Here is a 144,179-nt window from a genome sequence, read left to right on the forward strand (position 1 = left end):
TTTTTTTTTTTAAACGTTGAGGGTTGACAGGCAGCCAGATCTGTATTTTATTTATTTATTTATTTATTTATGGCTGTGTTGGGTCTTCGTTTCTGTGCGAGGGCTTTCTCTAGTTGTGGCAAGCGGGGGCCACTCTTCATTGCGGTGCGCGGGCCTCTCACTATCGCGGCCTCTCTTGTTGTGGAGCACAGGCTCCAGATGCGCAGGCTCAGTAGTTGTGGCTCACGGGCCCAGTTGCTCCGCAGCATGTGGGATCTTCCCAGACCAGAGCTCGAACCCGTGTCCCCTGCATTGGCAGGCAGATTCTCAACCACTGCGCCACCAGGGAAGCCCCTGTTACATATTTTTAAATTGGGTTATTTGTCTTTTAATTGTTGAGTTGTAAGAGTTCTTTATCTTTCTGGATAGAAGTCACTTGCAAAATGTATAAAAAAATGTATGATTTGCAAATATTTTCTCCCATTCTGTGGTTTTTTCCACTTTCTTGATGGTGTCCTTGACGCACAAAAATTTTAAATTTTGATGAAGTCCAAGTTATTTAGTTTTTCTTTTGTTGCTTGTGTTTTTGGTATCATATTTAAGAAAACATTGCTTAATCCAAGATCATTAAAATTTATTCTCATGTTTTATTCTAAAAGATTAGAGTTTTAGCTATTATATTAAGTCTCTAATTCATTTTGAGTTACTTTTTATATATGATGTGAGGTTGGGGTGAAACATTTTAAAAATCATCTTTATAAAACAAGAAGTTCTTCATTACATTTAAATGTTATACATCCTCCCTTAGCTTTAGCTTATTTTCCTTCAGTAGAGAGTTCTTCATTCATTCACGTATTCAACTAATATTTATTGAGCAACTGCTTTGTGCCAGGCTCCAGTATAGAAGAATGCAAAGGGGAATAAGGACTAGTCTCTATTTTCAATGAGCTAACAGTGGAGAAGGAACACAGACAAGGCAACCAATAATTATTGGATGCTGTGGCAATAGGAGGGGCACTTAATTCATCTTGAGAAGGTCGGGGGAATGTTTCTCTGGAGAAATTGTGATTGACTTGAGCATTGAAGAATGAGGTCAAGCTTGTCAGGGGGAGAAGTGCGGTGGGAGAGAGAGAGCATTCCAGGTAGAGTGAAAGCACATGTAAAGAAAGTCATGGAGCCCATGAGGAACTGTGGTACCTGTGTAGACAGGAACATGAGGTTGTTATTATGCGAAGTACCATATTAGGGGTCTGTATTACAATTCTGGCAGCTAAAAAACAAAGGTGAGTAGACCTTGTTCCTGGAGGCCTTTGTTACTATACAGATAAGAAGTTATGAGAGGCTCAACTCTCATAATCAGGGGCAATGGAAATGAAGCAAGAGGTAGATTCAAGGAATATTTCAGAATATTGAACTGATGAGAGTTGATGGTGGATGAGATTTGCCAGTGAAAAGGAAGAGAGGCCTAGCATTATAGCTCTGGGAAACTGGGGGGACAGGGGTGCAGTTAATTCACTGAAATGATGAATTTAGTTAGGGACCTAAATATTGTAAACATCTACCACATTTTAAGTAAACCTGGGCCAGGTCCAAAGCTTTCAAAAGGCTTCACAGATGCTTAAGTGTTCTACTCTTCCTTCAAAGCCCAATTCAATTTCTTCCATCTGAGCTCTGGAATAAGGTGTTTCTTATACCCTTGCTAACACGTTACTGGATCAGGCTCATGTTCCTTTCCCTCCCTCCCTCCCTCCCTCTTCCCCTAATTCCCTTTCTCTTCCAATACTCTTTTGCAAGTTTGTATCGAGCTAGCCTATTGCAGGCAGGGGAAAGAAAGAACCCAGGACTTTCCAGCACTGCTTGTTTGCTCCCTGGGCTGTGGTTCCTCTGTATGTTGGGGAGTGCACCAGATCCCAGAGGGTACAAAGGAATTTGCTTTCCTGCTGGTTCCCTTGGTAAGAGCACTGCATGGAACAAGCAGATGCCTCATAAGGAGGAAAAGCTGTTGTTGGAATAGGAAATGCGGATAATTGGCATGCTTCCTTCATCTGCCGATGCTGCCCTGAAAACAAGCCTCCGCGGAGCACAGCTTTTCCGCAGTGCAGCTGTGGCTCCCAGCACGCAGAGTCTGTTCTCTGGGAATTAGAAACACATTGATCGGAGCTGTAAAAGCTGATGGCTAAAAACAGTCCAATTGCATATGTCATCTGACAGTTCAGTTGATGGGGCCGTCAGGGTAGTGAGCGAGCCAGCTTTTTGCTGCTGCTTTTGCTTTGCTGTGACCCCACTTTTCAATGGCAAGATAATGGGCACCTGCGCTTCATCTTCAGGCCCGAGAAACCCAGGGGAGCGGGGAGTCAGTGCAGGTTGGTCTCCTTTGCTAGGGTGCAAGCTGTTGGAAGTCAGGGGAGTGGAATTTAATTTTGCATTTCCCGTAGCACCTAGCAGTATTCTTCCAGGAGAAAAGGTAGGTCACGTCATTCCCCCAAGTGCCTTCTGGGAAGGCTGCAGCTTGGCTACATCCTTGACCCTCTCTTCCCCGGCTCACCCTCAGGTGAGCTTGCGGGACTTGGAGCAGGCCTTTGGGCCACCACTTTTCCGGGATCTCTAGAGACAGCGGACAAAGGACTGCCTTCTCCCTGGTATCTGGGGAGGGCTGAGGGACTGGTTGAAGAGGGGAGAACCTGCTTCGCCTTTGGGGCCTGGGACAAACACTGACATTTTATAGTTGCCCAGGAGGCTGAAGTTGGAGAACTCTTGCCTACAGGAGTTCCCTCACCTGGAGGTCCTGATGACGCCGTTGGGAACACCCCGTCCACGAGCCTCAGGTGAGTGGTACTGATTTGCTGGCTTGTTCAGCGAAGGCCCACCTTCAACCCTTAATTGGTTTGCTCGTGTACCAGAGCCCACAACGGCCTGACTTGTCTGCTTGCAGGGCTGGGGTCGGGGTATGGGACACAAAATCAGGAACAGGCCAAGAAAGAACCACAGCCACTGGATACAAAAGCCAAGGTGGCTCTGTCCAAAGCAAAGCTCTTTCCACAGACAAGGTTAAGAAAGAACTTTAACCAAAAAGCATCATGAAAATTCTTAAGGAGATAAAATTAGACCTTTAAAAAGGCTTTCTGGAACTAAAGAACTCTGGTTTTTGAAGAAATTCAATTCAATAGATGTATTCCGAGCTCTTATTACTGTTTTAAAAACCTTATGCTGAGTGCTACGAGGAATACAGTGATGACCGAGATTATCCCTTTGCTCAGGGAGTTTACAGTCTATTGAAGAAAAAGTCATATGTAACTAGACGTGGTGCAAAGGAGGGTGACATGAGAGCTTATATGAAGTAGGAATAAAGTGTTTTTGCACATAGAAGGAGCCATTAGTTCTAAATGGCAGATGAGAGAAGCTTCACGGAGGGAACACTTTGCCAGCTGGGCGGTGGGAGATGGAAGGGTCTCAGCCTGGGGGAAGGGCGGGCAGGTCAGTGAATGCAGAGGTCTGGGAGCAGAGCACTGAGGCCGAGGGGTGTCGTGGAGATGAGGTTGGAAGGTGGTGAGGAGTCACATCAAGGGTCTTAGATGCCATATTGAGAAAAATTGTTTTTTAATTAATTAATTTATTTATTTTTGGCTGTGTTGGGTCTCCGTTTCTGTGCAAGGACTTTCTCTAGTTGCAGCAAGCGGGGGCCACTCTTCATCGCGGTGCGCGGGCCTCTCACTATCGCGGCCTCTCCCGTTGCGGAGCACAGGCTCCAGACGCGCAGGCTCAGTAATTGTGGCTCACGGGCCCAGTTGCTCCGCGGCATGTGGGATCTTCCCAGACCAGTGCTCGAACCCGTGTCCCCTGCGTTGGCAGGCAGATTCTCAACCACTGCGCCACCAGGGAAGCCCCCATATTGAGAAATTTGAGGGCCATGGTGGTGGATGAACAAAGCAAGACTTTGGCCACCCCTGAGGGGTCTCGCAGGGGTAGAAGCAGCGTGAAGGACCCGGACTTGGGCTCAGGCCGCACTCAGGGTTCAAGGGCTGTTGTCTCCCTCTCAGCTGGTGGCCCTTCTGTTCTGGCATTGCTGATGTAAAAAGAGAAATGTCCTGAGAACTAGGAATCATGTATGTAAAGTGTGTTTGGTACATCGTGGCCTCTCGGTATAGGTCTGCTGCCTGAATAAACAGCCCAGGGAGAGGCTTGGGTATGATAGAGTCAGGTTGTAGTCGGCGTATTTGAGGCTGAAAGTAGCTTGTCTGAGTTGCCTGAGCCAGTGAGAATTCCAGTCCAGATTCGAGCCCAGAGCCCACGTTCTGCCCCTTGAATAGCACTGCTCCGTGGAGACAGAGGCCGACGCAGAGGGGTTTATAACCCGTGTGTGTTGCTGTCTTCGAGGAGTTTACCATCTGGCCTCTTTAACACGGGAAGTTGGCCTTTGAAGCAGAAGCTACCTCCGGGCTGCGGTGCTAGTGAAATCAGAGGAGGACCAGTGCCTGAGAGAGGCTGTGGTGATGGGGGGTGGGCGGGGTGCTTTCCTGGAGGCAGCCGACCTCCCTGTGGACTTGGCTGAAGAGACGGAGTTCCAGGGTGGTGGGTACGCTGAGGTGCTGCCCCGAACCCGTTTTAGGAACGAGGGACTTACTCCTTCAGCTGCTGGACGTGCTGCAGGAAGATGGCCCTCAGCTGTCACCCTCTGGGGATTGCCTCAGCTGAAGAGAACTGCCTCACTCGCTCAAGGTCCCATCTCCTTCCAGAGGAAGTCCCTGCTCAGTGACTGACCAAGGTCGGGTGATAGACCTGTCCTCTTCCCCAACCTGGGACAACTTGGAAGCTTAGCTCAGCCCTCAAGCTCTCTGTAGGGTCCACTGACATCCTCCTTGGGGCTGCATCACAGCTCAGCCTCTCCCTCTCCTGCTCCTCCTTTCCTGGTCCTTCCACAGGTGCTGACCCAAGAGCATCCCTAACAGACATCTGCCTGTTAATCCTTGTCTCCTCTGGCTTCTTGGAGAACCCCATCTGTGACATCTGGGTTCAGAGGATAACTCGTAGCTTTGGGCTGCAGCTGAGTCTACATGATTCAGACGTTCTCTGGGTGCTGTGTGGTGAGAGGGCAGAGATCAACGTAGAAGGTTGATGGGTCCCAAGAGCCCACCCGTGCACGCTCTTCTAGGACCTGGGGCCTGTCCCTGCCCCCCACTTTCTGCCTACCCCCTTAAAATTCTTGTCTGGGATGGACACATTCCTTAATGCCTGGTGGGACGGAGCTGAGTGTGCATGGGTGGTGGACAGTGGCTGGTGGGGATGGGAGGGGGATGGGAGGGGCATCAAGTGGGGGAGGTACCATCTTCTAAATGCCTTTGCAGCTGCTCTGTCGCACGGAGAGAGGAGCAGAGCGTGGAGAGGATAGTTAGGAGGGACTGGCTGAGAATGAGGTTCCGTGTTGAGTCGGAAGGGAAATTCAAGCCTGGGGAGGACCCCTAAGTGGTCTCAGTCTTTCTAACCTGTGCCCACTTTTGATGGATGTAAAAACACCTGCTCGAAAGGATCACTAATATGCAGGAACAGAGAGCCCAACATCTGCAAATCTCCAACCAGGAGAGTTCCATTGGGATTGATTTTCAGTCGTTTGGATGATGAAAGAAGCTTTATGCACACAAAATTCTAATTTGTAAAACTGAGACTCCCCATTGGAAGCGCTGTCTTAGTAGAGCACAGCAGCCTGAGGTTGTGTCGATATGAAGCCGGAACGTCTGATGGGCTGGGGCTGTGGGTGCCCCGTTGGTGCTGAGCAGCTCCTGGAACTCAGGGACCCCAGGAACCCTCTTGCACACTAGTGACAGGAGGGCACATGCTTGACAAAATCTCTCCGGGCTGCCTGTGGCTGTACACACACACGCACACACACACACACACACACACACACACACACACACACTTTCCAGTGAGTTTTCTGAGTGGCTCTCTGCTCCTTCTCTGGCCAAGTTCTCACGGCCAAGTGTTGGCCAGTTGGAAAGTCAAGACCCAGCAGGGGACTGGCTCCCATATACCACCCTCTGACAATTCTTCCTCAGATGCCGAGAACCTTTTATCGAAAGGGTCTGGCCTGGTTCCATGAATGCACGGGGGCTTGTTTCCCCGTCTCTTCTCATTTTCAGGGCAGTGAAGGAGCTGGTGTACATTCTTTAATAAGGAGGTCACAGGCTCAGAGCTAGGTTGGAGAAAGCTTTGGCTTTTGTACCTCTGGCGAGTCCTAGCAGCAGCGACAGAAAGGGCAGACTGGGGGCAGAGAGGCTGGTTGGGACGCTCTTGTCATCCATCCGACCAACCAGTGGTCACGAGGAGCCGAGCTGGAAGGGTGGCAGTGGGACTGGGAGAGAGGATCATTTGAGACACGCTGGAGGCAGAGTGGGGGGGAGGTAACAGTGGCTCCAACAGGGAGAAGTCCGGTTTCAGCCCCTAGGGAATGGTGGCTGATAAAGCTGTGAAAAGAAACTAGGAAGTTAGTTCTCACAAACCCGATGAGACAGTCTTCAGAAATAGATCTGGTTTCGAATTCTAGCTCTGTTTACTACTAGCTGTGTGCGAACCATTGCATAGGCAAGTCTGATTTGTTGTTGGTTTTTAATTTGTAAAATCTAGGATGACAATGATCACTTCATAGAGTTTTTTATTGCAAAGAATAAATGGAGGGAGAAAATATCACGAAGCCTTTACAGTAGGCCAGCACACGTCACACTCCGATGGTAGTGACTGGATAGAGCCTGATTAGCACAACTTACGAGGCTGTAGCAGGGAGATGGTCCTGTAGAGGAGAGAGGACAGTTCTAGCTGAGCTGCTTGGGGCAGGGAAGACCCATGGAGGACTCGAGAATTTACACTGGTGTTTCTTCATGACTTTGATATTAAAGGGGTTCGACTTTCCCAAGCACAGAAATGAATTTATTTAGAAAACAGTCTCTTATTTTTCAGAGTAGATACAAATGACAAGCATGAATACTGTTGATAATCTCTTTCATACTTACATAAGGTTGAAATTATTTTCTTTCATTTCCATTATAAGGACAGCTGAGCTTTTTTTTTTTAACATCTTTATTGGAGTATAATTGCTTTACAATGGTGTGTTAGTTTCTGCTTTATAACAAAGTGAATCAGTTATACATATACATATGTCCACATATTTCTTCCCTCTTGCATCTCCCTCCCTCCCACCCTCCCTATCCCACCCCTCTAGGTGGTCACAAACCACCTAGCTGATCTCCCTGTGCTATACGGCTGCTTCCCACTAGCTATCTATTTTACGTTTGGTAGTGTATCTATGTCCATGCCACTCTCTCACTTTATCCCAGTTTACCCTTCCCCCTCCCTGTATCCTCAAGTCCATTCTCTAGTAGGTCTGCCTCTTTATTCCCGTCTTGCCCCTAGGTTCTTCATGACCATTTTTATTTTAATTTTTTTTAGATTCCATATATATGTGTTAGCATACAGTATTTGTTTTTCTCTTTCTGACTTCATTCTGTATGACAGTCTCTAGGTCCATCCACCTCACTACAAATACCTCAGTTTCGTTTCTTTTTATGGCTGAGTAATATTCCATTGTATATATGTGCCACATCTTCTTCATCCATTCATCTGTTGATGGACATTTAGGTTGCTTCCATGTCCTGGCTGTTGTAAATAGAGCTGCAATGAACATTTTGGTACATGACTCTTTTTGAATTATGGTTTTCTCAGGGTATATGCCCAGTAGTGGGATTGCTGGGTCATATGGTAGTTCTATTTTTAGTTTTTTAAGGAACCTCCATACTGTTCTCCATAGTGGCTGTATCAGTTTACATTCCCACCAACAGTGCAAGAGGGTTGCATTTTCTCCACACCCTTTCCAGCATTTATTGTTTGTAGATTTTTTGATGATGGCCATTCTGCCTGCTGTGAGGTGATACCTCATTGTAGTTTTGATTTGCATTTCTCTAATGATTAATGATGTTGAGCATTCTTTCATGTGTCTGTTGGCAATCTGTATATCTTCTTTGGAGAAATGTCTATTTAGGTCCTCTGCCCATTTTTGGATTGGGTTGGTTGTTTTTTTAATATTGAGCTGCATGAGCTGCTTGTAAATTTTGGAGATTAATCCTTTGTCAGTTGCTTCATTTGCAAATATTTTCTCCCATTCTGAGGGTTGTCTTTTGGTCTTGTTTATGGTTTCCTTTGCTGTGCAAAAGCTTTTAAGTTTCATTAGGTCCCATTTGTTTATTTTTGTTTTTATTTCCATTTCTCTAGGAGGTGGGTCAAAAAGGATCTTGCTGTGGTTTATGTCATAGAGTGTTCTGCCTATGTTTTCCTCTAAGAGTTTGATGGTGTCTGGCCTTACGTTTAGGTCTTTGATCCATTTTGAGTTTATTTTTGTGTATGGTGTTAGGGAGTGTTCTAATTTCCTTCTTTTACATGTAGCTGTCCAGTTTTTCCAGCACCACTTATTGAAGAGGCTGTCTTTTCTCCACTGTATATTCCTGCTTCCTTTATCAAAGATAAGGTGACCATATGTGCGTGGGTTTATCTCTGGACTTCTATCCTGTTCCATTGATCTATATTTCTGTTTCTGTGCCAGTACCATACTGTCTTCATTACTATAGCTTTGTAGTATAGTCTGAAGTCAGGGAGCCTGATTACTCCAGCTCCGTTTTTCTTTCTCAAGATTGCTTTGGGTATTCAGGGTCTTTTGTGTTTCCATACAAATTTTTTTGAAATTTTTTGTTCTAGTTTTGTGAAAAATGCCAGTGGTAGTTTGATAGGGATTGCATTGAATCTGTAGATTGCTTTGGGTAGTAGAGTCATTTTCACAATGTTGATTCTTCCAATCCAAGAACGTGGTGTATCTCTGTATCTATTTGTATCATCTTTAATTTCTTTCATCAGTGTCTTATAATTTTCTGCATACAGGTCTTCTGTCTCCTTAGGTAGGTTTATTCCTAGATATTTTATTCTTTTTGTTGCAGTGGTAAATGGGAGTGTTTTCTTAATTCCACTTTCAGATTTTCCATCATTAGTGTATAGGAATGCAAGAGATTTCTGTGCATTAATTTTGTATCCTGCTACTTTACCAAATTAATTGATTAGCTCTAGTAGTTTTCTGGTAGCATCTTTAGGATTGTCTATGTGTAGTATCATGTCATCTGCAAACAGTGACAGCTTTACTTCTTCTTTTCCAATTTGGATTCCTTTTATTTCTTTTTCTTCTCTGAGTGCCGTGGCTAGGACTTCCAAAACTGTGTTGAATAATAGTGGCGAGAGTGGACATCCTTGTCTTGTTCCTGATCTTGGAGGAAATGGTTTCAGTTTTTCACCATTGAGGACAATGTTGGCTGTGGGTTTGTCATATATGGTCTTTATTATGTTGAGGAAAGTTCCCTCTATGCCTATTTCTGGAGGGTTTTTAGCATAAATGGGTGTTGAATTTTGTTGAAAGCTTTCTCTGCATCTATTGAGATGATCATATGATTTTTCTCCTTCAATTTGTTAATATGGTGTATCATGTTGATTGATTTGTGTATATTGAAGAATCCTTGCATTCCTGGGATAAACCCCACTTGATCATAGTGTATGATCCTTTTAATGTGCTGTTGGATTCTGTTTGCTAGTATTTTGTTGAGGATTTTTGCATTTATGTTCATCAGTGATATTGGCCTGTAGTTTTCTTTCTTTGTGACATCTTTGTCTGGTTTTGGTGTCAGAGTGATGGTGGCCTCGTAGAATGAGTTTGGGAGTGTTCCTCCCTCTGCTATATTTTGGAAGAGTTTGAGAAGGATAGGTGTTAGCTCTTCTCTAAATGTTTGATAGAATTCTCCTGTGAAGCCATCTGGTCCTGGGCTTTTGTTTGTTGGAAGATTTTTAATCACAGTCTCAATTTTGGTGCTTGTGATTGGTCTGTTCATATTTTCTATTTCTTCCTGGCTCAGTCTCGGAAGGTTGTGCATTTCTAAGAATTTGTCCATTTCTTCCAGGTTGTCCATTTTGTTGGCATGTAGTTGCTTGTAGTTATCTCTCATGATCCTTTGTATTTCTGCAGTGTCAGTTGTTACTTCTCCTTTTTCATTTCTCATTCTATTGAGTTTTCTCCCTTTCTTTCTTGATAAGTCTGGCTAATGGTTTATCAATTTTGTTTATCTTCTCAACAAACCAGCTTTTAGTTTTATTGATCTTTGCTATTGTTTCCTTCATTTCTTTTTCATTTATTTCTGGTCCGATCTTTATGATTTCTTTCCTTTTGCTAACTTTGCAGTTTTTTTGCAGCTGAGATTTTTATTTAGCTATTTATTGATGTATCATTGACATATAACTTTAGTTTCAGGTGTACAATATCATGATTTGATATTTATATGTATTGTGAAATGATCACAATATGTCTAGTTAACATTCATCACCATTAATAGGTGCAATTTTTTTTTCTTCTGAGAACTTTTGATTTGTTCTTTGCAACTTTCAAATGTACTATAAGATAGTATTCTTAACTATAGTCACCAGGCTGGACATAATATTCCCCATGACTTATTTACTTTATAACTGGAAATTTTTGCTTTTTGGCCCTGTTCATTCATTTTGTCCACCTCCACCCCCATCTCTGGGAACCACGAATCTGGTCTGTTTCTATGAGGCTTTTGTTTTTGTCTTTAAGATTCCACATATAAGTGAGAGCATATGGTATTTGTCTTTGTCTGGCTTATTTCACCGAGCATAATGCCCTCAAGGTCCACCCATGATGGTTGCAAATAGTGAGATTTCATTCTTTTTTTATGGCTGAATAATATTCCACTGTATGTATACATGTATGTATATAGATACCACATCTCTTTATCCATTCATCTGTTGGCAGACAGTTTATTTCCATGTCTTGGCTATTGTAAACAATGCTGCACTTAACATAGGGATGCATACATCTTTGAATTAGTGTTTTTGTTTTGTTTGAATAAATACCCAGATTTGGAATTGGTAGTTTTATTTTTAATTTTTTGAGGAACCTCCATATTTTTTTCCATAGTGGCTGCACCAACTTACATTCCCCACAATACTTCCCAAGGATTCCCTTTTCTCTACATCCTTGTTGACACTTGTTGTTTCTTATCTTTTTGGTAATAGCCATTCTAACAAGTGTGAGGTGATATATCACTGTGGTTTTGATTTGCTTTTCCCTGGTGATTAGTGATATAGAGCATCTTTTCATATACCTGTTGACCATCTGTATGTCATCTTTGGAAAAATGTTCAGATCCTCTGCCCATGTTTTAATCAGATTTCTTTTTGCTATTGTGTTGAATTGATATATTTATATATTTTTGCATATTAGCCCCTTACCAGATATATGATTTGCAAATATTTTTTCTTATCCAGTAGGTTGCCTTTCACTTTGTTGATGGTCTCTTTTGCTGTGCAGAAACTTTTTAATTTTATGTAGTCCCACTTGTTTATTTTTGCTTTAGGTTTAATTTTTGCCTTTGCTTTTGGTGCCAATTCAAAAGACCATTGCCAAGACTGATGTCAAGGAGATTACCACCTATGTTTTCTCCCAAGAGTTTTATGATTTCAGGTCTTACATTCAAGTCTTTAATCCATTTTGAGTTAATTTTTGTGGATGGTGTAAGATAGTGGTCCAGTTTCATGCATTTGCATGTGGCTGTCCAGTTTTCCAAACATCGTTTATTGAAGAAACTGCTCTTTCCTCATTTATATTCTTGGCTTCTTTGTCTCAGATTAATTGACCGCATATGCATGGGTTTATTTCTGGGCTGTCTATTCTGTTGCATTTATCTACGTTGCTGTTTTTATGCCATAAAATGCTATTTTGATTACTATAGCTTTATAATATACTTTGAAATCAAGGGGCGTGATGCCTTCACCTTTGTTTTTCTTTCTCAACATTGCTTTGGCTATTTGGGGTCTTTTGTGGTTCCATACAAATTTGGGGATTATTTATGTGAAAAATGCCATAAGAATTTTGATAGAGATTGCATTGAACCTTTAAATCGCTTTGGGTACTGTGGACATTTTAACATTAATTCTTCCAATCCGTAAACACAGAATATCTTTCCATTTATTTGCATCTTCTTCAGTTTCTTTCATCAATGTCTTAGAGTTTTCAGTGCTCTTTCACCTCCTTGCTTAAATTTATTCCTAGGAATTTTGTTCTTTTTCATGTAATTGTAAATGAGATTGTTTTCTTAATTTCTCTTTCTGAGAGTGTATAGAAATGCAACAGATTTTTGTATATTGAGTTTTGTATCCTGCAACTTTACTGAACTAATTTATTCTAACAGTTTTTTGGTGAAGTCTTCAGGGTTTTCCATATATAATATATCATCTGCAAACAGTGATAATTTTACTTACTCCTTTCCAATTTGGTTGCCTTTTATTCCTTTTCCTTGCCTAATTGCTATGGCTGGGACTTCCAATTCTATGTTGATTAAAAGTGGCAAGAAGTGGGCATTCTTGTCTTGTTCCTGATCTTAGAGGAAAGGCTTTCAGCTTTTCACCATTGAGTATGATGTTAGCTGTGGGCCTCTCATATATAGCCTTGTATTATATTATGGTGAGGTATGTTCTTGCTCTACCCGCTTTGTTAAGAGTTTTACCAAAATGGATGTTGGATTTTGTCATAAGCTTTTTCTGTATCTTACTGTGATGATCATATGATTTTTATCCTTTATTTTGTTAATGTGGTGTATCACAATGATTGATTTGTGGATGTTGAATCATCCTTGCAGTCCTGGAATAAATCCCACTTGCTCATGGCATATGATCCTTTAAATGTACCATTGAATTCTGTTTGCTAACATTTTGTTGAGGATTTTTGTGCCTATGTTCATCAGAGATATTGGCCTATAATTTTCTTTTCTTCTGGTGTCCTTGTCTGGTTTTGGTATCAGGGTAATCCTGGCCTCTTAAAATGAATTTGGAAGTGTTCCCTCCTCTCCTATTTTTTGGAAGAGTTTGAGAAGGATTGGTATTAATGCTTCTTTGAATGTTTGATAGAATTCCCCTGTGAAGCTACCTGATCCTGGGCTTCTGTTTGTTGAAGTTTTTCATTACTGATTCAATCTTGTTACTAATAATCAGTCTATTCAAGTTTTCTAATTCGACATGATTCAGCCTTGGTAGATTGTATCTTTCTAGGAATTTATCCATTTCTTCCAGGGTGTCAAATTTGTTGGCATGTAATTTTCATGGTTGGCATATAAATTTCATCTCTTATGATCCTTTGTATTTCTGTGGTATCAGTGGTTTCCTCCTTCACTTCTGATTTTGAATCCTCTTTCTTGGTGAGTCTAGCTAAACCTTTGTCAACTTTATCTTTTCATATATGTAAGGTTGAAATTATTTTTTGTTACCATTTTAATAGGAGCTGAGATTTTTAAATGGGGATTAAATGATAATGAAAATATACTGTTTACTTAACAAGAAAAGTTCAACAGTGTTATTAAGGATCCAAGCTCTTTCCAACTTTCTGCTCCCCTGTTCTTATTGAGTTTTTGTTCTTATGCTTGTTCCCTCATGATTGCAATATGGTTGCCATAGCAAATAACATCACATCTACACCCAAGATAGAACAAAAGTGCATGTTGCAGCATCATTGAGGTCTCTGCTCTGTATCTTTTTTTATCAGGAAAGCAAAAAGTTTTCCAGAAGATTCAGCAGAGTTTCACTGGCCAGAATTAGATCACACGGCCACCTCCAAGGATTAAAAAAGGCCAAGAAAGCAAAAATTTGGCAAGGAGGAGCAAGATTGCCTGATAATCATTCCCTACCGTAGTGGGAGATTTTTTAAGCAGCTGAGGTTTTGGAATAAGGTTTTTGGCAACTTAGAATTCTGGTTTATCCAGTGATTTATTATTTAAATGTAGATCAGTAGATATGTTCATGGGTAAGTAGGTAGTCTCTCTGTTTTCTAGGGGATAAGAGAAATGAAAGACCATTTTAGAAGAAGAGATGTTTTTGCCTTTTTGGTATCCTAGGGCCTACAGAAGCCTAATTCCCTTTCTTTTCATTCCTTTTTTTTCTCTTTTTAAATTTCAGTAAATAAAAAGTAGTGCTCTCTATATAATGATTAAAAATGACTGGTGGACTTTAAATTTAAATTGTTGCTTTTTAAATATATCTGTGAGTGCAGCAGTGGGCTCAATTGCACAGGAAGCTGAGACAACAGGAAGGTGGACAGAGAAGCCAATTCCACCTCGTGCAGGAAGGGGCTTGTGCAGTAGTGATTAGCAGCTGCCCCTTTACTGCCCTTGGACTCGGTGGCAAAGCCTAGGCTCCTCCTTGTAAAGAAAAACTTTCTTGACCCTTCATGGAAGATAGCTTAAGCATTCACAGATATTTACAGTAGTTTAGTCATCAAATTCCTTGTTATAGAATCGATTTAAAAATTGTGCATTTGATGTGATATTCAGGGACCTCAGACTCAGGGATAAAACAAGTTATTATAGTAACTTGAAACACCTTTGTATTAAAAAACCCTCAAATTAGTGAAATTAATGACAAAATAGTCATTTTTTTGAAGGGAGGCAAATTTTAAATATCTCAAAAAGTCTTCTGAGGATGGATCGTGGCGATGGATGTACAATGATGTGAATGTACTTAATGCCACTAAATTGTATACTTAAAATGGTAAACTTATGTATATTTTGCCACAATAAAAAAAAAATCTGAACGTAGTCTTGTTGCGGGACCTACTCTAATGAATAGGTAGAATAATTTGTAAAGAGAAGAGCAAATAATTGCATATCAGTGGATGTTTTCTCTTTACGCTCAGTACGTATCTTGATCGCAAAGTGTTCTCTTGCACTTTGGACCTGTATACCCAATGGCGTTCTCTCCATTTGGCCTGTCTCACCAACACCTCTGATCTCAAACTGAGTTCAGTGTCTTCAGTTTACCTGTGCACACCTGTTCCTCCTCCCACCTTCCTTGTCTTAGTTAAGGGGCCTAAGAAGCACCCAACTGCTCCAGCCTGAAACCTGGGTGTCGTTCTTGAATCCAAATTTTCCTTCGACCTCCACACCCAATCAAACACCACTTCGAGTTAATTTTGTCTCCTCAGTGTTGCTCTAATCTGTCCATTTCTTTTCACCTCCACAGTTGCCACTCTAAGGTAAATAAGGAATCAGGAACTCTCCTCTCCAAATGAGCTCCCAGCATCCATTCTGCCATCCACTTATCTTAATGTCTGAAAAACATTCAAGGTGTTAAGAAACACTTTAAAAAATCGTTTTATTGTGGTAAGACCACTTAACATAAGATCTGCTCTCTTAATAGATTTTAAGTGTAAAATAGAGTATCGTTATCTACAGATAGAATATTGTACAGCAGATCTCTGGAATGTCTTGCTTTACTGAAACTTCATACCTGTTGATTAGAAATCATTTTCTTAACCAATAGATGATCTGTTGGCTTTCGTGGAAACATCATCAAATTGCTTAGCAAACTTTACAAAGGCACTCAGCCATAGTTTTTGCCAAATGGAAACGAGTGACATCTAAACTTCTAAAACTATCTAAAACTTCTTACTCTTCCACAAAATATTCACCCCCCCATTTAGCATAGTAATATTAACACTGTAAGACAAAAAAAAAGGGGGGGGAGTGATATCTTCAGGGCAAGTTGTGGAAGATGGCTATCTTACACTAGTCTGTGAGTTGCCCAAGTGGGCAAGGTGATTTCAGTTTTATTAATTCACTTATCAGTCTTATTGGACATATATGTGTACCAGGCACTGTTGGGGCAGAGACATAGGCCAAATTCCCCACCCATGAGGAGCGCACAGCCTAGTAGTAGAGACGGGTTTGAAAACCAGATGATTTATGCAATGAAGTGCTAAGAGTCAAGCAAGGTGGTCTGGAGTCATTGAGGAGGGACATTCCATGGAACCCGGGAAAGCTTCCTAGAGCTGGAAAGTAAAGAAGATCTGGATTTGAGATCCAGTGCTGCCTCCAGATCAAGCCCTTTTTCCATTTCAGCTAAGAATGTAATCGATGTGGCAGGCACGGGATTTTAAAAATCTCATTATTTTCATTTGCATTTCCCTGGCTATCCGTCAGGTTGAGCATCTTTTTATGTTTATTGACAGCGTGCATTTTCCCTTCTGCGTATTGTCTATTTTTGCCATTTGTGGAAAATCCTAATGTTGAAAATAAACTCAGAGGCAGATAGGGGACTTGTCTGATGCTGATTGTAAGACTGATTTCCTAAGTCCTACACACATCTCCTGACAAAAAATAAGGATCAGGATGTTTTCCTAACCAACCCCCCTGCTTCCTGCCAATATCTGTCTTCTCTCTGCTAACTGAGCTTCCTCTTCTAGCCTGGTGGTCGCTGAGGAAGGTCGGCTGGACATGACGGAATCTGTATGTGCAGACACTGTCGTCATCTTTAACTGCGTAGTTTTTTTCTTCTGTCAAAACTAGGGGAGAAAGTCTACACAGATGGACAGAGGGAGTTATGTGTAGGTTTGCAAATGTGAGCACTGTCTGATAAAACGGAAGTTTTTGAGCGTGCAGATCTTGCTTAGAGAATGAGGTCCAATTTCATATCTGGTTTGAGAGATATATCTATAGATAAACTACTACATGGATCTGAGAATGACTGTCATTCGTGTGACAGAAAATGCCTGAGACGTCAGTGTTTCATCCCAACTAATCCTGAGGACTCAACCTCCATGTTGTCTTGCCTGATGGCAGCCAGAAGGGCTCTCCACCTGCGCCCTGTGTTCTAATCTCTTGGTGGCCAGAGGAGAGAGCCGCTGAGATATAGGGGAGGGAACATCCAGGACTTGGAGCCAGAGGCACCTGGCTGGGAGTCTTGGCTCTGCTCTTTATCAGCTGTGTTTTGTTAAACAATTCTCTCCACGCCTCTGGGCCTTGGTTTTCTCCTGTGCAAAATGGGGAGAGTGCTTTGTAGTTCCCAGAGTTATTTTAAGGATCAAATAACATGATTGCTGTACACACATTAGGTATGCATGTATTCTTTTTCACTCTTCTTTCTTCTCTTTGCCACACCACACACACAGCCAAGCCAAGGGCCTTGGCTGTAGTTGGTGCTTGATACATGTGTACTGCTTGATTACATACAGCGGTGGTTCTCCAAGTGTGGTCCCCTGGCCAGCAGCATCTGCATCACTTGGGAACACGTTAGAAATGCGAAAACCCTGACCTACTCAATCAGAAACTGTTGTGGGACTCAGCAGCGTTTGACTTCCAGGTGATTCTAAGGCTCGTTCAAGTTTAAGAACCACTGCAAGTCTCCTTCCTGCTGTGGTCAATACAGAATGAGATTTGGCGAGAGGGGAAAAGAAGTGTGTTTAATGATATAAAAGCTATTTAAAGTCCCAGAAGGTGACTTTCATCTAATGTTAGGTTTTCCTTAAAATAGTGAATACAGTGTTTCAAGAAGGAGAACTGTTTCCTGTTACCCTTTGGAGAAAAGCAACCACCTTTAGCTGAATGCAGGGTTTGAGATAAGCTCTCTGGACGTGGCTATCCACTGACCTAGAGCAGATACCTTCTTACCCTCTTTTCTGTTCTTTTTCTATAAATATTAATGACAGAACTTATAAACTAATGCATGCTACACTAACTCCTGAGCTCTGGGAGATCTGACATGATGCTGTTTTTGCCATGCTGTTATTTCTGATTCAATATATTTTAATTTAAAGGCACAGCCACTTGCCTATGTTCATAACCACAGGGATTAAACATAATAGCGGGGCCCATTAACACACTTCTGTGTATCAGTGAAAATCTTGACGCTCTACATGGATCAGGAAGCTTGCTCCTACAGCCAAGAGTGTCATCACTGTGGCAAGCCTTTGTCAAGCTCGTTTCTAGTACATCTTAACTGTAGCTTTTATTATAACGTTTCTGTGATCAATAGACATTAATGAATAGTTGTACCTAGTGTATATAATGAGTGTTCCGTATTATTAAACATTCCTAAGCTTCTTAGGAGAAACGCATTAATACTCACCAGTAAACCTGATGATCATTACAAGCTTTGATTTTTAACTGTCTGCCTTTTGCTTTTGATAAGGAACTCATTTAAATGATTTAAAGTACAACTGATTCTCTATGCAGATACATTCCTTCGGGCAGGACCTGATACTTATTAGCCAAAGAATTTCATTTCAGTGAATGTAAACAAACATGAATTGAGTAATCATGAAGAATAAAGAAAACAATTTAGGTGATACAAACAAACTTTATTTTACACTTGATGAAGTCGATAGTTTTCTTTTGGAGAATTGCAAAATGGGGCAGAAGGTAGGAAGCTTTTATGGGATAAAGAATAAAGAACAAGGAAAAGAGAAACTGAACATATCTAATTGGCTGGAGCCACAGAGTCAACTTTGGGGTGAGAAGGTCTAGGTGGGCTTGATGTTTGGGGGTTGATTGGCTGACTGTATATATTGTTTCTGGTCAAGTAGAGCAGGGACTAGAAAGTTATCTACGTTTTGGTTTGCTGAACTGGCACCCTTGGCAAGAAAGAGTCCATCTTGGGCCTAGAAGTTTATTGATGAAGGAATAAGTAAACATTGCTAAGAAAGGTGAAAGTGTTAAGTGTAATCATACCTGCTATATGCAGAGAGTCTACCAGGTGCCAAGAACCTGACTGACCTTACCTACTTTGATTCTTACAAAAACACTATGAGGCAGATATTATTGTTCCCATCTTACAGACACCAAAACTATCCTTAGAGGGTCCCCAAATGGACATGAGATGTTTGGTGTTGGCATATCCAGTGAATATGGGGACGACTCAAAAGGAAGTGTGTCGCCGGTTTCATAAAACCGCACCTGAGAAAGTGATGTGCCTGATTTTGAGGCCTTCTTATGCTTCTCTATTGGAATTAATATCCTCAGTTAAGTTGACCTGTTTGTCAAACTGCACTGGTGCGTTGCGTGTGTCTAAGCTTGCCCCTGGTGTGGGGAGCCTGATAAGGAGTGATGCTACGATTAGGTGAGATGGAGAGCTGGGGCCTCCCGGGGCACAGGGCATTGGGCAGTGTACTGAACACACAGGCAGCGTGAAAACTCCTGAGGGTCTGGAGCAGGGCAGCATATAGGTTTCGAGTACTTCCTTTATAATTTACTCAGGTAGTCTTTGGAAGTCAACACAAGTACAGGTAAATTTATAGAGTAAACCAATAAAAACTTAAACATATAGTCTGCTAGGATCTATCCAGGTTAGTAATACTCTTTTGTGAAGGAAAAAATGGACATGATTATTAGAAAAAAATGGAAAGATAATTCCATGCACAAAAATTCTAATAGAAGAAAGCCAAATTGCAAAGTAAGGAAATATTCTTAGTGCCCAATGAGAAATAAAAAAAAAATTAAGAATTCCTCACATTACTTGTTGTATCCTGACAAAACCCGTTGGATGTAGTTAACACCAAAACTTCTATTTGAAGCACAAATATGTTTCATTCTTTAGTGCTTTCTTCTGTTGAGATTATTTCCCAAATTCTTGCTTGGTTTCAGTGGGTTGATAAATAACAACAGACTTAAGTGATACTTGTTTATCCTTTTGAATATTGTATGGATTTGTAGGTTTCTAACCTCTCCTAACTTTTATTTGGTTCAGTTATCTGATATAAAACTGCTTTTCAAATGCCACGCCTAGTTCTTAGGTGATGGGGTCCACCACCTCTTAGCTCCACAATGATGCTACGTTTGAACATCTTCTTGGCCTTTATCACCTTCAGAAACAGCTACCTGATTTCTAGGTATTTGCTCTAGCGGTCAGAGCGATTGTTAAAACATGCCTAGAACATGGGAAAATTAGATGACTTTTGGCTTCTCACCTTTGCCTCCACTTTTACTGAATTAGGGACATGATACTTAACTATCAGATTCTTTTCTTTCAAATATGCGCAATAAGTGGCAGGAATGTGATACACACAGTCTTAAACTAAAGCCCTCTTCCACTGCTTTCCCTGAAGCAAGTATCGTCATGAATTCCACTGAATATTCAGTATTGTTCTTGATTATTTCATGAATGAGTTTGCTTGGGGCAAGGATGGGGACAAGGGAAGACTTGTACATCAACATTGCGGTCATCTTCCACTGATTTTATCTCTGCCTCCACACCTTCTCTCCAAAATTCTTCTCAAAGATCGATAATACTCTTCAGCACAGTAAGCAAACAGCCTTATCAATCACTAGCTGACCAAATCTCTGGCCCTCACCTGTGTTAATTCTACTAATAGTTTACCTAAATCCGACTTGGGATTCAAGAGAATACCAAGGCAATTCTATGGAACACTAAGATAAAGTATCAAAAGAACATCATGATATATATCTACATCTTTTAGGCCTTCTATGTGCAGTTTCTGGGGTAATCCTAGAGATCAGGTTCAAACACAACCCACACCAAGTGCATTTGTAATATGCCTCTTACTCCAAAGTACCAAGCAAGATAGCACTTAAGAACTAAACGTTTATTAGTAATATTTAGTATTTTTTAAGGTTCAAAAATCAACATCTTATATAAATACCTAACTGAAAGTTAGGAAACTTAAATACACTTAACATTTAGCATTTTAAGTACCTTATTCAGAACTTTTGATAGACTCTGTTATAGTTACATCAACTGAGTAGCATTCAGGAACTTACGGAAATGGGCTCATTCAACCCACACTGTTACCTTGAATTTCATCATATTTTCTGCCTTTTCATGGCTGATCAGTATGATAGTCTGGAATGATGCTAGTCAATATATGAAATGAAAAAGCACAGCATTTAGTCATATCTGGGACTCTGATACAAATAATCATAACTTTTTGGCTACATGACCTTGGGCAAGTCATTTACCTGCAGGAAATCTTTCACAGGGACCTTGTAAGACTCTAATGAGACGAGAAAGTTCTTTGTAAAGCAAATGTCTCGTATCCTACTATATTAAAAATCACATTTTAGTGTAGAGACGGAGCTCTGTAAGTGTGGCCTTCGATTTTCACAGTGAGAGAGACTCAATGACTACCACTGAAGAAAGAACATCATATGACCTGTGGCATAATTAACCTTTATAAAGAGGCCTTTAGTGGGATCTTACTATATTTTTTTAATGTGTTTGAGACACAGGAATTAAATTTTCCCCTAGTTCTTCCAATTAGTAAAGGCTAACATGTACAAAGCAGTTCCTATGCGCCAGGTACTGTACTAAGCACTTAAGGTAAATAAGCTCATTTCCTCCTCCTATGAGGTGCTATGGTTATACCCATTTTACAGATGAGGAAACCAGGGACACAGGTTAGAGAAGAATCCCCAATCAATCATGACCACAGCCAAAACTTCATCCATGTTCACTGCATTCATCAGTATTCACTGCGTTCTATATATGCTGATATTTTCTCCTACTCCCATATGTCAGACCCCTGTAGAGGCTATGACAGAATCCTAAGTCCTTTCTGGTACTTTGGGGGTAAGAAGGAAATGTTGGACATAGGTAATTGATACACCTGGGATAATCGAACACGGCCTGATGGATCGTTACACTGTCCTGGCAGAATATGCCACGTCCACAGCTGCCTATGAAGTTGGAGAGAAGAGCCTACACCGCTTTCCAAAGCCTGGGGGAGGGCTGCGAGTGCACAGTTTGAGCCCAGGGAGCTGCTCACCACGACTCTTGAAATAGTTATTGTACGAAAAGGGCACGGAGAATATTTTCCAGATTTCCCAACCACACGGTCTTCACCCTAGCTTTGGCTTCAGCCACCAAAACATGTGGTTTGGACACGAATCCGGAGTCAATAATCTTTCTAGCACCCTGTGCTTCTCCCGCCTGCTCCAAAGTAGTCTGTTCTGTGTTCTGTTCCCTTAGGATTTGCTAGGAGATGAATCATGTGAGTTGATAAATCTGTTAACACCTAGAGGCGGTAACCGGGCATTGTTTACGTGGGGGTCTTCGATACCACAGCCCTCAACAGGAGTGGCTAACTTAAAAAATTTTCAAAGCGCCGTGGCAGCTCCGTGGGAAGCTGTTCTGGAGAAGGTCCGTTTATTGTACCTCACAGGCTGCCTGCTGATGCACGGAGCCAGCCGACACCAGCACCGAGGATGGCTTCAAAGGCTGCACGTTCTAGTGGCAGCAAGTTTATTCAGCTGCACTTTGGACCTAAGCAGCAGGGGCCAGAGCAACATAGTAGTTTCTGTGGGCCACGATGGTCAAAAAACTGTAACTGGAAAGTGCCCATGCAGGAGGGACACTTACTCCATCTTTAAGTTTTCCTTAAAAACAGGAGCAGATTCAAAACCCGGGATAAGGCACTAATACAATTAAAGAAGACAGTAAAGCAGAGTGATGAATCTTACTTTGCAAAATTATTCCAAAGGCCCAAGATGAAAGAGACGAAGAAACAACGTAACGGTGCAGCGTAAGACCTTCTGCCAGGTGGGTTCTTTGAGCACTGCCCCTCCCCCATTTCTATTATTAATTTCTCAGCAGATCTTTCTTTCACCGCCATCACCAGCCAAAAATTCCACATAACTCAAGACAGTAATTTACTCATAAAGGAAACACACCTGCAACTTTATTAATAACCAACTTTTTTTTTATTAGAGCAGATACAGTTGTGAAAACTGTACATTATACATTTTGGTTTCAAGGATTATAAATAACGGAACTCGCAGGTAGGGAGTTCTTTTTCACAGCAAGAAACTTTAAATAAACAAAGTCATGTTTTATTAAGTACATTGGCAGACTTCATGTGCTGTCCAAAATGTAGAGTACAGTATAACAACCCATTAGAAAGAGCCTTTCATGTAAAATACAGCTGTGCACATTTTAGAAAAATACCAACAATTTGAGCTTTGTTTTTAAAAAAGCTTATAAATCATACATACATTTATAAATGGAACCAACATGCTCACTTTATAAACATATCCTTTATTATCTGTTACCCATTATTTCCAAAGCATTACACATTTGAAATAAACACTTAAGATTAAATATTTTATTTAATTTTTTTAAAAAATCAGCTTTCCCAGCATCAAGAGCTATGGGGTTAGGAAGGAGCAGTGAGAATATTGAGACTGACGCAGGAACTGAAACGTTTCTTGGGTAAAAACGTATACTTCCTAAATTTAAAAGTCAAAGCAAAATGTAAAAAATAAATAAATATACAAGTTGTAATTTTTATTTGCTCTCTTTCTGCTTTCTTCTTTATTCCATATTGGTCACACCCAGGATTCTCAACATATTGTACTTCTGCAAAAAACACCACTGCATTACTGCCCTGTAGGTGACAAAGCATTCAGTCCACACCTGTGCTAATATGGGAATTGTCTCTTCTGCATCGGAACAGCAGCAGATAAGGTAAAAATCTGATTAAACCATGCAGATCGTGAAAATGTTTAGGAATAGCTCCCTCTCCTCAATAACGTCTTACCAAGATTGGACAGATAACTTACCTCCCCTGATTTTCTTTTCAAATAATTATTTTTATAAAGACCACGTAGTTTCTCTAAATAAGCATGCTTCTGAGTAATAAAGAATAAATTATAAAACAGCAAAAAAATCAGATTATGTCAGAATAACAAAGGACTGCAAAAGACAGATACTTAAAAATTGTCTAAGCCTTTAAAATGTGAAATACAATTACAAAAGGACTTTGAAAAACATGAAAGGCGTAAAATTGAGAAGCACTGATTTAACAAAGCTTTATGCTCTACCTGAATGTATTCAACAAAAATTTAAGTTTGGGGAAAAAAAAAAGAAGAGCAGTTATTAATAGCATCTTGCTTAACTTTCATGGGAATTAACATAGCTACTGACAAGATTTTATTTGGTTGGTGAAGTACGTCAGCAGTGAAACTGAATCCTTTAAACACCGATTACTGCAATCCATGCAACATTTTGACGATACTTCTTAGAATTCTGTTGTCTTTCAGCTTTTAAAATCTAGCACCTCCTAAGTGTGTAAATAATTAATCTCAGTAGTGTTAAAAATGTTTAAAGTTAAATTATTCTTAGGTAGGTGTAATGCCTTCAAATTGCTAAATTTTAAATAGCCTTTTACAGGTTTAGGAAGACTAAACGACATGAAGAATGATGTATTGCTATCAAAAGAAACACATTTTCTCTAGCATTCTGTTGTTTCTTTTCCTTGAGATGCGACACATGTGCTTCATCCAGCCAGGACCGCGTGTTGTAGATGACTATACGTCGGATTTAAATAAACAGCAGAAATGAACATAATCGTGCACAAGCCAACGAAACCTTCTCTCCTGGGACGTTCCAGGAGATGAGAAAGCAGCAGGTCATGGCATAAGACTGGTTAGTGATGCTGCTACCTACTTCTTCTAATGAGACAGGAGTGAATGCTGGAACCACGGCCACAGCAACACAATCCTCCGACCACATTCCTCGGGCAGTCGTTTGTTTCCCCAGCTCCCTACTAGAAACGTCAGATGGTAAAATAGTAAGGCAGCTGTTGACTTCCATCAAAAAAAAAAAAAAAAAAAAAAAAAAAAAAAAAAAAAATGCAGCTCCATACATTTCCAGTTTAGTCACACTCTGCTAGGACAGATGGAGTAGCCAATGCCAGGAACTTCGCCGGATGGGGCTGCTTCAGCAGATTTTAAAAAAGAATGATTATTAAGTTTTGCTCTCCAACATGGCTGCTTGCTTCAGCTCCCAGAGGACCCCAAAGCATTCCCAGGGGGACCGAACGGGTCCTCCGGCTGAATTTTCCAAGTTTCATCTCTCTCTCTCTCTCTCTCTGGTGATCCCATCCTAATTCCAAGCCTCCTTCCCTGTGTCTGAGTCTGACCGGGGTGTGCCATTTAAAGGGCTGATGACACCACTGCAGAGAACTGTGGGCTAACACCACTAGTTGTCATGACTTCACTGAAGGGTCAAAACAGTTATATCATTAAGTAACTATGTTGAATCACATTCAGGCACAGCCAAAATTAAAGTGAAGGACAATACGTAGTTGTTAAAAAAAAAAATGTAAATTTGAATATGGGAAAAAAAATGTTGTATATTTTATAGAGAAATTAAGGCTGTTCTTACCTTTCCTAATTCCAATCAAGTTAGAAAGTGAACAAAAAGAATTGCCAACCCAATATTCAACAGCATGACGAGGACAATCATGATTGAATTAGGGCCCTGGAAACGAAATAGAACAAAACAAGTGTCACTTTTCCATGTTGATAGCAGTAGATAAATGAGCTCACAAAACCAGTTACCAAAAAATATTAAAAAAGACCCAACACAGTTGCAGTAAATAAGGTATGAAGAATGACGGCAGTTCCAAAAGGTATAAACTAAAAATAGCTACGCTGTATTTAAATGGAGCCATCTCTGAACTTTCACTTAAAGATGAATCCGGTCTTGATTAAACCTAAAAAACGACTTAAAAAATAATCGACTTCACCTCGAAACACTGGGCAACAGTCTGGGTGAGACACAGCTCACCATAAAGGGTTTAAAAACTGATGGGAATTAGATACGCATTTTTGTTAAGGTTAAGGTGTAATTCCTCGGATAAGGAAGAATCATTTCCTCGTAAAGGCAGTTAGAACGGGAGTGTGAAATCTGCAGGACAAAGAGGCTGCTCTGGAAAAGTTTAGGAAAAGCTCAAAATGCGGTTCTTTGACTCTTGCTTTTCCTGGTTTTCTTTTTGGATACTATCCCTTCCTTAAGGTAAAAGCTGCAAGTGGGAAATTGAGCCCCTTCAGAAATTACTGTGCAGGTCTAATTTTTAACTCCTCTGCTTAAAGCCACAACATTTCAGAAATCAGGTTACATTTTAACAAATGACAGAGTCCTATTTTGCCAAATACTGCTATAATAAATACCACATAGCCCAAGGTACCCAAAATTTACTTGTTTTTTTTTTTTTTTTAAAAAAACCCAAAGAAACCTTATAATGACCCATCTTTTTAGATCTGCCTGTGCTCGGCCATCTTTATTACAAAGACGCGATCTTAGTATTTACTATTAAAATAGTCTCTTTTTTTTTTTATAAATTTATTTATTTATTTTTGGCTGCACTGGGTCTTTGTTGCTGCACGTGGGCTTTTTCTTAGTTGTGGCGAGCAGGGGCTACTCTTCGTTGCGGTGCACGGGCTTCTCGTTGCGGTGGCTTCTCTTGTTGTGGAGCATGGGCTCTAGGCACGCGGGCTTCAGTAGTTGTGGCACACGGCTCAGTAGTTGTAGCTCGTGGGCTCTAAAGCACAGGCTCCGTAGTTGTGGCGCATGGGCTTAGTTGCTCTGCGGAATGTGGGATTTTCCCGGACCAGGGCTCAAACCCGTGTCCCTTGCACTGGCAGGCGGATTCTTAACCACTGTGCCACCAGGGAAGTCCGTGTCTAATTCTTAAGTAGCATTAAAAGTGTTCTAAAACTTGCCATATAAGAGAGGTTGGGTAGGTAGTTTTATTCTCATTCTACAGATGAGGAAACACTTGTACTATATATATTTGACTATCCAATGAGACTACAGTGAAACTGGGTCAGAGTCCTCAAGTGTCGTATCGATGTGATTTCTTTTTTGCGGGGAGGGGTGGGTAAGTGAGTAAGGGAGACTGGAACTGCCACTGGTCCAGTGCTCATCTCGCAGGACCTAGGGCTTGAATCTCGTATACTTCAAGGACGCCTCCTTTCTGGATGAGGTCACAACCTCCTTGGCAGAGGTCAGCGTACCCTGTTCTTTACCCTAACGCTTCACACTTCATTGTCGTTTCTTGTTAACTGCCATCTTTCCCCCTAGACTGAGTTCCACAGGGGCACTGCCTTGTTCACCCCTCTACACCCACACATAAGGGCTGCCCAATTCATCCAGGCAACCAATGTTTAATGAAAACCAATCTTTTGGTACTTTTCCAAGTGCTATGGAGGTGGTGGTTGAACTGATACATTCACTGTATTAAATGAGGAACAGGGTGATTAATAAAATCAGGGTGTGAGAGAGGAGGAATAAAAATGGGTGCTCTTGACGTAGGGACTGTTAGGAAGAAGAAAAAGCCTAGTTCCTAAACCCCAAGTAAATGGGAGGAAAACAAACACTTTAATTCTTCACAGTGACTATTAGTTCCATTTTACAAAGCTCCGAGAGGGTAAGTGTCTTGCCCAAGGTTACTCAAGCCACAGTTTGAACAAGTTAGAACTGGGATTAAACTTTAGTCTGTCCACTTCAGAGCTACATGTTCTTTTTATCTCTATTAAACCCACAGGCCTTAGTTTAAAAATAATTTCCCATCAACTTCTTTAAAATGGCATTTTCATCTACATCCTATGATACTGTAGTATCAGAAAAACATCAAATCTTGATAATGACCAGTGGTTCTTTTAGTATAGTTGTGTTCTAAACCTATGTAACTCCTCAATTATGGTTAACTTAGAACATATAAATAATGTAGGAAACTCTTATAACTCAGAAAATAATTGAGATGATCTTTCAACATTATTACTCAGCATGGAGATGAAGGAAATGCTATTACTACACAGACTGATTAGATCTTGCTCATGAATGTGTTAAAGAATTTGGGGATCGTCTCAACTCTTCTGGGTGAGTGGATTTCATTTCATAATTCCTAAAGACAGTGATATGAAAGAAGATGAGGAAAAGTAACAGGGTCAGAGCAATACAGTGTGGAGTTCAGTGACTTACACGGACCCTAGGAAAGCAGAATAATAGAGCACCTTCAGTAAAGCTACTTTCAAAGACTTAAGGTGTGCCTGGACCTTTAACTCCCATTTCGTAAATCCTTGTAAGGTTCTATGAATTCATCTAACCTTTTTGAATTGGTTAGTATTTTGGGCTTGTGTGTGTGTATATATTTATATACATACACTATTGAACATGTATTTCTCCCGTATATATTCTAATATACAAATACATGTATATTTATCCTACTAGTATAGCTCCATTATATAAAGCTATTTTTAAAGATGAAAGATGAGGGTAAACCAGCAATAAAAGACTCAAACAGCAACCAGGTAAAAAATAAATTCTGGGATGCTATGTTTAATAGGCAGATACCAAGACGTGACCTCTGTGCTCTTCAGATACCTGGGCTGGGTGCAGGGTGGAAAGCTTTAAGGTGAAGTCTCATAAATATGACTGTGGTGGCCAGTTGTAGCTTAAAATAGCAAAATGAAAAAAAAAAAATCAGTCTTGATTTTCAAGACTGACTGGGACAGGTGTAATAAAAGAAGCTGTGGCAGGGCAAAGTGCGAGTCTTGTTTGGAAGAAACTTGCAGGCAGTTAGAAAATAAAGTGCAGGAAGTCAAAATATGGAAAGATGTTCTAACTCAAATTTTTTTTCTTCAAGATACTATCACTTATTTAAAATTGTGAAGAACTTTCTGAAGAGTTAGTATAGATTATGTTAAACCTCAAACTTCTCCAAAAACATGGAAAAAGCAAAGTTTAATTATATGTATTTATTGAATGTGTGTGTGTGTGTGGTTCAAACCTCATCTAACAGGGATAGGGACGCCTTAGGTTTTATGACAATTCAGAAGAAAGGTCGGGTAAATCTCAAACTCGGAGGCTGACCGGTGTACTTGCTAACAGAAAAGTGCAGGTAGTTTTCAGGAGTTGAGATTCCTAAAGAGAAGACTCCTCACTAGTCTATTTGATGATAAGGTTCTAAAGATACCTCTACTGCCTCCTAGACAAGCTGCCATACTGCAAAATCCTACAAAAAATTCTGGCATCCCATAGAATGTGCTCTCCTGGGACTTGCGTCCACAGGAGTCACAGGCTGGAGGGACGCTGCAGAATGATCCTTGCCAGGGCTTCCCTTCCCCTAAGTGTCAGCCTGTGTCCCAGTAGAGTCTCTGGATTTCTAGATCAATATCCAGAGTGATCCTGAGGGTGGGTCAAAACCTACTGGAATATTTATGAACTATTTATGCTCCAACTAGCGTTAAGGCAAACTCAGTTAACAGTCAATGCTCTTTGAGTACTTACTTTGTGCTAGGCACTGTGCTGAGAACTTTATAAAGTATCAACTCATTTAATCTTTACCACAACCCTTGATACAGGTACAGATGAAGAAATCAAGTCACAGAGCAGTCAAGAAACTTGCCTGAGGTCATCGAGCTGGTAAGTAACACAGCTGGGACGTGAACCTATGAAGTCTGGCACCAGAGGCCACACCGTTAGCCGCTAGCCTGCACTGTCCCAGTAAGCTGGCTGCCGAAAATTGTGCAGATTGTTTGGTCAGCCACCCTACAAATGGTGATGCTGACTCAGAGTGGATCTCTCACAGCTGCTCACGAAGACGGATTCAGTCTGCTTCCCCTCAAATGTCTGCTTTAGTGTGACCTCTTCCATCAATTTCCATGTTGTTATTTGTAAACTTCTAACTTACACAGTGTCTTTTTACCTCGAAATTGTATGCAGTGCTCTTTTGTTTTAAAGGTCATTCACCGACTACCTTTAGGATGATTTTGTCACTTCCTAACTCTGTGAAGAAAACAGTGATAAGGGGTGTGAGAGGCAGCTTTACGTTATTAAGGAAGAGAAGGTTCATTGTTAAACTCTCCGCGTGAAGGTGCCAACTCAGTCTTGCCTTCCAGCTCCTGACAGAGGTGCAGAGCTGCTGGCCTCCCTTCTCTCCTGGGGTGTTTGGGGAAACCCTAGAGACCGGCCTGCAGAGCTGCACGATGCTTGGCCAACTCCCAGGATCCGACTGTTCTGCACATTCGTAAGACAGATGCTGTTTCTAAACAAGAAGGCTGTGAATTTACCAAATATACCTATTAGTAACGTTTTACAGAAAGACTATTACAGATAAGAACTAGGTAACTCATCTAATATGAGGAACACTGGGGCACACACTTCCCCTTGGGGAGTTCTGGAAATCAACTGAACCCCACTACTGGGTACCCAAAGGTATAAACGATATAGCCTTGCATTGCTTGAGTCTCCCCTTTGTAAATCAGGCAAACCAATACTAATACGTATGTGAGGCTTTATTAACTATGGCTGTAAATGCTGAAAGCCAAATGAGAAGTGAGTTATCACATTTAACAAATTCAGTAGTGATGATATTAGCATACAGTTATAATATCAGGATACTGACATACCAGTGTTAAAAGATGAATGCTCACTGAACAGTCTCAAAATTATTGTTTTGAAAACCATTTACCTATATGGAGGTTGACTCTCAGAAAGTTAATCATGTTAACCCGATTTATTTATATTTAGATAATTAAAATGGTGAGAATTTTAAAAAGGTGGGAACCTGTGTTGATACATATTAGCAAAATAAACCTAAGAAATTTCAAATGTAAGTTAATTAAAAAATGAATTTCAATGTTTAACCCTATGAGTAGATAGAACAGTAAGAAAAATTTTTCTTAAAGAAATTGATGGTTGTATTGATGGCCAAAATATTAATCCACACCTTTAAATATTAATCCACACCTTTATGCAAATATGTTTCTGAAATTACTAGTAAATACTGGGTCGGCTATGGCTTCCTCCCTAAATTACAGTCTTTTCCAAAGGCATATGACTAAGTCAACAGATCAGTCAGCTTTTTATCAAAAATTACTTAGCTTCAGATTTTATAAATTCTACAGAATTTGACAAAAATACTAATTCCTTTTATCATTAACAAATCTCATTGAATGAGGATGTTGATATTTATCAATAACTGAAAGCTTTCTGGTTGAATAACAAAAACCTTAAATGCTCCAGACTCATAATAAAACTAGCATCTACCAGAAAACTGAAATTTTAGGAGCACTGACAGACACTCAGAGGAGTTAGAAGACCAAAGTGGTTTTCTTAAACAGTTGAAAAATTTCACTTCTCATATGGGAAAGAAAAAGTTCTAGCTGCAAAGCCTGGCCATTAAATGAAATCCACACTATTTATGAGAATAATTCATAATAGCTAGAAAAGATGTTCTTTTGTCTAAAGATGCTGACCATTGTGGGTGCAGAGTCAAAAGGCAGGTTAAGGACTTAGCAAATGGCAGTGGAGCCCTCCTCCGGGTTAGAGCACAGTGGCAGGGGCTGGTGGGCCGTGATTACTTCCCAGCCCTCAGAATTAGCTATTGTTATGGACTGCATGTTTGGATCTACCCCTGCTCCCAAATTCATCCACTGAAGCCCTAACCCCCAATGTGATGGTATATGGAGGTGGGACCTTTGGGAGAGAATCAGGTCATGAGCGTGGAGCCCTCAGGATGGGATAAGTGCCCTTCCAAGGAGAGACGCCAGAGAGCTTGTTTCCTCTCAGTCCTGTGAGGACACAGGGAGAACATGGCCTGTGGTCTATGGACCAGGAAGTAAGTGGGTTCTCACCAGACACTGAATCTGCTGGTGCCTTGATCTTGGGACTCCTGAGCCTTCAGAACTGTGAGAAATAAATGTTTGCTATTTAGACCACCCAGTCTAGGGTAGTTTTGTTATAGCAGCCAGAGCTAATAAGACAGCTACCATTGTGGTCCTTTTTTTGGTGGTGCCTCATGGCTTGTGGGATCTCAGTTCTCTGACCAGGGATCGAACCCCAGCCCTCAGCAATGAAAGTGAAACAGGACAGAAGGGGGCAGGGCACAACCTTTAAAAGAATGATATAGCCATAGTACATGACAAAGACTGGTTAGAACCAACTAGGTCCAAGATGGCAGAAGATTTGACTTCCAGAAGACCTTGAGCCTCATTATATGCTCATTGTAATATATTACCATACGCTAAATGACACACCCACCAGCACCATGACAGTTTTGAGGCCAACCATAAAAGGTCAAAAAGTAGGCGGTGACCCAATTCCTGGAAATCCCCACCCCTTCCCCAAAAGTTGGAATAATCCTCCCACTCATTAGCCTATGAAATTACCAGCCCATAAAAATGAACCACCCCATATTTCGAAGCCTCTTGCCTTCCAAGATGGCCCACACTCTGTCTGTGGAGTGTGTTTCTCTCTAAATAAATCTATCACTTTATCTCCGAAATCCTTCACAACGAAGAAAGAACCTTAAATCCACCGGGAACAAAAGTGCAGAGTCCTAACCACTGGACCGCCAGGGAATTCAACAGCTACCATGAAGCTCACCAAGAAATGCTGGTAAAGGCTTGTAAAAGTGGAGCTGCAACAAGCTAGTCACGTCAGCCTACCTGCATGAAGCCTAAGGGTGGCCGAGTGAGCACAGAGGAATTTCTGCCCGAGAGCCCATCGTGGCTCAAGCTCCCAGTGCTAGGCTCTACTCTACACAGCCCGGTGCTCCCGGGGACTTTTGCTAGCCTAGGTGCAAATCGTCATCATCAAGGCGCAGACGCCCCACGCTGCCACCTGAAAGAACCAAAAGGAGCAAAGGGAGAGAAAAACACGTGTCGCACAACTTACCGAATTGGCTTCTTTTTCCACAGAAGGGCACGAATCGCTGCTTGCTGGATTCTTTGGTATAGCAAGTTCAGACTTCTTAGCTTTTGGCTCAGCTTTGCTTTCTTTGGCAACTGGTTTTGTCACAGATGTAGGGGGACTCCATTTGTTGGGCGATGGCTTGTGCACCGGCGCCGAGGAAGACTGGCTTGGCCCTTCCTCCTCCTCCACGTCCTCCGGGGGGTACTGGGGGGCGTTCAGTTTCACGTAGTAGCCGTGGTACTGGGTGTGCAGCTCCCCGTTACTGGGGTTAGGGACGTGGTGGCGGCCAGAGTACCTGGAGTGGGGCACAGCCGCTCCCACCTCCTTCGTGGGAGCCTTGGAGGTCAAGGGCTTATTGACGGTGGCCGTCACCTGCTCCTTGGCTGCACTCCTTTTGTCTTGGTTGAGTCTTGCCCCTGAGCTGGGATTCTGCTTCTTCAAGGGCTCTGGGGAGGGAGAGCCGCCTTGTTTGGGACTTGCCTCGGGAGACCCTGGGGGTGTCGTGCCTTTGCGATAAAAATGAGGAGATTCCTTTGGTGTAGGTGGCTTTTCCGGGACCTTTTCTTCTGGATTTTCTTTAGCATCTACACCTTCCTGAAATCTCTGTTTGACATAATCTGGGCCTGGGGAGAAAGGGGACAACACAAGGGAAGGTGATTAAAAAAAAAAAATAAGGCATAAAGGCTTGTTCCTCATGGCTACTCATATATTTTTTTGCTAAATCAGCTTAGCCTTTTCTCTTTTTGTTTTAAACATATTTATGAGGCTTTGACTAAGCATAAGGATGTTTCATTCCCTGGGAGAAAAGATTATTTACTGATGAAAAGTTTTTAAGTTAATATATACCATTATTTACACTACTGTGATAGCCACAAAAGTTAAACAGTCCTGATTTTTGCTGCTGGTAGAATACAGAGGCAGAATTCACATGGATGGAGCACTGGAGACAGCACCGTAATTAATCTGAACGTTCAAATGTACACGGTATAACTAAAATACAGAGTATACACTCATATACAAAAATAAACCGACTCGTATGTTTAATATGTAATATATTAGAACACTTAAATATACTAATGTTTAATAAAGTATCTACACTGTAGGTGGAGAACATGCAGACAACATATTTTTAATGACCCTTCATCAAAGGAGCTTTTAAACTGCCTAGTTAGGAACGACTTCTGAGCTTTAGGTTACACTTTATAAGATAACTTACTCGGAGTCCCTTCACAGCCTGGATTTGCATCAGCAGCGTTTCTGCAGGCATCAAAGTCAAGACAAGGCAGTTGTCTTTGGCTCTGTAGTCTCAGGATTTTTTTTTTCTTTTTCTGAGTACTTTAGAATTGTGTAACAATCATATGTTATTTTCATAAACAGAAAAAAATTTCACTTAAAAAAAAGGGACCCTGGTGCCATTGTTATTTTATGGGCAGATTTTGGGGGGAGTGGGGAGAATGTGCATCACAAGATGGTACCAGCAGTGAGCGCTTAAGGTGGCCAGTGGTCAGAGACATGCTCCAAGGCAGTGCCCTTCTTTCTAGGCACTTTGCCCCTCAGCCCCTCCCCAGTAACCAGGTCCTGCGCATCCTCTGGCCACCACTTCACCCATCAGCCATTTTTCATCACAGGAAGTCAAGTCAAGGTCACACAGTCCAGCTGGCCCTCTTCCCTGCAAATGGGCAGGAGCTGACAATGTCATCTCTGGAGTATCCAAGGAAGAAATCACCCACCAACTTGCTTACAGGAGCTGACCAGCTCTTGTCAACTCCAGAGCACTGCATCTGTTCGCTTCCCTTCCTCTCTCTACTCCTACCTCTCAGCCCAGAGGGGCTGAAGAACAATTATCCTGAAAATTGTTAAAAACACATACTGCCTCCATCAACAGATGAATGGATAAAGAAGAGGTTTTATACACACACACGTGGACTACTACTCAGACATAAAAAAGAATGACATTTTCCCATGTGCAGCAACATGGATGGACCTGGAGGGCATTATGCTAAGTGAAATAAGTCAGAGAAAGACAAATACTGTATGAGGTCACTTATGGAATCTAAAAGATACAACCAACTAGGGAATATAACAAAAAAGCAGCAGACTCACAGATACACAGAGAACAAACTAGTGGGTACCAGTGGGGAGGGAGGGAGGGGCAATATAAGGTGGGGGAGTAGAAGAGCTCCTGGGTGTAGGATAGGCTCAAGGATGTATTGTACAACAAGGGGAATGTAGCCAATATCTTGTAATAACTGTAAATAGAAAATAACCTTTAAAAGTTGTGTAAAAATAAAAAATTTCAAAAAGGTAAATAAAAATATTACATACCACCGACTTGTAATTGCTCTTCCCATGATGGTCTGAATAATAATTTACTGTTGTGAGACTGCCATTTATTATACAAGGCATTTTCCAAAATGTAAAGCCTCACCAAAATCTTAGGAAGCAGGCAATATCCTGATTTTACTGATATGGAAACAGCTGTAGCAGCTGAAAAACCCAAAGTCACACTGCTCTTGTGTATCCTTAAGATAAAATATAATGCAACATGGAATATACTAAGCCCAGAAATGAGAATCCCCAAGAACCCACATTTATAGCTTGTACTCAGGGCCAAAAGCATAAAAAGAGCATTATCTCACATTCCATCCTCCAGAAGATAAAGCCAAAGAGGGTTCAAATTTCCCAAACAGGTCAAGATTGCTGACAATTGAGATTTCCTTTCTAAACTTGGTTAAGTACCCCCTTTAAAAAAAATTGGCAATTTTCTTTTACATCCTCCATCAAAAATGGCAGTATGAATTCTTGGCACAGAGAGATGTATCTCACTTGAGTGAAGAAAAAGAGGCAACTGCAATGATTCAAAAGGTGCTGTCTTTGTTTCTGGATTCTTCCTTGGTGTTGTGACTGGGACATACCACCAAGAGAAAGAAGCATCAGCAGCACCAGAAAGTGACATTCTTCATCAACAGGCTTGTCCCTACTTTCAAAGACCCGTGAAGAACATTCATACTGGCCTTTCATGGAGAAGCCCCTCATCTACACACAACCCCTCCTCTGCAGTGTGCTGTTTTTTCTCCCACCCCTCTACCCCAGATTTCATCAGACTTGGTTTCATTTGTGCTTCCCTGTTATCCAATTTCACAGCATTACTGAAATACCCATCTAGGCATGGTAGTAAGTGTTCCGTGCAAAAGTAATTAATAGTCAAGACTTAGAGCCAATCATTTTTCATTTAAGCCACCTAACTCTAAAACACAAATTACGAAGTACTTTTAATGTCTTCAATCTTAAGGGGTAAGTGCAAAAGTTAATTTTGCAAATCCTTCTATCTTAAGATTAAGTCATATTAAAAGCTAATGTTTAAATACACACAACAGAAAAGAACGGGAAAAAATAATCTCTGGCAAACATGACTAGTTATACATTCCTGATGCTGGAAGGAGAAGACAGTCACTGAACCACGAGAAATAAAGCTGTCATAAAGCCTATGTGCTCCATTTTGAAAATGTGAGACCCTAACAGTGACACAAGTTCAGGATTTATCTGGGTAACCACTGGTCTCACCTGCGTTTACTGCAGAGAGCAGATTAGAAGCTGAAATGGGAGCTGCTTTGACAGATCCCAGCAAGTGACAGCTGCCAGCAAAGGATGAGACGGCTGAAACACTAACAGTGACAAGAGATCGTTTATTTGGGAGGAAACTCAGGCAATTCAGTAATAGCGGGTCCAAGAAAAATAATTTTTAAAAAAGTGATATGCTTTAGTTATCTGGAAAAAGATCAAAGACTTACAATACCTGAACACAAAGCACAGTTTCAAATGCTCTTTGTAAAGAGTAAGTAGAACTCTGCCTACCTCTTAATTTATGCTATCATTAATAGGCCAAGCAGAGAATGATTTGGCTGTTGAAGGATTTTGTAGTAACGGACTTACGAAGCTTTATTTTGGATTCCATTGAATGTATTTATTATGTTTATTAACTCTCAAATACCGGTCTAACCACTCCTTTAGATCTTTAGAAATCTCATGCATTGCTCCTTTGGACAGTTTTCCTGTCTTAAATGTCTTAGGAAAGGCATTTCTTGTGCCCATCTCCTAAGACATGGTTTTCAAGCGTATTCAATTCAGATTTATCTACAGGGTTTCTAATGATATTCAAAATCTGCTGAGCTCAAAGAATTTACTAGTACCACCTTTCAGATGAAAAAATCCCTCCCAGCTTTATTATGCGTTAAAAATTGGCTGGATAAGGGAATAAAGGCACTCCAAAGCAGTCGCTCCACATTTGCTTCCCATCAGAGGTACCTGGGGTGCGATTCCCAGAGAATTTAATAAGTATGAATCGAAGCCTAGAAATCTTGATGTTTAACAAATGCTCCAGGTAACTCTCATGTACCCAGTATTGGCATTTAAAAGCATGGCAAATTTGGGATTGACATGTAAACACTGCTGTATTTAAAATAGAAAACCAGGGACTTCCCTGGTGGTGCAGTTAAGAATCCACCTGCCAATGCAGGGGACATGGGTGCCAATGCAGGGGACATGGGTTCCAATCCCTGGTCCAGGAAGATCCCACATGCTGCAGAGCAACTAAGCCCATGTGCTCTACTACTGAGCTTTCGCTCTAGAGCCCGCACGCCACAACTACTGAAGCCCGTGTGCTCTAGGACCTGCATGCTGCAACTACTGAGCCCGCGTGCTGCAACTACTGAAGCCCACATGCCTAAAGCCTGTGCTCCACAAGAGAAGCCACTGCAATGAGATGCCTGTGCACCGCAACGAAGAGTAGCCCCCGCTCACCACAACTAGAGAAAGCCTGCGCACAGCAACGAAGACCCAACGCAGCCAAAAATAAATAATAAAAAAATAATAAAAATTAAAATAAATAAATAAAATAAAATAGATAACCAACAAGAACCTACTGTTCTTACAGCACAAGGAACTCCACTCAATATTCTGTAATAACCTAAATGGGTAAAGAACTTGAAAAAGAATAGATACATGTATATGTATAACTGAATCACTCTGCTGTACACCTGAAACTAACAACATTGTTAATCAACTATACTCCAATATAAAATAAAAATTAAAAATAAAATAAAAATAAATGAAGAAAAAGCACCTGGGTGAGACCATGAAATAAAAGACTTCTGACTCAAAAAAAAAAAAATTAATTAAAAAAAAAATTAAAGCATGGCAAAAAGTATGTGGACTAGAGGTAAACCCAGCTCCAGCCTTCCTTACCTGCATCCAGCTGGAAATGGTTCCAACATGGCGTAGTCAACTGGGGACTGGCCAGCTAAATGAGGATATACACTTAGATTTTACAGAGTAAGATTAAGTGCTTTTAAAACAAGATATTTAGTATAATGCAGAGGGCAGAAGTTTTTCCTGGACAAGTTTCTTGGAAGGCACACGGTGTGACTACTACTTGTCTGTGTAGTAATGTGTGTCAGTGTTGCAATGCCAGCAGCATAAAGTTGATGAGATGCAGCAGTTCATTAAAAAGACTAGTCAGAATATCACCAAGGAGGGAAATTATGAGAAGTGTTGATAGTTGTTCAAGTCAGCGTTTTTGTCTGTTTTTACAGACAGTATTTCTAAATCCTAAGGGATTTTTTTTTCCCCTGGGGATTTGTATTGGGAAGAAGTCAGAGACGGGTCACCTGCTCACTGACATGCCACACAACACGAAACAACAACACTGAGCACGTGTCATGCACCCACACGGAAAGGTTACGCGTTACAGCTGGCATGAACGGCGGATGGAAACAGCAGGGCGTTCAGCTAGTTCTTCATAGCTGAGCCTCAGGGCAACGGCTGTGGGCAGAGGAAGCACCACGGAGACTCCTCCAAACAAATGTCTACCAGGGCAGTGCTGATGGCAAATGCTTTGTAGCAACATCAGAAGTCATTAAATAGAAAGTAGGATTTTTCTACGGAGACTGCCAATCAGAAAAAGAAGACCAGATGGAAAGATTTTTAAACAATTATAAAACCGATAGCAGGATCCCTTTTATATTCTATGTGGAAAGAATGCTACATTCCCAGAGGACTTTAGAGTCCCATTGGTAACAATACCGCAACTTCTGAGAACACAGCCACAGCACTCTTGTCTGCAAGCCGTGGGACACCCAGCCCAGGGCCCCTTGCACATGGTGGGCTTTCAATACACACATGTGTGGAACGGGATACACTGGAAAGAGTGTTAAGAATAACCAGCAAACCCATGAATTAATTAATTTCACGTCAGCTAGTGGACTATTCAGTTTTCCTTTTTCTATGAAAAAAATTTATTCAGAATTTTGCGTCTGGAAAGTGAGTTTAGAAGGCATCTATTCCAGGATGCTTCTTTTTTCTTCACCAAAAATATTACATATTAACGATAGGCACGGACAATTCTTAAGACTTCTTAATCCATACCAGAAGTGTGAGCTTAGTTAACATTGTCTCAAGATAATCTATACTAAAAGACTTCACTTTAAGTAATCAGCACACTGTGTGTGTGTGTGTGTTACACCCTGTTTGTCTCCCTGCCCCTCACAAATTCATATGTTGAAGCCCTAACCCCCAATGTGATGTTATTGGAGGTGTGGCCTTTGGGAGATAGCTTAGTTCACGAGGGTGAGACTCTCACGATGGGCTTAATGCTCTTATGAAAAGAGGAAGAGACACCAGAGTTCTCTCTCTCCAGGTGCATGCACTGGGGAAAGGCCATCTGTGAGCCAGGAAGATGGGCATCACCAGAACCCAACCATGCTGGCACCCTGATCTTGGACTTCCAGCCTCCAGAACTACGAGAAATAAATGTCTATCATGTACGCCACGCAGCCCATGGTGCTTTGTTTTAGCAGCCCAAGCTGACGAATACACACGCTTACACACAGAAAGACAAAGCTCGTTGAGGGTGCTGCCTAGGCCACCTGGCAAGAGGGCCCTAAGTAATACATTTACCACATTCTCTTTTTCAACCCATGACCAGTGACCCCCCCCACAATGGATAAACATCACTGGAAATTAAAAACAAAATAAGCATCTTGATGGAAAGGAAATTGAAACAGTGGGGAAATGAGCCACACATATAGTTTCCCAATCATTCTCCACCATGTCCAACTCCCCACTACCTCCTCAGTGATCATCCAAAGTCTCATCTCAGCTTTCCTGGCTTAAAAACCCAATTTCATCAGCACTTTGAAGTAGAGCCATCCCTTGGGGCAGACTCACATCACCAAAGCTCACAAGACTGATGGTTGACGCCAGAAGACCAATTCATCAGTTTACAATGAGCAAGGTAAATGTCACCAAGGCCTGAGACTTGCACTGATAACCGCCAGTGCGTGCTCTCCCTGTTGGCAGACCTCCACGAGAAGCTCAACGAAAATGAGAAGGTGAGTGGTGGATGTGGAATCAAGACAGAGGCATGAGATGAATCAAGTATCTAATGGCATCATGCTGAGCTAACCTGATGCATCCATTTCCTCACTCGGATGATCTTGCCAGGAACGCCATACACAGCTGGCAACAGTTCCCTGCATTCTTCCCCATAACAGAAACGTCCTTGCCAATGCAACTGCAGTACTCCAAGGTTTTGGGCCATGGGTTTGCTCTCCTCTAGATAGCATTTGGATGGGCACTGCCTATTTTTGCCTCTGTGACTCTTTTTTCTATACTACTTTGGGTGACCAAGTCTTTAGAGGTTTCAATACACTCAATCAGGTTACAAGGAAATCTTGCTGTACTATAGCCATGCTATCACTTGTGATCACTTTATACACTTCTGTGCAGTCTCATGGGCTCATTTTAACTCCCAGAGGGCAAGCTCATTTCTAAGTTCTTGGGGGACAACTCACTGTGTCACTCATACTCATGGCAAGTTAGGTTTCTGGGTACTACGCAATTATCTCCATACACATTCATACACGTCCATTTGTATGCTTTTCCTTATGTGTTACGACTTAGCCCTTTGGGTGATAAAGCCATCCTACATGGCTACGTTTTTTTCTGTAGTTTTAAACTAAACTATAGAATAATACAGTTTTGAACTAAAAGTATAAGACTGAACTAAGATGGGAAATATCTGAAAATACCGCCAGCTCCTGAAAAGAGGTAACTTACTATGCAAGTGTTCGAAATATAAGCTATGACAGACATCCTTTTTTCCCCAGGGTTAACAACTATACAAGACACATCCATTCCAAACAAAGGGAACATTTGTATCTGAGATATGTAAATTAAACAAGCAGCCTGACTCAGAAAAAGTACTTGAAAGCCCTTTCAGAAATGTCTTATCTGATTTGATCATCCTGTAAATGCAGAGTGGAAAGCATGAGTTATGCTGCCATGAGAAGATCAATAATACTCACTACAGAAAAGGCTCTCTATACAGTTGCCGAAGGAAGTGTTGGCTGCGGGTCAAAGGGGATTGCAGCCGCCGCCCTTAGCTCCTGTCTCAGACAGACCCCTTGTCATCTCGTGCTACTGTGATATATTCATTGCTGGCAGACAACTTGCTTACATGAAGCTGTTTTAGCTAAGAAAGGGTGGAATTACATTTTCCCACAATATGCTTTCCCCTCTCAAATGCTTTCACATCATAAAAGGCTTTTAAAACCATTTAGCCTGGAAAATTGAGACGACCTCCCATATCATTTACCTCTTGTTAACACCTAATAGCAAGCTACAGGGGACCCTATTCCCCAACAGAATTAACAACAGAATCAAAAAATGACCGTCTGCAGATAACAGCAAGTCTGTCTGCTTCCAAAGCAGCTCAAGCCCAGGGCTGCTACGTGAGGCTGCACCGTCTCCTGACTGCTGAGCTGCTTGCTCCCAATAGCTTCACTGCTGGGGAGGAAAAAGATGATCCCTCCTGGGTGGCTGAATCCCCTCCCCAGCTCTCACACCCTAGAACAGGTAGCTGCTAACGCGTGTGAGTTTCCAGAAGAGCGTTTATTCCTACTGCAAAAAAATGGAAAATTTCCCTTTCCTGATAAAATACACATACGTATTAAATGATTTAAATCCCACCCAGAGGTTTAGAAAGGATGCACACAAAAGAAGACACCCATTATCACTGGTTACCTCCCTTGGAGTTGAACTAGTACAGAAGTCACCCTGTGATAAACTCAATCACTCAGCAACCGGACTGGGCCCCCTCCCTAAGCTCTCGCTCCTAAAACCTGAGTCTTGTTAACATGGCCTTTTACTGTCTTCATTCTTTGCAGGAAAAAAAAAAAAAAATCCTGTCATTTCCTTTTCATTCTCCCATCCTTTATTATAGCCCAGTTCCTAGCTTTTAGAATACACGGACACTTGGTCTTCTATTCACTGTGACTTACCTTGTTCATGTAGTCACACTAATGCCCTGCGGGTTCCAATATTATATCACCTTCACTGGAACCAAACAGGTATTGGACACGTGTTGTGCAGGGTGCTACTTATCCAGCTTGATAAACAGAAACCAATGTGAAAAACTCTTTACCAAGACAATATAAATTTCGAGACTTAGAATTTAGAACATTTCTTTTAGTCTCTCTTGCCTAGAAGCCTGTTGATCCCTCAAATCAACAGGAAGATGCTGTTTCTAAAACAATGGAGAAACATATATAAAAAGGTGGCGACTGCCGTTTTATTAACACCAGTATATTAAAGAAAGGGATGGAAGCAGTCTACTAGGAGACCACTAAGAAGTGAGTTAACTATTTAAACCCACTGTAAATATCTGTTTACTGCTATTTTATAACATCTGAGCCAGATGATCTGGATTGATTTTCTCCTCTTAATCTGTGCAGATTCATCTGTCTTTAAGTGGTATATTTCTTTACGTCCTAACCAAATTCCTTTGAGGTGTATTAAAAAAATAAAGTCACAGTACTTACTGGCTCTTCTCTTACTGCTAATGTGATTGTTCCAGGTGTTTCTGATTTTGAGGTATCTGTTTGAACACCTGAGATGGTCCCCAACACACTAACACAATTTCTTAAATACTTCTCTTTTAGATTCCTGTCTTGTTTACTGCTATCAGCTCAAAGTCTGTTGCTGGGGGGTGGGCAGGCAGGAAGTGGGGGGAGAGGCACCGGGGAAGAAGCCAAATCTCGAGCGCTAACACTCAGGCTTCAGGCACGTGTCACTCTAAGCTCCCACTTGTTTTGTAGTATTGCTGAAATTCACGGGGCACAGACCTTTGGATTAAAAGGAAAAGAAGGAAACAAGGAAACCAGAGGCAATTCTCCTACCCCTCCCAACACAGGTCACCTGTCCTACCTGGCTGGTAGAAGTCAGGTGACAGCTCTCTGGCCACAGCTCTCGCGATGTCACACTCCTGGCGGGCGGCCAGAGCAGCCTGGTCGGCGGCGTCAGCTTTGGCCCTTGCGTGCGCGGTCCTACAGGAGCACAAAGGGCGCGTTAGCAGGGGCGGCACCTAGTTAATTACACAGGACGGGCAAACGGTCTACGGGGCAGGCAGGGCCTGGAAAGAAATGCTAACCGTGACCCTCGCCCCACATCTGCAACAGAAAGTTGTGAGACATCATACTGTTGTTGAGACATCAATGTGACACATCATACTGTTGTGAGACATCAATGTGACACGTCATACTGTTGTTGAGACATCAATGTGAGACGTCATACTGTTGTGAGACATCAATGAAAATAAAGCGGATGAAACCACCTGTGAATTGCCTCAATCTTTCTTTCAAGGTTAGTGGAAGTATAACCCGTTGTATGAAAGTATAACAAGTTCTGCGCAGCTTAACGCAAAGCCTGGTGTTCAAGACTTAGAGGATGAAATCCCCCGTTGACTTTGGTTGGCATTCCCCCTCCCTGCCCCCCAACCATGGAGAGCAGAATTAGAGCATGTGAATTAATACAGTGTTCATGGATTTAATTTCTACGGTAGAATCAATACAAGGATTTGATTAAGAGAGATCTGCCCAGTGGTGTGCTGGTAAAGTAGCTCTCTGGGGGAAAAAAAGAGTAAACCTGATTTGTAGCGCTGACTGATTTCCGTGGTGTACATGCTCCCAACATGGCCAATTCACACTATCAGCGTGACTTTGCTGAATGTGTAGTTGGGAACAGACGCACACCGTGGGCTCCCCCCAGCCTGTAGGAGCAGACCCAGTGGTCTGCTGGAAGAACGTGTTCAGGAGGGTTCCAAGGAGTCCATTTAGTTGTTCTTTAAGCATGTTTCTTGTGTGAAACCGAAAGCAGGCAGAGAGGTGGAGCTGGAAAGAGCAAAGGGATCTCTTTCAGTCTTCTACCTTCTCCCCGGCCCGTCCTCACCCACTGAAACCACTTATCTTTCCAGAGGACAAGGGCTAGGGAGAGGGCAGCAGGGATGAGAATGGGGCTCCTTATGGCAAGACAGGGGGACTGATGTCTGCCTGCCCAGGAAGAGGGCATTTGGAGGTTGAGACTTTAGGTCATCCTCTTCCAAAGGAGGAGATCTTGTCCAGCTAGTATTCAGACAATTTTCATGGGCACCTACTTCTTATAATTTTGTGAACTATTTTCTTTTATTAGCGCTAGGCAGGGCTATAGATAACAAGTGGTAAAAGCTTAAGGGGAGTCTAAAAGAGGTGCCTACAGGTATTTCAGAGACAGCAGGAGAGGAAGTTAGGAAATAGCATCGTGCCCTAGCTGGTCTTAGGAGAGAAAACCCAGGTGGCATCTGGAGGAGGCCAGCAGACGGGATTCCTGGAACTAGACTGCAGGCAGAAAAGATGGGGAAAAAGGGGTCTTACCTGAGACTGTGGGGCTAACTGGGGGAGGTCCCATTTCACTCCTACTTAGGACCCAGCTGAGCCTGGAGGATTGATGTACTAGAATATAAGTATAAGGGAGATTTTTTATTTTGGGCATTTTTTTATTTTTAATTTTTGGTTCTCTACTATACTCCCAAGGCACAGAACAATGCCTGGCACATAGTATTTACTGAGGGCCCATTTTATAAATAAAGGAATGGTAAATAAATAAAGGAATGTCCTTAGGAACAGCTGGGTAGTTACTTAAAAATGAATGGATTGACAAAACCACAGAGACAGTAAAAAGACCAGTGGTTGCCAAGGGTTCAAGGTGAAAGTGGGTGAGGGATGAACAGGTAGATCAAAAGGGATATTTAGGCGAGTGAAACTATGCTGGATAATCCTCTAATGGGGGGATACATGACATCATGCTTTTGTCAAAACCCACTGAACTGTACAACAGAAAGAGTGAACCCTAGTGTAAAGTATGGACTTTATAGTTAATACTAATGTTCCACATTGGTTCATCAGTTGTACCAAATGTACCCACTAATGCAAGATGTTAATAACAAGGGTAACTGGGTGTGGGCAAAGGAGGTATATGGAAACTGTACTTTCCCCTCAATTTTTCTGTAAACTTAAAACTGCTCTAAAAAATAAAGTCTATTAATTAAAAATGAATGAATCAAATTCTAATCATCGAAATTGTCATTTATGAATCATGGAGGATGTTTTAGATGACTTCTGTCTACAGGGTACGGAGTACAGAGGCAAAATCAAGGGGCTAAGAACATATTCCTAAAAAGCCTGGCTGTGGTAACCCCTGCGAGGGAGCCATCAGTCATGATGCTTTAGTCCCATGTGTTGTCCTGAGACTCAGTGGATGCCCTCTCCTATGTTCTTTCAGTTTCTCAGAATCTCAGCTCTTTTTTTCCCAGAATTATTTTCCATTTTATCTGCTATTCTTAGCTAGAGCCTAATTATGTCCAGGTACCATAATTAATGAAGCCACAGGAGTAAAGCTATCCTGCCCTATAATAAAACCTGCTAGCCCTTCAATGATAAACTTACAAAACTCAAGTACCGTTTATTCCGAAACAATCACAACCCACCACCACGGAGTGGAATAAAATGGTAGTAGTATTTCCACCACTTTTGACAACACGCTAAACTGGAGAACAGACAAACGTAGCTTAACCTTTCTGCAAATATATTTTGGAAGCACAGAATCAGTGAAGCCTTAACCCTTTACTTTTTTACTTGTTCCTTCCTGTAAGACCAGACAAGGAGGGGGGACTTTTCCATCTAGCACCCCTCCCTGTGTCAGTGCTCCTGCATGGCTGGCACTATGGTCAAAACCACATTCAAGCCTGAAACTAGGTATCTGCTCAGGAGCTTCTGGTAGCCCTGGAGCTGATCACAAGAAGTAGAAGAGAACAGGAAGCCATCTGAGTTTGCTGTCCTCAAAAGCGTTGTGCGGCCAGCCCATGAAAACATCTTGATTTTGCCCAGGGAGAAATCTGGGCTTGACCCTGGCCCACGTTATTGATGTGTTCCAATCCCAGGCTCAGTTCTGGAGCAACACACGATCCCTTTAATCACCCAACGGGTAAGACGTGCCATTGTTCATGGGTTGGGGGGAGGGAGGTTTGGGCTAGTCATTCTGGGGAGACCGGTGGAAAAAACTCAAAGTGGATGCCTGGCACGCGCCAACAAGGAGCACGCCTGCATGCCCAAGAAGCCTTTCATTTGTTCCAAAGACTGCTGACATCCATAAATCTTCAGACCCTCAGGAATCTCCAAATACCATTATCATCATTATACTTTCTCGCATAACATGCAGCAAAAAGTAAGTAAAAAGCAACATCTTTCACTTAGGCGTCAGTGGTAGACTTTCTTTTAGGGTCCTATGACAAATAAACCAAAATTTTAACTTGTAGAGAGTTACTATTTTGGGGTAAAGAGATACAGAGAGGCCTGGGCAACTGGCTAAGCTGGTACAGCAGGTAGGTGACCCCCTCCTGGACATCAGCCCTGCAAAGGTCACTCGGCAACAGCTGAAACAGTAAATGTGGAATTTCTTTCCTTTTTTTTCTTTTTAAAAGTTATTTATTTAATTTATTTATTTTTGGCTGCATTGGGTCTTCGCTGCTGTGCATGGGCTTTCTCTAGTTGCAGCGAGCAGGGGCTACTCTTCATTGAGGTGAGTAGACAGTGGCTTCTCTTATTGCAGAGCACGGGCTCTAGGCGTGCGGGCTTCAGTAGTTGTGGCACACGGGTTCAGTAGTTATGGCTCGTGGGCTCTAGAGCACAGGCTCTGTACTTGTGGCACACGGGCTTAGTTGTTCCGTGGCATGTGGGATCTTCCCGGACCAGGGCTCGAACCCGTGTCCCCTGCATTGGCAGGCAGATTCTTAACCACTGCACCACCAGGGAAGCCCAATGTGGAATTTCTGAATGGCAGGCATTACCTGTACTTAAGAACTTAATTACAACTTGTTTCTTTCCAATCAGTAACTTGATGAGAATCTGAGTTTTTTTTTTTTCTTTAGTGACTAAAATGGTGTTTCACAAACTCTCAAGTCACCTTACTCAGAACAAAATGGTCTGGCTTTCCCAGTTTTTCTTAAACTTAACAGTGCTTTAAAAAAAAAAAAAAAGCATATAAACAATACACTGAACATGCCCGGCACACAGGCCTACTACTAATAAGGTAGATGCAAGTCCCTTAGATGTCTGTCCCAACTTCTTTCAATCTTTTATATACCTAATTCACTGACATAGCTGATAAAGATTTTAATCTAGAATGGACAAGGATTTTGCTAAAGGTAAAACTGTATACAGTACTTATACTTTTCTATTTCTACTTCTTACATATTTTCTTCCCAACAAAAAACTGCTTCAAAAAATATGCTGATTTTTGATGTCTTTTAAAATTTGTTACTTATTAAGTCAAAGTTAAGTTTCCTGACCTGACTCTGAAAATTTGATGGCAGAGGCTGTCATCTAGTTGCTTCAGGAGCTGTATATGTGATTTACTTTGATACCCATATATTTAAAGAAAATTCTTAGCAACATTTAAAAATAAGAGCAATTGGACTTCCCAGGTGGTGCAGTGGTTAAGAATCCGCCTGCCAATGCAGGGGACATGGGTTTGAGCCCTGGTCCGGGAAGATCCCACATGCCACGGAGTAGCTAAGCCCGTGCGCCACAACTATTGAGCCTGCACTCTAGAGCCCACGAGCCAAAACTACTGAGCCCGAGAACCACAACTACTGAGCCCGAGAAACACAACTACTGAGCCCGTGAGCCACAACTACGGAACCTGCGTGCCACAACTACTGAAGCCCACGCACCTAGGGCCTGTGCTCCGCAACAAGAGACGCCACAGCAATGAGAAGCCCACGCACCACAACGCAGAGTAGCGCCCGTTCGCTGCAACTAGAGAAAGCCTGTGCGCAGCAATGAAGACCCAATGCAGGCAAAAATAAAAAAGAGAGAGAGCAATTGTACGTAAGACTCAGAACATCAGTTAATGGCAACCCCATTCGTCCAGTTGCTCAAGCCCAGACCCTGTGAGTCATCCTGGTTGCCTCCCTTTCTCTCTCACACCACATCCACGGTCAGCAAGGCAGCCGACAGGACCTTCAGAATACACACCCGACCCCGCCATGTCTCCTTCTCATCACCGCTTCTGCCCAGGTCACATCTCACTGGGTTCCTGCAAAGGCTGAACTGATCTCCCTGCTTCTGTCCTTGCAGCCCGCCATTCTATTTCCCTTCTGGTTTTCTTGAAATTGCCTGACAATAACCAAAATCCTTTCCTGCGTTATGGCATCACGTGCAAGAAAATGCCAAAAAATGACCTTAGTTAGCTTTCCTTTTGGACTGTGACGTTATTCACTTATGAGAGACCTAGACTTGCAAAAACCAATTATCTTGTGTATACAGTGGGAGCCCTTTTAAAGAAGAAATCAGTCTGTTAAGCAAGGACTACTCTCGATATGAACAAGAACTAGATGTCTCCACAGCTCTCAGCTAAAAGGCAAAGGCATGATGTCTGAGTTCCTGTACCGGAAAGAAACTGGTCTCTCGGTATCGATCTGCTTCTCTGGTCAGACCAACCCCACGAGACTCAGCATACACTCCTCCTGCTAAGGCACAAACGGCCCCCTTAGCTGCCTCTCCGGACTTCTAACTTTCCATCTCTCATACACATCCCTATTCATTGGCACAGCTGAAGAAGATTTTAATCTGCAATGGACACTGATTCAGCTAAAAGCTCAGTAAATTTGGTTTAGGAAGACTACTTCTTGCGGGTCCAGTCTTTACGTTTATTAGTTCTTGAATGTTAATTTTCTTCCTAAGTTGCTTTTTTGTTTTGTAAAAGACAGGACCTGGAATAATAACATCAAGACTGTGTTCTTAGGTCCTGGTTAAAAACAAGTTACAGCTTCAGCAAACAGTTGTCTTTTTTGCCGGGGTGGTCCATTGCTTCCTTTTCTAAAAGCATTATCAAGTTATTTAGATATAAAATGTAAATTTAGGGGCATGGTGTCCCCACTGAAATCTGGTATTTGACCTTGCAAGGGCCCAAACTCTTGCAGAGGTATGACGACATAGGCTTTGAAAGTGTGGGTAGCCAGAGACCAGGCTGAGGCCAGTCTAGTCACAGATGTTTCTTGTCCAGGAGATCAGAAGTTAAACCACATTACTTTAGCAATCTTAGAGATGCCTTCTTAGAATCATAATTCATACCATGCCCTTGGCCTTTTTTCAAGGGGAGATAGGAGGATGAACCAAGATATCCAAGATAGGAATATGAACCAAGATTCATGTGAAGAATGTGAAATGCTGTCCATTATGTGTATCACTGTCATGTTCATAAAGATCTGGGCAATACATTCCTCAAAGTTTAGTGCCAGGAAAAATCGGGTCTATGATGATATACTGGTGTGCTTCCTTGCATCATACAATGAGAACCACATTATCTATTGTTTCTCTTTTTGTTACAGCTACCAGGATACCTGGAGTATAATTATCCTCAATCTATGTGCATGATTATCTTCTCTAAAGACATGGCTTTAACATTCCCTGGTCAGGAATGCTACTATGTATGTGACTTATAATGCCCTGAAAATCCTTTTTGGAAACTGGCAGGATATTGAAAAAAATTACTTGTTATACTAAGTTTTCTGAACTTCAGCCCCTCATAGTGTGTGAATGCTTAGGGACAAACGTGATAACTTGGGGACATCAGGGCCTACTATGCAGCTTCCTTTACAGAATTTTTTTCTATATTCAGAACATTTTCAAGCTTGGAAAATAAGTCCTCATTCTTAAGTACTTTACAGGCTTTACTCCCTAACATTTTATCAAACTTAATAAGCTTAAAGGCTATATTCTCTGGATAGGCCAGGTCAAAAGCACATTTCTAATCCTCGGCTGGAATATGCCAAATAATTGACTATCTTCTACTTTATCCTGAGTTTTATAAAATTTATCTAAAATTTACCTTGCCATATAATTTATGTAGTGAGAAAAACCTGATGTAAAAACAAATTTAAGGGATGTTTTATTCTTGAAATAATTTTTAGAGAAAAGTCCTTTTAATGAGGGTTTTTCTACAGATCAAAAACATTACCACTAAATAAGACTAAAACTTCATTTTATGGGAGAAAATATTTGCTGATCATATATCTGATAATGGGTTAGTATCCAGATTATATAAAGAACTCTTACAACTTAATAAGAACAACAACAACAATTAAAAAATAGGCAAAGGACTTGAATAGACACTTCCGCAAAGGAGATATAAATGGCCAATAAGCACATGAAAAGGTGTTCAACATCACTAACCATAAGGGAAATACAAATCAAAACCACAATGAGATGCTACCTCACACCCACTAGGATGGCTACCATGAAAAAAAACACCCAGAGAAGCAGCCACATAGCACAGGGAGATCAGCTCGGTGCTCTGTGACCACCTAGAAGGGTGGGATAGGGAGGGTTGGAGGGAGACGCAAGAGGGAGGAGATATGGGGATATACGTATAGCTGATTAACTTTGTTATAAAGCAGAAGCTAACACACCATTGTAAAGAAATTATGCTCATGTAAAGATGTTAGAAAAAAAAGAAACCACCCAGAAAGTAATAAGTGTTGGCAAGGATGTGGACAACTTGTAAACCTTGTGCACTGCTGGTGGGGATGCAAAATGGTACAGCTGCTGTAGAAAACAGTATGGTGATTCCCGCAAAATTAAAAACAGAATTACCATATGATCCACCAATTCAACCCCTGGGTATATACCCCCTAAAATTGAAAGCAGGGTCTCAGCGAGATATCTGTACAACCATGTTCACAGTGGCATTATTCACAATAGCCAAAAGGCAGAAACAACCCAAGCGTCCATCAATGAAAGAATGGATAAACAAAATGTGGCATAAACATACATGGAATGTTATTTAGCCTTAAAAAGGAAGGAAGTTCTGAAGCATGCCACATCATGGATGAACCTTATGCTAAGTGAAATAAGCCAGTCACAAAAGGACAAATATTGTATGATTCCATTCATAGGAGGAACCTGGAACAGTCAAACTCCTAGAGTCAGAAAGTAGAAGGGTGGTTGTCAGAGGCTGGGAGGAGGGAGAACAGAGACTTGTTATTTAATGGGTATAGAGTTTTAGTTCTGCAAGATGAAGCAGTTCTGAAGATTGGCTGCACAGCTACGTGAATGCACTTAACACGACGGAACTGTACACTTAAAAATGGTTTAGGATGGCAAATTTTATGTCTATATTACAATTAAAAGTTAAAAAAAAAAATCACCCATGGACAAGTATTTCTAGAACATCCTATGTGTCCAGAGGAAGTGAGGAGAAAAGACCAAAGGTTGGGCTCTCAGACGAGAAATTGCTTCACTAATCCCAGCCAGGGCAAGCTAAGTCTAGTGAGGGGAATGGCGGGAAGAAAAGGAAAAGCTGAAGGACACTTTAAGGAAAGAAGTGTCAGAACTTTGAAACATGAGGGTAGCCTCCACATCTGTTTTTCCAGCTCTTAACATAAAGCCTGGCCCAGAGGCTGTCCTCAACAAATATTGGTGGAATAAGTACATAGGTAAGAAGGAGAAACATAAAAGATAACCCCAAGGTTGCTAACTTGGTGTCCAGGTGAATGGCTTTACTACAGAGAGAAACTGTACAGGTGGGAAGGAGAGACAGTTTGAAGGTGATGACAAGCTCAGTTTTAGACGGGTAGGATTTTACATGACACAAGCACTGCCCTTTGGAAATACAGGGCTGCGGTGCAAAGTTAAGGATCAAGGTTAGCAACAGGAATGTGGGCATCGTGATCACAGACGATGAGCTCACAGAAGACGGCTGAGCCCATCAAACACATAAGTCAAAAAAGCCAAGAACCGAGGGTGGAGACAACAGTGTCCACTGAAGGAAATAAGTAAAGTGAGAGGCAGTGGCATACGGGTAGAAGGCGCACTTCCAACAGAACCATTCCAAGTTCTTGTTCTTGGATAAATCCTGTGCTCCTCTTAGGAGTTAAGCGGGCCAGATCTGAATTTGTCTCTTCTCTGGGGCAGCTGCACTGATCGGCTGAGTTTTGGGCAGTTAGAATTAACAAGTGCAGTTAAGAGTCTGAGAGAAGGATCGTTTGTCAATCCTGTGATGTGCTGGAGAAAGTGAGGGCTGAGAAGAGGCTGCTGAATTTGATGAGAACCTCTGGGAGGGCAGTTCTAACAAGAAGGCCACTGTAGAAGCCAGACCGAAGCGGGTCGGTGAGGAAGGAACAGAGGAAATACAGGAAGCAGGTGTGGGCCACATGCTGGTGATTTCTGACCCAGAAAGGAAGGAGGAAGTTTGGACGGTAACCAGGAGGATTAGCTGGGCCAAGGGAAAAAGACACTTTACTTGTATTGGTGAGAGCTGATCCTGTTGGAAGGTGGGAAGAAAGATGCTCAGAGAATAGAAGAAAATGAAGGAGCTTTGAGAAGGTAACAACCACTGGAGTCGGGTCCTAGATGAAGCAAAAGAAAGGAAACAGGAAAAAAAACACAAGGACAGTGATGGGTTGATCCAATGTTTTAAAATTATTTAAAGGATCCTAAGCTTGAAAGAGACAGAGAGTGCTTTGGGTTCTGGAAACCAGACAGACCTGGGTTTACACCCCAGTTTATCACATCCTGGCTGTGTCACTTTTGCCTCAGTTTCCTTACCTGTAAAATGGGGATGAAATTACCTTGTATAGATGCTCTGGATCAGAACTGATTTATATGAAGTACTGAGTACTAACGTAGAGAGAGTATTTAGTTGATAAATGGCCATTATTAGTCCTTGGCTGAAATTTAGGGCTGGTAGGGAAAATCTGGGTGCTTAAAGAGGTGAGGATTTGGAATGAGCACTGCACAAAAGTTCTAAGGAATGGAAGAAAGGAAAACTGGAATTGCTGAAGAGCACGGGTAGGACCTGATCTCAGGCCAACATGATTCTGCATCTTCCTTGGCAGGGGTCTCTTTTCTGAGAGAAGCAAAGAAGGAAGAAGGGGCCATTGATGCAGGGTAGAGATTTGAGCAAGGAGGATGGAAATGTACCCATCACAGAGCTTTGGGTAAGAGGAAGGGCACGTAGCCAGTGATAGACGCTGGACCAGATGAAATACAAAGGGTTAAGTTAGGATCCAGTGAACAATGTGAAGTCAATCTGATGACTGTAAAGTCATATAAACGCAGACTATTATTACAGTTATTACAGTTTTAGGTGCTTTTTAATTGCTTGAAATAAGGCTTCTTTCCTATGGCAAATTTCATAGAAATGGCCTATTCTGACTAAATCTGGCTTACTCCTAAAGGGTGTTATCTTTAGTTCAAGTTATCAGCCAGCAGCCTTTTGGTAACAAAAGGCAGGTCAAATTATTTCAAAATGGATGCATATTCTATAAAACGAAATTAGATATAATCATGACTACATTTCTTTTTAGTGCTGTAACAGAAACATCTGGATGTGCCTAAAAAGAACTTTACAACCATCGGGATCTGCGTTGTGATGAGAATTGACGAGAATTGTCAGGTCAAGGCTGTTTTTATTTCCATGTCAGTGCTGTTATGCTTTTTGTCCTTTACCAATGGTCACTGTGGCGAAAGATTAAAGTATGACTAAGAGCAACGTAAGACTACCTAGTGGTCGAAACACACGATGGCAACTAGCAGTGTTCAGCCGAGTGACTGAGGGGCTCCAGTGGCTGGGTCACGGACAGACCTAACTTCCGCTTTACTGCAGCAAATGCCCAGGGGATGTGCACTTGGTGGTGCTAAAACAATCCCATTTCATAAATACTTAAACATTAAAACAAATAAGCAGACATCATTCATGCCTTTAAAATGACATAAACCATGTAGAACGCCTAGTTGAAACAGTCTCTTAGGTAGTAAAATATCCATTTTGTAAATTACCTAAAACGGCTCTCTAAAGATCCCAAATCTACCAGTTCCCACTTCACTTTGATCTGTCTAGACCTGCCAAGATAGTGAACAATAAAGGCATCCATTCCTCTACTGGGCATGCGATGCTGAATGGTACGAACATGAACTTGCTTGGGACTGGCTTCCGCAAAGCCATTCTGCATCTGAAGCTTTATTATATTCAACGTACGTGTTCTGAAGTTGTTGAGTTTATAACAGGTCTGCTTTGCGAGGAAAGCCAAGATAGTAGGGGTACAGTTATTCTCTCAGCAAACCAGTTTTATTCACGTCATGTTTCCTTGTAGGAACTGTAATTCAGTGACTCCACTTATTTTACACCTGGTCTGTGACAATGACTCGTTCCATAGCTCAATTAAGAAGTCCTTGACTGCTTTCACTTTAAATCTTTAGTCTTTTGCTGCAGCAGATACTGGGGACACCAATACAATGAGCACAAAGGATTTGCTCTGATTTATGTTAACCTTCTGGATTGGAGGAAGTGACTCTTGAAAGTTCTGCTTTACCAGACAAATTAAAAAGCACAATTAGAACTAGACAAGCCTCGGAGAGTCTACAAAGTCCCTCCCCTGTGGTCAGATAATTACTATCCCTTCTGTAGGGATTTAATAAGACTCAGAGAAACCAAGGAACATATTCAGTCACACAGCAATTCAGTGGGATGAACGGGCAGAAGCCAGGTCTCCTAACCTTTAGGGCAAAGCTAGCTAACTATCCTGTCAAGAGAGATTTCTGTACTACTGTCTGCAGATTTTGTTTTAGCAAATGTTCTGTGATTTATTTCATCTTCTAGTTATAAACTTTCCTTTCTGCTATAAATAGTCCTTCATAACCATAGTTCTATCTTCTTATATTCATGCTTTCTCATTATTGAGTCTGCTGCCCTCCTTCTTTCTCTATTCAGTTATCTTTAATATTAATAGATTTTTAACTTCCACTGAAAAATGCAAATGTTGAGCTTTCTTTTCCTACATATTTTTAAAACCAGTTTTGGCTGACTTTCAAATGAAATACAGCTTTAGAAAACATCTTACTAAAGACTATAGGAAAGATTTGGTTTTCATCAAGGTTATTCTTTCACGGGAACATTTTAGGTGGTGTTAAAAATACTGCATATTCATCTCATAGTTGCCTTCCCCAAATCACCAAATTAGTAATTAACGCCTCCAAGTTTAAAAGGAAATATCAGAAGATCATCCAGTTCTTCCTGAATTCTTAAAAAGTTGTCTTCTTTTTCCTCATGAGAATCTTAAAAAATTTCTTGTGATTTTATCTGTTTTTAAGCATTTGCTGTGTTAAACTGAGAACAGAAAATTTTCATCCCATACTCAATGTATAAGATAATAGCTTACCCAAGGACACTGAGAAAAATGGAGGCTGAGACAAATATATAAGCCAGGATGACTGGTTTTCTGTTTAGTACGTTTAAATAACACTTGGTACAATTTGGAGGGGGGGCAAAGGCAGTTTTGAAAATGAACACATGTATGTTGAGATAAAAATGTGTGCTTCTCCTTCGTTAGAGATGGTGCTGGAAATGCAAGGCAGAATTCAAATAAAATAAGTAAAAGAATCATGTTAAATTCTTGCTCAAATACTAGGAATCTTTTCCTTCAGTTCTGATAGACTGTCAATGACCTGCTTCAATACTATTATACATCCTTATGGGACTTACAATATTCCAATACTTGGAATATTCTTGACCAGGAGCTTGTTGCTGGCTTGAGTTTCTATTCTAGACACACTCTGATGAACTTTTAACCTTTATTTTTTTTCAGAGTGGAATTAATTGACTCGGGGGCCTGGGATGCAATGCCATGCCCGTCGGTGGGATGGATAAACTCCTGCTGCAGCCACTGGGGAATGTGGGGTGTGCCTTCCTGGACTCCATTCCTTAGTGACAAATGCATTGACCCAAACGGAACTACCCCTCACCAGTCTGAGATTCAGACCAACTCCAAAGAATGTCAAGAAGAATTCCAGGCACAGAGGGAATGCCGCACATCCCAAGAACAAGGCAGAAATTTAGGCTCTGACTGGCACTTAGGAAGGGGTTTCCTTTGAGGCCCAAGAATTCAACATCTACTGACTACCATCTTGTAATGGGGAAAGCAGACTGAACTCTGGAGGGACAGGAAGAGTTACCTACCAAACCCCAAAGTCTGCCCACCACCTGGTTGAGAGTTGCCCAGTGTTAGCATAAAGGTGCAGGGCCTTCCCTGCTGCTTCGCTGGTCTCTGACAGCTGCTCTAAAGGTCTCCAGGTTTACCTTGCAGCATGGGCTGTACTTCCCAAGTTAGATTACCTGCATGTGCTAAGTTTCAGGCAATGGCAGGAGTACTGGAGGTAGTTCTGTTTTCCCTTTCAATAGCATCACAGTATCTACTGGAATGACAATAGACTTGATGACAAAAGGATGTGCCCTTGTCATATGGCTGCTTGGGAGTAGCAATGTTAAAAATCCACTTGTACTGAAGGCAGAGAACCTCAGAGCCATGAGAAGCTCTGGAGGATTCTGGTGGAAACGTGTAACATATATTTATAATTGGACCAATTATATACATAATTATATATATATAATTGGACTATTATAATTGCAGTCCCAAATGGACTGCAATGGACACAGTGGAGGATGATACTTCCCATTCTTCACTCCGCTCTGGCATGAATGAGATGGGGCACAGAAAGCCCTCTTTATAGCTTCATATGGAGTCCCTTTGGGTCGACCAGTTACCCTGAAAACGTACAGGCCATCATGGAGAGGAGAAGCCTATGAGAGCCAATCATCAAGTCCAGAAAAAGCCCATTCTGAAGAGGCCTCCATTCCTTTTGGAGGATGTGGGAACCCCTCCGCCCTGCAGACAGGGCTTCTCCCAAGGAAGAACTGGAATGCCCTGGAAAATGGCATTTGTTCCACAGAGTGGGAGGTTAAGGAGCCTCCTTCCATGCAAGGCAAGGAAGCTGGAAGCTGGTGAGCGGCTTGCTGCTCCACATCTCTGCTGTTAGGAGCTTTTACTGATATTATTAATGCCCTGCTGTCCCTTGTCTTTCTACTGACATGTCCCTACAGGTTTCAGATCACTTGTGAATTGGTGTTCTCTAAAATAACCACCCCTGGCCTGTCTCCTTTCACTGCTGTCCAAATCGTCATTTCATGATCAACTCCTAATGTCTGCTAGCTCAAACAAAACCTCAAGGTACTTAGTGATTGACAAACGTCCAGAAATGCTTTCAAATTATTTGCTACTCTGGGCAGCACACATAAGTCTACTTAATTCTAAGTCCCATGGTCATTTTTCTTCCCCTACTTACTATATTTATATTGCCCACATCACCATCCTGCTCTCACCCCTCTGTAATTCTGGGGGTGAAATTCAAGCTTTTTTTCCCTTAAATTTCTCTCTGGCAGATGATCACTGTTGGCAACAGTTAATTGTAAATACGGAACTTCTCTGCAATGTTTTTCTGAGACATCACAGCTACAGCAACTCAAATGACTGAGCCTGCGTGGAAAAGTGAAATTAAAAAGGTTCTCATGCTGGTCTGAGGGAGGCCTCTGTCACACCCTGAGCTCTGAGACACTATAGTAAATCACCGTAACATATTTTAATATGGTAAATAACTTCTTGGATTCAATTGTTAAAATACCTTTTCCAGGAATCCAAATCGGAAAAGAAGAAGTAAAACTGTCACTGTTTGCAGATGACATGACACTATACATAGAGAATCCTAAAGATGCTACCAGGAAACAACTAGAGCTAATCAACGAATTTGGTAAAGTAGCAGGATACAAAATTAATGCACAGAAATCTCTTGCATTCCTATAAACTAATGATGAAAAATCTGAAACAGAAATTAAGGAAACACTCCCATTTACCACTGCAACAAAAAGAATGAAATACCTAGGAATAAACCTACCTAAGGAGACAAAAGACCTGCATGTAGAAAACTATAAGACACTGATGAAAGAAATTAAAGATGATACCAACAGATGGAGTGATATACTATGTTCTTGGACTGCAAGAATCAACATTGTGAAAATGACTCTACTACACAAAGCAATCTACAGATTTAATGCAATCCCTATCAAACTACCAATGGCATTTTTCACAGAACCAGAACAAAAAACTGCACAATTTGTATGGAAACACAAAAGACCCCGAAAAGCCAAAGCAATCTTGAGAAAGAAAAACAGAGCTGGAGGAATCAGGCTCCCTGACTTCAGACTATACTACAAAGCTACAGTAATCAAGACAATAGGGTACTGGCACAAAAACAGAAATTTGGCTCAACAGAACAGGACAGAAAGCCCAACAATAAACCCACACACATATGGTCAACTTAGCTTTGATAAAGGAGGCAAGAATATACAGTGGAGAAAAGACAGCCTCTTCAATAAGTGGTGCTGGGAAAACTGGACAGCTACATGTAAAAGAATGAAATTAGAACACTTCCTAACACCATACACAAAAATAAGCTCAGAATGGATTAAAGACCTAAATGTAAGGCCAGACACTATAAAACTCTTAAAGGAAAACACAGGCAGAACACTCTTTGACATAAATCACAGCAAGATCCTTTTTGACCCACCTCCTAGAGAAATGGAAATAAAAACAAAAATAAACAAATGGGACCTAATGAAACTTAAAAGGTTTTGCACAGCAAAGGAAAACCATAAACAAGATGAAAAGACAACCCTCAGAATGGGAGAAAATATTTGCAAATGAAGCAACTGACAAAGGATTAATCTCCAAAATTTACAAGCAGCTCATGCAGCTTAATATCAAAAAACACCCCAGACAACCCAATCCAAAAATGGGCAGAAGACCTAAATAGACATTTCTCTAAAGAAGATATACAGATTGCCAACAAACACATGAAAGGATGCTCAAAATCACTAATCATTAGAGAAATGCAAATCAAAACTACAATGAGGTATCACCTCACACTGGTCAGAATAGCCATCATCAAAAAATCTAGAAACAATAAATGCTGGAGAGGGTGTGGAGAAAAGGGAACCCTTTTGCACTGTTGGTGGGAATGTAAATTGATACAGCCACTATGGAGAACAGTATGGAGGTTCCTTAAAAGACTAAAAATAGAACTACCATACGACCCAGCAATATACCCTGAGAAAACCATAATTCAAAAAGAGACATGTACCACAATGTTTATTACAGCACTATGTACAATAGCCAGGACATGGGAGCAACCTAAGTGTCTATCGGCAGATGAATGGATAAAGAAGATGTGGTACATACATACAATAGAATATTAGTCAGCCATAAAAAGAAATGAAATTGAGTTATTTGTAGTGAGGTGGATGGACCTATATTTGTAGTGACCTAGAGTCTGTCATACAGAGTGAAGTAAGTCAGAAAGAGCAAAACGAATATTGTATGCTAACATATATATATGGAATCTAAAAAAAAAAAGGTTCTGATGAACATAGGGGCAGGACAGGAATAAAGATGCAGACATAGAGAATGGACTTGAGGACACGGGGAGGGGGAAGGGTAAGCTGGGACAAAGTGAGAGAGTGGCATGGACTTATATACACTACCAAATGTAAAATAGATAGCTAGTGGGAAGCAGCCCCATAGCACAGGGAGATCAGCTGGATGCTTTGTGACTACCTAGAGGGGTGGGATGGGAGGGTGGGAGGGAGATGCAAGAGGGAGGGGATATGGGAATATATGTATACGTATAGCTGACTCACTTTGTTATACAGCAGAAACTAACACACCATTGTAAAGCAATTATACTCCAATAAAGATGTTAAAATAAATAAATAAATACAATAAAATACCTTTTCCATGGTGCCAGCATGATTTCAGAAACCAGCTCATGGACCTTGGTTCTCAAAATCTGAAATTTAAATGCTATCAGATGACAAATCCCTCACATCTTTAAAATTTTCTAAAGTAGCACTAAATGTCTGCTTGGTAGGTTTAATATGACAGTGAATTTTGGGGGAAGAATACATTAATATACATCAATATATAATACACACACATTTTAGTATGTGTATATTACATGTGATTTGAAATATCTGCACCAACAAACGTTAACCACTGTTGAGTGTGTTTTTTTGCTTGTTCTCATTTGGGGCAAATACTTAACTATCCTATAATAAAATGTTTTTTGGTTTTGTTGAATCCCAGGGAACACGACAGCTGGAATAAAGAAAAACTAAAAAGCAACGAACCAAGCAAAAAATTTCAGGAATGAATAATTTAACTGAAATAGTAGCTAAAACTCTTGTACTGACTGCTGTCACTGTTCTGGCAACTAGTAAAGTCAGGGCTGTTCATATTTTTAAATTATAATTTCATCACGTGCAGCACCAGGCTCAAATAAGGCTTTGTTATAGGGTTATTATGTAATTCAATTCATGGGTTCAAAATGTCTCCTATGCCTGGAAAGCCTAATTGCAATGGTACTGTCCTTGACTTCTGATGAGAAATCACTGAAGGGGAATTCAGGGACCAGATTTAATTTTAAAATAATAATAATACAGCACATTTGAAGTAGCCTTCTAAGTTGCTGAGCGTTTTAACCAGTCTTCTCTTTTGCACTCTGGGCATTTACGCTGACCTGAAATTTAAGTTATGAAGTAGGATCCCAGGGTGTCCTATCCGCTGTTGTTATCTGAGCCTGTACAGTCCATCTCAAAAGCCCGTTTTCCCATCCCTTAGCCATCTCTTGGCAAACAGCCCTGCTCCCTGCCATTTGCCACTTGTTCTGGGCTATTTTAATTCTGGACAAGCTGTGGTAGTAGGCTATATTTAAATTGGCCTGCTCTGTGAAGAAACACGGCAAATTCACATGGCACCTCTTCCCTTTTTGACATAATCCAATTGTGCTTTGGCTTTGCACAAGCTGCATGAGTTTCTGTGTCATACATGCTGGCTTAGCTCCCACTCCCGGCCTGCCAGGTGTTTACCACCCAAAAGGTGCAGTGGGGGAGGGCTTCTGGGAGGGAGGAGACATGGCAGGGACCCAGGGAGCAGTCACCAAAAACTCTGAGACACACGAACAACAATGAAAGGAAAAGGAAAGATGCCCCCCAGCTCCTGGCTGCGTGTGACTGGAATATCTGCAGAGTAATTTCTCAAAGGCCAATCTGCAGATATGAATTTTTGTAAAACAGAATGCATCTATTGAGACAGCCTTAAGAGAAACTGCACGCCCATAAAAAGCCAGCTTTCTCAGGTTTCTGAGCTTTTAGATAAAGTGGACATTCTTAGAAACACTTGGATTCTAACTGGTCCCTCTGACTGGCCGCACCTCCGTCCCCTGCCGTTGGTTTATACACTTCTGTGCTAGACAGAAGGCGTACGTCCTCACTGGAGTCACGCTCGTGCTTCAGAGAAGACGAATAGGCCGGAAACGTCCCCTTAAAATCATTAAAAGTTAAATAAAATGTAAAATAACACTTTTCTAGAGAACTGCACTTGGTCTTGTAAACTTACTGAGGTCTTGTAAACTTTCAGAGTTCAAAGCTAGCCTAAAGCCAAAATCTATTATGAAGAATCTGAAGACAGTTAACTTTCAAGGGACTATTTTACAAGTCCAAGACTTCGGCCTTGAGACCTTAACGTACCAATGCTGTATGGACATACTCATTTTGCTGGCAGTGGAATTAAAATCCAGACTAATTATAAGACCCTCTTCATCTAGCCGATCTAGGGAGCTGAAGTACAGAAACCAGGATTTCTGCCTATTTACTTTTGTGATATTTACTTTGACTACTTGGGCCATTAGACTTCACCTGCAGTCAGCCAGGATTCTACTTGATTTTTTGCTGAATAAACCTGACTACCCAAGCAGGTAGTAAATAACAGACTGGGCTTCTGTTTTCTGGAACGAGCAAGAAAACCATCTGAGAAATGTCATGTTAAAAAAGCATTCACCCACATAGACTTACGAATTAATACAAAACCATTTTTAAATGTCCCTAACAAAGGAGAGGCCCTAGTAGACTATTTGGTTACACGTAGCCAGGGCTACAAGCTTTCAAATTTATCTACATAGTAGCAAAACAGAGATGAAGAAAATGGATCAAAACAGAGATGCCTGTTTTTACCAGAAGGCACACAAGTGTTACTATCATTATGCTCTGAATATCATGGAAACACAACTCAAAATAAATCCCATATTACCCTTAGTGCTCTAAGCTTTAGGAGAGCTAATTCCCAATTTCGACGGATAAAATGCCATTTTCTTTCCCAAAGGCATTCCCCCAGCCTCCCTGGTATTCTTTCAGGTAATAAAATAACCTAAGGTCTTCTTAGTGTTTTTTTCTTTTCCTAAAATATTGTCCAAGTTCATTCTTAAAGGCAACACGACAATGAAAAAAAAATGTGAGGGACTCTTCCACCACAACTACACACAACTATTTAGAATAAATCATGCAGTTATGAGGCTGGATCAAGGACCTGCCATGGAAACGCTGCCAACGGGAGTATAATTTTGGCTACATCACAACAGAGAACGGGAGTATAATGTCCCTAAAGGACCCCCGAATCCTTTAATGTCGCTGCTCCAACAGTCATTAGGACTTTCCTCCCATAACCAGCACTCCCTGCCCTGAGAACAGAGGGGAGGAAAGGTCTTGATGAGACATCTTCTTAGGTCAGTATCAAGGTAGGAGAGACCAATTCTGGCCTTAAAAAATTAGTTTAAATGATTCTTAGCACTTTTGAAGACCTATTTTTAATAACTTCCTAATTATTAGTTCAACTTTTATTATATTATGTGCTTCTCTGTGATAATTACCAACTAGAAGACACACATATAGATCACACATACTCCAAGATTACAATACCAGTACATTATTTCTAGGAATGACAGAGTAAAGGGGAAGTTAAGGGAAATTCTATCACATTTCTTAAGGAACCTGGGAGAGGAACGAACATTAAGCAGACAAATAAAAACCACAGGTGGTAGGAGCTGAAAATAAAGGGGCACAGGCCAACGTCTGGGTTTCGGAGGATAAGGCGGGGTGAATAAATGGGACAGGTCCCAGAAGTTTATACCAGCGGTGGGCATGCTTCACACAGCCTGAACAACAGGCTAAAAAACTGAGGCTGGGGGGCTTCCCTGGTGGCGCAGTGGTTGAGAATCCGCCTGCCAATGCAGGGGAGGTGGGTTCGAGGCCTGGTCTGGGAAGATCCCACATGCCGCAGACCAACTGGGTCCGTGCGCCACAACTACTGAGCCAGCGCGTCTGGAGCCTGTGCTCCGCAACAAGAGAGGCCACGATAGTGAGAGGCCCGCGCACCGTGATGAAGAGTGGCCCCCGCTCGCCGCAACTAGAGAAAGCCCTCGCACAGAAACGAAGACCCAACACAGCCAAAAATAAATAAATAAATTAAAAAAAAAACAAAAACAAAACAACAACAACAAAAAACTGAGGCTGGGAAGGTGTGAGCAGGGTGGTGACCTGTGAACTCTGCCCTCTGTGGCCTGGAGGTCAGCCCCTGCCTTTGGTCATTACACAATATGACAGGACAACAAAGGAGAGGTGCAGGCCCCTCTTAGTCAATTCAATGATCTATAGAGTATCACCATTGGGAAAATCCAGATATCTGGGATATATTTATTGTATTAAGCCAGCAAGTATTGATGATCATGATAATTACTGTTGACATTTACTGAGTCATTCTTTTATACGCCAGGTTCAACTTGCATTATCTGTTCTAAAAACTTTATGTGCAATAGGTCCTGCAACCCACCCTGGGTTACCAGCTGGTGAACGGTGGGAGCTAATCTGAACTGAAGGCAAGAACTGTGCACACACCCCTCGCCCCAATCCTAGTCCGGCTGTAGACTTTCCGTATGGTGGTCTTTTCATTCCCTCCATGAACGCCTGGTTTTTCTCATCCTCTGAATTACTAAAAGATGAACATTCTCTTCCAGATACGACTAAATTAACATACACATTTCTCTTTTGCATGAGTTGATCGTTGTCTATAATAACCTTTTAGCAATAAACAATTCTTGGTTTAAACAAAAGTATAATCAACACTGTCAAGCAACAAGTGATTATGAGCTGCACTAGCTTTCCCTGTGGTTTTGCTCCAAGATCAGGGATTTTTTTCCTATCAACATCTCCCTCAGACCCTGGTAAGACGCTAAGGTGTTGCTGACTTTCACTGGGGTTTCAGTGGGTGACACACCCCAAACCCCCGTGGTGGTGGCATATGAAGCCCCCTGCCTGCTGGGCCACCCTGAGGCCACCACGCCATCCATCCCGGTCTCTGTTGTCTCCCTTCATCTGGAGGCTCTGACTGTTCCCCCACCTCCCCCCGACTACTGCCCTCGATGTGTCCTTAGGTGTCACAGCATTTGTGACTGTCGTTGGCACTGAAAGCCCGATACCTCAATCTACGGCATATTGTTACAACTACAGCATAAATGTAATCCTTGGATTAGATTAGCATAATGGAAACTGCACGGTCTCCCTGGACTTGCTCTATAAATGTAGACACATTATTTAGGATTCACAGACTTCGAAAGTGCCAAACTAAAAATATCTCTTACATCATACTGGAACGCACTCAAAGTTGAGTTTCTTGCTGTTTGTCTAATCCCTTCCTATAGTGGTTACAAGCATGAGGTTTAGAATCAGACTGCCTGGATGTGAATTAGCTCTTACCACTCGCCGGCCTGTAACTCAGGGCAAGTGACCTAGCCTTGTGACACCTTTGTTTCTTCACATGTGAATTGAGAATAGTGGTAGAACCAACCTTGCAGAGTTATTATGAGGATTACAGACGATATATGTAAAGCCCTAAAAACAGATGATACAGATAAAGCTGGGCATAGAATACTCAACATCATTATAGACACTATCTATCCATTTAGTTAATTGAATAACTTAAACAGATATTAGGTTTCTAAATAAGCAACATCTTCAAATGGTTCAATAAAATATAAAAGACAACAAGGAAAGTCTCCCTCTTCCCTTGTTCCTTACTCGCTCTGGTACTAACCCAGCACAGCTAACCAGTGTTGCTCCTTTTTAAAAAGATTTTTGCAGAGCTTCTTTAAGGAATACAAGTTCCTGTTTTCTCCACAACAGGAAGCAATATATACATTTCTGTACCTTCATGAAATGCAGCCAGAAAACCATGACCAAACCAAGCATTAGGTATCATACTGTGCCAAATTACTGCACCCTTGACCTTCAAGAGGGACAACAGTGAGAGTAGCTACCCAGGGGAAGCAGGGGTAGTTGGGGGTTCCAGTCAGAAGACCTGTATTTGTGTCCTGGCCCCATCATTTGCAAGCTGTGCAAACCTGCGCAGCTTACTTAAAAGTCCTGGAGGCACAGAATTGGTTGTCAATGTGTTTGCTGTGGGACTATGAGATATGAAAATCTGAAGACTCACACAGACACACACACACAGCATTACCACCAGTTAGAAGCTACCAAAGCCCATAAGGCCACTCTTTCCACGCTAGAAACACCAGCGGGTGAATGTGGAGAATATGACGTCTCTACTCCTGACCCGGTAACCTGGCTGGCCAGGTGATGTTCCTTGTCTAGGGTCACAAAGGTCTACATTTCCTTGAGGAACAAAGAACTGGCGCGGCCTGTGCTCTGTGCCTTAGATCTGCCTTGTCCAACTTTTTCAATGTGCATCCGGTTTCTCTGAGAGCTGTTCTAAAATTGTGTCAACAATAGTTTTTACCTGACACTGGGCTTAAGGTCTGGAGATGAACGAGAGGTAAACTGGGAAGGAGGAGAGATCACCCCGAAGACTCTAGTGGTTTTCACGTCCTTAGAAGCAGCTAAACGTGTTCGGTCCTCTGAAAGCATGGCTGACGGGCCGCGGCCCTTCTGTGATCCTGACACTGGCTGCAGCCCGGCCCTCCCTCAGGGCTCTGGGCACTGGTGGAGAGAAGCTCTGCCTGGGGTTTAAGAAATCCGGGTTCTATTGCTGATTCCTTACTACTTATGACCAGAGGCCTCTCACCTCCCTGTGATATTTTAGCTCCCTCATCAATAAAACGAAGCGGTTAGAACGAGAATTCTAATTCATTCTTATAACAAAATTTAACATATCTTCCCCACCCATATGAAATCAGGTAAGTGTGCCTATGTTCTGGTTTGCAAGGGCCCATTTCCACCTCCTCGGCTTTCCCCTGCTTCCTACTGACAGCCCTTCCATAAAACCTGAGAACTCCAAGGTCTGAAACTATAGCCTGAAGACCCCTGGGAAAGTAAGAGTTCTAAAGTTCCTTTCAACTTGAATATTCAATAACTGTGGTAGCTACACATTTATTTCTAGGGAAATTCGCTTCTTATATATAAGTAAAATCTAGGCCTCTCTTTATTGGTTTTTAATTTTTTTTTAGAGTGATAATAGTCTTCCTACTAAATCTAAATTATTTTTCTTTGGTAAATAAAGTTAGAAGTATCAGATTTAAGTAAGACTGGCGAATATACCTTCTAACTAAAACTTTCCTATAATGTGAATGATAAAGCACCCAAAACAATGGCCTGTACACAGCAATCAAATCATCTGTGGACAGTGAAAAATGAAGTTTTATGTCTTTTACAACAACACAGTTTACACCTATGATCATAAAGCCTAAACATCCTCAAGGATTCACGGCTGATTATTTTTGTAAGTGAATCTCTTATGCTAGCCACAGTCTTCAAACATCCTGTAATCTTCTAACTAAACCTGGAATCATTCATCATGATATCAACATATGTTGCAAAATCTGGAAACTAAGAAAGACCTCAGAGATCATTTAGTTCCAACTAATTTGTGCAGACCAGGCAGCTCAGGCCTAGAGCAGTTAAGGTGACATCACACACACACACGCGCGCGCGCACACACACACACACACACACACACTCACTCTCTCTCTCTCTCTCTCAGGTCCACAACAGAGATGTCTGCATTATATGACCCCAGCCTCCCCAGGGCCAGCACCCATGGTGACAGCATGGCAGGAGGCATGAGAACAGCACCGTACAGGAAGCAAAGTACTAATATTCCTAACGAGCTGGGCAAAAGGTATTACTCCACCAGCCATTAGGTGGCGAAACTTGCGGGACGTACCATCCTCCTGGGACTCAGGACGCATTGTGGGCCGGGGTGGCACTTTTAAATTTGATTGCCAAGAACTGGGCTACTCTTCAGCGAAGCAGAACGTTAGATGCTGCCTAAATATTTTTTTTAGTTAATTGTACTACTACTGCATTCACTTCTCTCACTAGTGATGAAACGGATGGAAGGGAGGAGAGGGAGGGGAGCAACAGCCCCGAGAAAGGCGGGCAGACAGGGAAAGCGAGGAGGAGAGGAAGAGAGAGATGGCGGTGCCCTGACTACTGTGGGGTCAACGCAGCAAAGGGCGACGAAGCAGCACATATTCCAGAGTTATGCTCAACGCTGACAAACTATCTTAAGTCCCCGAGAGAAACATGAAAATTAAAATTTTGATATTTATAGACTACTGTATTGTGTGCTCATGCACACACACACACACACACAATAATGATAATAAACGTACAGTACTGCCCTGCCACCACTGAACACCCATATTCCAGGAACTTTATGAAACACTTTATGAACAAAATTATGGTGCTGGACTCTCCCTACAGTCCCTCAAGGTTATTATTCTATTATGTATAAGGAATCGTGCTCCGATAGGTGGTGGTCTATTCAAAGTAGACAGAAAACAGCAGAGTCAGAACTGAACCCAGGTATGTTTAATGAAAAAGCCCGTCTTCTTTCCTCGAGAGAATAATTAAAATGTTGTGTGTGTTGGGGGGGGACTGCCAGTGTGTGATAACTGTTCGCTTATTATACTGGTTTTTGTATTTAAGTCACACATAATCCTGATAAAATGGATTTTCAGTAAGTTGATCATTCAGATAAAGATTCTTGTCAATTCTGCGAGCTACAGACAAAACTACAACGGGAAATTAAACAGCATCCCTAAACCAACTCTACTTACCGTTGTCCTTCCAGGATCAGAATGTTACCAGTGGTCACTTGGGCATGGAAGGCTTGCCTTAATATAGTAGGAGCAAAACCCCTAACTGATCCTTCAGTGAGCCAATCTGGTCAAGAGAGCCGAAAATACTAAGTGGACAGATGTGTTTATCCAATTATTTCAGGCGAACAGACCCAGCCTTAGTACGCAACACACTGAAATAGCCCCATTTTTCTCTGGAAGCAAGTGTTCATGGACGAACATTCTGTTTTTATGAGACTTTGTAAAAGGTGCTCAGTGTTCTTCTGATTACCGGAATCCAAGTGTCTAGGCCCAGCTCCCCATACCAGATCCACTCCTATCTGTCCTGTGTGGCTAGTGGGACCTACCCCAACCCTGACCTAACTCAGCCCACAATTACCCCCTCATGTTCCTACTTCGATGCTCTTAGGCCATGGGAAGTCTTCCTAAACACTGTTGGATTTCGCCCTCCCACACCCCGTCCTTTTCTTATAACCCCTGATGCTGCCACTGCCAGCCTCGGCCTTCCCAGGGGTGCCCGGCAATAGTCATCTTTGACCTCGTGACAGACTGGAAGATGGGGAGAGGCAACACAGAGACGACCAAGCTAGCTCTTAGAAACCCTCCGAAACACGTCTGTGAAGGTGTCTAACCCGAGTGGAGGCGAGGACATTTTCACAAAGTTCCACAATTACCCCTTATGGAAGGCTCACTATGCGTCAGGTGTTAAACAAGATCCATCTCACACATTCGTTCATTTAATCCTTTTGATGTCCCTCTGGGAGAGCTCCATAATTAATCCTATTTTTACTGATGAAGAAACCAAGGCTAAGAGAAGTTAAATAACTCGCCCAAGGCGGAGTCAAGACTTTGCCTGGTTCCAAAGCACGTGTTTTTCCCACATTGCAGGACCTTATATCACAGCGTGGATAAGACCAGTCCTTCTTACTAGTCTAGAATCTTCTTCCAAGTTTTGCCTGTCAAAGACCCAAACTATTATTAGGGAAGATGTGTGAATATTTTATTCTAAAACAGAAGACCCAGAGGCTGTCTGCCCAGCCACGCAAGGCATCCCACTCTCTATCAGGAAGTTTTAATTTTTTCTGTGTCATTAGGCCAGAGATGCCAAGAATATTCATGCTGTGGTGGGTACCAACAGTACTCTAAACTGTAGAAAAAGATTTTAAATGAAAAACTTTAGAATGGATACGTTTGAATTTAAACAGGTACCACAATATTTTACTGGAGGCACTTTACTGAACTGTACCTTGGTTTTTTAAAAAGATAGTTGAACGCAATGTTGATTATAGCACTGCTTGTGATATGGGGTGTCTGAGGCAACCTAAGAGTCCATCACTAAGGGAATGGTCAGTGAACCGCAGCGCATGCATACTTTGGAATACCGTGCAGCTGAGAACCAACAGCCCAGGTGTACATATGGCCACAAGGATAAATCTGAACACGCTGCCTTGAGGGGCCAAAAATATAAACAAAACTAAAAAAATTATACAGGAATGTTACTAATCTCTTAAGTATAATTATAAATAAAAGAAAAGGAGCTGTGTGACTTGGTGCCGTTCATATAAACTAAAAAAATATAGGAAATGACACTTGTCCCTTTATACAGCATCAATGACACATAATAAACATCTATTACTGAGCGCTTCTAGAGTGGAAGGGGACAGGCCTGGGTAAACAGACACAGGGGACGAGGGGGGCCTTGCATACAGAAGGCCAGGACCCGAGGAATGTGATTACTTCAACCTTCTACACTAAGGGGTTTAGCAAAGGGGATGGGGGGAACGGGGACGGGTGGGAGGAGGGGAAGGTAGGAGGCAAGAGGGAAGACAGAGAAGGAGACAGTCAGAGGGTGGACACGAGTTATGAACCCAGCTCAGAGCTTTGCTTCCACATGGCCACTGTAATCTCATAGTTCTATTTCGTGCTGGTCTAATACTCCGTCATCAGGTCTGGGAATGTTCAACGTGCTCACGTGCACACGGTCACTCCCCACCCCTGTACAGCCAAGCCTGGATTGGACCCAGTTTGCAGGCTGGAATACTAACGTAAACTGAAAATGGCAATTGTTGGCATGAGAATTGAACCCTTGGATTGATGCCTATAAAAAATGCTCCATTTTCTTTTTATAAATACACAGACTGGCAGAGTATAAACACCGCAATGCGCAGAGAGCCAGGAAATGAAGAGAGAGGTGGACTCACAACTGGATGTGACTGGAAGTTCCCTTTCCTCCCCTCCCCCTGCACGTACTGAATCCAGCGGTGGCAGTGACCACACCTCTCCTTCCCTGGGACCCCAGCCTTGGAGAGTCCGCCCGTCTCTTAACCTCAGGCTGGGTGGGGAGGCACTGTGGTGGTGGGGGGAAAAGCCGTCAGGAGCCAGGAATGGTGAATGAACTCCTAAACAAACTCTCCACTGACACATCACTAAAAATAAGTATGCTTACATGCGTGACACATTTTTGGAACAGTACACTGAACTCTCTCTTTTCTCCTCTCTAGGGACTTAACATTTCATACTCATCTTTATAGGAAGTAAAATGCAGGCACTAGAACTCTGAGCGTGGTAGGTAGGCGCTTCTGATGTCTGTGATCAATGCACATTTGCCAAGAGCTGCAGAGAACGGCTGGGCACCGTGTATCAGCCGCTAGTCTGCACCCCGGTCAAACGCTGATAAGGCTCACTTGGGCATTGCCTTATTTAGTCAGACTTCTGTGCCCAAACACCGGTGCACAGTGACAAGTGCACATGCTATTACGTCTTCCTCCTCCTGGTCATGGGTGCTGACACACCAATTACAAAAAGTGTCTCCATTACTTAAACAGCCTCTTGCCTTTCCCAGCAGGTAATGGTATTACAAATAAGCCTGAACATGTCTACTGGGCAAAGAATTCCCATAAGGAACACCGACAATTAAACTCTAATTCTTAAGGCTTTCCACCCCCTTTACCCCAACACTGAACAAATTATGTTATACATTAATACTCTATTGGCTAAACTGCTTATTTTTTGTAGTGTTGTAAATTATTACTCTATTTGGCTAAACTGCTTTTTTTTCATAAACTAGTATTATTACTATTTCTAACTATATTATTTTTAAAAAGCACAGTGTTGTAAACAGCCTAATATTAGAAGTCAATAATGTGACCTAGACCTTACTGTGCGCTTAACTGCACCAATATATATGAATCTTGTATGTCTATATACACACATACGTGTATGTACATAAACCACTACAAGTATTTAAATTATCTTCTGCAAGAAATCTAGCATATGAGCAGTTTTAATTGCTTAGAGGATGAGGAACCTCTTTATGTATTGATAAGGAATGAATTCCAATACGTACTGTTAATTAAAAAAAGCACAGAGTACAGAATAGTGTGGATTCCGGTTATAATCCTATATATACAATTCCAAGACCTAAAAACCTTTAAAAACCATAATTTTCTTTTTGTAAGTTTAGTGCCAAAACTTATTTGACAGTAACACCTGAATGCAACTGACATGAGTTGCATTTATGGTTCTTATGGTTATTTATGGTTTGTATTTATCCCACTTGGTATGAATATTCAGTTTCCCTGGAGAATTAATTTCTTTTATTACTCAGCGGGGCTCAGACCCCCTGGGGGGTGTTACGTAATTTATGCTATATGCACCATATTGCTTTTCTAAAAATCCAATAAACTGAATTCTAAAATGAATCTGCACCCAAAAGGTTTTAGAAAGCAGTTATGGACTTGTGGTATGTAACCATCTGCGTCAAAGGGAATAAAATGTGTATCTGGATGTATGAATATCAGAAAAATTTTATAAAGTCCTAATAACACTGGTTGTCTTCAGGGGTCAGGAGCGGGAGAGAGATTTACTACTCAGTCTATTCCATTTTGTAACTTTAAAAGTTTGAACCATGAGCGTGTATCATGCATTCACAAAATAAAGAAAATTTAAAAAATTTTAAACCACAAATTATAAGCATACCACAAGAGCCCGATCTACTTAAAATCCATCCTGTTAAGAAGTCTGACAGGCAACGCTTCACACCCACTGTCAGTGGGTCCCTTTGACCAAACTCCCTCAGTCACCGTGAACTCTGGTTTCTTTTGACTCTCGTCTTGAGCACATCCAGGTCTTTCCAGTGCGTTCCCCTCTTCCTCTAAATACTGTTTGCCTTTTGCTTCTTAAATGAAACCTTTGTCTCCCTAACCCGCCTGTGGTTACTTCAATTATGTCTGTAACTCTCTAAAACTCATGTAGTTGGCCAGATATATGCTTACTTATTGGTCCTATTTTTTCTATTACACTGGAATCTCATGAAAGTAGGGATAAAATATCTGGCTTTAAAAACTCTATTTGCAGGGCTTCCCTGGTGGCGCAGTGGTTAAGAATCCGCCTGCCAATGCAGGGGACACGGGTTCAATCCCTGGTCCGGGAAGATCCCCACATGCCGCGGAGCAACTAAGCCCGTGAGCCACAACTACTGAGCCTGCGCTCTAGAGCCCGCGAGCCACAACTACTGAGCCCGCGAGCCACAACTACTGAAGCCCGCCCGCCTAGAGCTCGTGCTCTGCAACAAGAGAAGCCACCGCAATGAGAAGCCCGTGCACCGCAAGGAAGAGTAGTCCCCGCTCGCCGCAACTAGAGAGCCTGCGCACAGCAACGAAGACCCAACGCAGCCAAAAATAAATAATAAATAAACTTATTTTAAAAAAAACCATTTGAAGCCCCCACTCCAAACAGAAAGCATATTTTCTCTCCTTTTTATCCTCGTAAATTAAACCTACTACAGAAATTCGCTTTTTTTTTTTTGGCCATGCCCCACGGCTCGTGGGATCTTAGTTCCCCGACCAGGGATTGACCCTGGGCCCGTGGCAGTGAAGGCTCTGAGTCCTAAGCACTGGACCGCCAGGGAATTCCCAAGAAATGCACTTTTAAACCATGTCTGTGTAATCATAAAATAAAGACAGAACGCCTAAATAGTTCTCAATACAAATATGTACTTGTTGTAACTAATAATCACTGAATTTTTTTCTTTAAGCCAGAAAAACCTTGGTCAGAATTCTAAGTCGCCATTCTCACTTTACAGATGAAAAAACCAAGTCCAGAGAAGTCACAGTTTATTGGATGTGTTCGATCTGCTGTGCACTTTGAGGTATGCAATTATCAAGAAGAACTGGCTGGACTTATTTAAAGAAACAAGTACATACCTATAGCCTGTTAACTACTGAAACAGAGGTCTGCACCCAATGCCAAGTGGGGGGAGAGAGGAAGACGGAGGGAGCTAAAGAAGGCAGGCCGGGGGGCGGGGAGCAGGGGGGAGGGGGGCACTTCCGCAGGGACAGGTTTCATCGTGCCCCCTTCTCTGTGGGTCGCTAAGCCTCCTGCCACCCTCCCTGGCAGAATTTCAGCTGCACCAGCACTTCTGCCCACTAATCGGCTGTTTACTTGTCTGGCTTGCCCAAAGGGCAAGGGCCGCCTTTGAAAACCCATTTTTTGGCCATACGTAAGGTCAGCACGGAGTAGGCTCTCAGTCAGCATCCATCAAATGAAATGGATCTACACAGGACTTCATGGTAAAAATGGGCCAATCCAGAAGGATGGTGGATGCTGTCTTTGAGTGGAAAAGTAGGAAAAGTGGGAAACAGGAGAAGGCAAATGTGAACAGAAGGCAAGAAAAAGCAAGAGCTAGAAGGCAAGAGATAGTTAAAGGAACACGTGAGTGCTCAAGGAAATGCTTTATGAGGGAGGCGAGACAAAAAGAAAGTTAAGCCCGTTGTCAATTTCTCAACAGAGATGAATGTGTGTGTCATTCTTAGTTAACACTAAATAAACAGGTCAGGAAACGAGACACTCCTTAGGTTATTTGAACAATCTTTTTTCCCCACATTTCCGATAAGACCTAGTAAATATTTTAGCTGTGTAGAGCTGACTTGGCCTTAAAAAATGACTTTCAAACTATGCACTTCTTTTGTGCACGGAGTGGAAATGTTACCTAAGAGTTCGCTGCTTGGCAAACACAGACTTGCTCAGTGAAGGGAATGTATGAGATACCGGAAAGGAGGCTGCTGTGTAAACTGTGAAAAACACCAACAAACCAACCCAAAGAAATCCATCTATTCTAAAACCACAGGATCCATTAAACCAAGCTACCTTCAATAAGGAGGAAATAGATTTTCTATAGAAACCTTATTTGAGAAGATGGGTGTATTTGTTTAGTTAGATCCGACTGTTATGTCTTTCCATTATTAAAACGATAAATGGCCACCAGGGCCTAACATAACTGCAGTCATGGCAATGGGCATCTGTATCCATCACAAGTATGCCACTAGCTAGAGCATGGTCTTCTTTAAAGAAAGATGCTAACACGCATTTGCTTAGCAAGAACAATAAGATGGTCTCACAGATTTATAATGGTAATTAAAGCTTTGATTTTTAAAAAAGGTGATAACCCCAAAGGTATTTCATTGAAAAGCGCGCAATAATCACAAACCTTCAGTAGCACACCGGGAATCAGGTACATTACAAGATGTTCCCCATTGTGCTCCTGTTGCCCTCACACCTGCTTCTGTGCCCTTTTCTCAGGCTCTTTGCTCTGCTTAGAACACATTCTCCCGCCCCCCCCCAATTTCTGCTGCCCAAATCCTTCTAGTTGTTCAAGACCAAACTCTAACCCTCTCCCCATAAAGCCTTTCCTGATGCTCAAAAAGCATAAATCACTTTGCTCTTTTAAACTTTATCCAGAACTGAAGATTCTGAAAAACTGATTCTATCCGGGCACTTACTCTTCACCTTGGATCACGGTGACCCATCACGTTCCACCACGAGACGCTAAGCAGCTGGAGATCCAGCATTATCTCGGGCTCACTTGCAAACGCCTAGCATTGCTCCCTCACGGAAGCACCAACAGTATTCACTGAGATAAAGGGGGGGTGGGGTACTGGGTCTTCCACGAGTTTTCACAGTACGAGTGGCACGTGGGTCTGTACTAACTTCTCCCTATTTTTTACTTTATTCTTCTGATGTCATTTTGCAAATGGCAAATTTACCCAACTTTACATGGAGAGAAGGGTGGTTTCAGTTGTTTCCCTAAAGCCTAAGCAGACACACTTAGAGAAGAATAGAGTGAAGATGTTTTAATAATCTTACAATAGACACTGCACACCCTTTTTTCTTTGATTAAATGCAGAAGTAGTATAGGAGAATTTTCTATCCAACTTTAGTGTTATTTTCTCATACTTTCAAGTCTGGCTATTTCTTCTAAACAAGTTGATTGAAGCAATATGAGGTGGGAATACAGAAATGCAGGGAAGTAGGTGGGCCACTGTGTTGAAAAGAGAAGTCCAATCAAATCCTGTTTAGCAAGGCGAGACCAGGACAAAGACACAGGTGTTTAGCTTAAAGCTGTTTAAACTTCCATGGCAGACAAAACACAATGGTGAATCAGGCTGGTCTCAAAAAAGAAACCTGCATCACAAAAATCTGTCTTTATGGCCACAGTTTGCACATACCCTGGGGCAGCCTTCAGGCACCTCACCCAGAGGCCTGGCCATGTACACAACAGGCTGGGGTCTTTCTTCACATTTGTATGTGATGTATTAGGAGAAAATCATTCGTCCTATTCTAAAATTGAGTGAGAATCTCCACAGCCCTCTTTCTCAGAGACCTATGACTGCCAATGCACTCCTACTCACCCAGTAACTGAACCTGTCTATAATACTTGAACTTCTTTAAAACCTTGGATGGTGCCTCAAAAGGCATCATATCCTCGTTGGATATGCCCAACGAGGCAGCAAGAGAACAACTTTACCAAAAAACCTCTCTCTGTGCCCCATGATAAGAGCCCACACCTGCAGAGCACTTGCTGGTGCCAGACACTGTTCCAAACACTTAATACATAACAACTCGTGGGAGTACTCACTCCAGCCCCATGAGGAGGCATCATTAATCATCACACTCACTTCACAGATGAGGAAACTAAGGCTTGGAGAGGTGAAATTGTTGGCTTGAGGCCACTCAGCTGAAAAGTGACAAAGCCAAACTTGTAGTTGCTCTGGGCTCTTCACTGCTATACCATGTTACAGAAAGATTTCAAAAGAATTCCCTAAAGTTCTCCAGGCAAAAATCAGGCTGTCATGTTAAAGATGTATGTGAACTGCTTCCCCCTTTCTCCCGTCTGAAATTCTCTGCGACGCAGCCAGCTCACATTCACCTCTTCCTTGATCTTCCGACGATAATTAAGAGTTGACTTACGAGCCTCTCTTCCCAGGACCAGACTGACTAAAAAGAGGGGATGGCATTTTCTCAGAGCTCAAACTATGGTTCAGAGCCAGGCACACACCACCATCCCCGACAAATTTCTGCCAGAAACAGGATAGTTGGGACCCAACGGTTGGAAGACAGTGGGCAGTGGGGTGTGGCAGTAGACGCCCGCCCCCCAGCAGTGGCTGGCAGCCCCTGGGAGACACGGGGACTCTCTTGCAGAGCACAGAAGGGTGGTCCCCCACTGCAGGCAGGGGTTGCGCTCGCCTCTCTGCTTTTTCAAATCAGGCTTCCCAGGCACAATGCAGGCCTCACTCTGGTCTGTCCTGGGGGAGTGATGGGGACGGCAACCTGCAGATCTGCGGGAGCTTCTCTGACTGTGGGAGTTGGTGAAGCCACTGGAACCAACAGCAATGAAACAGGTGCAGCCAAATGGCTGGAAGGGGAATCTGGGAACGGGCTCCAGAGCCCAGGGCCTCACCTGTAAGATGACCTCTTAGCACTGGAGAGAAAGTCCTCGGCACTGGCTCTTTCTATACCTCTCTGAGGCTGGTCATAGAAGCCTACCTTACTCACCTCTCCAGCTTCAGTTCTAAGGGAAGCATCTGAACGCTGTCCAGCTAGACAGGAGAGGAGCCAAGGTGAAGTCGGCCACAAGGAATGAAACAGGGCCAAGAGCGGGCCTGGGCGGACCTGCCCTGATTCGCACACCACTGAGCCCAAGTAAGCCAAAGTGAACAGCAGGCAAAGACTCTACACCAACCTCTCTGTTCCCAAGAATTCCTCCTCTTCCTTGGAACAAACCTCCTATCTGGTGATGCTCCCACACACTGCCTCAACCTCCACGTAGCTCTTATTTAATTTCCAGCCGCCTTGCTAGCTGCTTACATACCCATCTCTCTGTCACTTGCTTATAAATTTCCAGGAGGATGGGTCCCTATCGTCCTCATTTTGATTTCTCCCAGGGCACCAACCTTCCTCCCTTGCTCTACACAGAGCATACATTCGGGAGAGGGTGGAAATGATTACAAAATTGACTCTAAGCACTTCCCTGGTGGTGCAGTGGTTAAGAATCTGCCTGCCAACGCAGGGGACGCGGGTTTGAGCCCTGGTCTGGGAAGATCCCACATGCTGCGGAGCAACTAAGCCCGTGTGCCACAACTACTGAGCCTGTGCTCTAGAGCCTGCGAGCCACAACTACTGAGCCCGTGTGCCACAACTACTGGAGACCTCGCGCCTAGAGCCTGTGCTCCGCAACAAGAGAAGCCACTACAAAGAGAAGCCCGCGCACCGCAACTAACAGTAGCCCCTGCTCGCCGCAACTAAAAAAAGCCCGTGCGCAGCAATGAAAACCCAACACGGCCAAAATAAATAATTAAAAAAAAAACTGACTCTAACGTGAGAAACTTATCATCCACTTTCCACTTCAATTGATTACCTTGTTTAACCCTCATGACAATCTCCTGAGGAGCTATCACATTCCCGACGTGCAGCTGAAGCGGCATGAGGCCTGGGCAGCTCGAACCACTTGCTTAGGACACACCACTGGCAGCTGCAGGACCTGAACCCAGACTGGAGCTGCAGTGTCTGTTCTTCGCCACTAACAGTTTAGACCGCCTCTCTGTGCCCTGGAACCACGTGGATATAAATGACAATAGAGGTTTTTTGCAGGGAAGAAACAAAAGAGAGCTCTTCAGCCTCCAGGCTTTCGCCCTTGTGGTTCCCTCTGCTTGGAAAGCCCTTCTTCCCCTTTCTCTTCCTGCAAACGCCAACTTGTCTTCTCAAGAGCTGTCCCTCGAAGTCCCTTGTGGTTCCCCCGGGTGTTTAAAGACCCTCTGTCGGGCTCTTACGCATACTGTCCTTTGCTGTATTGCACCAGGTAATAACCTGCTGGTTTTCTCCTCAACCTCCTGCTCTAGTATATGAGCTCTCTGAGGGCAAGGGCTGTCTTTTCACAACACTCCACGTAGAAGTATTCAACAACTATTGGCTGTATCAGTTTATGTAGCTGAGCCCTAGGAAATCAGTGTCATGAACCATAAAGACCTTTTAGTAATGAATGATCATTTCTATTAAGCTGAACAATTTTTATGCAGTAATCTCAGTATAGATTTTAAAGATACATATATGCAGTAGAGCTGATAGAGGAACTGGCAGAAACCTGATTAGATTTTAGCCTTGTCCTGTGGATTCTAAATCTCTAAGGAAGAATACCAACCTAAAGACAACAAATCAATCAAAACCAAGTAGAGTGCCAACATCTTGACTGACACCTGTGCTGGGTTCCATGCAAGGTATAAAAACTGAATTGTTCTTATTGGCTATACAGTATATATTAATAAGCATCAAACAGGCCTCTGAAGTCTAAAAAAGACCTACTCATGATGATAATTTTCTTTCCAGGTGTGCAGTATAAGTAAACATTTCATTTGGCATACAACCCTCCGAGTTCTTACTGAAAATGGCTCTAGCTAGCTTTAGATTTGTGCTGAATTAGGAAAAACTTTCAGTAATTCTGTATCGCTTTATAGCTCATTAGTTCAGTGTTTAGTAATTCAGACTTCTAAAGATTATTTAGAATTTAAGCGAACAGAATTTCATACTAATCAGAGATGAAATGGATGGGTGAAAGGAGGAAAAGAAAAACTAGGAGGAAAACCCCCTGAAAATGTCATGAGAGAATCCAGTTCTGCACAGACTATCTTCAGTTCCTAAAGGTCCTTACACCTATTTAGTGCAGGAATTGTAAATATATCAGTTTGCCTAAAAACTCCATTTTTTTTTTTCCTACAAAGATATCCCTTCTTCATCTCCATGACTTGAAAGCTTAAACTTTTACATCTCTGGCTAATTCACAGTCCTCATAGAGACAAAAATTATACAGCATGATTCAATGTAATCCATGGTGTTGAAAGAGCAACTTATATCTGAAGAGTTTATGATGTAAACAACTTTACATTTTGATTCACTTAAGAAGTATTCATCATTTAGTTAAAAATATTTTTTCTTTTCATATTTTCCTGTTTTAAAGGCAAGAAAAACCTTGACAGACTAGAAGCAGTAACCAGTTTCTTCCTAATGGAAAAATCAGACTGCTCGACAGAGACCCCTGCACCTCATCGAGCACTCCCACACCTGCCCGTTTTCCAGCAGGAGTGGTGTTTTCTCAGGTGGTTGGTGAGATCCTGCTGAGAAGAAGGCCCTTAGCCAGCAGGAGCTGGCTAAGGATTTGCACGAAGCCTGGACCGGGCTCCTGGACATGCCAGCCCTTGGAGACCAGGTGGATTTTCTATTACAAGCCAGAGAGGGGATCAAACAGAACAAACCTGCAATGAGTTAGAGTGGGGGCGGGGTGCAGAGAAAGAAAAGACGTAGATGGTATCACGGAACATCATAAGCACAAAACAGACCCCTAGCACCCCCATGGTTTTGATCCTAAGCTGAACCCAAGTGCTCTTCCTGGGACTCCTAACTCACTGCCCTACCTACTCCATGTAGGGAAAATGTCTACTAATGTCCTTCTAGAGATACACCCTGGACGATACGGTTTGGGGCCTGAAATCAGCCACTGCAGAGTTTTCACACTCTTTAACTAGTAAGGCATGCTATCTTCATGCAAGTCATGTCCTTATTCTCTCCGTTTTGTACACCTTTTTTCTGTAACGCAGGTCACATTTTAATATAGTTTTAGAAACACTTCCGAATATAACTATCACTTTAATCAGGAAAAATACCTGAAACATGTATGTTAATTGGCCATTAGTACATTATTTAAAAGAATTTTTTTTTTGAATCCTTGGTTTACTTCATTGGGTTTATAAAGGTATAAACCTACTGATTTTTCCATTTGAGTATTTTGTACTAAATGTAGTTTCCCCAGTAAACCTGTTGACAAAAATCATGTTTTAAATAGGGAAAAAATGAAAGATGCCTTTTCTAAGCATCTTAGGCAAAGAAAGTCATGGATGTTAATTTCATTCTCTTACGTGGACTTAGTCAAAGACACCAGGCAGCATGAAGAGTTAATGAAAGCTATGACTAGAGTATGGCTAATCAACTAGATAGTGTGATGGCTAGTCTCTTAATAGAGTAAAAAAAAAAAAAAAGGATTTGCTAATTTGATTTCAGACAGTGGAATTATGCAAATAGAGATGTTAGCTATAACCACAACTAAACCTTGTTCAGCATCTTGTCTTAGTTTATCTTATCTTAGTATAAAATAATTCCCTGCTTCCTTCCACTTACAGGCCACTAGCTCTCTTTCTTATTAATTTTTCTACCCCAGCCCTCTCTACTCATTTTCCTAACAACTCCTCATTATAAGTGACAATGCATATCTTTAACTTTGATGGTTTCATTTCCTTTGGAAGCTCTTAAATGCACAAGGCTTCAAAGTGCCATTCTTACAGGAATCTCATCTCTCTGTTTTCTTCCTCCTTGAAGGGCCATAAATTGAAAGCTCCTCCCCAAAGCGTCTCCATCATCATTCATGGTCTCCTTGTGCTCTTAGCTACCTATGCTCAGATCCTCAGAGCCTGAACTCCCTTGTACACAACTACTTGTACACAAGATGAGTTCCCCTTTATAAATGTCCAGAATCCAGTCCTTTATGCCTGGATTGACTTATTCAGGTCCTGATGGTCCTGTCCTAACTTTTGCTGCTTGAAATCCACCTTGTGCAGGGCAGCTAAAATCATTCTCCTCACATGTTGTTTTGCTCATGTCACTAACTTCCTCAGAACTCTGAAACAGCTTCCACTTGTGTGTTGTATAACACCTGATTAGTGCTTTTAGGATTCTTTAATAGTCAGCACCCCTTATCTAATTGTCCTCCTCTCCCGCCATGACTCAGCTGTGCTCTACACCACTGCAAAGCAGAACATTGTGAGGCTTAGATTACACACGCCCGAGGGTGGTGCAAAATGCAGAAGGGGTTTGAGTACATTTTTGTACACACATTTGTAAGATTCCTCAAAAGGGGATGAAACCCCGGAGTCTGAATCTGACATCAGGGGGTCTTGTCCAGCGTCTCCAGCCTCCTACTTTCCTAGTATTTTTATTCTTTTCTACAAACCAACAGCATTAATTTTCAGGAATTTCAGAGCAGCTCCACGACTGCCCTCCCCAGATTTACCAACTTTCTGGGTCACTGTTCCTGGTGGTAGGATGAGGGTGAGAGGGAAGCGCTTGCCCATGAAAAGAGCCTTGTTTTCAGGTTTTACTGGCAATGGGAGTCATTAGGGAACATCCACACAGAACACTAGATGATTAACAAGGCTATGAAACTGAAAGAAAGATCTACTCCAGCAAGCCACAAGGACAATAGTGCCCACAGATAATGAGCACCGGCAATATTCACTGCCTTTAAGCGGTTTTTCTTTCTTTTCAGGCTGTGAGTCATCAGATATGCTATTCTTCCCCCACCTGGCAAAATCTCCGTTTGCCTCTGTGACAAATCATGCCTTTGCTTCCCTTTAAAATGTTGCTGAAGACTAAAATTCCTTAAGAAATCACTCCAGACCAATTCCACCTGGCATCAGACACGCCCGTTATACCAAGAACCCCTCTTTATTCACGCCATCTAATTTTTCTCCCTTTTCTCATTACTGGGCATTTCTTTAGGGCCAGCACTACTATACATACATGTTCACGCAGACACCGTTTATGGGAGGGATGCTTGAGACTTGTTTTGTTTTCTTTCTTTTGTTGGCTTACGCCTTCTACTTCCCTGGAAATATCTTTAAGGTCTTATTACTGGGCACCGAACACAGTGGAGGCCCTGTAACGATTATAAATATAGCAACTGTAATTTAAAGAAAACTTTTAAACAATAAAGTTTAGTGACTGAACTTTAACGCCACACAATTAATGCATTATTGAAGACTCCAAAAGCAAAAAAAAAAAAAGGGAAAAACCTTTAAATAAGCTCTTCTTCCCCTTGTTTTCATTTATGGAATTATTGACTGCTCACTTTAGAACCACATTTCAATCACTCCAACAGTGAGTGGAAAGTTATTCTGATTTAGTGAGGAGTAAGAAGAATAGCATAACTTTGAAAAGTGCTTTCACTGTCAAGTTTATCCACTAACATTAAAAAAAAAAACCAGGGGGCTTCCCTGGTGGCGCAATGGTTGAGAATCTGCCTGCCAATGCAGGGGACACGGGTTCGAGCCCTGGTCTGGGAAGATCCCACATGCCGCAGAGCAACTAAGCCCGTGAGCCACAACTACTGAGCCTGCGCGTCTGGAGCCCGTGCTCCGCAACAAGAGAGGCCGCGATAGTGAGAGGCCCGCGCACCGCGATGAAGAGTGGCCCCCGCTTGCCGCAACTAGAGAAAGCCCTCGCACAGAAATGAAGACCCAACACAGCCAAAAAAAAAAAAAAAAAAAAGGAATAACAAGTAAACCAAATGACATTCAAAACATTAAAAATAAATAAATAAACCAAAACCCAAAATATTACTACAATATGTGGCCAAGTAAAAAGTCTTTGGACCTGTTTCATGAACAATTTATTTCTTTTTAATACCTATAAGACTGACCATTGAGACATTTTAATCTTCTTCAAAACCTGTATGGAACGGGGGCAGAGGGCTAACAGTTGACTGAATGTATTACTTTGTGCTATTATTTAAAGACTTCTATGAGTACAAGTTACCTCCCACCAACTCGAAGCTTGTGTGTGGTGTGCGTGGGCAGAGGGGCACGGGGTCAGGCTCACGCTTCCTCTCCCCCTTCAGGGCTAGTGCAGGTCTAAGTGTGTGAGCATCTAACAATGCCTCTGACTTAATCAACATTGACTGGTATGTCAGGGCTGCTTCAAAACCGTTTTGATTTTGGTTCAATGTTCCTCACTACAAGCCCGTCCCTAACAGTTTACACGGTAGGTCATTTCCCCTTTCAGTCCACCATCTTCTGATTGCAGACAAGTCTAGAGTTGGAAGAGTAAAACGTCAGTGGTGTTTCACTGAGTGATTTACTCACGGAGTAGTTTCTGTAAGAGGCATCGTTGGTAGAGTTATGTGAAGTCAAGGTTCAAAAACAGGCAAAGGAGGTGAATTCACAGGATGGCAGAGACCCAGACTGGGGCTTTCTGTGACTGCCTGGTCCAGTTTTTCCCACTTCCTCACTCCCATTGCATCAGTGAGAAAAAAGAAACCTGAACGATTACTTGTTCAATATGTCAGAAATAAATCACCCATATTCTGGGAATGAACGACACGTTTTGCTGACCTGATTTAGGGGCATTAGAGCATCAGACACACAAGGTCCCAGACCTGCCTCTGCTCCTCACCCACCACTTCCAGTCTATCAATTTCTGCTCGTTTTATCCCCTGCTCCTCTACCACCCCAGCCTTCGACTGGGTCTCTGTCATATCCACAGACCAGGCCTCCAGCCTTGGCCCCATTTAAATCCATCTCAAAGGCAGATGGTTTCCTGATCAAATTCCTTCAAAGACTCCCCAAGGCCAGCAGTGGAAAACCCAGCTCCCAAACCCTTACCATCTCGTCTCCCATCGTATCTCAACGTAGCAAACTTCAGCACGCCTGAGAGTAACCTGGGAGGTTTGCGAAATGCAGACCTCTGGGCCTCGGCCAAAGAAGAGTTAATTCAGCAGCAGGGGGAGGACCAGGAATTTCTCAGCAGCCCTGGGGGATCTGCCCTCAGGGAGGATGGGGCACGCCTGGGGAGTGCTGCCCTCCAGTCACACTGCTTGCAGGAACTCACCCCACGCGCTTTCACTCCACTCCGGCCTCCCAGGATGTTCCTTTGGTCTGGAGCATCCTTACCACCGTCTGCTTCCTGCCTCATCTCCACGGCTCAGGCTCAGCCCCACTCCCTTAAGCCCCACGCGCGTTTGGTGTTCCTCTTCCACTATGCGTGCTCACAGGTTTCCCTCAGCATTTACCATACTATGTTGACAGTATCTGTTTACGTTTGTCTCCTGCACAAGGTTTGTGGCTGTTGAATGAATAATGTCTGTTAAAGGAAAACAGTGGCAAATGAAGTATATGACTAAATAGTTCTGCTTCCAGACAGATCTTCCTTTAGGAACCGAGAGAGGATGTGGGTTAAAGAAAAAAAAAAAAAAAAAAAAAACCCTACCCCAATTCTCACAATCCAGTGGAGGTTAAAGCCTTGGGCTCCGATGGTTATGCTGCCTGGGATTCTCCCTTGATAGGTCGTCTACTTGTTTTGTGACCTTTCTATACCTCAGTTTCCTACCTACTCACAGAGTTGCCATGGGGATTAGGTGAGATGACAGATGACAAGCTCACAGCACAGGTCCAGGCACCAGGTAACCACTCAAGACATGTCTGTCTGCACGTGGCTAAAAGGTAGCGCCCCAACTGCTATCCTCAGAGCAAAAGGGGAAGGGCGCTTGCACTGATGCATGATATACACGGGGGAACTGTTTAGAGTGTCTACACTGCTTCCATATCTGGAAACACTGCCAAAAAATTCACTAACTGCTAAACAGCTACCTTTGGTGTTTCTGTATCCAAAGGCTGCTAATGAGATTGCTGCCACCGTCAAAAATCATCTTATATACCCAATCCAAAAACGGTTAGAAGACCTAAATAAACATTTCTCCAAAGAAGATATACAGATTGCCAACAAACACATGAAAGAATGCTCAACATCATTAATCATTAGAGAAATGCAAATCAAAACTACAATGAGATATCATCTCACACCAGTCAGAATGGCCATCATCAAAAAATCTAGAAACAATAAATGCTGGAGATGGTGTGGAGAAAAAGGAACCCTCTTGCACTGTTGGTGGGAATGTAAATTGATACAGCCACTATGGAGAACAGTATGGACGTTCCTTAAAAAACTAAAAATAGAACTACCATACGACCCAGCAATCCCACTACTGGGCATATACCCTGAGAAAACCATAATTCAAAAAGAGTCATGTACCAAAATGTTCATTGCAGCTCTATTTACAATAGCCAGGACATGGAAGCAACCTAAGTGTCCATCAACAGATGAATGGATGAAGAAGATATGGCACATATATACAATGGAATATTACTCAGCCATAAAAAGGAACGAAACTGAGGTATTTGTAGTGAGGTGGATGGATCTAGAGTCTGTCATACAGAGTGAAGTAAGTCAGAAAGAGAAAAACAAATACTGTATGCTAACACATATATATGGAATCTAAGAAAAAAAAAAAAAAGGTCATGAAGAACCTAGGGGTAAGACAGGAATAAAGACAGACTTACTAGAGAATGGACTTGAGGATATGGGGAGGGGGAAGGGTAAGCTGTGACAAAGTGAGAGAGTGGCATGGACATATATACACTACCAAACGTAAAATAGATAGCTAGTGGGAAGCAGCTGCATAGCACAGGGAGATCAGCTAGGTGGTTTGTGACCACCTAGAGGGGTGGGATAGGGAGGGTGGAAGGGAGGGAGACGCAAAAGGTAAGAGATATGGGAACATATGTATATGTATAACTGATTCACTTTGTTATAAAGCAGAAACTAACACACCATTGTAAAGCAATTATACTCCAATAAAGATGTTAAAAAATAATAAAAATAAAAAAATAAAAATAAAAACCTACTTTTTTCATATAACATAATATTAATAACTTTCCATGTAATAAATAGTCATCTGCAATCTTATCAATAGATGACTATAATTTTATTGCATAGGCTAGATCATAACTTTTTAAGCTGATTTTCTACTAATAGAGCATTTGGGCTGCTTTGAAAATTTTGTATTACAATCTTTTAACACATTTTTCAATTATTCAGTTGAATTGCGCAAAGTAGAACGTATTAAAGGCTATGTACATTTTTAAGATGTTATGACCAGGCCTTGTTATAAATAAATGAATTATAAAATGAAAAAAAAATCATCTTATAGACTCTATGCAGAAATCTTAATTTAAATTAAAAAATGTGATTTAAATGAAAATAATTTAAGTATTTTAACAGTTTAATATTTTTTAAAGAAAGCACAGTTATCTGCCCTTCCGCATTATAAAATTCTTCTGTACTTTACGTTCTTCCCTTACTTTACATTCCTATTGTTAGGGGTGACATCACATATTTGAAGAGACATTTTATTAAGTTTCCTTAATTTAGTCCGGGCCTGCTGTGCATCTTGAGAGTGGTCACAAGAGACTAACAGGGGTTAGGCAAAGGAAAGGGGCCTGGCAGGGAGGGCATTCCAGGCAGAGGGAGCTGCTTGTGCAAAGAGCACGGGAAACGGTCTGCAACGAACCACCCAGGCTGGGTTACGTGCTTCCAGGTGTGCCCTCCAGCCTGCAGCCCCGCCTGGCTCCCAGCTCCTGTCCTGCTGCACAGGAACCCGCCAGCGTCTCTGGTCTTAACAACACGTTTTGTTTCTTATTCATCTCTGTATTCCTAGGGCCTAGTGCCATGTTTGGACAGAGCTGGCACTAAATAAATGTTTGCCAAATGATGTTTCTTTAGCCTCATAATTTCTGATAGTGATATTTTGTTCCCGTGCATTGCCAAGAAAGAAACAGGCCAACAGATCTTGCTCGCTGGGTATGTCCCTTGAGCACAAATCTTAGAAAGCGTAATTTCACAAATTCAAGAATGGACATTCTGATACCTGAATTGCACTGTCATAAGGCAACAGATTCCCAAGCACTTAATGTGAGGACTGCTTTATTGGTACTTCTTAAAAAACAGCTGTGTCTAGTATCACATACATGGAATTCCTCTTTCGTGGCAGGGCTCCTAGATGTCATTGTTCCTCAGGGTTACCGTCTGAGCTCTTTACATACAGTACAAATCTTTCTGAGTTCCAGGCCCACGGCCCCTTTTGTCTTTTGGGCATCTCAAAATTTAAGAAGTCAAAAATCCAAACTCATCTTCTTCTTTAAACCTGTACCTTCCTCCCTGGTTCCTTGTTTCAATAAACAGGACCAGCATCCTTCTAGCTGTCCAGGCCAGAAACCCGAGTCACTGACTCTTCTGGGTTCACCACACCATCAACCAAGTCCTACTGGGTCTGCCTGGGAGGCTCTTGCCCATACATTCACTTCTTCCCACCTCCACTGCCACTGCTTAGCTCACCCCATGGGCTCTTACCTAGATTCCTGGTCAGCCGATTACTACTTAACCTGTCTCCAGTTTTATTGCCTGCCCCTTCCACTTCCCAATCTCTGTACCACCTGCAAACAGAGTGGTCTTTCTAATACTTGATCATGTAATTCTTCTGCCTGAAACTATCAATAGGTCTCCTCTGTCTTCGGGATAACGTCCGAATTCCTTATAGGTCAGTGAGCCCCTGCGTACTTCTCCACCTCATCTCTCAACAACCGCCACCTAGCACCCTCTTTTCCAGCCATACCAAACATTTTACAGCCTCCCAAATACACGAGTGCCACTGTCCTCTGCACCATCCTCCACCTTTTTCTGGAAAACATCTACCCATCCTTTGGTTCCCAGCTTGATACCACCTGCAGAATCTCGCCTCCAGCCCCAGCCTATGATTAAGCTCCTCCTGTGTGCTACCTAAACTCACAGCAAGGTGCCTATCATCCAATAGGTAACTGCTTTTTCAATCTGTACCAACCAGATGCTATGACAGAAAGGAATAGGTCCTAATCATAATTTTACATTTACATAGTACGTAATCGGTGAGTGGCTGGAATTAATATTTCACTGAGATAAGAAAGCAAACCTTATAAAATGGGCTGTCTTTTCTGGGAATCCAGGCCAGGCTGTTAACTAACTTGTTAACAGATGACAGATACGGGCTAAAGGTACCACGCTGTCAGGGCATTTGCATCTTTGCAAGGTAGCCTGTCAGTCCATAGCTCAACTGATTCTGAAATCACTGGGATGAGTCGGAGGGGGTGTGAACAAGTGACTAGGGCTGGTGGAGGGTGGGTGGAGCACCATCATCTGACACCCCACCACCCTCGCTCTTGAACCCTAAACTTTAGCTTCTATGGGATATTTCCTCAACAAGTTTTGACTAAGAGGCTCCCCTTATGAATCTCAGACCTTTCCCCTAATAGATGGAAATATACGTATGAAATCTTGAAATCCTAATTCCAAAAAGCTCCCTCACCAATGTAAAAAAAAAAAAAAAAAAAAAAAGAAATGAAACTGAGAGGGACACTTAGACCAAGCAACTGAGCTCAAAATTTGATTGACTTGATACTGTAAAATTTAGCAAAAAATTTTACCTCATTTAAAAGTTTTTAGATGCTAACAAAAAATATAACAAAATGATTTGTTAAATCTCTGGCATAACGGATCATTTTTAAAATACTAGAAAGTAAATTAAAAATTAATTGTATTGTACTTGGCTTGAATAAGTTTCTTTTGGCGCACAGGGAAATCCTAAGATTTGACTTCAAAGAGCTGTACTATTTTTGAGGCAATCTGGATTCCTTACACATTAATTAAATTTCTGATAAAGCAGCTTATTCTGAATTGAGCATATTATACAAATAAATGTGAAACACCAACTGAAACAGAAGGGCAAAATTATTAAAAGCTGATTTGGTTGTATTCCCAAGAGGCCACTGGACTGAAGCTGAGTGACTTACATAAATACCTTTGGCATTTGTTGGATCCTGTTCCTAAACACGATGTTCATATTTCATCTATAATAAGAAAAGCATCTCAAAGATTTGCAAGGCACTCGTCTTGCAAGCGTCCAGTTTGGTGTCTTGAGTAAAGTGAGATTGGTAGAGTCAGCTTAATCCATGACGGAAAGTTGCGAGCTGGGTGCTTGGGCCGTCTGGCAGCTGCCGCTCCCAGGTGCCGCCCCGCTAGCTTAGCACGCGCACAGAACCCTGCCACTGGCCCCAAAACAGCTTCTCCGGGGTGAAGCCCAAGTTCCTATGGAGCACACGGGATGGAACTTGAACCCAATCACACCTTCGTCTTTCCGGAAGACAGTTCAGCAGGGTGGTTTCCATTACAACGAAGCTGTACTAAAAAGTAACTGCTGCCTTAAGGCTCCACATTGACTGAATCAGGAAAGTGTCCTATTTCACGGCTAAATGAGATGGAATCTGCCGAAATTTGTACTGTCTGGGGCAAGCTCAGATTTCTGCAGTTAAAACCAGGCCAACGTGTGTCCCCCAAGCCTAGGTTATCATCACCCTGGACTGTTTTTTCCCTCCAGCCTTCACAGCCGGTTTCCACCCAGCAGGTCTCTGCAGAATTGACTATTACCTCACGTGCCACTCACACCACTTACGGCACCTTCTCCTCGCCCTCCCAGTTCAAAGTGGAGAGCCACGCCTACACGATTCAGGGTTTAAAAAGGAATGCTTCTAACGGCCCTAGAGCCTGGATACCTGTGTGGTCCTCCCATCATGGTGGCCCAAGACTGAGTTTCATTAAATCTGTATTGCTTGGACCTACCTGTTAATCATTAAAACTCAGGGTTTCTGAATGGGCCTGGGCCTGGGCCTGGCCCCGGGAGGGCTGGAGGAAGAATTTTTTTTAAAGAAAGATATTTAGAAATGAGATGGCCTAAGAGTGTTTTATAAGGTGCTCATGATACAATGTGTTCCCATGTCATGGGTTAATGACCTGTTAAGCCACCATGTCACATAACATCAGAGCTGAAGGAGAAGAGCAGGGCAAGGGCTTTCTCTGTGCTTCCCAGTTCGGCCTCTGGACTAGCATTATATAGCCAATCTCTGCCCCCTGCTTAGGGGCAGGACAGGGCTGACGCCTAGGTTATCTTTGTGGTTTCAGCTGCTCTCTCCACACACCCACAGAATTCTCAGTGACTGCTTGGCCCCTTAAGAAGTCCTGGGCCCCATGAGAGGAAGAAGCATGTCTTTCTTTCAACAGCCTGGAGACGAACGTGAGGAAATTAGAGTGGGTGCCTCACTTGCTCCCATGGGAAATGGGCAACCTTTGGTTAAAAACGACAAACATGTATTTAAAACTCTGATGTGCAATACAGAAACCACAACATACGTAAAGGATAATGGTGACTGACGCTAATATATCCAAACAATATGACAATATATTGACAATATATTGAGTCCACACCGACTGAGGCTGGGAAAGGGGTGAGTCTGGACACACACGTCTGCACACAGGCGGACTTAACTCCGTTCCTTTTGCTTAGCCCTATTCCTGCTCCCCAAGCCTTCCTTCCCTTCCTGCTTCCATATTTACCTCCATCTCAGGCTGGCTTCTTGGTCTTCTATCAACCTTCACTTTTGGGAATGGTACTTGTAGGATCAACACATTTTCTAAAACATTAACTAGACGTAGGGATTTACAGGTTCAAGTCCCATGACACCCACTCTTTCACTCAACCCTTAAAACAACCCTCCTGTGAAGAAAAAGGCAAATATCAGTCCCTACACACAGAAGCTTTTCCGCACCTCAAGGCCTGAGTGTTTTAACCAAGCCTCTGGAATCTGCTCATAGGCTGGTGAGAGCAGGTGGAAAAGGCGACAGGCAGCAAAGGCAGATATGGAAGAACACAGGAGACACAACTGAAAAAAAATAACTAATGCTCTTCTCAGCCATAAATTCCCACATTTCAGGTGATGTGCCCCTCAAATTTCTTTACTTATTTAACAGTCTCTTCATTAAAATGACTCATGAGGCATTACAAGGAATCTACCTTCCTATGAAAAATCACTTATGCTAATCATAGTTGAAAATTAACCAGAGCCCCAGTAGAAGAAACAACAAAATTCATGGAAAAGGTAACCTAAAATTGTTTTTAAAGATGTGATATAGCCACTAATATTACAGAAAAGAAAGATAAAATATAAACTATAATATCGATTTTCAAAAGAGAAAGAGAAACCTTTTGTCCAACAGAATTTAAGAACCTCAAATGCCTTGCCCTTTACAATAACTTGGCAGATGGACCTTCTTCCCAAAATTGGTGGTAATAAGTTTAATTTGGATCCATAATGTGCACTGGCTCATGGTTGACTTTGCGCTTTAATAGGTGTGAATGCAGTCAAGTAATCTTGTGAGGGACTGTTCCACTGAATGTTATTATTTGAGCTAAAGAAAAATGACCAAAAAAAATGGCTGGACAAGAAAACCTTTCAAAAGGAAACAGACAGGGCTTCCCTGGTGGCGCAGTGGTTAAGAATCTGCCTGCCAATGCAGGGGACACGGGTTCGAGCCCTGGTCCAGGAAGATCCCACATGCCGCGGAGCAACTAAGCCCGTGCGCCACAGCTACTGAGCCTGCGGTCTAGAGCCCGCGAGCCACAACTACTGAGCCCACGAGCCACAACTACTGAGCCCGCATGCCACAACTACTGAGCCCGTGCACCTAGAGCCCATGCTCCGCAACAGGAGAAGCCACCGCAATGAGAAGCCCGCGCACTGCAACGAGGAGCAACCCCTGCACACCGCAACAAGAGAAAGCCCACACGCAGCAACCAAGACCCAATGCAGCCAAAAATAAAAATAAATAAATTAAAAAAAAAAAAGGAAATAGACAGCTGAATATTCAGCAAACTTAGATTTTTTTAAAAGACAATAAGCTCTTATGTTCTGCCTTATCACAAATTTTGGTGGTGTCAACTAAGTAGGACAGGCCAATGTTATTGTGGTTAGTAAAAGTTGACTTCCTGGAAATTTCTTATAGGACACTCACAGGTATCACTGGACCAGCTCATGAAGAATGGAATTAGCAGTTTGGCTTAACCAGAAGCTGTTGTTCCCTGGCTATGCTTTAGTTTTGACACTTTAATGATGTTGACCTAATTAGGGAAAAGGGCATCTCTACCACATACTTTTGCATTTTCTGCACGTCCTTGACTCTTGCCAGATTACAGGGTGATGAACTGTGAGAGCTAGGTTTCCTGCCGGAGAACTGCGGTTTAAAAATGTCTGGCAAAATGGAATTAGAAACACTGGCAGTGTACGTACCCAAAGTAGTGAGGATGTGATTCACTCATTCATCAAATATTTACTAGAGCTCTTATGAAAGTGCCCTGATCTAAACTAGCTGCTGGTAATACAAAGGTGAGCCCAGCTGCCTTCAGGGCCTGGCTCTCCAATCTAAGCTGGAGAAAGAGATATTACACAAACCTACTGAAATACAATGACGATTTAGACTAACGGGGGGATTTGGACTGAGGGGGTGGGGTCAGAGGGGTAGGGGTAGGGAAACCCTCTGTGAAGAAGAGGCTCTATGTCTAAACCAGAGTGGGGAGCAGCCCGAGGGGCTGGCCTGGGGAGCCGGGCCTGGGTACCAGCCAGAGGGAGGGATGAGCAAAGACTTCCCTGAAGGAAAGCTGTAGCGGCTGAGTCATTCTGGGCATGGAGGAAAGGGGGAGAGTGGCATGAAATTGTAATGTACCTTTTTAAAAGAGAAGGATGGGAAACATATTTTTCCTGCAGGATTAAAAAAAAAACCTCTCAGTTTAATATGTAAGTCCAAAATTGGCAAACAGGGAATCCAATCTCTGGTTCTGCAAACGGACAGAGCAAGCTCACCAGATCCCTTGATGCTGAGGTCCTCCACGTGCTATCTGGCTGCTTCCATCCCCCTGTACAGCTACACCTGTGACAAGCACAGCAGGGCTGGGCAGGGGACATGACAGCACATTCCCTGTCTAGTGCTGCCGTTACCACCTGAAGTGGCACTAACGGTTGGGGAGAGGTTGGGAGCAGACAGCTCCACCCCACTGGCCAGCCCGACCCACCACTGACACTTCGCAGTGGTCCTGGGGGATTCCCAGCCCATCACCCGACTAGCTGCAGTGAGGCTGGCCACAGAGCTAGTGAGTAAGGGTCACTATCCCATTCCGCTCTATCCTCCCTTCTTAGTTTTCTTTCTTCTAATCTGATAACAACGAAGCTAGTATAAAACAAATACCTGTGGTTCTCAGATGCTTTAGGCCAGAGCTCTCCCATCCTTTTCACCTCTTCCACCCTTTAGCATAACTACTCCTTCTAAGGCCCAGGTTCTACAAAGCTCTTCCTCTGTCTACACCCCTCCCTAAATTATCTATTCGTTTCCATGGAAGTGTGGTTCTCCAAGGGTCACTTAAATGCCTCAACCAAATGCCTCACCTTAAAATCCCTCCTTAAAATATTTTTCTCAAGAGTCATTTGAACATCTCTCTTAAGGAATTACTGGAGACAAGTTAGTGTAGTAAAAAATGACCAAATGAGAAAAATGACCGAAATGACAGGGACAATGGGGTGACCTTGGGCAGAGCCTCAGTCTCTGCCTCTGAAAGTGAGGCGCTTGAAATGTTCAGAGTTGCTCCCCTTTCTCTTGCACATTCCTTAAAAAACAAGGTGGAGACAGTTTCTCAATTCCATGTGATGATTTTCACCCTCAGGGCCAAGACAAGAGGAGAACAAAACATTTTAAAAAAAATCTTATAAACATAAAATCATATAAACTTTTGGAATTAGAACAGACACCTAAAGAAAGGTTATAGGAGCTGGCAAATTATTAGCATCCCTTTAAAGTTTTAACTCTTTTTTTTCTTTAATTTTTATAAAGTTTTAACTCTTTAAGTGCTAGCCTGCTAGGAAACTTTCAGTGACTACTGATTCTATTGCATTATTTCTACCATCTACTACCTCTTCTCTGTCATCCTCGTATTCCCTGATCTATAAGAATTAAACAGGGGTCCATAATAAGCCTTCAGAAATAAGCCTCCTGTGTTTACTGGGAAGATACACCACTCCATCTTCAATGAAGTAAAGGAAAGATCCACAGATCTACCATGTTTTCCTGAATCTTTGGGCCGAAGATGGTTGGTTCCATGTCTCCTGATTTCCCTGAGGAGCCATTTGCAGAGAAGGTAATTATTTTCCCTCAAAGCTAGGCTTTGTTTCCAGATAAAATAAGGTGATGGTACAAAAGCGGATCCATTTCCCTGGTATTTCAGAAACAAACAAAAATCTCTGTAGCATAAAAAATAACAGTGATACAATAATAATTAACACTATCAGGGAGGCAATCTGAAGTGGTCAATAACAATTAACAGATCATCTCCCTTTGTTGCTAATGTTGAACTAGTGATTTCAACAGTGGCCACTGCTAGGAGCCTTACTTTCTAGTTCTTATTCTGCCATCACTGGGGCAGGGGAAGGGGAAGAGTGTCTTTACGTTCTTAAACTTTTGATATTTTTAAAAGCAAAAACCATTAATAACAACTGCTAGAAGGGCCAGGAAGGACTGAGCAAGTTGCAAAACTCTGTATCTGAAGTAGTCATTAAAGCAAGGAATCTGGAAAGAGACTAAACCAGTGAAAGTGAAATATAAAAGGTTAATCGAGCATTAAAAATTTTTTTTGCCTGTCGTGTCATCAAAACAGTATTTTTTTCCTTGTGGTAAGAACACTTAACATGAGATCTACCCTGTTAAAACGTTAAGCGCACACTACAGTATTGTTAACTACAGGCACAATGTTGTAGAGAGCTCTAGAACGATTCATCTTGCTTAACTGCAGCTTTATACCTTGGAACAGCAACTTCCAATTTCTCCCTCCCTTCAGCCCCTGGCAACCACCATTTTACTGTTTCTATGCATTTGACCATTACAGATCTCGCCTATAAGTGGAATCATGCAATATAGTTGTCCTGTGACTGGCTTATGTCACTAAGCATAATGAACTGAGCAGTTTTTAAACAGCTAAGCGAAATCTTTATGAAGGAGTTAACTAGCTAGAAGTACAAGCTCTTAAGTTAAATGTCTGTTAATTATAAACTATTATAACACACTACTCCCAAACTACATAATACCACCCCAAAAGACTTTTGACAGAGAGACTGTGGTTAGAACTTGGATAAGAGTTTTACGATACCGGTAAAATCAGAGATCTTTGCATCACAGCTTTTCATTACGTAGGTTCCTCCAATTTAATCATAAAAGTCAATAATTAAAGCAAGCATAAGAAAGTTATTTGCTAGAATGTCCCGCATAGGTTTATCTTCCACCTGCCAAGACTGAATTACCTCTAGTATTATCACTAGGTGAAAACAAAAGGGAAGAATCCAAGAGCGCATTTCAAATTAGAGACTAGGGCCTAACGAAAAGTATATCAATTAGCTCTAAAAGTTATCAGAGGGCCACGGAAGCTGGCAAGGTTAGATGTGCCAAGTATCCTATCTACAAGCAGAGTAAAAAGCAAGTAGATGCAATGCTTGGTGATCAGAGAAAACCATGATCTAAAATAAAAGATGGTCAGCAGATAAGAGAGGAGAGACCGTTCTTGAAAGTTTGCACCAATTATCAAGCAATATTGACTTTAAAATTGGGTTAGTTTGGGATAAAGATGGAAATCTTGAACACTTTAATATCATATATATCTAAAAATAATACAAAAACCAAGACCGCCTCCATTTTCCAATTAGTGTTTCAGACACTCAGAAGTAAACAGCAGCCATAAAATAGGGGCATTAAAAAAAAAAAAAGAATTTCAGAAGTCTAGAAGTATTAAGTTGAACAATATGAAATCGCCATTTTTTTGTACATCGAAAAGTTTGAACATCAGAATTTTCACATGGTTCCACCAAAGAAAAGGGAGGGCTCATGAATTTAATGGTAAGAATAAAAACCTGAAGACATGCTAAGAGTTCGTGGTTTCACAAGGTTTACTTCAATGCGAGAAGAGTACTGAAGCAGGAAAAGGATTTTTAATATTCTATGATAAACGTTATGTCTCAAATCACACAAAACTAGGGCCAGTCAGTACCTGCTCAAATGAGCCTAAGAATACAATTTTCCATGTATAACCGTCCCACTTTCCTTTTTGACTAACATATGACATCCAACCCTAGTAAAATTCTATTCCCAGTTGGTTTCTCCATGCCCTGGTTGGATGCCTGAACCTGGCTCTCATGGGTAGAACTTCAGGGGCACGCCCACATACACCTCACTTCTCCATCTACTATTCACCACTTGGTCTTACTCACTCCAGCCCTCCTCTGCCGCTCTTTCTTTCAACCTTGGCACACTGACAATCCCCTCTGTCTTTGTCAGGCTCTCCCCACCCCCTTCCTTCCAATATACCAGTGATCTAGTCTTTCTTGCATAGAATGGGGGGATTCTGCTGAGCCTCAGTCACTCTGCCTTTCCCATGTAGGTAAGCTTTGCTGTTTAAAGAATGTCTGCTGGATGTTGTCACGTAACTTGACATTTCTGCCTTATCTGAATCCTGGTGAGTTTCTCAAAACCAATCTCACCTATAAGGCATCCATAAACAGAATTTGAGTGTTATAAATTCGGATAATTTTCTAAGGGGGAGTTGTACACACCTCCAACTTTCATATTAGAATAGAGGGAAGGTAGGTTTCCATGTGGATGGTATTTTCTTTCCGGCACACGAAAGCACTGTGCTCCCTCTGGAAGTATTTCAGGGGTACTTTTTTAAAAAAAGGAACTTTCTGGACTCTGGGAAATGTACACAGGCTCTGAGTCAACTCCATCACGTTCAGTATTAGGGAAGTAATTTATATGAGGAAGGGAACCGCAATGTGCCTTCGACATTGTTTGAGGGCGGAAAGTTTCAGAAGAGTGCAGGTACATTTCTGACTCATTCTATTGGGCTTAATCATTTTCCACCTGTGATTCCGGCAGTTGTAGAACCTATGTGGTGATGTCACCAAAGGACTGACAAACATATTACTTGATATTCCACTGTTGCGAAGGGCCCGGGCAGAACCACCCATCCTGTGCGTACGTACCTTGAATTTGCTATTTCCACTTTGGTTCTCGCCATGGCGGCTGCCCTTTGCGCGCCTTCGATCGCTCTGTCCACCTTCTCCCTAGTTTTTGTATTTCTTATTGGTATAAGCTGCTTCCTTATTCCACGGACCAGAATATTATTTTTGTATTTTCCCTCTTCCTTGGAGCCGTCGGGAAACACGGTGCAGCCGTACCCGTGCCTCTTGTTATTTGCCCACTCGCCTTCATACTTCATGCCGTTGGAGCGCTCGCTGATGCCGAAGCCGGTGCGCTTGTCGTTCTTCCACTCGCCCATGTAGGTTTCCGTGGTGGTGGCGTCCACGTGGTCTTCCACCGGGCAGAAATCACAATCTACGTCGCCGAAGCTGATGGTGGAGTTGGCGTCGCTGGAGCTGATTCGGCTCATGGCCGCGTCGCTGCGGACCGAGCTGCGCTTGCTGGAGATGGAGGACTTGGATTCGGACTTGCGCAGTTTCATGCTTCCCAAGAGGGAGCCCCGGCGGAAGAGGCCGCCCTTCTTCTTGCCCGCGAGCTCGGCGTCGGCATGGAAGTTGAGTACGAAGCCCCCGCGGCTGCCGGCCGGGCTGTCGGCGGCGGCCGCGGCGTCGTGGAGCACGCTGCCGTTGCTCTGCTCGCTGCGCAGCGAGGCCAGCGACGTGCGCAGCGGCGAGCGGATCACCGTGGCCATGCCGTAGGGCACGCTCTGGCGCACGCCGTAGCCGTGCCGCATGCCGCCGGCCCACTGGCCCTGGTAGGTACCTTCGAGAGACCGCAAGAGAGCACAGCGTGAGTCTGGGGCCGAGGGGGCGCTGGCGCCTGCGAGCGCGGGGCGCGCACGGCGAGAGCCCTGCGCGCAGGCCCGGCGGCCCAAGGTCCAATCCCGCACATTGCCAAGTCAACTCTTAGGGATGCTTTTAAAATTCCATTTGTGAATCCCGTCCCTGAGGTGTTGTGCCTAGACCTTTTCTGTAATTGTATATAGGCTTTTTGTATACAGCTGTGGTGGGTAAAAAGCGTGCACTGTTTACCTCTGGGAAAACTGAGATAAGGCCAGAGGAAAACTTCCACACTTAACATTATGGAATTCATCTCAGAGCAAAGGTGTGTTTGACAGTGTCCACTAAAACTTTGTTGACACCAGATCACTTTGTCAATGAATATCATGCCTTCTCAGGAACAGGATAATCTCTAATCGAAAGCATTTGTTTTCAGTAAGTTTTTCTATTACATAAATTAGCAAAGGCGTTTAAAAATTAATCTGGAGCAGCTTTTTAAATAACCTTAGGAGGAACTGAATGTTAAGATTAGGGAACTTAGAATTTTCTCTTCTACATCAAGTTCATTTCCTTTTAATTAAAGGAAAATTTTAAATTAAAATATCCCCCAAAAGAAGCTATGTAGAAATTGTAAGATGTAATTACTTCTTTATTATTCCTAACTCACAATATCACAGAAGATCAATCATGATAACAGTCTGTCTTGACTTCTTTCAGTTTCTGATTATACAGAGCTACCTTGCCATTTTATATTGCCGTGAAAAGATTTCTATTGCATGGCATACATTTATTTTTAAAATACCGAGAAGTGCTGCTCATAGTTTTATATCACTGTGTTAACAAGGGCTGATTATTGCACTTAAAAGTTAAAGCCATAATGGCTCCAAAGTCAAAAGTTTTGACGAATTTCAAGACTACCATCTCTTTCTGTTCATTCTGATATATTTTTGGTATATAAATAGACAGTAGCAGGGCGACAATGAATTATGAAGTGGGTCTGGTACTGTGAATGTCATATTCTGGGTAGGTCTTAACATCTTAACCTGACACCTAAGAACTTCTGAGGAGGTGGGCATAAACCCCAAAGGATAAGATAGTCAAATAGAACATTTCAGATCAAGAAGCTTTCTACTGAATATTAGCCATCTCCAAACAAGAAAGGAAACTGAATTATTTCCTTAATAATTATTTCTTTAACAGGGAAGGAAATTGAATTATTAGGAAATTGCAACTGACTTGCCCTTTTCCTGATAGATAAAATTTTAAGTTCTAAGATAAAAGTTATACAACCTGACTTACACGCACTAAAACTACCTTATTTTTAAATACTTTGTTTAAATAAACAAGTAATGCTACAATTGTATCCTTCTAACTTTTCTACATAATGACAAGTTAATTTTGCTAGAACAACTTCCAACATACTGTTTGATATCAAGAAGTATTTACTTTTAAAATGCAGCCATACAGTCTTAGGAATTCCTAACACTGAGGGGAAATTAACAGCTAGTTTCCTTAAAATGCTATCTCCAAAAAGTATTTAGAATTTCCAACGACGTATTGCTTGAAAAATCTAAGTGGTTTAAGGCAACAGCAATAATTAGAAAGTTTAGGTTGTTGCTTAACTGTCGAGTTGAGAAGGAGAACAATGACATTGGCTATATTCCCATCCTATTCTGTTGAGGAACAGTATATGGAAGAATTCCTCCACAGAATTGCTAGAAACCAATTTACAGTCAAAGTGTTAGTGGCTCATCTGAAATTTAAAACAGGTTTAGTCAATGAACCTAGAAAATAAAAGGGCCTCTAGTTCTTTATGAAGCAGGTGGTTTCCACCTGCTCCCTGCTGCTCAAATAAAGTTCTAATTAGGTCCTCGCAATCCCTTAAATATAGATGCACAGTTCACAAGTTTAAAAATTATTTTCATGGGTTTGAAGTTATGTTCTATGATTCTGTACCTGGGAGCTGATTTTCTAGATGCAGCCATTTTCACTAAATAAGCTTGTAGTGGAAGGCATCCAGTTCAGAAAGAATTCCAGTCAAATTTAGACTTTATTATGCCAAACTTAAATCTACATGCTATGAATGGGTACGTGCATGTGCAAGTATGCATATAATTAACAAAACAATGTGTCTTCCTAGATATTTTCAATAGTTTCATGACAGGTGAAAAAAGGAACCACAGCAGGATCAGAATTTGCACCAAATATTCTGGGCACCTAGACTTGGATTTCATGAGTATGGTACTAAATTATTCTTAATATTCAGGGGGTTTCTATTTCAGTAAAACTTCACACACAAATCACTAATAAAATAAACCGAGTGATACTTGTCAATGGAATTATGACTTCCTTCCTCTAGTTTAATGTCACCACAAAATACATGGAATCAGATTTTCCCTAGGTCTGAAAGGGTAGCTAGGGATGGACTTGTGGTGCAGAGGCAAAAAGTAAAAATAGGGGAAGTGATATGTCCTGTTTTGGCCAAAATCTTTGTATGAAATAAATTGTAGCAATGCACTTCCATTTAGACCCCCATTTTATGATTCAGGACTTTCTAATTAACTGATTGGCATATGAAAGAAAGAAACAGAGTAGGAATTCAATAGTGATTTTTAAGAGTTTTTTCTCCCCTTTCTAATTGGTAGCATATTAGATTTTGTTTTTGGTAGAAAAAGAAAACCACAGTCCTACAGTGATGCCAAATTTTGAGGTTTTTACAAAATTCTTTTAAAAGTTAGTCTTAAAACAAGATGCTGATTATCCACAGTCATCCTAGACACTTATTTGAGCTTCTAGAACACATACATAGAGGACCTTTACTGTGCTACATATATATTTTGATTGCTAGGTATAGTGAATACTCTAAACCAAGAGATTTTGTTTAATGAGTAGTAACTTTAAAAGAAGACATTTATTTTTAGCCTTCCAAATACTGAAGTAAAAGAACTATCCATGGCCTTCTTGAAAGGTTATAAAATGATGCACACATGTGAAAGCTAAGTTTTGTATTCCAACTTTCGAGCATGGAATTTACTTATATTGTAGACCTGGGGCCTCCAATAAAATCCAATCACAAGCTAACATGTTTGTAAGGCTGTCAACCAAGGCACTCTATGCCCATTCAGAACATTTAAGGGCCCTAATTAACTACTGTGGAACTTGAAACTCATGCAGCCCATATACAAGTATTAGAGAAAGTCCCCCCCTCCTCTTTTTAATCCATGAGAACCATATCCTTCATTTATACTGTAGGATGAAAAGATGTCCTTTTTAGCAAATCCTACCATTCTGCCGTTTTGCATTTGAAACACGGCCCAACTGTTCTGAGTAAGTGAAGTGTACAAATTGTATAAGCTTTTATATAAGCAGTGGCCTGACTGGGGTTGCCGTGGGCTGGAGAAACTTTTAACTGGATCCCTTTAATATCCTCCAACTCTGAGCTGCAGAATTCTGAAATGTGACCTTGCTTCCTAAAACCCTCTTCAATTAACTGATTATGTTTATTATAAGAAAATGTATTTTGCCAAAGCATAAGACATTCATGCTTCTCAGTTTAGTACAAAAGGGAATTCATCAGATTTTGATACCTGTTTCAATAATATATGTTTCCTGGTTAGAAAAAAAAAGGGGGGGGGACTCTGCCCTCATATATACAAAATTTCTTTTGCAAATATTGTCTAAATATTAAAACAAGGTGAATTTTGCTCACAGCCAGCAAACCATTTCGGTCACACACCTTAGTGCAAATCGGCGATTCCGTACTGCCATTCTCAAGAGTAAAGTAGCTGTTAACTTGGCAACTATACCTTCCAATTGTATTTTTTAAAACGTAGACTCCATTGTTCATTTCTAAAGTGTTTTCCTCATAATTTGTCCAGGTATCTGCAGCTCAACAATGAGTACCTTCTTTTGATGGAAAACCAATACTTCACGAAACCGAATAAAAAACAGAAAGAAACCCCCACATCCTCCGAATCGCACCTGCATCAGGTGGCCTCTCCACTCCCATAACTGGGATGTTTCCAAAAGCACCTCAGATAAGGAACAATTCCCCAACATCCTAGTTAATGGGGTTCTGGCTTCTATCTTTAGGCTACTAGAGGACCAGAAGCGAAATACGACTCCACGTGAAACCAATCCCAGGAGCGGTCCGCAGCGACCGCCAGCCTCACAAGCCCAGGACGTTCGCTCTCACTCCACGGGAGTGGCGATTTCAAACCCGCCCGGGAGAGGGAGGGATCAGGAACGTAATGTGACGGGCTCAAGTGACAGCGTCCCCCTCTCCAGCCCAACCCTCCCGGGCGCGCTCCCTCCCGGTGGCAGCGCGGCGCCGGCCAGGTATAGTCACGCCTTGCTCCCCCGGGTGTGCACACACCGCCCGCTCCAAGAACCGGGTCAGATGCAACCCTTGCGCACCAGTCGCGTCCCACTGCACCCTCCCGGGAAGGGCGGGCGCGGGAAGAGGGTGGGAGGCTTCCCCAGGTGTTTTGGCGGGTTTCCGGACACGTGCGCCTCGCGTCCTCCCCGCTTCCCCGCAGTCTGGGCAAAGCCCACCGCACTAGCTCGCGGAGCAGCCGAGCCGCCAGCGACGCCGCTCACCTCCGTCCCCGTAGGTCTCCACGCCGTACCCGTCCTGCAGCCCGTTACTCCAGGTACCCTCGTAGCGAGCGGGGGTGCACAGGCTCTGCCGAACCCCGTAGCGCCCCTTGAAGCCATGTGACCACTCCCCCCGGTACATCCACTTGCCCTTCGTCTCCACCCCCAGCCCGTGCCGCTTGCCCTGCGCCCAGTAGCCCTGGTAGGTGTTGCCGCTGGGCCAGGTGTAGCCTCCGACCACCTCGAAGCCGTGCGACCAGGAGCCCGAGTACTCGCCCTGGCCCTTGGGCCCCGTGCAGATGCCATGCCCGTGCGCCTTGCCCTCCTCCCAGCCGCCGCAGTAGGTGCCGCCATCGTCGAAGTCGAACCTTCCGCCCGTCATTCGGGGGGCAGCCCCGGCGCGCTCCCCGCGGGGGCACGGACGCGGGCAGAGCTGGGCACGGCAGGGTGTAGCTCGGGGGTGGAGGCCCGGCGGGCGAGCTCACGACAGCGCCCCGGGCAGCTCGCGCCGCCGCTCGGCTCCAGTCCGACGCCGCCTCCGTCCTCCCCTCTTCTCTCGCCGCTGCTGCTGCCGCCGCCGCCACCGCCACCGCCGCCTTCCTCCTTCTCCTCCTCCTCCTTCGCCGCCGCCGCCGCCCTGGCCAGCGCCGCGCGCGAGAGGACAGCCCGGGCTCCGGAGCGGACCTTCAGCTGCTCCCGCCCGCCCACGTGAGCCGGGCGCCGCCCCGCGCCCGCCCCTCGTCCCCTCCCCAGGCGCCGAGGCCCGGCCCCGCGGCGCTCCCGCACCGCCCGCCCCCCCCGCCCCGGGCCCTGCCCCCAGCCCCGGGAGCCGCCGCTTCCCTGGCGGGCGGGCTGGCTCGGGATCGGCCGGCGCGCGTGTGTTCGCGCAGCGGGATGTGGGTGGGAGGGCGATTGTGCCCAGGGCCGCGCGCGAGTCCCCGCCTGCCTGGAGGCGGAGGCGAGGCCGCGTGTGTGGAGGCAGCTCGCGGGCGGCGGAGGCCCCGGTGTTTGTGTTTGGGGTTTATCAGTGTGGTGAAGCGCCCATAAGTGCGGCCACGTGTGTGTTGAGGGAAAACTCATATGCGTGTTTGTCTGCATGGGGTTCGTAGTTGCATTTCTTCGGCCTTCCAATTTGTGTACTGTTGCGTTTGTCATGCTCAGCTGTTACCGTGAATTAACATCCCCCAGATATATGTATGCATGTGAGATAAGTCTGCCACAGCCTAGATAAAATTGTGCAGAATGTTCTTTTACACCTACCCATTTCGAAGCACATGTGTTTGCATTTATTTAATGAATATACAGGGGGAGAGCAATGCAGTTTGAAAAAGCACAGAATAAACTGGTGAGTTTTTTTGTTTGTAATAATAAAGAGGGTGTTTTTAACCTCTCTTTGCAGGGATGTAGGGCATTTGCTTCTACCTCAGAGCCTGTTCCCTCTAATGCCTCATTTGTTGTTCTAACAACCCTAGAAATTCTTCAGCCCGGAGCTGTGTACCCAACGGGCAGACGGCTCAGTCTGTGTATGTTGTATAAGTGTCTGGAATGTACACCTGGTACCTCTCCACTGGCATCCACAGTTTAAGAAAGTAAATAGAAGCTTTCAAGGAGGAATATGGTAAGTAAAACACTGCTCTAAACTTACAGAGTCCCTGACCTACAAAACTGGAGACAGGTGTCAGCTGATCTACTTTCCAGCTGCAACACTGCTTTGTTGAATTCACTTTAGACAACTCTTAAACTTTTAAACCTCTATTTCACTATCTTCCAAATGGGAATGGCAAGATTCATCTTTCACTTTCTATGTTAGATAATAACTGAATATACTGTGGGTGCAGTGTAAAGCCAAACATCAGAGATTTGTTAATAGGCAAGTTGCTAAGTCAGTATTGCCTCTGGGGAAAGCAGGCACTGGTTTCAACCTCACCCTTAAAATACCCATGGGAGACACTTACTTCTCCGTGGTTCATAGCCAGGGGTCTTCGGTTAGCCTCTCAAGGACACTGCTTTGCAGAGTATTCACGGTATTCCTTAGGCTGAGAGGCTTTTGGATGACATAGTGAGCACCAGAGGCTGCCAAAGGTTCTCTCACTAGGTTTTGATAGTCAGATAAAAATATAAGGACAGGTGTCAGGGAAGGCAGCAGGGAAAAAGGAGAGTAAACTGCACAGAAAAGGAACTGAAACTGACCTTGATTGGTTCTAGCTCAGGACTGGAGCTGGCCTTTCCTGCTTATCTGGCTGAAATACTGAAAGAAAAATCTCAGTTTACACAGAACCAAATCACCAAAGAGAATTAGAAACCCTTATCCATGGCGCTGCCTGCAGAGTTGCCAGGAATAGTGCTTACCCTAGTGGCCTGAAATAATTATGCACCTTGCTCAGCATCTTGTCCTGGGCTGGGGATTGATTTAGGCCACTGGGAAAACGAGGGCCCAGGATTTTGCAGCTGAGCCATAATTCCATTTTTCTGGATCAGGAACTAGTGTAGACAGTCACATTTCCATCTGTTCTGGGGTTCTTTTTGATACGCAAAACTGTATGGTTGCTCAGGCCAACATATTTTTTTCTCATTTTGAACTGGATTTCTTCATAGAGTAACCTTTGTTTCTTTGCCTTTTTATTTTCGACACACCCATGTGTGTTAGGATCTACATATATGAACATTTAAGGGCTAAACTTGTGTTTGCAAGCATGGTGGAAACATTTAATGCTTTTTCACTTTTCCTAATTAGCTCTCAGGCAAATGATGGACTTTCTGAAGTACACAGCACAGAGTAAGTAAGTTTCTGGATCTATAATGGATGTGTAGTCCGTCTACGGTAGATGGACAAAGGGCGTTGGTGCGAACACATCTGGGAAGAATATGGAGATTTGGGGACAGTAAATGATATGCCCATTTATCCCTTAATCTTTTCCTCTTGCTATCCCTAATAGGTGTCTTCCTTGGAAGGACCCTTCATTAAAAGAAAGAATCCACCACCAGGTGTCTGCTATTAAATTTCAATTAATCAGTCCTAACCTGACTCTGCCACTGACTCTCTTCACGGGGGAAAATTAGTATTGAATTTTTGGTAGTTCACTGAGAGATTTTTGGCAAAAAATCATACATACAAAGCATATAACCCATGCTTCCATTTACCTGCTGTCATCCCGGTGGAATGTTTCCCCAGTCTGACTGATGTGTTCATTAACGTCAGTGTTCAGGTTCAATGGTAATGGTTGGAGAAGACAAGGGAATGAGAACCAGGAAGAGGAAGAGGTGCTGAGAACGGTGGCACAGCACGTAGGAGGTAGAGGAATAACGCTTCAGTTTACTAGTTGGGGTTACTAATGTCCTTATTTTCCCTCTCACTCTGAACCTTTGCCCTGGATAAAGGGGGAGTTGAATTTAGCTTTAAGTGGAGATTAGTAAGAAGAGAATATGAATGTTGGTTTGACAGGTGGGGTGGGGGAGGCCATTAAAGCCCAGGGGCCAGCAGCCACGCTAGTGCTTGGTTTTTCTCCACTGTTCAAAACACGGCGCTTGTAGATTTCCATTCTAGAGAATTTTGTAACAAAAAGTAAGCCATTTGAGTGTGAATGTCTAGTAACAACATGTTGGTGAGGATGTTTTGCTTAGAATTTGATCTTTTTTTATAGAAGATGTGTTTAAAATTTTATTGGTGATTTCATTTTATTTACATATTAGAATTAGTTACTGAGAATTTTTAATAAAACTACAAATGACAGAAAGCTAATCTGGAGGTGTATGCTATCCAAAGTGTGTTTATTGATTCAAAGTGTGTAAAAAAGCAAGTAGAATTTAAATTACTTGACTTATTATATAAGTCAAAATGAGTTTTACTACTATTATATATAGGACGGATAAACAAGAAAGTCCTACTGTATAGCACAGGGAACTATATCAATATCCTATGATAAACCATAATGGAAAAGAATATGAAAAAGAATATATGTGTATAACTGAATCACTTTGCTGTACAGCAGAAATTGACACAAATTGTAAATCAACTATACTTCAGTAAAATTTCAGAGTATTATTAGCATATTTGTGATAAAAGATTCATAAAAATTTTAAAAACTTGCCCACAATAAATAAAAAAGTTAAGAAATATGGCCATAAGGTTTGCAGATACCATGAGGTCAGAAGAGGAAGCGACTTACGAAATTAATGATCTTCACTACTTTGAAGGAAATTACGGTATGCCAGATTACGTGGTAAATTCTTTACATGCATTAATTCATTCAAATCTCATAATAACCCATGTGAGTAGTACTAGTGTTACAACCATTTTACAGAAGAAGAAAATAAGCCTTAAAACAGTTATGTGGGCTTCCCTTGTGGTGCAGTGGTTGAGAATCCGCCTGCCAATGCAGGGGACACGGGTTCGAGCCCTGGTCTGGGAAGATCCCACATGCCGCAGAGCAAGTGGGCCCGTGAGCCACAACTACTGAGCCTGCGCGTCTGGAGCCTGTGCTCCGCAACAAGAGAGGCCGCGATAGTGAGAGGCCCGTGCACCGCGATGAAGAGTGGCCCCCGCTCGCCGCAACTAGAGAAAGCTCTGGCACAGAAACGAAGACCCAACACAGCCATAAATAAATAAATAAATAAATTTAAAAAAAAAAAACAAAAAACAGTTATGTGCCCAAGATCATTCGAGGTAGAAATGGTTGAGCTGGAATTTAAACCAAGTCTGTCTGATGCTCTTTATTACCACTCTTTATTAGAGTGAGGGTAAGAACTTCCAAATGGAGGAAGGAAGCAGGCTGGGTGGAGAGCAAGAAGGGGTGGTGAAGATGACTTTATTTATTTTTTAGAATAGCTGCCCAGATGGCGGTGATGCTACTGGCCAGAATGAAAGAAATGGAGGAAGAAGAGTAAATTATAGAGGTTGGGAAGATAGGTTCATATAGGAAAAGATGATCCAGAAATACATCTCAGAGATGTTCAATAGGCAGTTGGTAATGCAGGTCAAGAACTAAAAGTAAATTAGTTGATAAGTAAATATAGTTGTCCTCAGTATCTGTGGAAGATCGGTTCCAGGACTGCCCCTCCCAATACCAAAACCCACGATGTTCAAGTCCCTTATAGAAAATGGCAGAGTATTGGTACATAACCTATGTACATCTTCCCATATTCTTTCAATCCGATCTAGATTTACCTATAATAACTAATATAATGCAAATGCTATATAAATAGTTGCCAGCAAGTGGCAAGTTCAAGCTTTGCTTTTTGAAACTTTCTGGAATTCTTTTTTTTTTCAAATATTTTCAATCTGCGGTTGGTTGAATCTGTGGATGTTGAATCTGATGCAGCATAAGGAAGGCCAACTGTAATCCCTGAATTTCTCTTCTGACAGCTCTCTTTCAGTAGCCCTTCCCTTTGAGACTTGTACCATTCATGCTGGCCCACTCTTTAGGAAGCCAGCAACTTGCTCTGTGCTGTATTTTTCAGAAAATCCATCTTCTCTAGGTCACTCCCCTTGTTTATCTAGGACCAAAGGCTTAGCTGCTCTCCCCCTAGCTGCTGTTGCCTGCCACTGTCCCAAGCAGCCTCATCCTGGCCTTACCGTCTGTCGTCTTTCTCAGCATCATGGCCTTTATCTTAAAGTCCTCAGACATAGCGTGGCCCTTACTTTGACCCATACGTAGGCCAACACTGAAAACTAGAACTTGACAATCTCTCTCTTTGACAACACTCACTGGTCTTTCCCATTCACTGAACAAGCCATGGACTCTTAGCCAAGTCTCCACTCCTTTGATGCCCTTCATGTCCTCCTGGCCCTTTCCTATCCTGCCTGAAGGCCCTAATGCGTCCTTTCCTCAGTGCTGTCCTTTCTATAGTGACCTCCTAGTTCATCTGCCTGCCCAGCCCCCAAGCCTAAGCCACAGTTTCTCATTCCCTGCTCCTAGGAAGCCCCTTCTGGAGAGAATCACATTTACCAATTGCCATTGCAAATCATGGGTGTCAAGCCTCAGGCTAACCCCTCCACACTGCATGGCCGATATCTTCCCAGGCAACTTCCAGAAGCCCATCATCATCCCTGAGTCCCTCTTTCTTTCCTACTTGTCTTCTCCCTCATGGAGGAAAAGAGCTAACCCCTGGGAACACCTTCCTTCTCTTCAGATTGGTTCTCATTTTCTTCCTCTCTTCATGACCTCATCCCAGAGGAAAAGATGTCCCTTTTTCTCTCCACGTTCTGGGTCAATGCCTTCTCTCTTGGATATATTTTAATTTCTTTTCTTCCCTCCAACAGAGGTGCTCATGTGTCCTCTATGTTAAAACAGCCTTCATTTCCTGGTCCCGCTTTCACCTCAAGTCTCCTGTCTGTTCTGGAAACTGCAGACTTCCCTGAATGAGTAGGTTATGTTCAAGTCTTTCCTCCCCACCTCTTATTCTCACGCCACTTGATTTGGGTTCTATCCTCACCAGTCTAGTGAAGCTTGTTTAGCCATTAGGGACCTCCTAGTTGACAGATACAATGGCATCTCTTCAATTCCTATCCTGCTAGGAGTGGCAGCTGCGAGTTTGATATTTGTGAACACTTAACCTCCCTCAGCTTCTGTAAAACCCATATCTCTCGGCTTATCTCTCCTCTCCCTCTTCCTCTCCTACCACTTTAGCTGTCTCATTCCCTGTGTATTTTTCTTCTTATCCCTTTCTAATCGCCTTAGGCTATCTTTTGTGTCCAAAACATTAGCTTCAGCGTAGCCAAATTTCGTGTAATTACTGGATACTTGTTGGCTTATTTTATACAACTAGGCAATCCTGCCCTAGGCCCCAAGAGTCTAATTTAGAAATAGTCTAATTCTGATATAAAAACACCAGCTGAGCCTTGTTTAAGTCTCAAGGGCAGTTCTTTGGTTTCTTCCCATGACTTGTCCCTTGTGGCTCTCTGCCTGCTCTTTTTAATGAGCGGAGGTCCACTAGACTTAGCATATGTGTCCAATGATGAGGCTCACAGGGAGTTTCAGAAAAGTTCTAACAGTGAAAAATGTAAATGACAGGTTAAAGGGAGACTTAAAAGAGATAGTAAGCTTGAAGACACAGAGTAGATTGTTTCAGGTACTAGGTCTGTGCATTGAAGACCTAGTACCTGAAGCAAACCATAAAATGTATTTCTATGTGTGTGTATATGTGTGTGTGTGTATGTATATCTATGCATTTGTATATATGATTACTCGGTTAGGTTTGGAGACAGAGAAGTAGCTCAGACCTTGCTCTTAAGGGTATAAAACATAACTAAAGAGGCAGGAGATAAAAATGAAAAATAATAAAAGTGCAAGGGAGACAACTATAAGCAAACAAGTACCAAGTGTGATAGGGTTCAGAGGATAGAGGAGTTTTGTGGGCTGCTATAGTTGAAACGATTCTCAGGAATCATGGACGTACTGTTTAGCTTTGTGGATAATGTAGAAGGGGCATCCTTCCAGATATCTCTAAAGGGATGGTCTTCTTAAGAGACACTGTACAGAGGGAAGGAAAAGAGGTCCCTGGAATTGAAGGAGAAAAGAGGATGAGTTCATCTCTCTCATGCAACAGTGAAAATCATAATGCTTTATTCTGAAAATATGGATGAAAGGCAACTCAGAATTTGAAATAACACAAATTGGGGGTGGGGGCAAGGGACTATAAAAACATACTTGAGAGTGTTGCTATTAAGGTGGTAAAAGTTGTGAAAATTGATGGGATAACCATTTCCTAAAGAGGTTGAATAGAGAAGGGCAGTACATCAACATCCATTCATGATAAAGACTCTTTCCAAAGTGGGTATAGAGGGAACATATCTCAACGTAATAAAAGCTATTTATAACAAACCCACAGCCAACATAATACTCAATGGTGAAAAGTTGAAAACCTTCCCACTAAAATCTGGAACAAGACAAGGATGCCCACTCTCACCACCTCTATTCGACATAGTATTAAAAGTCCTAGCCACAGCAATCAGATGATAAAAAGAAATTAAATGTACCTGAATTGGAAGGGAAGGAGTAAAATTGTCATATGCAGAATACATGACACTATACATAGAAAACCATAAAGACTCCACACAAAAACTACTAGAAGTAATAAATGAATTCAGCAAGGTAGCAGCATACAAGATAAACATACAGAAATTGGTTGCATTTCTTTACACTAACAATGAAATATCAGAAAGTAAAAAAAAAAAAAAAAAAAAAACTCTTTTAGAATTGCATCAAAAAAATAAAATACTTAGGAATAAACCTGACCAAGAAGGTGAAAGACATATATGCTGAGAACTAGAAAACATTGATAAAGGAAACTGAAGATGATTTAAAGAAATGGAAGGATATCACATGCTCTTGGATTGGAAGAATTAATATTGTTAAAATGGCCTTACTACCCAAAGCAATCTACAGATTTAATGTGATCCCAATCAAATTACCCATGATGTTTCTCACAGAACTAGAACAAATAATCCTAAAATTTATATGGAATCACAAAAGACCCAGCCAAATTGCCCAAGAATTGCCAAAGCAGTCCTTAGGAAAAAGAACAAAGCTGGAGGCATTACACTCTGAGACATCAGAAAATAATACCACAAATCTACAGTAGTCAAAACAGCATGGTATTGGCACAAAAACAGACATATGGATCAATGGACCAGAATAGAGAGCCCAGAAATAAACCCATACACCTAAGGTCAATTAATCTTTGACAAAGGAAGCAAGGATATACAATGGAGAAAAGACAGTCTCTTCAGCAAGTGGTACTGGGAAAACTGGACAGCTACATGTAAATCAATGAAGTTAGAACACTCCCTCACACCGTACACAAAAATAAACTCAAAATGGCTTAAAGACTTAAATATAAGACAAGGACACCATAAAACTTCTAGAAGAGAACATAGGCAAAAGATTCTCTGACATAAGTTGTAGCAATGTTTTCTTAGGTCAGTTTCCTAAGACAGCAAGAGAAATAAAAGCAAAAATAAACAGATGGGACCTAATCAAACTTAAAAGCTTTTGCACAGCAAAGGAAACCATAAACAAAGTGAAAAGACAGCCTATGGACTGGGAGAAAGTCTTTGCAAACGATGCGACCAACAAGGGCTTAGTTTCCAAAATATACAAATTGTTCATATAACTCAATAACAAAAACCCAAACAGCCCGGTCAAAATATGGGCAGAAGATCTAAATAGACGTTTCTTGAAAGAGGGCATACAGATGGCCAATAGACACATGAAAAAATGCTCCACATAGCTAATTATTAGAGAAATGCAAATCAAAAACACAATGAGGTATCACCTCACACTGGTCAGAATGGCCGTCATTAAAAAGTCCACAAATGATAAAAATGCTGGAGAGGGTGTAGAGAAAAAGGAACCCTCCTACACTGTTGGTGGGAATGTAAATTGGTATAGCCACTATGGAGAACAGTATGGAGGTTCCTTAAAAGACTAAAAATAGAACTACCATATGACCCAGCAATCCCACTACTGGACGTATACCCTGGGCATATACCCAGACAAAACTAAAATTCAAAAAGATACATGCACCCCAATGTTCATAGCAGCACTATTTACAATAGCCAAGACATGGAAGCAACCTAAATGTCCATCGACAGGTGAATGGATAAGGAAGATGTGGTACATACATACAATGGAATATTACTCAGCCATAAAAAAGAATGAAATAATGCCATTTGCAGCAACATGGATGGACCTACGGATTATCATACTGAGTGAAGTAAGTCAGACAGAGAAAGACATATCATATATCACTTATATGTGGAATCTAAAATATGATGCAAATGGACTTATTTACAAAACGGAAACACTCACAGACATAGAAACAAACTTCCCTAAGGGGAAAGGGGGGGAGGGGTAAGTTAGGAGATTGGATTAACATATACATCCTACTATATATAAAATAGATAAACAACAAGGTCCTACTGCAAAGCACAGGAAAATATATTTAATATCTTGAAATAACATAATTAAAAAGAATATGAAAAAGTATACATATATATGTATAACTGAATCACTTTGCTGTACACCAGAATCTAACACAACATTGTAAATCAACTATACCTCAATAAAAAATGTTTTTTTAACCAAGAAGGGAGGTGCACAATATTGCTGAAAGCACAACTAAGGAGTAAGTAGTTGCCAAGTGACTGATAGCTGAAGGAGAGAAAAAAACAAATCCATTATTAGGCAGTAAAGAAACGCAAATTATAACTGGGGAATGAATGGTACCAAGAGCTCTGGAATGGGATTTGAAACAATGGCCAATAATAGGAAAGGCTTCCCTCTAACTGAGCGACAGACATTGGGGACTGTTGTATCCTTGCCAAGTGCTGCAGTCCCCATCCACATATCACCTCGGCACACACACTATTAGAGCCCTGGTGGATTCTTCAGATACTGACTGCATTCCGAATACAGCTTAAATTCCTCTTCCTTTCCTTAAACACACTCTAGAATGTTCGTTATCACTTGCATCTCACTTACTACTTTCACATAGCAAGCGCTTTTTCAAGCTTACTGAGAAGGAGGAACACCCCATGGGGTGGCTGCAGGGGTGCACTGCTGAGATCTCCCTCCAAGAGAACCTGCGGCGAGGAGGGTACTTGGCGCATAGCCTCCAGCTGCGGCGACTTCAGATCTGTGGTGGTGTTTGCAGTCAAGGCCATGCTCTGCCCTGGGACATCCCCCCCAAAGTAAAAGGCAAATCGCTGCATCTCGTGGCCTCTGATATACAACAACAACAACAACAAAGAGCAGAGGACCCAGTAGGCCTCTTGGATTCTGGAAGCAACACCACACTTAGAAACTGCTCCAGCCTATATGCTGAGCGACATGGATGGAAGGCTGCCAGCTTTGAGAGGGCTCAGAGCAGGAAAGAGTTTTGCAGGAGGCCCAGGCAAGCAGCGCTGCCTCTTGGGCCATACGATCAGGTATATCCTTTGGTGCTGGCGTTTGGTGTCAGTGGTGAGAAAAGATACGATAGGAAGATTGTGGCAAGCCCCAGTGGAAGAATCACAGTGCAGGTCTGTGGAGATCTGAAGCAAGGCCATAGCGTCTGCAGAAGAGAATATAGAGCTTCTGAGAATCAGTTCCTTGACTTTGGCAAAAAAAACCCGACTGCTTGACCATGGGACCCCACATGACTGTTACTTTAGAATTTCCTATTATGAGCTGGGTCCTGTAGACCCTGCCAAAACAAAGTTGTGCAGACCCAGAAGCAGTCTATTGTAAGATGAACATGGTCTATCCAGGGTCAAGCCGAGCAGAACCAGAGGACACAAGCTGCAAGAACAGGTGGCCCGGAGCCCCATGTCCCCTAGAATTTCACTAGCACCCCTTCCCCAGCTCTTACCTGTGGGAAGATTGGGGTTCCATTCAACCAGCTAAAGAGGAAGAAAAGCCTGCACTTGGTTTATCGATGGACAGGCTATTATGTGGACGAAGCTGAAAATGAATGGAGGCTGCATTACAGCCACACTCAGGAGTGGTCTTGAAAGTATGCAGAGAGGGAAAATCTTTCCAAGGGGCAGAGCTGTGAGTGGTGAACCTGGTCATCTATTTTATGTGAAAGGAAAAGTGGCCTGAGCTGGGAAAATATGTAGATTTCTGGGCAGTGGCCAACAGCCTGGCCATCTGATCAGAGGCCTGGAAGGGAAAGGACTGGAAGATGGGAGACATGGAGGTCCAGAGTAGATGCATGTGGATGAACCTATGGGAATGTGTACAGAGTTTTGTGCTACATGTCAATGGCCTCCATGGAAGGGGCACCGAAAACCCAGGACTCTACCTAGACTGTCTCCAGCCAATAGCTGAGCACAGTGGGATTGCTAGAGCTGGACCATGCCTTCTCAACACAGGCCTCCTCTGACAGGCTCGTATTTTCTGTGCTCCCCATTGACCTGGCTGGAACTTTCTTAGAGCTATTCTGCAGTCTGTGTTTCCTCTACCCAAGCCTCCTTCCTTCCCTCCTTCCTTTCACAGGTTTCAGACCTGCATTGTGACCCAAAGGCTCTGCCCACCTACTCCTACTTCCTTTGGCCTTTATGCCTCACATGTGTTCACCCCAGTAAATCTCTCGTATGTCTAATTCTGTCCTGACGTCTGCTTGTTGGAGGCCCTGAACTGACACACACCCCGTGATCTTTCAAAAATAAACATACACGTTCACACACTTACATTTACAGGTGAGCCATGGTCAAAGAGAGATGAAAGTCTGCTTTAGAACTTGATAAAATTGAATTGAAAATCAGATTTCATGGTCTTTAAAAAAGAATGAGGAAGTTCTCCGTGTACTGATGTGGAAAAATCCCCAAGATCTATTAGGTGGAAAAAAGCAATGTATGGAATAGTGTATGTAACATGATGATTTTTTCTGTACTTGAATCTATGTAAAAACCTGTTGGGGAGGAGAGGTGGGGAAAAAAAAAAAAACCCTGTAAAGATACAAAGAAAAAGAAAAATAAAGGGGGTGGGAATGGCAATGCTCAGTAAAGAACATTTTGATTTGTTTTTATTTTGCACCTTGAAATTGTACTACCTATTAATAATTAAATTGAAATGTCAATCTTCAGCATCTTTGCATATTATTATCTTAAAAATCAATCCTTTATATGTGATTGAACATAACTGCCTGTTGGCATATGATGCAGTAACTTATGTACAGCAGTGAGTGGACCTGATAAACTTAAGGACCCCCTAAAACGTAGTCTCCCAGTTGGAAAAAGACAGTCTGGGTGATCTAGATGGCCTGAGTGATTTCTAACTCACCAACTGATTGAATAATTCATAGCCTCTCTACCTGAGTGTGACAGAGTGGACATTTAGAAACTGCCAGCTGTATACTGTTGTCAGTCCCGCCATGTTTGCTGGTCTCAACGTTTTGCTACTTCTAGAAAGAAGTATGCACCGCCATTTCCTTCCTGAATGTTACAGCCTAGGCTAAATTATGCCTCGTTTCCACACCTCAGATCCATACTAAATATTCGTTTAGTACAAATACTTCATCAGAGTGCAGGTAAGAATCCCTTGTCGAGCATTTTCAAAAGATGCTTGTCCAGGTTTAACCCTCCCCTGGCAAAATCTGTGAGAGAGGCCCCATCACATATGTTCCCCAGAGATCCTAATGTATTTCTTTTTTCTTTTTCTTTTTTTTTTCGGCTGCACTGGGTCTTCATTGCTGTGTGTGGGCTTTCTCTAGTTGTGGCGAGCGAGGGCCACTCCTCATTGCCGTGCGCAGGCTTCTCATCGAGGTGGCCTCTCTTGTTGTGGAGCACGGGCTCTAGGTGTGCGGGCTTCAGTGGTTGTGGCATACGAGCTCAGCAGCTGTGGCTCACAGGCTCTAGAGTGCAGGCTCAGCAGTTGTGGCACACGGGCTTAGTTGCTCTGTGGCATGTGGGACCTTCCCCCACCGGGGATCGAACCCGTGCCACCTGCATTGGCAGGCGGATTCCTAACCACTGCACCACCAGGGAAGTCCCCCTAATGTATTTCTGATGAAGAATCATTTCTGTAGGGCGATTTCCAAAAATCCCCTGATGACAATCACTAGGGGGCACTTGTTAAATATATGCACACCCAGGTTTCTCCCATGGTGAATTCTGATTCAGTGGGTTTGAGTTGGGGCTCAGGAATCTGTGATTTTAATAAATACTCTGAGTCTTCAGGGAGACATTACTGTAGGGTTATGTAGCCTCATGTGGGCTAACTTAGATTCCATAAACTGATAAAATAATTTCAAAGTTGCCTGATACTAGTGATCCTAATATTACTTTATCTTTCTCGCATGAATTCCCTCACAAAGTCTTTAATAATTATAAACTATATCCTCCTCATCATTTAAAAGTCAGAATTCAAAAGTGTTATGTAAGAGCATGCTTGCTAAGGATAAGTGTACAATAGATAGTGAATACTTATGCAGCAAAAGAAGCTATTAATGAGGTGACCTTGAAATCCAGAACTTAACAGAAACCTGATAACTCTGGACCAAATCAGTTGGTGGACTTGTGAAGTCTCCATTCCTTCCTCAGTGTCTCTGGAGTGTGAACTCAGGGAGTTGTGCTGTCTTTAGCGATCACTGGCCTTCAGAGGTCTATCTCTTTCACCCATCTTGGATAAGTGACAGGGCATAGGGCCTGAGTTTAGGGTTACCACACAGCAAAGTACCCCTAGCCCCATCTCCTGAGGTTTTCAGTAGTTTAGAATTGTAGCCTTGATCCTGCTGGCAAATTTTACATGGCCCCGGACTAGCTGGGCACTACGGCAGCCAGGCACACTGGCCTGCCCCCTGCTCCTGATTAGGGGCACCTGGATTAGCTGGTTTTCTTGTCCATCACTCCTGGGGGTTTAGAGCAGTATTGATATAGGAGGGGCTTAGAGTTGAATACACAGCAGGAGAATGTATCCATGATTGCGTGTGGGTTTATTTCTGGGCTCTCTGTTCTGTTGCATTGACCTATGTGTCTGTTCCTGTGCCAGTACCATGCTGTTTTGATTATTGTAGCTTTGTAGTATAGTCTGAAGTCAGGGAGTGTGATACCTCAAGCTCTGTTCTTTTTTCTGAAGATTGCTTTGGCAATTCGGGGTCTTTTGTGGTTCCATATGAACTTTAGGATTATTTACAATAAAGTGACAGGTAAGCTAAGCTCTGAAGGATGAGTAGGAGATGGCCTGGAAAGTAAGGAGGAGATCAGCTGGAGAAGAGGAAACAACTCTGAGCTAGAAACAGCTTGGCACATAGAAGTAACTGAAAACGGACAGTGTGTTTGGATTCATTGAGCAAGGGAGAGGATATTGGTAAGAGGTGATGGTGGGGAGGGAGGCAGGCACCAGGAAATGGTTGTGATCTTATTCTAAGAGCTCATAAGAAATGATGACTGTCTAGGCACTTCCCCCATAGCTGGGGGTAGGGCAGAGAAATGAAACGAGGAAGAAGTATAATATTGGAAAGAAAATATAAAAAGGGTGTTAAATACCAGCCCCTCCTTATTGATTCTGATACACACCCTGAAGCAAGATGTGACCCCCTCTGCTACAGGATAGTGTTTTTCAAACTTGAAAAATGCACGGATAGCTTTTGAAGAAAAACAAAAATTTATCCAGACCTCTTGCCCATGGTGGGTTCAATAATTTTATATATATTCAAATATACATTCTTTGTATATATGCACTTAAATATATAAACCATCAGATAAGGTATACCTCTGTATGCTTATAATTTATTTACAACATAAATTGAAAACTTCTAATTTTGAAATTAACAACCTGAATTTAATGTGACATGATGTTTTGATGAAATAAAATTGCTGCTTGCATTTAAAAAAGTTATGGCGCTGCCCATGGAGGCACAGCTTCTCCTGATTCAGCAAATGCATCCTGCTGGATGCCACTGAGGACTCCTCTATAGGATTTCTTAGGAAGTCTTTCTTTGTATAGAGTGCTGGTATACCATTTGGCTATTGCTTGGTGGATATACATCATTTACGTATTAGATCTGTCTCTCTTCTCATTAGTCAGAAGCAATTAAAGTAGAAAGACTCAATGGCAAAATCTGCTTGAACATACACACAAGATTAACCACCAAAATCAAGTGACAGTCCACAGAGATTAAAAATTAGAGAAAATTACCAGACCCCTTAGAATACATAGCTGAACTCCCATAAGTGTGTGGACTTTTGTTTGGAAAATAGCTCTAAATATGAGAGCAGATTATTCCCAGAGACTTCCTAGAGGAGAAAAAAGGGCACTATTCCTTCTCACGTAGAGCCATGGAGACAGGATAAATTGTTCCTTCTAACATTCTAAAAAGGGATCACTGGAATCCAAGGTTTGGTAGGGTCAAGAGGGATCATTAATATTTGAGTGAAAGGAGAGACCAACTTGGGTGTGGTCACAAGTCCCTGTGGTTCCTGCTCTGGTACTCAGGACAGACAAGATTAGAAAGAGGCGACTGAGATGTCTCTGCCTCCCAGACGTTTCTGGTCAATTGGCTGAAAAAGGCTTATAGCACTAGCCTCCCAAGTCAGGTGCACAAACCTGTGGGGTGTGGGAAGAAAATATTAAGAGCCCTGGGAGACCTGAGCCCTGATCTCAGGCACATAAAGAGCAGCTCTCAAAGAAGTGTGAGTGGGGGCTCTGTAAAACTGAGAGCTCTCAACAGTTTGTATAATTTACCAAACACGAAGAGCAGCCAGGAAAAGAAGTGTGCATTTTCTGATAAGGTAGAATATCATGTCGTCTATCATTGTAAGTTGATCAGGTTAATATATATGAAATGTCAACTAAAGTTAAGTTTTACTGTTTCAAGGTGTCACTAGTCTTCCAGCCATCAATAATATCCATTACTTCAGGGAGAGGGGTGGGTAAGGTACAAAGGACTAAACTTGAAAGTTTCAGCTTGAAAACAAATTTTACGTAAGAAAAGGTCTACAAGATGCCAAGCCAAATATTTGTAAGATTCAGGCTTTGCTAAGAAAAAGAAATGATTTGTGGGGTTCCCCAAAGCCATCAGTTGGAGACTTGAACACAGGGTTTTTAGGGTGGAACATGGATGAGAGAGGATGTAGGCTATGACATCAGAGCAGTTTGGAGGGATCTGGGAGAGGATGAGTGGGAATGAAAATTCCCAGACATGTTCCCAGATACACAGAGAATCTGAGGGCAGAAGGATTGCATATTCTTCTTCCCTCCTGGACATCTGGGGAGAAGGATGGCAAGACCTCCTCAGACAGTTGGAAGCAACACAGGACAGCCACGTTAGGACAGAGGGGATGGAGTGGATATTTGGGCAAGCGGCCTGAGATGGCCGTGCAGTGGACATTGATGTGCTGCCCAGATACCCCTCCCGGGTCAGGTACTCGTTCCCCGGCTGCTGTGAGTCCTGGCAGCCGATGCCTTGCAGCTGAGTCCATCTCCAAGCATTGCCCTTAGCCAAAGAAGGCCTCCTAGCCCAAGGTCAAATGAACTCCCTAAGGCAGCATATCTCCAATGACTGGTCCATTGCTGGGGATAGAAAGGTCTAGACCCCTTGCCTCTATTGGAACAACTCTGAAATGCCCTCCCAGTTCCAGAGCTCCCAGTACTATCAGCTTCTTTGCAACTGCATGGCAGTAGTAACTTCTCTCTCTGCTCACCCAGCTTCCCTCATTCCCTTACAAGTGTTGTTCTGGAGAACATTTGCCAATAAACCTTTTATAGGCAAATCTCAAAGGCGGTTTCCTGGGGAACATTAGCTACAACAGGCCTCCTAGATCTCTCTTAGCTTTGGGGCTTGGGGGTTGAAATACGGAGGAAGCCAGAGATGAGTTCTCCTGACTTGATATTGATGAGGGTTTTGACCAGGTGGACTGCTCGTGGGTTTCCTTGGTGTGGTGAGAGGTAAGGCTTTGGATGGGTGTTAAAAAGGCAGGGACTGGTTGGAAGGTGTGGTTGAATTTCAGAGGATTAGTCAGAGCAAAGACAGAGTCAGCATTGCGGGGGAGGGCTGGATGGCCACATGTTGCCCATGCCTGATGCTGGAAGGACTGGCCAGCTATGAAAACTTCAGCACATGCAGCAAGGCCAGGGGTCAAGTCTCGAAGATCCAGCTGGGCAAGACATCTCAGGGGAGACTATTGAGGACAAGGGGATTGCTTTCAAATCCCCTCTCTTGAGGTCAGGTGAATTGTAAACCACCAGAAAATTAGATCCATTCCCCACCCTCCCTACCACCACCAGAGGGAAAAAGAAGAGTGACTGAATATTTCCCCCAAAGACATCTGTATTGTATTAGAATGGCTGAGTTACCCTGAAAGGGACAAAATTAAGAGTGTTTCCACTATCAGTGGAAATAAGTCTCTAGAGCTGTTAATTTTGGTCCTAGAGAAATAAAACAGTTCCATGTTTACACATCTGAGGTGTGATGGTACAGAAATATGCAACCGAAAAGAGGGAAGAAAGACCAAAACCATACCAGGGCAAAAAAGCCATCGTTGTGATATGTATTTATATATATCACTTTCTTAACAGGAAGAACTAGGCCTTGTTGTAAGGCCCTTTACTGAAATACTCCTATAGTTTATGGACATTTCAGGTGAAAATCAGCCGAGCTGCCAGCTGAGAGTGCACTTTAAATATCCCCCTGGATACTGGAAAGGTATTTCCCAGGCAGACAGCCAGAAACCTCTGAATCTGCAGCACAATGGCCTATAGTGATTTTGAGAGTGAACAGTTTGAAGACCAACTACAGTTGAGGCAAAAGAAACATGCTGGAGGGAGGTTAAACGTCCCTGCTCGGAGATGACAACTAGCCTCCTGTTATCGTCCTAATTTTGCAGAGGAAAGGGAGGCTTAAAGAGGTCCCACAGCTGGTTAGCCAGGACAAACCCCGGCAGTGGGCTCCAGAGCCCATGCACCCACCTCTGCAACCCACTGCCTCCTCTAGAATGTTCTGCTGCCTTGTATGTTACAGAGTGGAATTGCAGCAGGGCTCACGGAATCTGAAGAGTCACTTTTGCAAAGCTAGAGACACAACTGCTGCCGAGTGCAGACGATCAGCCAGGTGAGCGCGAACGTGGAGTGATGACAAGCTACGGCGAAGATCTGACCACTCGGTAAAGAACAGGGGTCCGTGGTAAAGTCAGAATCCTTCTCATTTGGTGCACCGTGTAACGCATGTGGTAATTAGTTATTTATGTATCTAAGTTCTTCATTTAGAAGGTCTGTATACAGTTACTTTCTAGGAGCCGTGTCACCTGTGCCCTGCACCATTGTATCCTTAATAGGAGTTTCTGTGGCTTGTCATTTAGTCCCTTTCGCGTCACAAAAGAGGAGTGTCTTAGTAAGGAAGAGTATGAGGCAAGTGAAAAGCTTCAAGTGTTCTGGTAACGTTTGGACACTCCCAACACTCAACAGTGGAAAACTCAACATTTGCCAAATTTCCAAGGCGTTGTTTATCAGCCAGATTGTCACCGCCGCCCTGCCCCCCGCCCATCCATGTTTTCTTTCCTTAGCAGAGATACCACCAATAGCAGTTTATGATAATAGTGGGGTGCTAACGGTACACATTTAAAATACAGGACCACAGAACTTATAGCTTTTCAAGCCATAAGCGAATAGACTTGGGAATACTTCAGAACTTCTCGTTTTAACTTTCCTCCTGATAGAATCTATTTGTATCACTGGTTTTAGCCTTGCAGACTTGGAGGGAGTGGTGAAAGATGAACGGGCAGTGCTCAACCACAAGGGGAGAAAAACGTCACCCAGTCCCCAGAATAGCAACAGCAATAAATATGGTCATGTCGCTCTTCTGCTGAGGACGAAACGACAGACAGGATCACATTTGCGGCACCCAACGCCTGCCGGCTATGGGAGGCTGGCTCAGGGGTTTGGAGGAAACCTGCGCAAAAGTTGATGCTGACGGAGAGGCTTCATTTTGGAGCTGTGACTTAGCACGCAAAGGAGGAGGGCACAAACCCCACCGCAGAGCGAAGGCACCCTTCTGGCCACATGGGGGTCCATTCTAAATCGGCTTTCCTGACAGCTGGCTCAGGGCTCTGCAGAGCTGAGCCCAGAACTTCCCTGCATGTGTGCCTGAGAACTTGCTGTTACCTGCAGCTGCCACAGCCATCAGGGCACATGCGTAAGGAGGAAGGTGAAAAAGAGGGATCTCGGTGGTCATCAGTTATTTAAAGCGGGCCCATAGGATTTCAGCCCCTTCATCGTACAGAATCAGCACCTTTGCTCCGGGAGGTCTTGGAGGAAGTGGCATCTCCCTCCCTTCAGACCTCCTCAAGTCTCCCTTTGCAGACCAGCCCCCCGGGCTCTCACCATTTCTGTGATTCCGAGTGCTTCATTTTCCTGTGTCCCTTTTCAGACACGTTTCAATTTCATATACTTTATGGCCACGTCTCTGGGTGGTTGTGGTTTTACCATCTTTACATTCTTTTGCCACGTGGAATTGGCCAAATTGGGCTTTTACATTTTCAGAACTTGCATACAGCAGTAGTCTTTTAGGCTGAAATCAGTTTAAGCTAATATATGTGTACCTGATTTTTTTCCATGTTTCGAAAACCAAAGAATCACCTGAATTTGACCAGTTTTCCTTTTTCTGCTAAACTTCCCTGCTCTAAAAGGATATAATTTCTTGTAAAGCCCAGCTCCTTCTCTCTGGATCTCTGTGGTTCACTTGGTCTCTCCAACCAGTTCCCAATGTCACACAGGGGGTCACTGGAAACAGGTTCACTGTGGCCACGTGTCACCTGTCTCCCTCATGTAGCTTTAACAGGCACAGATTCGATTCCATGCTTTCAGTTACATGCTTAGGATTTAAATGACTCTTTTCTCCATGGATCACAATATTGCTTTCATTCGGAAAATACAGCACATAAAAAATGAAAGGAAATGTTGCTTTGGACTTTCGTATCTGAATATAAACTTCAGCACTGTGTTTTATTGTCACTATTATCTTATGCTTCTTTAGGATTTTATTAAGACCAACAAGATAAATGAAGTAGTTTTTATAGCACTAGCTCTCATGTTTGTTCTCTCGACATCCCTGGTGACGTTGGGTGGTCAAGAAAAAAATCATGCCAGAGTGTTGAAGTTGGTGCCAAAGGAACAGAGATGACTGTTTGGTGCCTGGTATCCGCTGCTGCCCAGAACCTTATCTTGTCCTATTTATACATTCACAAAGCAAAATCTGACTTAGAACAATCCTTGCAACATTAGCATTTTCTTTCTTTAAAGCTTATGTCTCTGAGTTTTAATGCCATTTTTCTCATGTGGCCAGGGACAATGCAGGCATAAATTAACTTCTCTGCTTATTATTTAGTGATTAAAAGAACACAAAAGCAAGGACATTGGAAAAAGAAATTCCAATGTATTATTAAATATTCTAATTTGAATTACCAGGCTAAATGCCAAATGATCTTAAATCCCTGGAAAGATTCCTTTAAACATAAAAAGAAAGTGATAAAAGAAGGTGTCCTGGAAAACTACTTGGATCATTTATTGGGAAACAGGAAGAAAAAGGTATCCTCCACCGAGAGAATGGCAATTCTGTGGTTATGATGAAAGGGTGATTGGTACCTAAGCATACTGTCAATTAGTAGGAAAACATTAACTTTAGGAAACATAACTAATCAAAAGCTGCAATTTCAGACATAAGCAATAAGTATTCTCTGTGGAATGCACTTTTTTCACGTCTAAATATCCTAGAGGCTTTCATCAAACATTTGTGAATAGATCTCTTTATTATTGTAACATTAATGAAAGAAATGTTAGGGCTATTATTCAAATACCAGTAGAGCATACTGCGAAGCTACTCCTTTTTTTCCTCCTTAATTTCTTTTGTCCCCATAAGTGATATTTGCATAATATTAACGTAATCACCAAAGTATTCTTTTAGTGATGTACTCCAGTGAACACAGCCTGAAGTCCAGAAATGAACGTGTGGGGCTAAGTCCCAGTTTTGACACTTACTTATTAGTGTGAGTTTGGGAAATTTCCTGACCTCTCTGTGCCTTAATATCCTCATCTAGAAGACAGGGATGATATTTCTCCCTGCCTTAAGGGATTTTGCAAGTGTTAAAACAGAATCCACATATCAAGTCTTCAAAATAGTTCCTGATACACAGTAAACACTTCAAAAAATATTAGCAACCATGTAGTGCAAATGCGTCTTTGTTTTAACTGTATACTGGTCCATATTCATGAATTTATTCTGAAATGTCCACCATCCATGTATTTATTCTGAAATGTACACCAGTAGAGATGGGTAAGAGTGGGTGGACAGATATGTCAAATCCTTTCCACCAGAAATACGGCTCAAAGTGAATTCTCTACTAAAAAATAGTTTACTGCACTGTCGACATTAGTAGTGCTTCTTCGAGAAACTAGGAAATTAATAAAATTATTATAAGTTTACAGTAAACTCACAGTGAGAGCCTCCTGAATTAGTAAGTTGCACTTGGTATTAAATATGACTCTTTGCTCTGGGATGCATTTTGGAGTTTCAAAAGCAAGTCTGGGCTATTCTAAGGTTATTGAGGCTTTTGCCTAGAAGCCCGCAGAGAGTAATCTACATTTTCTGAGGGGAAAGCGAAGGAGTCTTGGCATCTTGCGCCTGTAAACTCTAACTGGTGGCTTGGCACCGTGGGGTTTTACCCGGCTATTTTGTGGAAGTGCTTCCAAATTATTTAACCTTTTCTTCCAGATACCATAAGTCAGCCTTTGGCTTTCATGCACTATTCTGCTCTACCAATTTTACAGATGTGGCAAACTAGGGACTGAGAATTGAGATGGTTCATCAGTTATACACTAAATTGATAGTTCTCAGACTTAACGTGCATCAGAAAAACCTGGAGGGCTTTTAAAAACACCACTGCTGGGCTCCACCTTCAGAGTAGAATGTGCATTTCTAACAAGTTCCCAGTGATATTGATCTGCTTGTCAGGGGACCACACTTTGAGAAGCACGGTGATAAGTATAGGAGTCAAGCTGATTAGAGCTCTGGTAAACTAGTTGAAACCATCGCAATTATTTTAACCAAATCAATGTATTGATATTTGAGGAGCTATCTTTTATCTCATTCAATTAGATAATTAGTTTTGTAGATGCTTGAGAATATCAGATAACAGGAATTGTTCACATTTGAGATAAAAATTCTCAAAAAAAATTTCTGAATAAGGACCTCTCCCCTTTTTTCTTATGTATATACCAGTTACAAATCCTATGCAATTCACATGGGTCAGATAACTGGCATGTGTCAGGCAGAGCAGGCCAAATAGCTTCTGGGTGCTTAGTATTAATGTTGCTGTTATTAGGAGAAGTGGAGATATTCTGTTTTGTTTTTTTTTACATATGTATAAGATTTTTTCCCCTAATTTTGGAAAATTTGGTTTTGAACTAGATAGCTTAATTAGTTAAATATATTCTCTGGAGAATATCACCATTTCTGTTTTCTAATTTGTCAAGGGAAAAAAATGGCAGGGGATTGATTATTCTTAAAAAAATAGAGACCTCTGGTGGTCATTCATAAAAGTACTTTATAAAAACAGAAACCTAGAGTATTTCAATTTGTCAAAAGGTTTCAAGATCTCTGGCTTAGTTGACATACATTAAAAAAATATAAAAAAATATGAATTACCAAATGCCTGTCAAAATAGATAATATAAGTAATAGGACTTTACATAATGATAACTCTTATGAATATATATATCATTCAGCTATAACAGTTCTATATGATAAATTAAAAGTTGACAGAAGCATAAGACATAAAGGAAAGTGCACAAATCATAATTGTTTAGCTCGGAGAATTTTCCCAAACTGGCTATATCTGTGTATCCAGCATATCTGGTAGATTTTAACCATAATTATAGGTAAGTTGACTCAGGCTCAGAGAGCGTATGTGATCTGTTATTTCACAATATCAATCAAATCCATTTTAATTCATTCACTCAAAAACACTTAAATGAATAAAGAATTTCAATAAAAATGAACATAAAAAACAGTCAATTTAATGAGCCCTGATCCACAGTCCAGGTTTGTAAGTATCACATTTTGTCAAATAAAATTACCTTTACACATAGAATTTCTAGAGCAATGGGCTAAATAGGCTATAATTCATTATTACTATTGTTGTTGTTGTCATTGTTTGCTGTTGCTCTTGTTGGTGGTGGTGTTTATCTACTGTTTTTCTCAATTAATAAGCAGTTTTGGAACATCTTTTATGTACCAAGCACTATTTTTTTTTAACATCTTTATTGGAGTATAATTGCTTTACAATGGTGTGTTAGTTTCTGCTTTATAACAAAGTGAATCAGCTATACATATACATATGTCCCCATATCTCCTCCCTCTTGCATCTCCCTCCCTCCCACCCTCCCTATCCCACCCCTCTAGGTGGTCACAAAGCACCGAGCTGATCTCCCTGTGCTATGCGGCTGCTTCCCACTAGCTATCTATTTTACATCTGGTAGTGTATATATGTCCATGCCACTCTCTCACTTTGCCAAGCACTATTTTGGATTCTTCGGGATACTAAAATGAATAATATGGGGTCTTTGACCTCAAGAGGCTCAGAGTCTAATGCACAAGATAGACATATAAGCAGTAGTTTGATATGGTAGCTTGTGTTCCAATAGAAGTATCTGTCTATGTGGACTACTTTTTAAGAAAGTGGCTATATTTTCCCGAATGTCTACCCCAAGCTGTGTAAAGCTTGAAAGTCCACAACTTTGTCTCTTTGGTGTAAAGCTAGCAGTGTTGTAGAAAGTAATACTTGACTAGTAGTCAGAAAAGTCATGTTTGAATGTAGCTCTTTCACTTACTAGCTCTAGGATTTTGGACCAGTCACTCAGTCATGATGGATGGTAGTTACCTCACAGGCTATTATGAGGATCAGATGAGACCATAAGAAAGTGGTCAGTGATGTTTAGATGTGAAAATTCTACATTATGCCTTTTGCTTATATGGTATTATTAATATTAAACACTAATGCAATAATCGATTCATTCAGTGTTTACTGGTTCATGGTTCTGCTGCTGGGAGGATGTGCTAGAGAAAATGCTCAGTGTTTAACAGTGGGCAGATAGATGTGTGCACATTTCTTTTCTTCCTAAAAAGAGTGAAAAGACTGAAAAGGAAATAAGGATAGTGGGGTCTGAGAAATGGAGAAGGAAGGAGAACTGAAGCTGGTTGGGACAGGAAAAGGTACCAAAAGGAGATTAACATACAAACCTAATCACGAATTTACCCCCAGTTCTCCTGATCGTCATCATCGTCAAGACAATTTTTTGAATACTAAATAACATACATACATTCAATGGTGTGCTGGTAAATATTTAACAACCAACTCTCCAGAAAAAACCCAAAACACATGGTAGATAGCATTTGTCAATTTCGTAGTGTAAATACTCCTGTCACAGCCAATGTTAAGCTGCTAACATGATATCACTGAACAGGGAGATAGGAAGAGATGCACCCACCCCTATATATGATTTCCATCGTACAAATGTAATAGACATAAATAAGCTCAAGAGTATAGACAATGGTAAACATAGCAAAATAATTTGAAAGTGATGTTTTGAGTATTTGCTAGCTTTATTTTAAAAATAATTTCTTAAATGCAATTTAATTTTTAATAATGGCTGTGTTGAATATCCAGCTTGCAAAGTTTCTGCAAATTTAACAATCAGCACTCTTGAGACAGTATGAGCCAGTGGCAGCAGTGGATAGATTGGTAATTGCTCTAGTACGGCACCAGTTAGGGTAAAGATCATCACCTCTCTGGGAAGCCTATCTATGTTAGGTGACTTTCTCTATAATCCCATCATAATCTCTTACATATCAAAGCAATTACCACACTGTGTTGAAATCTCATTTTTCCCCCTCCACACTTGAGTTCCCAGTGACTGTGACTTTTAACTCCCTATGTTCTGCATCTAGCACTGTTCCTGGGACAGGTAGAGCTCAACAAAAGCATACTGAAGAAATAAATTGACCTGGATCTGGCTCCTGTTGTCCTGGAGCCCACAATCTAATGTGATGATGTACAAAGACACATCACTACAGAATACACACAAAATTTAGTAGAAGCTCTGAATAAACATGTGAATGGATAATAAGGCTTTTATATCATATAAGAGTGGCTTTTATATCACATAAGAGTGGCTTTTATGAGGGTGGAAAATAACAGAGATTATGGATCAATCGAAGTAGATGTAGCAGTTCTATTTCTACCCCTATCGTGATTTCAAAACAAAATAAAACACCAACGTGTTTCCTTATCTCATCTATTTGATAACATTCTTTTAATGTTCAAATATTTAAGAGGTAAAAGCAGCACATATTCATTATAGAAAAATTACAGAATATAGAAGCATAAAGAAATAAAAGCCACCTATATTTTACAAGGTTGATGTATTAGGGAGAATAGGTTAAGATAATAGCACCCGAAAAGCACCAAATAACAGTGGCTTAAACAAGATGCTTTATCTCTTTTTCAGGTAGAAGTTTGGAGGTTTGCAGACTGAGGTTCATGTGGTGGTTCTGCTTCCCAATGTCCCAAGGACAGCTCAGGGCTCGCCATCCCTGGGGTGTGGCCCCATTCGTCATAATGCAACTCAGCATCCACCCTCCTGGTAGCAGGATGGAGGATGGGATGAAGAAGAGGCACAAGGCCTACTGCCTCCTTTAGGAAGATTCCCAGAATTTGCCCCTTGGCATGTCCATTACATCCCATTTGTTAGAAAATAGTCACATGCCACATTTATCTACAACAGAGCCTGGGAAATGCAGTTTTTCTTCTCAGCAACCATGTGCTTAGCTAGAATTTCTATTACCACTGAAGAAGGGGAAAATAGATATTTAGGACCAGAATTTGCTGCAGGTATTTCCTTAGTTAAATTGCAAAGAGAGGAGTTAATAGAAGTTGTGCCCACTTTCAGGGTTATTGATGCATATTGGTAATTTTCCTTTCAGAAGCTCTGTATGCATTTGTACTTCCAAGGACATATATGAATACTTCATATTAAACACCAATACAGTAATCAATCGATTCATTGATTCCTATATGGCTTGGCTGCTGGGAATATGTGATGGAGAAAGTGCTCAGTGTTTGATAGACCTGGGCTTTATTGTCAGGACTCTTTCAGCTGCAAGTGACAGAGGACCTAACAAGAATATTGGGTTTATTCAGATATTGAGGTGATTGAGCACATTAAGGAAAGGGAATGGATAGTACACATTGGAATCTGAAGTTAGCGAATTAAAAATGAAGTTCTTGTGAAGAGGGATGGGAGAGGAGGATTATACAGTAGTTGTAAATATTTTGAGGCCTAAAGAGAGAGGAGCAAGTGTGATAAGATGTCCTGTTAACGTCACGGAGGGGCTTTTCCACATAAACTTTCATCACCTGCTGTTTTGCAGGCAATGTGCCAAGTGCTTTATACGCAGTCCCTCACTGAATGCCCATGTCAGTCATATATTTTTATATGCCTATATGTTGCACATGATGAAGTGAAGGCTCAGGAGAGGTCAGGTTAAGGGTGGAGCTAGAATTTAAACCCCACTCTGATTGATGTCACAATTTTGCTTTTTCCTCTTCTATTCTGAAGAGTGAACTGATAAAAAACAAATTTGGTAAGGATCTCTTCTGCTGTAGCATTTGAATTAACTTAAGGGTATAAAGAGATACTATAAAAATCTTTAAAAATTATACAAGAATTATAGAGAGCAACAAACAAAGTGTTGTAAAGGGCAGGAAGGACCTCATGAGATTTTTGTCTCTTCTAAGGGAGGCCTTTTTTGACCTGAGTTGGATGCCTACCTCTCTTTTCTCTTAGTACCTGTGTTTACTCTAACACTGATAGTTCTCATCTCCACTGTGGTTGTCTGTTTATTTTTTTGTCTCTGCCACCAGACTTATATCTTGGGTGCCAGGTATCAGGTCTTATACAACTTTGTATTACCAGGGCCCAGTACAATGCTTGGAACACAGTAGGTACTCAATAAACATTTGCTGGATGAATTATACAAGCATTCATTTCATGGTCATATTAATACATATTTACTGAAAGAGAAATTTTGCTAATTTACTATTATGTTAAATTTTGAGAGGTGACTAGTAACAACTAGATTAGCATAAAATTATGATTTTGGCCATGATTATAAAGAGAATGTTTATAAGGCAACTGAACTTGTACATAATATGGAGTGTCTACAACATGCTAGGCTGTGTTGAGTGTTTAACATTGTATTTAGTTATTTAATTCTCACAAAAACCTTATGGGGGGAAATAGAATTATCTCTACTTCAAAAATTGGGAAAATTGAAAAACTAGGAAATGAACCCAAGTAGTTCTGCTCTAAAAATTCTGTGTTTAATTAGCAGATGCAAACTATTATATATAGAATGGATAAACAGCAAGGTCCTACTGTATAGCACAGGGAACTATATTCAGTATCCTGTAATAAACCATAATGGAAAGGAATATGAAAAAGAATACATATATATATATGTATAACTGAATCACTTTGCTGTACACCTGAAACTAACCCAACATTGTAAATCAACTATACTTGTTTTAATAATTGTAAATATTTTATTATATTTCAATAAAATAAGTTAAAAAAAATTTAAAAACGGGCAAAATATTTTCTGTGTTTAACTAGGCTATTTTAATTCGCCATTGTTTATGAGATTTATTGTTATTATTGTTGTTGTTATTACATGACCGCATAGTAGCATCTCCTAATGAAAACTCATAAATCTTTACCCTGTTGTTTTGTCTGTAAACCGGGAACCTCCCTTCCACCAAAGGCACAGACCCTCCAAGAGGAACCCTAAGTATCTTGGGAAATTGATGCTTTTATGCCCGAGCAACCTCTACTCCATCTGCAAAACCGATGAATAATTTGCAATCAACATTTTCCATGACTCATCTTAAATAATCAGGGACTCATATTTGAGATCGTTTTCCCTAAAAAACGTCCAATTGCACCTCCCAGGTGACTTCTGTGCGCAGACGCCCCCCGGGTCTTTGCAGACTTCCCCCCCCGCCCCCCCCGGCAGCTTTCTCGCCCACGAAACTACACTTCCCAGCGGTCTGTTCGTGCATCTGCGCGAACTCATCTTTCCCGGCTCCGGGTGGCATCCCGGCAAAGCTAAGGGCGCTTTGCAGGGCGCTGTGGCTGGGAGAAGTAAAGGGCGGACAGGCGAGGCCCTCCCGCGCTCGCGCATCCCCGAAATGGCCCGGAGGCAGGACGAGCAGAGAGGGGCAGCGCCCTTGATGGCGGAAGGCAAGTCGGACGCGGAGGTTAAGCTCATTCTGTACCACTGGACGCATTCCTTCAGCTCTCAAAAGGTAAAGGCCTCCGCCGGGCGGGCGGTGCGGATCGGGTTTCAGCACCGGGACAGCTCCCTCTGGGTGTTGCCCGGGTAAGCCGGCCCACTTAGAAACAGGCCTCCGACGCCCTAACCCCGGCGGGCGCTCCCTCAGGGGCGGGGGTGCGCCTTGTAGGGGAGCGGGGAGCATCAGTGTGAGGTGCAAAGGCACTACCAGTCGTGAAATGCGACAAAAAAGCATCGCTTTCGGTATTGGGGCGGGAGGCCTTGTCTCCGGGGCCGTGGAGAGCGAGGCCGAGGGAAGCGCCTTCCTGCACCCACATCATCTAGGGTTCCTTCTTTTACTCTTGGTCGCATTCACTCTCTTCAACAGGCCTAGCCTATCTGTTTCAGGTCTTATTATGGGGAGGACACATCGTAAGGTTTAGAACACCGAGAAAGTAGTAGTGATGAAGAGGGTGACTGTGGACTGAATATAGCCAGAATCCTTTTCATTACTTAATTATCTTTTCTCACCTATAAGAGGAAGACGCTAGAATATATCTCACTTGTTAATTCCGGGAATAGGAATAGTTGAAAAGAATGTTGAAAATATTAATAACTCAGGGAAGCACAAAAGAGCTGCTTGGTGGTATCCAAGGGATGTCATTTAATTAAAAGCCTCCGCGCGTTGTGGTAACCAGTGTGAACTCTTCCAGGTGCGCTTGGTAATTGCTGAAAAGGCATTGAAGTGCGAGGAACATGATGTAAGTCTGCCCCTGAGTGAGCACAATGAACCCTGGTTTATGCGTTTGAACTCAACTGGAGAAGTGCCCGTCCTTATCCACGGGGAAAACATTATTTGTGAGGCCACTCAGATCATTGATTATCTTGAACAGACTTTCCTGGATGGTAATGTTAAGGCTATTTGTGATTTCTTGGATTTACTTTCGACACAAATATATGTCTTCCTTCCTCCCTCCCTTCCTTTCCCCCTTCCTTCCTTCCTTTCTTCCTTCCCTCCTTCCTTTTTCCTCCCTTCCTCCCCCCCTTTCCTCCCTTCCTCCCCTCTTTTTGGTTTCATGATGGTGGTTTAGTGCCAACAACCTTTTCCATTTCCATAAGCACACAAATATAAAATGGGTCAATAGCATAAAGTTTGTATAAGCCATTGTAACTCCATTGAAAAGATTTCACGTAAACTACCAATTTTAATGTTGGAACTTTCCTTTTAAATTCACTTGCAGAAAACCCTGCAGGTGTATGGTTTGTGGTGGTGATTTATTAGCCTTGAAGTCAAATTCATAATGTTGATTTTAAATGTACAGTATGAAAATCAGTTTCATTTAGTCTACTAAATGGTTCTACCTTAAAAACAATAGGAGGGAAAAAGAGGAATAAATCTTAGGCAAGGGAGATTAGAATGTTGGTATACTTGGAGATCTTTGCCCTTGTTACATCTGTGTGGTTTGAATTTTATATCTGTTGTGAGGAATTATAGGGCTCAAATCTGTACAGTGCTTTTAAGTAATAATCATTTATTGACAGCCTGTTTTGTGTCAGACATTTTATAATTTCTGTTCTAGTCAGTCTTCAAAAAAAACCAACCTGAGATAAGCATGGTAGACTAATTATTCCCCTTTTGTACACGAGGAAAGAGAAACAGAGGGGTTGCCTAAGGTAACATAGCTATTTTATGGCAGATTAGGGCTGGAATGCAAGCCTTTCAAATCCAAACCTTCCTATTACACGGACCATCTCTCATAGTCATTGCCACTTACACATTGTCTTGCTTCTTCCTAATAACAAGCCTTTGAGGTAAACTGTAGCTTCAATAGTTGCCCAAGATTACACAGCTGATCACTGGCAGAACTGAGAGCAGAACAGAGGGCTTTTAGCTATCAGCTAAGTACTCTTCTGAAAAAGAAGATGCACGACGAGATCCAGTTACTCTTCATCTGCCACCAGTTATGTTGATGTTAATTGGGCAAGATAAAACCAGACTATAACCCCAAATTACTGGAAGCTGAGAAAAGAAATTATAAGGCCCAGAAAAGTCTGAGGTACTTAGAAGAAAGATAAGTATAGGACCTAAATGGGGGCTGGGGGGAGTTTACCCCAGGGAATTAGATTAACCATGGGCTTCCCTTATTCTTAACCCAAGTGTTTAGTTCCCTAAGATTTTGATTGGAGGTGGCCACTGATCTAAACTGCTTTTCCATCCATCATTACTTGCTATCCCTTGTAAGTCTAAACGCTGGGGACTGCACAGAAAATGGGGGCTAATTGATTTAAGACAATTTTTCTCAATCGTGAGCTTTTTGGAAATGGACAAGTCTGTTGAATAATAATTTGTATTTCTTGGGAGAAGTGATTATAATAATGTGAATAAGACAAAATAATTGCATAAGAATTCTACTTTAAATCATCAAAAGCTTTAAAAAGATATAGCAAATGAAAATCATGTTTAAATCTTTTGTTAGCATCCCTTGAACTACTATTACTACCATTCTCCTCCTCCTCTTCCTGACATTATCTCTCCTGTAAGATATTCAGTAATATACAGTGTTACTTTACAGTATAGTAATGTTAATGATTATTAGGCTTCATCAAATTTTTTTTAGGCTTTTTCTTTTCCTTTGACTATATAATAGCAAAACTGAAATGCATTCTGAGTCCTGCTCAAGGTGAATTCTGATCTTTTCTTACTACTATTTATTGAATCAGAGGAGAAGGTACTGTGGGCTAAACATTAAGAGGAAAATATGGGAACTAAGGACTTTAATTCTGGTTGTACCAATAGAATAAGTAGACAATCAAGAATTCTAGCTCTTAGTCTGAAGCTGTCGCAAACTGGTTGCATATCCTTGGTGACTTGACTTCTCTGTTTGTCCTCTTGGATTAGGTGATATAGTTTTATCAGTTGCAGAGATAAAGCAAGTCCAATCAACTCTTATTTCACTCTTTCCCATTTCCCAAGGAGAGTAGTCATTCAACTGGAAAGGGTAAAGGAAGACTAAGATTAAGGGAACTAAAACCCACGGTAGATATGAAGACAGTAAGAAAACAGTTATATAAATGCAGGCTAGTCTAGTCTCCAGATGAAGTTTGTCTCAAAGTGTTAAAATAAAAAACAAACATGTAAGCATTATCACAATGATCATTGAGATAATTTGTATTTATCATTAAGAACTCATGGAGATTAAGAAAAGGGCCAGACAAGAGAGAGCGACAAATGTTATCTCAATTGTTAACGAGGGAGGAGGCTGAATTCTAATCCTTGCTACTTAACACATATTCCATGTACCAGCAGCATTGGTATCACCTTGGAGCTGGTTAGAAATGCAGAATTCTAGACTCTACTGCAAGTCTCTTGAATCAGAATCTGCATTTTAACAAGATTCCCAAGTGATTCATATATACATAAAAGTCTGAGAAGCACTACTACAAAGTACTGTGCATTAAATAATTGCTTAAGCTTTAAGCAGTGCTATAAATTTCTGTCTTTAAGCGTGCCAGAGTTCTAGAATGTGTTGTCAAAAATTTTTTAAGTATATATTTTTTGAGTATCTCGATGAAAAGGAACCAGCTTAAGTTTTACATTACTGGAGAATGTCTTTAACACTTTAAAAAGTGAATCTATTAGGTGCTGGGCATAATTCTAGATACAGTGTATCTTGATTTAAGCAGAGCATTTGAGATTAAGTCATATGACACCCCTGTGGAACGAAGGAGCATATATGGCTAGATGAAAGTAATGCACATTTTCCGATGAATAAACCACCATAATGAAGAATATTCATTTATGAATTTCTTATACCATGTTGCTTGTTTAGCTATATTCTCTCATTTCACTTATCCTATGATAATTTTATCACACTTTAATTATTTCAATTACTTGTAGACCACTGTAAGTACCGTGAGGTCAGAGACAGTGCCTGTTTCATTAACAACTGTATTCCCAGTGCCTGGTATGGTGACTGTTCTTTAATGGGAGCTTAATAAATACTTTTGAATGATTAAAATGAATGAGTTATTGAAAACAGATGTCAGCCTGGACAGGAGTCTCTACTGGTGTTCTTTTAGGCTTCTATTCTGACTGAGTCTAACAATTCCACAAACGATTTGAATAAAGACATCGAGGAAACACTATTATACTTGCGGATGTGTAAGCTGTGATAGTTAAAATGATGACTAGCTTATGAAATGCTTCTCATGGAACAATAAAATGGAACAATAACTAAGATAAAGTTTAACAAGGCTAAAAGTAGTATATGAATTTTGTTTTAAAAAATCAGCTGCATTAATGAAGGATGGGAGACCTGGCCTGCTAATAAGTTACCAACAAAAGCCAAAAATGAAATAAAAGACTAGTGTGATTTCAAGTTGTTTCAGAAGTATAGATTCTGTCTAGAACATGGCAAATTGTGACCTGCTATATTTGAACTGGTTGGAACATGCAGCATTTTGACCAATTATGGATGGAACTTTGAGGAAAGGTGACAAATTAGAATGATAATGAGTGAATGGATTTCCTGAGGCGTACAGTTGCCCATGGTTATATAAGAGACTTTAATTAAGTGTATCCATTCATCTAAAGAACAGAGTGTAGTCACCTGGCATCTCCTTTGCTCTTATTTGCTATCCTTTATTAGTCTATCAACTGGGGATTGTACTAAAAATGATGGCTTGCTGACCTTTCTCAACCTTTCTGTGTAATCAGTATTTACATATTTACATCCTTTTGGTATATCATAATCTCTTTTAGTGAACTGTAACTTGGCCACTAAATAATAAAAAAAAGTGAGCATGTAATCTCCAGATTATCTGGAAAATTAAAAATGTAAATTGCTAGGAATCTGGCATCCCAATTAAATTCAGATTTTTAGAAGTAAAAAAAAAAAGAGAGCATGAAATAACTACAAAATACTAGAATATATACTGTTTATTACTGCCAAATAACTCAGTGGTAACCTGGAATCAAGGATGTCATACGGTGAATATTGAATTTTGGTAATTTAATATGTTTTATAACAGTTCTCTGAAGACTATGTCCCATGTCTTATGTCTAGATATATCATTTTAAGTATTCTTAGGAAAAGAATTTGGTTTGGAAATAATCCAAGTATTCTGGTGTATATTAAAGTATCACATACTAAGTCTGATTAGGAAATATAAATTTATTTTATAAATACAGCTTTATCAATATATATTGAAAATCAAGTCTGATTTTAAAGATAATATTCACTCTGAAATTACTGTTATCTTAAAAATATAGTTATTTATGTAAGGAATTTTCAATTATTGTTAAGGTCATAGAATAAATAATTTTATATCTGTTAGTAAAAGGGTCTCATATATAGTTGAATAACATTATACACTTTTTCGCACATCTACTGAAATTGCAGGTTAGCACAAAGGACTGTAACTGAGTGCAGAGAAAATATGGTAAGGAAAAGAAAATGAGTCTTTAAAACTCATGATTATGCCAATAAATGGTTTTAAAAAGTAATTTTTAAAAAGACTTTCTCTGGTTTGTTCAATTTTAGTGAACAGGACGGGGTGTTAAAATTACAGAAGTCCTAGTTCTATATTATGTGTATACAATAATTGGAACAAACTATCTGATCAAGGAATTTTTGCCCCCCAATTATGAATATTCCTATAAAAGTTTTGAATATACTACCAATTAAATAAAAAGTAGTTAAACATTTAAGGTATAAAATGTATTGACTATCTTGCTACAAATTTGGCTCTGTCTCAGAAAATTCTGGATGTGTATAATGAACTTGTGTAATTTGACATCGTGTTTTTTCTCATCTGTGTTTAGATTTGATCTTTCTAGCTCTGAAGTTATGACAGCCTTGAATTGTAGTCAGTTTGTAACCATATCTTTTGCTTCAGGTCATAATTTAATTGTTTACCATTATTATTATATTTTTAATAGCCTTGTGTATGACTAGTTGAAGGGTACAATTTTGTTCAGCTACATGCTGCATATTATCTTACGTACCAATGTCATCACTAAGTGATCTAAGTAAAATAAAAAATCGGCAAAGGGATAGAGATAGAAATGAAGTCTAATCTATTCTCACTGAAGGAAGACCTGACAATTATTCAAATAGACCTAGGGGGTGTCTTTCTAGAAAACAGTCATAATAATGCCTCCTTTATCTGCCATCACTGGGGAGTGTAGGAAATCAAAGCAGCCAATTTAGGAAAATAATTAAAACATATGCCTTTAAGCCCCTAGATTCTTTTTAGTTTTTGCTCTTGGGGAAACTGAATGTAAATTTTTTTAATGGCTCAGGGCCACTGTTATTCTACCCAACAATACAGGGACTTGAGAATATATGGAGCTGTTGGTCCTCATTAAATGGTTACAGAATGCTTTTATTGTTTCTTTCTGATTTACAATTTTGTTCTTTTGTTTTCTCTCTTTGTTGCTTATCACATCTTTCTGCTTTATGTCCATCTGCCTGTTTCTAATTTGCTGCCTAAATATAGGTGCAGTACAAGACCTGCCTTTGTCCCTACTCAGTTCTACAACGTCAGGTCTTATGCCAATGTACTTACTTATTCTTCCAGCTTAGTCACTAATCCTGGCTTCCACTACTGCAACCTTCCACCCCAATGAAGAGTTCCCAGAATTATTCATATTGCCTGTTTCTCAAACCCTGTAACCCTTCTATTGCTTTCTCACTCCTGATTGAGGTAGAATACCAAGAAAAGATTTTCTCTTTTTAGTATCGTAAGAAAAATGCTTTATGGAAGGACTGGAAAATAAAATGAGAATGAGAGGGAAGATTTTCTGTATAATTCAAAGGAAATTCCCTGTTGTCTTTTGAAAAACTCTCTTTCCAGAGGCACTGGACACTTTTGTGTGCTGGTGTTGGGAGGATGCTGGTGGCACATTGGATGTGTGATACTGGACAGGGTGTCCTTGAAGAGAGAAAGTGAGCTTGGAAAAGAACATGGGTTCAGTGGGTATCTGATGCTCTGCCTGACAAAGTGTTTTAGGAGATAGTTATATAGTAATGGAGCACTGAGTAGAAGATTACTTTCGTGCATTCAAATCTTTGGATTCAGACTTGGCCAGATGGACCTTCCCCAGAAAGCAATTGGATGTTGTTTTTCCTGCTTTTATTCTCTTTCCCAGGAAGGAAGTCGTATGCTCTTCTGAAGACAAGCCCCCGGCCTGGCACAAGAAAGCAGCCAGAGCCAGTAGCTATAAATTTAACCACTTGAGAGGCATTTTAAAATGCCGTATCATTTATGGTCATTAACCTGTGGTTCTTGGACTCCCCCAGAACAGTGGTTCTTAAACAGTTTGGTTTCAAGGCCCCTTTGCCTTAAAAGTTAATGAGGACATTTGAGAGCTTTTGTTTATGTGTTCTATCTATCAATATCTATCAAACTAGAAATTAAAATTGAGAAAAGTTTAAAATACAAGAATATACGACCCCACATTCCATTAACTGTCAGAGTGATGGAGTTATCACATGTTGTATAGGCTCTGGAAAATATCATCGTACACTCAAGAGAGAATAAGAGTGAAAAAGCAATTAACATCTTAGTATTACTATAAAAGTAGCTTTGACTTGTAGACCCCCTGAGAGTGTCTTCAGGAAGCCCAGGGGTTTTCAGACCATACTTTGAGAACTTTTACTGCTAGTGGTCTGGGAATAGAATTCAGGACATTTGATATCTTAGAGGGGAAAAAATTACATCTTTATTTTTCACTAATTTCAAACAGAAATTTATCATTTCCTTTCATTTCCAATATAGGCATAATCCAAAGCAATATCAGGAGTGCCTGTGACTTTGTTCGTATGTTCATGTGACTGTGATGTGTTCATAGCATATCAAGTTATTGCTGATATCTTAAAATATCACTTATCCCCATCACTACTTTGAAATTATGGTAGTTATTAGACCTGCTGCTAGCTTTTGTTAGTGTATTAATAAAAAGACACCCATATTAGTATTTTATAATTTAAAATTACTTTGATAGCTTATTTTAATATAATCAATTTCCTTTGCAATCCTATGTCTTGTATTTTATGCATTTAAGAACATTATTTTGAGAAGAGGTCAGTGGCACACAAAAGGTTAAGAACTCTTTAGAATTTCAAGGACCTTAGAAGGCCTCCAGTCTGTTATCCTCATGGGAATGTTTACCATGCATTGCTTGGGATCCTGGTGATATTCTGAGATCCTGAAAAGTCAGCAAGGAAGTGTGCTCTAGTTGGGCAAATTCACGGTTGACGAGCAGAATGTAGCTGACACTTCATTCTTGGTCGTTCTAATGCAGACTTCAGAATTGGACTCCCAGCAGGGAATTAGACATTTGCCCACTGGTTTGAGGAGTAATCCGTATTCTTTTTTCTTAGAGAGTCAGAATTAGCCTGTTGGCTTAAAATCGTGTACTACTTGGTCTGGCATTATGAGATCTTGCCTGAAATCTTGCTCTGCAACCAACTCTGAATTGTCAATGCTTATGAATGAGTGTGCGATGCTCAAAAGGATTCTAAATTAAATAAATAACTCAAACTAAATGAATAAGTGAATAAGCAAAAAATAAATGAATAGAGTTGAGGTCGTTCTTTTCACCTGTTAGATTAATAAGCTTGTTGGCATTTTTTTTAGGGGAAGTTTGAGAGTCAGAAGTGGGAATAGATTCTGTAGGGACTTAGCCCTGACCTTTGGATCACATGGTTCATTTTTATTCTTCTTGAATAGTCTCTGAGAAGTAAACCCTTTGAAGATGTTACAATGATGTAATAAAACAGAGCACTGCATTAGGAGTTAATGACTTTGGTTCTTGGTCTGCCTCTAATTAGCTGTGGGATCTTGGGAGAATGTCTCAGCCTATATATCTCAGTGTCCTCGTTAACTGCTACAGAGCTTCTGCAGCTCAAGTATTCTATAATAACTAGCAATTTGGGAATATATTAATTCATTAATTGAAATTTATTCAACACCTACTATGAGCCAAACATTATATTGGGCACTGGGATTCAACAAAGAGCAATACATGGTCCCTGCCCTTAAGGAGTCTATAGTCTAGAGGTTAACCAGCAAATGAAGATTTATGTAGAACCCACTTTCCAGAGATGAAATATTAGAAATTGCTGGTGAATTCCATGAAGATGATCAATTCCCATTCGCATAGCATCAGTGGGATCACTCTTGGTATTAACTGGAACCTGGGAAGGTGTGGTCCCTGATCATCTTTCCATAATGAGCCTTCATTCACTTAACCAACATTTACCAAGGGCCTAAAACGTATGAGACACTATGCTAGACTCCGGATCATACGTTCCTTGCCCTGAAGGGGTTTATGGGGCAAAAAGATACAAACAACTAATTAAGGTGCTAAGGGCTATAATGGAGTACGTACAGAGTATTTTGCATGTACAGAGGAAGGCACACTTGACTTAGTCAGATGTTGGTAGTTGTGGAAGGTTGGGGAAATTTCCGCAGAGGAGTTGGCATAAAAAACTAGACCTCGAGAGTAGTGATTTGCAAGGTGGAGAAGTGTGATCATGGTTTGGGAATCTGGTCTGGTACCTCAGTCCAATTCAAATTTTGAATGTCTGGGCTGGAGAGATATCATCCTTTAAATCCCTTCATATCATACTGAAAATGTTAATATTGAGGGGCTGGAGGTTTTGTTTCTTGCTTTTGGATGTAACATCTTGTTTGTAACTTTTCCTTCAATGTTTGTGTATGTGTTTGTGTGTGTATTTTAGAAAAAACACCCAGGTTAATGCCTGATAAAGGAAGCATGTATTACCCACGGGTACAACATTATCGAGAACTACTTGACTCCTTGCCCATGGATGCCTATACACACGGCTGCATTTTACATCCTGAGCTAACTGTGGACTCCATGATCCCAGCTTACGCAACAACAAGGATTCGCAGTATGTAAAGATCTTAAAGACCTGGAATTCTGTCTCAAGTTTCTTTTAATTCATTTTTGAGACCTAGCACGCCTCAGGAAGACTTGGGGGCAGGGTTGTTGAGTTTGCTTCATGGACGTGCGTGTTATATATCGATCCACGCACCAGTCAGATGAATCTGTGCTTCAGCTGTTCAGCTGGACATTTATTGTCTACAGGACCTGATTTTCCAGCTCTTGGCCTTGAGGGCCAAGCTTAAATAAAACTCAGAAGAGTGGCCTGTGGAAAAGTAGAGAACATAACATGTTCTCAAGGACAAATGGACTAGGAATAAGGAAAGCTGGGATCTGTTGGGAGTTACGGGCGACTGAGTTCACATTTCTGGTCCTTAATTTTTGTTTCATTATGTGAAGAGCTGGGCTACAGGCTGTCTAGCCATTACTCTTCCTCTGAGTTTAGTGATCGGAGATTCACTGAGGTTGAGCTGTGACCTCCAGCTCTCTCCTTCCTCCTGCCCTGAGCATAGGGAAGGGTCAGGAGCGGGAGGAGGTGTGCTCCATAGCCCAGGGGATTGGGATGGGATGGGATGGGAAGGGAAGGAAAGGGAAGGGGCTGTGATCAGACCGGGGGTGTTTGACCAGGAACACTCACACCCAGAGCTTCAATTCCAGAAAGCACGTCCTTCCTGTTACATCCTACCTCGCCTTTACAGTTCTCTTACTTACGCTATTTTACTTTCTTTTCGATACCCTCCTCCTCACTCCTCTCCTCTTGCCTTCCCTGCCCTGCTCTCCCTCCCTCCATTTTTCTCCTCTCTCTTCCAGCTTCTCACCTTCCTCTTGTTCCACCTCCTTCTCCTCAGAAATACTCATTATATGATTTGAAACCAGTGTTCTGACTATATTTACCTAGAGTAAATATTTCTCTAAATAAGGCTTTTTCCTTCCCTTTACATAGAAATTTATTACAGAAAACTTGGAAGGTATTGAAAGGTAGAACTACCCTGCTCAAGCACTTATGATGTGCTGGGCTTTGCGTTCAATGCTTTTCCACGGTGCCTCCCATTTCATTCTCAGCCTGTGTGGCAGATACTCTGAGAGCTCCATTTTATTTTATTATTTATTTATTTATTTACCCAGATTCTATTTTTATTTCCTGGGAATTGTTAATGGGCTTTGCCATGACAAGGTTGTACCCGTCTTTCTCTCTAGCAGCTCCCACCTACTGAGATAAGCGGCAGGGTCCTTTGATGCAGAGGAACAATGTAGAGGTAGAAACCCCCTTTTAAGAGGATAATGAAAGGATCAAGATGGGCGTTTAGTTTTCTTCTTTTCCTGATTCATTCTTCTTAGTAATATAATAGCTGAAAGGTCACCCTTATAGTTCAGGAAAGTCAGAATGTTACAAGCGAGAGAGGATCTTAAGAAAAAGAGTATAGAGTCACCAGGAAGAAAAGAACAACTGGTTGCTCCAGTGTGTGTGTGTGTGTGTGTGTGTGTGTGTGTGTGTGTGTGTGTGTGTGTGAGAGAGAGAGAGAGAGAGAGAGAGAGAGGGACAACGTGTGTGCGTAGGGGGTCTCATGCATTAAACATTTTTTTTTTAACAGAGTGCAGTACTTATTTATTTAGACTTTGTAGTTTTTTCTTTTTTTAACAGCTTTATTGGAGTATAACTGCTTTACAATGGTGTGTTAGTTTCTGCTTTATAACAAAGTGAATCAGCTATACATATACATATATCCCCACATCTCCTCCTTCTTGCGTCTCCCTCCCACCCTCCCTATCCTACCCCTCTAGGTGGTCACAAAGCACGGGATAGCTCCATTTTAAAAGTGAGGAAACTGAGGCACACAGAGGGGGAGTCTGAGGCAGAGGAAGGGCATGACCCCCAGGGCTTATGCTCTTACCATTGAGTTTCCCTGCTTTTCTTTGTTTCTTGTATGGAAGGGAGGAAATAATTTTCTGTTTCAAAAATGGTTTTGTCATCAGGCCAAATTGGTAACACAGAGTCTGAACTGAAAAAACTTGCTGAAGAAAACCCAGATTTACAAGAGGCGTACATTGCAAAACAGAAGCGACTTCAAGTAAGTAAACCAGGCTGTCCTCAACTGACATCCGCTGTTTGTATTAAATGTTCTACTTTTTGTACAGTATCACAATTTTTTAGAACATCTTCTATTAAATATCGCAAGTCACCAGAACACATGTTACCTTCGGCTTATGCTCTGCTTTTAGAAAGAATTTTTCTTTATTAGGTTTGATATTCAGACCTAACGACAATTGCTTAAAAAGCAGTCATTGCTCATGCTGGTTGCCAAGGAAACTTATAAAATGTAAAAGCAAGTTAATAAAATATTCTAGGAATCTGTCATTTCAGGTATTTTTCCACGTTGAGGCAGCTAGACCTCTGTCTATGACTTTTTTATACCAATAAAGCTACCGGCGAGGTTTTTTTTTTTTTAATATATATACCCCACATGCCTTTCAGTTTTTTTCCTTTGTACCTTTTGATCCCCTTCACCCATTTCTCCAACCCCTCACCCCCCTGCCTCTGGCAACCACCAGTCTGTTCTCTGCATCTATGAGCTTGGTTATTTGTTTGTTTGTTTTTAGATTCTACCAATAAGAGAGATCATATGGGATTTGTCTTTCTCTGCTTGACTTACTTCACTTAGCGTAATGCCCTCAAGGTCCATCCACATTGTTGCAAATGGCAAAATTTCAGTCTTTTAATAGCTGAAGAATATTCCATTCTATATATACAAATCACATTTTTTTAATCCCTTCATCTATTGATGAGCACTTAGGTTGTTTCCATGTTTTGGCTATTGTAAATAATATTGCAATGAACACAGGAGTGCAGATATCTTTTGAGTTAGTGTTTTTGTTTTTCTTTGGCTAAATACCCAGAATTAGAATTGCTGGATTATATGTTAGTTCTATTTTTAATTTTTTGAGGAACCTCCATTCTATTTTCCACGGTGGCTGCACCAATTTACATTCCCACCAACAGAACACAAGTGCTCCCCCATTCTCCACATCCTTGTCAACACTTGTGATTCCTTGACTTTTTGATAATAGCCATTCTAACAGGGGTGAGATGATATCTTATTGTGGTTTTGATTTGTTTTCCCTGATGATTTACAATGTTGAGCATCTTTTCATGTACCTATTGGCCATTGTATGTCTTCTTTGGAAAAATGTCTATCCAGATCTGCCCATTTTTAAATTAGATTGTTTGTTTGTTTGCTATTGAGTTATAGGAGCTCTTTATAGATTTTGAATGTTAGCCCCTTCTCAGATATATGATTTTTAAGTATTGGCTCCCACTTAGTAGGTTGCCTTTTCGTTTTGTCGATGGGTTCCTTTACTGTGCAGAAAGAAGCTTGTTAGTTTAATGTGGTCACACTTGTTTATTTTTGCTTTTGTTGCTTTTGCTTCTGGTGTCAGATTAAAAAAATCATTGCCAAGACCAAGTCAGTGAGCTGACCGCCTGTGTTTTCTTCTAGGAGTCTTATGGTTTCGGGTCTTACTTTCAAGGCTTAAATCCATTTTGAGTTCATGCATTTTGATGTGTCTGCCTCCCGAGGAGCAGGTCTTTGCTTCATCAG

The 144,179-nt window shown here is 41.8% G+C and overlaps 3 protein-coding genes across 13 annotated transcripts in view; 2 read left to right on the forward strand and 1 right to left on the reverse strand.

Annotated features, from left to right (window-relative positions):
• Positions 1-22,526: 22,526 nt before the first annotated feature.
• Positions 22,527-102,395, reverse strand: JPH1 (junctophilin 1). Of its 6 annotated transcripts, none has more exons than XM_082432584.1 (6): positions 101,869-102,395; positions 96,493-97,252; positions 42,594-42,712; positions 32,313-32,953; positions 25,014-25,109; positions 22,527-24,393 (listed from the first exon to the last, which is right to left on the reverse strand). In XM_082432584.1, exons 1-5 carry the CDS (start codon positions 102,245-102,247, stop codon positions 25,029-25,031), a joined length of 1,980 nt encoding a protein of 659 aa, XP_082288710.1. In that variant the 5' UTR covers positions 102,248-102,395; the 3' UTR covers positions 22,527-24,393; positions 25,014-25,028. The 6 variants fall into 6 exon arrangements, with proteins under 6 accessions (XP_082288710.1, XP_082288707.1, XP_082288709.1 ...); XM_082432581.1 differs by having other exon boundaries at positions 22,527-24,561; XM_082432583.1 differs by having other exon boundaries at positions 22,527-24,564.
• Positions 102,396-102,699: 304 nt separating this feature from the next.
• On the forward strand, positions 102,700-105,902 carry LOC309646373 (uncharacterized protein). 2 transcript variants are annotated; one of them, XM_082432652.1, is made up of 5 exons: positions 102,700-102,924; positions 103,171-103,210; positions 103,338-103,483; positions 104,600-104,641; positions 104,802-105,902. In XM_082432652.1, exons 2-5 carry the CDS (start codon positions 103,181-103,183, stop codon positions 104,923-104,925), a joined length of 342 nt encoding a protein of 113 aa, XP_082288778.1. In that variant the 5' UTR covers positions 102,700-102,924; positions 103,171-103,180; the 3' UTR covers positions 104,926-105,902. The 2 variants fall into 2 exon arrangements, with proteins under 2 accessions (XP_082288778.1, XP_082288777.1); XM_082432651.1 differs by having other exon boundaries at positions 102,700-103,210.
• A 21,594-nt stretch (positions 105,903-127,496) lies between these two features.
• The window catches only part of GDAP1 (ganglioside induced differentiation associated protein 1), a 21,564-nt gene continuing 4,881 nt past the window's right edge, over positions 127,497-144,179 (forward strand). Inside the window, exons 1-4 of one of the 5 annotated variants that reach the window (XM_082432625.1) lie at positions 127,497-130,701; positions 131,381-131,573; positions 140,417-140,590; positions 142,558-142,652. In XM_082432625.1, coding sequence (XP_082288751.1) covers positions 130,585-130,701; positions 131,381-131,573; positions 140,417-140,590; positions 142,558-142,652 — 579 coding nt within the window. In that variant the 5' untranslated portion in view covers positions 127,497-130,584. Of the gene's footprint in view, positions 130,702-130,735; positions 131,574-135,556; positions 136,110-140,416; positions 140,591-142,557; positions 142,653-144,179 lie in introns of those variants that run through there. The other 4 variants (XM_082432626.1, XM_082432627.1, XM_082432629.1 and 1 more) reach the window with 4 other exon arrangements.

The sequence above is a fragment of the Balaenoptera physalus genome (genome assembly GCF_965194825.1).
Source record: "Balaenoptera physalus genome assembly, chromosome: 17".
In the NCBI taxonomy this organism is placed as follows: Eukaryota; Metazoa; Chordata; class Mammalia; order Artiodactyla; family Balaenopteridae; genus Balaenoptera; species Balaenoptera physalus.

Excerpts from the sequence above, each read along its gene's own strand:
- JPH1 (XM_082432584.1), bottom strand. The coding sequence starts at position 102,247 with ATGACGGGCGGAAGGTTCGACTTCGACGATGGCGGCACCTACTGCGGC. Across the intron at positions 97,253-101,868 it reads GGAGACCTACGGGGACGGAG|GTACCTACCAGGGCCAGTGG; the intron begins GTGAGCGGCGTC and ends GGTCTCTCGAAG. Across the intron at positions 25,110-32,312 it reads TGGAAAAAGAAGCCAATTCG|GGCCCTAATTCAATCATGAT; the intron begins GTAAGTTGTGCG and ends TTTCGTTTCCAG.
- LOC309646373 (XM_082432651.1), top strand. The coding sequence starts at position 103,181 with ATGCAGTTTGAAAAAGCACAGAATAAACTG. Across the intron at positions 103,484-104,599 it reads AGCTTTCAAGGAGGAATATG|CTCTCAGGCAAATGATGGAC; the intron begins GTAAGTAAAACA and ends TTTCCTAATTAG. Across the intron at positions 104,642-104,801 it reads TCTGAAGTACACAGCACAGA|GTGTCTTCCTTGGAAGGACC; the intron begins GTAAGTAAGTTT and ends TATCCCTAATAG.